Raw genomic sequence first — 144,179 nt, forward strand, 5'->3', positions numbered from 1 at the left:
AGAAGTGACGAAGATTTTTGGAAGAAGTAACCGACTCTCAGAGACCACCACCACAACTCTTTACGCATGGGGGGAACTTTCTGGAAAATAATGTAATCCATACGTAGCCTCATGAATATGTATGTATGCCCAGTGGCTATAAAAGGACAGCTTGTGTGGCAATGGGGGGACACATGTTACGAGGAGCTATCCCCCTTGTCTCCCGGCGCCGCAATAAAGAATACCTGCTTGTCAGCTTGAAAACTTTGTTGGCAAGTTTGTTCCTGGAGTTTTCTCCGAATCAACAGGGACCAGACCTGGGGATGCTGTTCTAGATCCTTCATCCAATTCCATGGCATCTGCAAATGAGATGGAGATTGAACGGTCTGATCCAAACCCTGAACCCTGGTTGAATGGTCTGATCCAAACCCTGAACCAACAGTTTAGAACAAGTTTTCAGTCCTAATCCATTACTAAATGCTGGAAAGTTCAGAGTGCTTTACAAGCCTGCTAATGAAGCAAGTGCAATAGAGAGAGAAATATGAATCCCATTTCTTTGCCAAAAGTGAATCCAATTTTGTAGAGAAACTGCATATTCAATACCAGGTGTCCTGTGATCACTCAGCTCCAGTCTGCTCTTTTCCTTCTCTAACAGGATTTTCCCAGCACTACTTACCTCACCAGCATTTCATTGTTACTAAGCCAGGATTCCCAGACAATCTGTCCCAGTGCCTCAAAACAACTTTCTGTCTGTCACTATCAGGTCTGTAACACCCATATGTCCTGCAGCTGCCTCTGCTAACAGCAGTCTTAATCTTCCTTAACACCTGTTATCAAAGTAACACTGAGGAAGGAATAGATGCTAAATTTCAGATCATTAGCAGAAAACAGAACCAATTATGATAAAAATAGACAAGAGATCTCACACTGGGTTAAAAATAGATTAGTTTTGCTCATTCTCATGACTTCAGTTTGACATGCAAATAGCAGGCTTTGCAAGTTCAGAAGGGAAGTGTGCCTGGCTAGGGGATTGGTAGTGGGAATGTACCCACCTGGCTCTTGCCTGCAGCATGCAGGAAGGTGTGTACAGCACCATGGCTTGTTCCATGGGCCTGGAATGGCTCCCCAGGGGGACCTGGGTGAAGACCAGCTGGGGAATGGGCAGGGTTATCTCCTGTGCTGGGCGGTCGTCACTGCTGGGCTTGTGGGATCAGAGGAGGCAGCAAAAGGGTGACAAAAATTGCTCTTCCCATTCAAACCTGTTCAAACACTTCATACACTGAGAAGCTCATGGGCCTTCTGCAGGGTTTGAAAGCATCCCGAGGAGAAAGACTGCTCATCAGGCACCTGCAGTTCCCCTTTTGGTCTTACTGGAGGAATATCCTTTGACATCATCCTTTCCTCACACCTTGAAAAGCTCAGACTGGAAAAACACCACCAAAAGAGAGACATAATTGCTGCAATTGTTAGCGTGTGCTTTTGATGGTAACAGCATGGCAGACACTGACAAAACAAAAAGTCTGTCTCAAAGCAGGGAGGAGAGAAGGGTGCAAAGCGAGGCAAGCACTCAGGAGCACTGAGTCTCAGGGAGATGTGTCTTCCATCTGCCTGTCAGAGAAAAGTTTGGTAAAGAATAGTTTCCGGCTGTAAGGGACAACCAAAGCCCAGAAGTGCTAGTGGACAGTTTTGGCTTCTGCTGCCTCTCTGCTGGGCTTCATTACCAGTTGCACATCAGTGACTGTCACCATCCCAGCGGGTGCAAGATGGGGAGATTGCTCATACGGACTCAACAGCAAGTCAATAGCTTCCATGTTGAACATTACAATAAGAAGGATTTTTTACATGCCTTAAGAGTTTATTTTGGCTGGGACAGGCCTAGGGGCTCAGGGGAGGGAACAAGAAAACTAAACACAATTTCCATGAGGATTATTTGTTCTTCAACATCTAAAGAGAGTCCCAAAGCATTATAGTCAGTAGGCTTAAGTTCATTATTTGGGTCTCTATAGTGCTGCTGGGAAATGCTTGACGAGGTCTACAAATAAGCACCTCCTCAAATAAAAAAAACTGAAAGCCAATGTGAAATAAAGAGGGAATAAGAACATGGAAAGTCTGTGTGAAGAAGAGTAGCTGCAGCTTGGCTACACAAAAGCTTCATCTATTCCAAGTACAGCAAATGGGAATGACACTGAGTCAGACCTTACTTGTCCTATTAATTTGACTGAGCATAAAGTCATAAACAGTGGGAAGTAAAAGATAAACAAACCAGCCTTAAATAGCTTAGACAAAACCCAATCATTTACCAGCACACAGTCACAATAAAAGCAATTAGTGTGCAAGATATTAAGAAACTATCCTATCCTGAAAATGTCTATGGGTCACAAGAAAAGGTGCACAAAAGATAGATTAGGAAGAAATCTCAACTTCTTATGCCATCAGTTCTTGAGTTAATAATCTGATAATCACCATGGCATTCATTTACAGAATAAATACCCCATATAAATTTAAATCTTCATGTAAATAGGAAAAGAGTAAATTAAGAAAACTGTAAAGCACCCAGCAATGTAAACACTGCTGACTCCACTCCCCATTAACTGGAAGAGTCTGCTGGAACTTGGTTCTGAAATCCCAGATCGAAGCTCTGGGGTCTGTACTTTTAGCAGCAAAACAACGCATGCATAAAAAAAATTCCCTGCAAGTTTGTCAGTGGCAAGGAAGCACAGAAAAGCCCAGATCCCAGTTCAACACAGCTTATCCTTATTTCTACCTCCATCAAATAAAGCTCATAAGCCTCCATGGAAATCACATGCTTCCATGCTGAGCTGAATAGGGATAAGCAAAGAACACGATTAAATATTTTGCAGAATTAGATCCACAATCTTCATTTCGTACTGCAGCAACTCATTTTCAGAAAAATCTGTTTCTATGGAAACTTTGTGTCCAGCAGAGAGATTTTCCCCTTTGATTCTCACTATTACAGTCAGTCTTTCCTCCTGTCTCCTTCTCTAGAGAGATTCTAAAAAAGCAGATTTCTGATTTCTTTGCCTGTTTCATCACAGACCTCTGTGTCTAAGTTCCATTATTTCTTAAGCAGAAAAAAATCTGAACTACACTACTGTGATGGTGTGAAGTCCTTGAATGGAAGATGCTGTAGAAAATGAAAGGATAATCTAAAAACTTCTTCTTGCTTAGTAGCCTATAGATTAACATGATGTACTCTACTGAAAAAAGAGGATTCTAATGCTTTTAGAAGCATTTCAGGTGGAGGTGTGTGTGCAGAAAGCACCCTGTTAGGGGGTATAAAGGAAAAGAAAATGTGAAAATTTGAGTGTGTATGTGGTTTGTTGCTGTTTTGCTTTTTTTTTTTTTATTTACAGAGTAAACATGAATAAAAGAAGTAGTCTACATGGCCAGACTATCTACCTCCTCACCTTGCCTAAGCAATGGCCAAAAGCACAGGCTTAAAGTCAGATGCAGAGCAATCGTATATGATACTTCCCCAAACTCGACCAATTACTAGCTCAAGTACTAGTAAGATGTCTACTTCATGGTAATGCTCAGTAGATTCCCTCCTTTATTGTTTCCCCCGGAAAAAAACAAAATTATAGTATAACATCCCATAAAAAGTTGCTTTCCAACTTAACTTCATGTGGTGTGAGAACCCTGCTCCTTTTCATTCATTTTGTTTTGAGGCTCCTACCAGCGAGTGTCCCACAGCAAAATGATGCAATCTATTTTGATCTGCATTTCCTGATAACCCACAGCTTCTTCTTTGCTATCTTGGCTGCTTTGAACATCATGCAGATGTTACGTACACCTGGCAATTCTCACATCTCACTTCCTTCTGAACAATAATGGTCAGCTCAGAGCCCATCATTTTATATGTGAAGCTGAGACTGATGTTGTAAGGATGTTTCACTTTACAGTCACCTAGAGATGACAATGTTATCTGCTCTTTCTTTACCCAATCAGTCAGTCTCATAACATTCCTGTGTATTTTGTCAGAGCCAGCCCTTGTTCCTAATGCCTCGACTAACTTAATACTATCTTTCTTTGCTGAGTAGTCATCCTCTTTTCCAGACCATTTGTGTGTTCATTGAGCAGCATGCGTCTCCTCACTGGTGACTTCCCTTTTCTGTCAGAACTATTTACCTTCTTCGTAAAGATTTTTAACAAATAGTTTATCTATGAAAATTTTTGCCAGTTTTATCCCATTGTTAGTTGGTTTCCATAAGACCCTTTGATGACGGACATTGTGAAGACTCTTTTGGCTCCACACAGACTACGTTCATCTGGTTTTTCTCACCCAGACACACACTGACTCCTTCAAAGAATCTAATAGGTTTACAAGCCACAACTACCCTTTCCAACAACCAGACCATTTCTGCCGTGCTTGGTGCAGAGGCCAATCTTCCCAGCTGCCTGCAGGTCTCTCAGCCCTCCCACATCCAGCTGGTCTAGCACAGAGCTTGCAGAGCCATCCAAGCCTCTGAATATCCACACAAGATACACAACAAACTCTGGCCTGATGCTAGGCCTTGTGTTAGTGAGAAACGTAATAAATATCCCGTTAGACATTCATTCTTCAAAACAGGTCAGATCTTTACTCTTGAGAAGATGTGGCTGTCCATCATGAGCTATCAGGTTCCCAGATCACTGGTTCAATGGTGCCATTCCCAGGAGCCTCTGGCTCTGCCCCAGAACAGCCTTGTCGGTTGCGTAATAAATTTTGTCTTGCTCAAGACCAATTAAATGCCCAAATGATAGCACAAAATGAGCTACTTATCCTCCTGTACCTTTGCCTCACCTGGGGAATGAACCAAATTGATGTTCACACTCTGACTTCAAAGAGCAGGATGGCCTTGCGTTACCTGCATAGGAAGCATGCCTTAAAATATAGATGTGTAATAGTGGGGCAGGATGTTCATAGCTTTCTCTAGGGGCTTAGCCTAGGCACAGCTTCCCAAAGATAGAAAACAGAGGACTTTGTGCCTCACTGATGGCGGTGAGAGTTACCCTGCAACCTTCCCATCCTTCTTCCCGTCTCTTTAGACCTTCAGTAATTCCTCCCTGAATTGCCTGCCTCTCCTAACATCACCAAGCAAAAGCTTCATCCCACTTCATTAAGCCTGTAAGCCACTGGCTGGATGATATCTGACTTGCATCCGTTTGCAATTCAAAATGGGCATTTGCTTCAGATCAAAGCCGCAGTGGCAGCAGGAACAGAAATTAGCATCTCGCAGCCTCTCTCTCCTCTGTTTCATTGTCACAGTGGGTCTCCCTCATTACCAGGGAAATGAAACATCTTTACAGTTCAGGCGGCCTCTGCCTTTTATCTGTCGACCACGGCTTGAGGCATTACTGCCACGTTTAACAGCAATTGGTTATGGCCCTTCTCTTTCAAATGGGACAATGGAGCTCTCCCCCATATTAGCATCCCATGAGGGGACTGCAAGAAGTCACAGCTCCTTGTGGTTTGCCATACTGCTCCCAGCATCCACCCATTCATTCTCTCATGCTTAAAATAATGATAAACCCAATGTTTTCACCCCTTCTGGGGAATTTTCACACTTAAGTCAACAGTTCCAGAAATGAATGTTCCTCCCATTCCTACAAGGAGAGGTAACAATACACACAAGGCCAGAGACCAGGTCACTTCCTGCTTCCCTTCGAAGCCCCCCATGCTTTGCCTTCATGGTTGTCCCCAAAGACGAGTCTGGAGACAGCACCCATCATGAGGGCAGGGTCCAGGGATGCCAGAGCAGCAGCTCCCTTTCCCCTCACTTTGCCCAGCAGCATAGGCACACTGTCTGCAGGAGGAATGAGCACAGAGTTAATTAAAAGACAAATTAGCCCCTGCTTGGATTACTCTTTAAAATAAAGCTGCTGTTGGAGGCGAGTAGTTTGCAATGGCAGTAGCAAGCTTGCACCCACTTGTCCCTGGAGCTCACTGGCACTGGCTGCAGAGGAGGGCTCAGCTCCCTGTCGGTGTCACTTATAAACATATAAAGCTCCCTAGAAACACACAAGGAAAAAGGATGCAATGAATGGAAGTGAAAGCCCAGATGAGCACATGATCAAAGCTGTTGCTTGTGAAATTCTGTTTCCTGACCACATTGCAGAAGCAAGTAGTGACCAGACTTCTCTTTCTGGTTTGCATTTCTAAATAGGAGATGCAAGGAAAATACTGTTGTTAAAACCTCTAAACCTGCATGACCAGAAATCTGCTGGTTAACTGGATGAAAATGGGACAGAAGAACGTACCTCACAGATGTAGAACCCTCATCTCTCTGCCTGCCTTCTTCCCCCAGTGCACCAGACACAAAAACCTTGTGCTGCAGTAAGAGTCTACAGCTTTTGATGTGATGACCATAAGGCAGCAAAGACACCTCCACAGACCTGCAGCAGAGTGCTGAGGTGGCTAAGGGGCTAGTGTGGGCTTGGGGAACACGCCAAACCCAGCCAGGTCACTCATAAGTCATGTGAGCCCTGTGGAGACTGGTTAGGGTCTGTCCCAGACCACCTCCCCACAACTCTGGTAAGTAGCAACTTAAATAAGTCGGATTTTTAAGCAGAAGGCTAGTCTCAATGAGGTTCATCCTGAGACATATAAAGAATGGGCTGTCAAGCTGTCTGTTAGTGGCTTAATACTTGAGGAGGTGTTAGACATCAAGGACAAGAAAAGGGCAAAATTATTTTTTAAAAGGAGAAACTGAATACTGCTTGTTCAGCCTGGAGAAAGGAAGGCTCCTTAAGGGGAGACCTTAGAGCAACTCCAGTGCCCAAAGAGGCTGCAAGAGACCTGGAGAGGGGCTTTGGACAAGGGCCTGTAGGGAGAGGACAAGGGGAATGGCTTTAACCTAACAGAGGGGAGATTGAGATGAGCTTAGGCAGAAGCTCTTCCCTGTGAGAGTGCTGAAGCACTGGCACAGTGTGCCCAGAGAAGCTGCGGCTGCCCCATCCCTGGCAGTGTTCAAGGCCAGGATGGATGGGGCTTGGAGCAACCTGCTCTAGTGGAAGGTGTCCCTGCCTGTGGCAGGGGGCTGGAACTGGATGAGCTTTAAGGTCCCTTCCAACCCAAATCATTTTGTGATTCTGATTAACCGCAATCTTCATGTAAATACAGGGAGAAAGTACTGAGAAGCATATTAGAAGAATGCAAGGAAAAAAAGAAAATAACCTTTATTTTGTTTGTTTTAAAGAAGAAAAAAGCATGTCAGACCTACCTACTCTCCCCTCCAAGAAATCTGCAAGCCTTGTGGGAAGGGGTAAGCTGTAGGCATCATATGTTCTTGACATTACCAAGGTTTATGAAGTATTTTCCCAAGGTACTCTTATGGGCAAGATAAGAAAACAATTCAAATGAAAACACAAAGGGACAGCACAAAATTGGTAGATTAAATATGTGCACAGATTAATTGTCAATATTTTATGGTCAAAAACAGTTCTTCCTTTTCTTTTGCATGCATTAACTGACTTAACTCACACTGCAACCTTCCCTTCGTGGGACAACTTGCCTGCCTCCTCACCATCCAGCTACCACCTTTCAGGAAACTTGAAAGAGTTTAATGTCCTGGGAGCATCTGTTTCTCTGTCAAAATAGACTGAAACTGGTCCATGAGTTAAAGGCTTATTGTCTTAGTCCTGTACTAAGACAAACAGACAGCAGGAATTTTGCAAACTGGTGTGCAAAGCTGTTCAACAGACCCATGCAAATGATGCTTCCACTGGATGGGAAGAGTCAACAGCCCGAACACACAGCAGAAACAGCTTGCTAGACAGCAAATCTGCAGGAGAGGAGCCTGCTGACTGCGAGGCAAGCACAAACAGTGCCACGCTGTCACACACACAGAGAAAACCAAACATCCCACTGGGATGTGTAAATGGATGTAACCCATTAGGCGGGGGGGAATCTCTGTGAAGAGCCCCATGTACGGCTCTGAGAACTCGCACCGCAGGAGAGACAGCCAGGGTCAAGGCAGCAAAGGGAAAAGCTGCACAAGGTCCAGAAAACACAACCCGCAGGGAAAGGCTGAGCAAGCAGGTGGCTGAACAGGGAAACAAGCGCAGCCATCTTCAAACTTAGGCCAAAAGTGCTTTTTTCAAGAAGAGGGAGACTGAAACACCTCCCAGTTCCCTGTGACAGGGCAGGCAGCTTTTCTAAGTGTAAGGAAAGTGAAGAATATGAGCAAATCATCTAGAAAGGAGTGTGTTCTGGGTTCAGCAGTAGCAGTCATGTTTCTCCTCCTTGGTAGCTGGTGCAGTGCAGTGTTTTGACTTTCGGCTCGGGAACAGAGCTGATAGAGATGTTTTGGTTTGGCCAAGGACTTTGTGAGCCTCATGCTCTGCCAGGGAGGAGGGGAAGCCGGGAGGAAGCAGAGACAGGACACCTGACCCAAACTGACCAAAGAGGTATTCCATACCACAGCACGTCATGCCCAGGATGTAACTGGGAGTTAGCCGGAAGGGCTGGGAGACTGCAGGGTTGGAGGAGGTATCGGTCGGAGCTTGGTCGGGCTTGGGGGCGAGTTATCGGTCAGCGGGTGGTGAGGTGTTGTATTCTGTTCCCTTGTTATTTCCTTTATCATTATTATCATTGGTGGTAGCAGTAGTGATCTGTGTTATACCTTAGTTACTAAACTGTTCTTATCTCAACCCGTGGGAGTTGCATTCTTTTGATTCTCCTCTCCGTCCCTCCGAGAGCAGGGGGAGGGCAAGAAAGGGGGGGAAGTGAGCGAACAAATTACCTGACTGGGTTTAAACCACGACAGAGTGGTATCTCTTAACAACCTTCCCCTGGTCAGAGGAAGCAGGTACATAAAACATCTGCCATGCTTTCTATATGGCGACTTTCGTTTGAGGACAGTGCATTGTCGCCGTGATGCCTGATCTTACAACTTGCTGTGACCACACAGAATTATAGAATTACAGAATCACAGAATGGTTTGGGTTGGAAAGGACCTTAAGATCATCCAGTTCCATGGCAGATCATCTCCATGGGCAGGGACACCTCACACTAAACCATGTCACCCAAGGTTTTGTCCAACATGGTTTTGAACACTGCCAGGGATGGGGCATTCACCACTTCTTCGGCCAACCTGTTCCAGTGCCTCACCACCTTCACAGTAAAGAACTTCTTCCTTGTATCTAACCTGAATTTCCCACTTTGCACAAGTAGGGGCTGACAATCCCTTGATTTACAGGGACTGGATTGAAATCTTCTTTCCCCTAATGCATCAGCCAGCCTTCAGGTAGGAGAATGCCTCAACCTTGAAAAGGTGAGCCTGAGCTGGATGCTGGAGCACAGAGGAGCTGCCCCACAAGCACATGACTTTTTTATTACATGGTACAACAAGGAGGCACCTAATACCAGGTCCCAGCTTCCTGACTCACAGATAGTCCAGGCATGAAAGGCTGGACTTCCCCTACAGCAGACCTACCAAACAAAGGAGCTGGGACGTCTTTTTACACTCACCTCCAAGATGTCTTGGTGTCCACTTCTTCCTTCTGGGATCCAAGATTTCACACGAGTCCTGTATTGGGTCTACAAGATTCATTTTTTGTGGTAGTCCTGCTATGGACTTTCTTCAGGCCCAGCCAGCCTTGCTCAGTCCTCAGGTTCCTGTGACAGGTTTTGTGATGAAGACCATTTCTTTTCAGAGAAGATGCTCTTTGGGCACAGGCACTCTCAGAAAGAGGGGACAGCAGTGTCTGAGCAAAACAATGAGCAAAAAAAAAAAGTGTCCTCAGCAAAAGGTGGGCAAAAGCAAGCGTAATGCCTTAAACTGGGACACCAATACTCTGTTTCTAGTTCTGCCACTAGTTTCTAGCCACAGAGATTTTTGTCAAGTCACCTAAAATGAGTAGCAATTAGATACTTTGGTGTCACAGTGCAAAAAGAGCTGTTTTTCCCTTTATACTTGTCAAGGAATAACACCACTTTCATCCACAGTGGGAGACACATACTGCAAGGACCTCAAATACCCCACAATGAACAGAGTCTGAAAATGGAGGGTACTTAACCTAGGAGAGAGGAACACTTGTTATGAAAACCCTATATGCTCAGTAATCCAAAGCTGCTTCATTCCACTGAGAGAAAACACACAATCTCAAGGATTCATTGCAAAAGCTACTACATAATGATAACAAACCCCTCTGCAAGTACTGTCCCCCTCAGCTGTCCAGCTCCACTCCTTCAATTATATCTCCTTCAATTATATCTGCCACTGCAGGCCCTTGTTTTATCAACCCCTCCAGCCCCTTGCAGCTCCATCAGCTGGTCTCCTGTAATGTTACCCTTCTTGCTTCTTCTGAACTTGAAGTACCAACACAACACAGCAAGGGCCAGGAGAAGGATCAGCACCAGTGGTAAGTACAGAATGAAGTTCAGCACTGATGGGGATAAGCAGGTTCTAGACAAAATGGTTGACTCTGGAGAAAAAAAAAAAAGGAGTGAGGCCCCAAGTAGTTTGAGTTTCTCTCTGTTTTTCTATAGGTTATTCTTTTACCACTTCCCCTCAATCTTCAATACCTATCAATTTTTATGAATTCAAGACCAGGTTGGACGAGGCCTTGGGCAATATGATTTAGCATAAGGTGTCCCTGCCCACGGCAGGGGGATTGGAACTAGATGATCTTAAAGTCCTTTCCAACCCTAACTATTCTATGATTCTATGATATAGGCTGCCTGAGGAGAAGGGGGAGAAAAAACATGCAATTTGCTTCAATTTCTTATTTTGGAAGGTCAGATAAAGCCCTGGTTTGTTCAGCTGAAGTTACTCCTGGTTGTAGGTATACTGGCATATGACTATGTCATTGCCCCTTGGCAATTGCTCAAACATTTGAATTTGTGATCCAGAGGGGCATTTTGAGATACCTGCATCACTGAAGAAACACATATGCACACAAGAGAAAAAGAGAGAGAGCGAACAAACACCCAGCTGATCTTCGCAGACTCACAGACTGGTTCAGGTTAGAAGGGCCTTTAAAGCTCATCCAGTTCCAACCCCCTGCCACGGGCAGGGACACCTTCCACTAGAGCAGGTTGTTCCAAGCCTTGTCCAACCTGGCTTTGATGCCAGGGATGGGGCACCCACAGCTTCTCCTGGATTTTGTGAAAACCATGAAAACCACTTGTCAAAAACCCACCAAAAATGGAGGAGAATTTTTCAGCAGTTACGAAGTAATTTTAGCAATGGTTACTCCACCAGTAATGGATCACAAGAGACAGAGGGAGCTGATGAAGGAGAAAAATCCAAGTGCTAGAAGGAGCCATGATGGACAACAGCAGGAACAAAACAGGAGGGGGATGAAGCACTGTCAGTCCCTCCCTATGCAATTAAATCCAGATTAGCTCTGCTGTAGTTGCAAACACATGTGAATAGGCTCCATGCCTGCCTGTGCCAGTAGCAGGCACAAGGGAAGGGTCCCCTGAGCTCTTCCACAATGGTCAGTACAGGTAACTCGTGCAGAAGTATACACACATGTAGGCACACAGCTCTATTGTTGCACTGGTCATGCACCCAACTCACCCTAAGAGGACAAAGGCTGTTTTTAGAGACCTCACTGGAGACGGACTTGCCAGCAAGAAATAATTTTTTCCCCAAAACAGTTAAGAGCTCTGGTCCCAATGGCACATGGTTTGTGCCCATGGTCTCACAGAGAGCACACAAGCCACAGAGCACTGCAGACATAAGTGCACTGAATGGTACCCTCTGGACCACATACCTCACAGTCAGAGCCCTCGATATCCCATATAACCACAACCTCCAATGTTTACAATGCCAAGCACCTGGGTTTCAGCCCTGGCAGATCATCAACACTGGGACTCACTGCCTCGCCCACCAGGCCCATAGCACATGTCCCTCAAAGGGCTCCTCTTCCTGGCTCCCAACATAACTCTGGTGATATCCCCAGCACTGATCCCCTCTGCAATCCCTTAGCAAGCCTTCCTGTCCCCACGGCACCTTTGCCATCGCAGCCAGCATCACTAATGTGGGATGAGGAGCCCCTTCCACCCAGCAGCATTACCCATCAGGATGGTAATGAGCTGGATGTACTTCAAGCGTGCCAAGATTTGCAGAAACCAGTCCCTCCCCTCACCCTGTTGCTGCCACTCCTGTACCCAGCAGTGGTACAGCCCAGCGTCAGCCCCCTCCATGCTGTGCAGTGTCAAGTTGAAGTCATTGGCAGCAGGGTGGCGGAGGCACAGCCTCCCTGCCAGGCTCTCCCGGGGGTACTGGACAGAGCCATTATGGTGGAGGGTGAGCAGGGTCCTGATGCAGCTGCTCTTATTGCCCCTAAACCATGTGGCCAAGAAGCAGGTGGTGGGCAGGCGGGCACCCTGCAACAGGCAGTGCAGCGTCACCTCCTCTCCCTCCCTCACCAAGATGATGCGGCTGGTTTTCTCCAGCTGCAGCTCCTGCCCTGAAGTAGGATGTGAGCAGAAAGATATGTTGAGTTGCCATATAAATGCGTCTGTCTGTGCCTGCAGGCTGATGGAAATCCTCTAGCATAAAGTGTGTGGAATTGGGATGGCAAGAGCCTCTGCAGGACACCCACAGACCCCTTGCTCCATGAGGTGTTCCCCTCATCATCTCTGCCCCCTATTCATAACCCTCTGCTGTAATAATTCCCACCTACTCCAAATATGTGATAGGGCATCATTTAGACAAAATGCTATTTAGGAAGCTGGAATTCTCTGATCTGCTTTATTTAGAATTGCAACCCAGTGAGGCTGAGAGAGGGAAGTACTGATGCAGGGACACCCAGCATGCACCTGAGCAGTGCAGTGCTGAAGGAGGGAGCAGCTGAGTCTTCAGCCTTGTTCCCCACAGCAATGTGCTGCAGGGTAAGGAAAACTGGATGTCTGGCTTCAAGATGTTCAGGAGTACCAGAAAAGGGTTTCTTCTCTATTCTGAGCACTGACAACCAACAAAGCACACCTCATGCTGGAGGAAAAAGAAGATGCCATGATTCACTGTTATGAAGCATTAGACAGCATCTGTCAGTGGCAAAAATACCAGCTTGTCTGGGTTGGGAGGATGTAGTAAATCCCCCTAATTCCCTATTTCCCTTCAAGAGGCACTGATGCCTCCTGCATCCCCAAGTTTCAGATCCAGCGCAGGAGCCACTGCTTTTCCCTAAGCCCTGCCAGCTTTGGGGAGGCCCCATAATAAACTTTTCCAGCCTCCTCCAGCAGCACTTATACAAGGGATAACCCTCTGCTCACCTGGGAGCTTGAACTCCAGTGTGGTCCTTCCTGATGCTTCCTCTGGGAGTTTGTACTCAATGGCTGTGTGTCCTGGGTTCAGCAGTAGCAGTCAATTTTTCTCCTTCTTGGTAGCTGGTGCAGCGCTGTGTTTTGACTTCAGCCTGGGAACAGTGCTGATAACACCAATGTTTTCAGTTGTTGCTAAGTAATATTTAGCCTGACCAAGGACTTTGTGAGGCTCATGCTGTGCCAGAGAGGAGGGGAAGCCAGGGGGAAGCAGAGACAGGACACCTGACCCAAGCTAGCCAAAGAGGTATTCCATACCACAGCACATCATGCCCGGGGTGGGGGGTAACTGGGAGTTACCCGGAAGGACACGGGCTTCTGGGTCAGACTCGTTTCTCGGCAGGTGGTATTGTATTCTCCTCCCTTGTTATTTTCTCTTATCATTGTTGTCGTTGGTGGTAACGGTGGTGATCTGTGTTGTACATTGGTTGCTGGACTATTCTTGTCTCAACCCATGGGAGTTGCACCCTTTCAATTCTCCTCCCTGTCCCTTAGGGAGCAGGGAAGGGGAGAGCCCACGGGGGAGGGGGGGGGGGTGGGTGGGGGGTGGAGGGGTCTCGATTGCTTCCAGCCAGGCACCACTTACTGGGAGTGAGTGAACAAGCTAACTGGCTAGGGTTTACACCATGACACTGTGTCAGCACCGCCAGCAATTTCCACAGAGTGATCTTCTGTAGCCACCTGTCCTGGGTTCAGCAGTAGCAGTCATTTTTCTCCTTCCTGGTAGCTGGTGCAGTGCAGTGTTTTGACTTCCAGCCTGGGAACAGTGCTGGTGATACCGATGTTTTCGGTTGTTGCTAAGTGATGTTTACCCTGACCAAGGACTTTGTGAGGTTCATGCTGTGCCAGGGAGGAGGGGAAGCCGGGAGGAAGCAGAGATGGGGCACCTGACCCGGGCTAGCCAGGGAGGTATTCCATACCACAGCACATCATGCCCGGGGTGGGGGGTAACTGGGAGTTACCCGGAAGGACACGGGCTTCCGAGTGGGACTCGTTTCTTGGCCGGTGGTATCGTATTCTCTTCCCTTGTTATTCTCTCTCATCATTGTTGTTGTTGGTAGTAGCGGTGGTGATTTGTGTTGTACATTGGTTGCTGGACTGTTCTTGTCTCAACCCGTGGGAGTTGCACTCTTTCGATCCTCCTCCCTGTTCCTCTGGGAGCAGGGAAGGGGAGAGCCCCGGGGGGCAGGGGGGGGGGGGCCTCGATTGCTCTCAGCCCGGCACCACTCACTGGGAGTGAGTGAGCAAGCTGCCTGGTTAGGGTTTAAACCATGACACCACCCAAAGCTTGCTTTCTAAAACGGAGAAACAAAATCATCATGCTGGCTGCAGCTGCCAATAAGAAGATGCTGGAGAGGAAGGCTGGCCTGAGAGGCCCACTGAAAGAGAAGGGAGAAAGAGGGTGCTAAGAGGACAAAGACCCAATAAGGGATGCTGTAACTGGGTGTGTGGGAGGAGGGAAAGAACAAATCCACACACCCTTATTTGAACTGTGGCAATGAATCACCTGGGTGCTGCTGGACAGGGAAGCAGCAGAGGAGCCTGGGGGACCAAGGGGCTTGAACATAAGTGTCACACATAAGTGACAAAAACAGCACATCACTTTGGAGGCTGTGAATAAATGTCTTAGCTCAGAGAGACTGCAGAGCCTGAGTGGGTTTCACAAACAGTTGCCATCTCAGGTCTTTGCTGTGGTTACTAACCCAAACCCACACAACACAGTCCTGAACATCCGTTGTGATTACACCCAGCAATTATTCAATTTAGCAGTGAACACATCAGGAGAGGAGAGCTGTGGTGCTGCCTGCAGCTCTGCCCCCCTAGCAGGGTACATGGCTGCTCCTGGTTTGAGACCCCCTTCCAGCTGCACACCACCTCTTGCTAACACCTTTCCTACTCCTCCAGCAACAGAAAGGCTGTGAACCAGTCTCTTCAAAGGGCCTCTAGCTACCTGTGTTTCTCCTCAGCTGAGATACCACCTCTGCCAGATGAGGCCAGCAGTCAGGGGAAGAGGTACACACAGGTATCTACCTGTGGGTAAATAGAAATGACTTGGCATGAGACACCATCAGGATTTTAAGTGAACGTAGGCTGAGTTTCCATTCTTACATTTTCCTTTCTACCAGCTGAGCAGCAGGATGCCCTGTGCCATGGAGGACAGGGGCAGCCAAGCTCTCTTAAGCTCATTTCCTGGGTGCCAGTTCAAGTACACACACTGAGATGTCCCTGCAGAGCATCTCAGCCCCTGCCCTCAGCCACAGGCTCAGCAGGGTGCTCTTCTCTGCAGCACTTCCCCAAGGGATGTGATGGCAGCAGGTTATGGAGAGGGACTGTGGACCAGGAGGGAGCTGTGGCTTCTCCTACAGGGACTGGTGGGGAAGGGAGACACCACAGAATGAAGTCCACTCATGTCCCCTTTCTTCAAGCATTTCTTCTCAAAACTCGTGCAATCCACTTCAGAGACCATCAGTCTCTTTCTTGAGACTGGTCAATGCAAAATATCCCAACTGATGACTCCTGACACCCTGTCTGCCAACAAAACCTCCCTGCTCACATCCACTTATGTTGCTCATTTCTCTTTGCACCCTATTGCTCTTCCTCCCTCTTCTCTCCACACTGCATACACACTTTTTCACCAAAAGGTTGACAGTTTCCTCCACAATGGGACTTGCACAAGCCCCAGTACCTGCTTACTACCTCACTTCAGCAGAGACGTCCACTGGGAGGTCTAGGAGATTGCCACTCCCAAGGGATCAGCAAAGTGCTGCCCTGTGTTTCACAGCGCACATTTGCTGCTCTGAAGAAATAAGTAAGGGCAAAAAGCAGAAAAGATGGGAAAGCAATCACCATAATTAGAAAGCTATGCAAATTCAATCAGATCAACACACATCGTGATCAAGCAGGCTTGAGTGCACTTACGAACCAGATGCAAGTTGGTATCTTCGGACTTCAGCATTTAAAAGCATACCCAGCCCACAGCCAGCTCTAAGGAAGCACAAAACACCAGAGAGGGACACTGGGCATAGTCCTGGGCAGCCTACTCTAGGTGGCCTTGCTTCAACAGGGGCCTTGGAGCAGATGACCTCCAGATGTCCCTGCCAACCTCAGCTACCGTGTTTCTCTGACAGGTGAGCTGATCACGCTGGGAAAAGCAAGAGATTTGGCTCTTAACTTCAGCTGCTCAGTACAGAGGAATATAACACAGCAGCCTCCTGATGGCCAGGAGCTTTATTCAGGGACACAAAAGGGAGGGCTGACACTGTGGCTTGAGTATGGCCTGTCCTGACACCCGCAGGGACAGAAAATAGTTGAGAAGCAAAAGCTACTAGAGCTCAGAGAGAAGCCACAGGAACTGCTGGGGTAAGCACTTGACTTTGATGAGGAAAATTGCTGTTACATTCTCAGAGATCACCTCAAGAGGAAGCAGAGTACTTGCCATGAATCTAGCTTTGTTTCACCCCCAGCTCTCCTCTTGCTACCACTAAAGATCAATTACCAAAAAGGGCAAAGCAGCTGCCTCCATGTTCCTTTGGGACAGAAAGACATGCTTTCCATTTCTGTTTAATTAACTGAGAGTCTCTCACTGCTGGAGCCAGGGGAAGAGACTGTGAACATGGCTGTGCCTCATCCCATTGCTTCTAGAGCCGGCCTCCTTCCCAGAATTACTTCTCTCCCTTCCTAAGTTTCCTTTGCTGGCTCACGCTGCCTGAGACAGCACTAGAGCCAGCAGCCACCTCCCACTGTGCATTGTGCCCTCCCAGTTATCAACATCTTTAATGGCATTGCAGCTGCAATACCTTTGGAGCCAAATGTAGTATCTCTGCTGCTACTGTCTCCTCTGTGCAGATGCTCTACAATTACACCTGCTTATCTTTAGTGCCATTTAACCACTAACATGCACTCACAGACACTATCTGTTGTCACCCCCAGCCTCAGTACACCCCACAGACCTCCTGGCCCTGGGTGGCTGTAGCTCAGGTGTAACACAGAGCGTCCCAGCATCCAGCTCTGCAGGGGCAAGGAAAGAGCAGCAGTGGAGCAGGAGGGAGAGCACCACGGAAACAAACCTGAAAAGGGAAGGAAATGTTACCAGCTTATGATACCGCAAATCCATGAATTGTAAAAAAACAAAACAAAACAAAAAACCCACAGAAAATACATAATTTCAGTTCACTGGGTTGCAATTCTGAAAATCCAAGGATTAGAGGAAGGAGCACTTAACGCACAAAGTTAAAAGAACTCTCCTTTGCTGGCAGAACAGACAAGAGGGGAATAAAACCCAAACACATGTTCTCACACCCGCCTCCACAGGCTTAGAGGCTTTGGCAGGAATACCTCCAGTTCCTCCAGCAGCCCCATCCGTGAGCACAGCAAGCTGACACCATGCAGCAGGGAGCAAGCACAGGGAGGGTGGGCTGGAGGGCCCTTTATACTTGGCATAATCCGCAAATAAATAGGCATTTTCACTCCCCAACACCAAATTCGCCACAAAGAGTATTGTCAGGAGCTGTGGGTGCTGAGGAAGAAACAGGACAGGCAGCACCGTCTTTTGCAGCCCTGGGAGGTGACTCTGCTAGGGACACCCCAGCCATCACTGGTCCTGGTTGCCCCAATCATGTTTGATGGATTTGAAGTTGCAGAAGAGGAGACCTCTGCTGAAGAAGCACCTGAGGCGCTGCTTACCTGGCAGCACCACCTTTATTCCCACAGGATTGGACTTGGTGGGGGCTGCTGGTGGCCCCAACAGCAGGGTGTTCTTCCTCCAGACCTCCACCTCACACAGGTATGACCTGTTGGCACTGTGGATGGGCAGCCTGAAGGAGATGTCAGCCTTCGTCAACAGAGCTTTCCCCTGGAAGTGTGGCTGCACAGTCCCACAGGCCATGGTGCTGTGGTCCAGCTACTGATAGTGGCCACCGGACAGGCTGGGCTGGAAGAACCACCTCACAGACACTGGCACCTCCCTAAGGGTATAGTTAGTGCTCACTTGGCAGATGAGTTCAAAACTCTGCCCATATCTGACAGTGACAGTTCGGCTTCTCAGCATGGCGTACAGACCAAGACCTACTCGGGAAGAGAGAGCCTTTGGCACCACGACAGAAATCCTGCCCCATGTCACCCCTCTTCCTATGCAGGACATCCCCACTGCCTCAGCCACCTCAGCCCCATGGCAGCCACCACTCCTGCTGCTCCTCTGCCAGTGCCACTGTCCCATGGGTTGTCCTGTGTTCTTCCAGCCCCACACCGACCCTCCCTCTCTCCTGCCTCACCCCCTGCTCTCCCACAACCCGGGTAACCCTGAGTACCCTCTCTTCCAGGCTCCCCAGTCCCATCCTGCAAGAGGGAGCCAGGGATCCTCTGCTGATGCTGCTGCCCTGTTTGGACCAACCAGTGCGCTTGGACGTGCAGCCCAGCAATAAGAAAGGAAAACCACCCTAAATCACAGCCAAAAGCTGCCTCTCCATAAAGGCACACATTCCAGCAATCAAAAGAAACGCTGTGGGCATTGTATGCCAGGGAGGTTAGCATGCAGGGAGGTTAGCAGCTCTGTGCACAGACAGGAGGGCAGGAGAAGAAATGCGATGACTGCACCAGGGGTGTCTCTCTGACAAAGGCCACCATATGACACAGCAAGTGCATTTGTTGAGCTTAACTACTAGAAGTAATTATGCTGCTAGAACAGATATTTTGTATTTTAAGCTAAGGGACGGTCAGAAAGACCTCCTGAGCAAGCCACTGTCTTTGAGGTCTCTGCATTTTAGCTGTTCTGTCCCAGTTATCCCTCTGAAAACATGTCACATGGAGGACTTAAGCACTCTGCTAGAAATGGGGGTAATTGAAGCATGCCATGGCCAAGTGATCAGCCCCAGGTCATCCTGCAACAGCAGCAGTGGAGCTTAGAGCACAGCAGACTTCTGTCCACCCGCTTCTCCAGCCTTGCCTCCAGCACATACAGCTTGAAAGCCCAGAAATAGGACTGGCCTAACCCTCCCATGGAGCTGACACTGCTGTCTCCCGCTCCTTTATCCAGCTCTGGCTTCGGGACTACTCTGTCACTTAACAGCCATACTGCCCGCCGTCATCCTCATCTAACATGCTGGGGATCACCAGGGTGAAGGCACCAGAGTTCGCTTTCTCCAGCCGGAGGCTCCCCGGAATCCTGCTGTCCTGGTAGGTGCTGCCCAGGCTCAGGGTGCCATCTTGCTCCATGGTGGTCACCAGCAACCAAGGACCTGGGTGCTGCAGTGGCAGACACCCCCACTACACCAACATAGGGCTGATGGTTCCTTGCACCTCACAAAGCAGGATCAGGGCACCTCCTGCCATGACCTGCAGCGTGCTAGTAGACATGGACAGGCACAATTGGCTCTCTGCAAACAACAGTTACCAACTTGGAGGGGAAGTTGTTGTGCTCCTCAGAGAAAGCCAGAGATACTGCAGCATTGAATGGAGAGACTAGATAAATCTCGATAATAGAAACAGAAAGGAGTGCCTTTCTTGGGACACGGATACATAAAGAAATGTTTATGAAATAGTCTCAACAGGCATCTCCTGATACATTAGAATTGTCATCATACAGCTATGACAAGAAAACCAAGAGTCTACTGCACATCTCTCAGAGTGGTTTCTTACAAGCAATCCCTCCAAAACCATGAAATCACCCTGATGGAAATAGCAACTATTCCCCTCATCCAGAAGTACCTGCTCTGCTGGGTCCATCCCATGATCCTCAGAACAGCAACAGGCATTGCTCACAATTTTCCAAAGACACAGGGAGACCAAACCTCTTCAAAACTCTGTACCTATTTGCCCCAAAACATTGCAAAGAGCCTAAGCTATAGATTTACACTTTATTGAGAGCTGCAGCATTTGTCATGCTAATGTTTGCCAGAAGCAAGTGCTTTTTACACTATTATCTACCAAAACCTATGGCACATTTGCGATTTTGCTGTAAACAGCATGTGTGTTGCCCCTACCAAGATAAGGCCAGACTTGAAGTGTTCCCTAGTCAGGGATTATTGCAGGCTTTACCCAGAAGAGCAGCCACTAGGATTTACCAACCTCTCTGCTTCACATTCACTTGGATGCCTGATGACAGAACAGTGTGGATGCTGTGAAAGTCTCCAGGAGTCTTCACCTCCGAAACAGAGCAGCAGTATGTCCCATTGTCCTTCAGCCCCACCTCATAGATAGTGAGGACATAAACCATATTGCTTTGCTTGAATGCTTGGAGCTGCCCCAGCTTCTCTCTCTCTCCTCATATTCTGCCTCCAAAGACAATACCCCATGGCGGTCAGCCTTGGCCACTTCCATGCTGTTGAGGAGTCAAAGCACTTGAAAGTGCCTGCTGTTGCTCTTCTCAGATCCCACCAAGCAATTTATCTGCAAGGCATCACCTTCAGAAAGGGAGCTTTCAGCAACAGCAATGTCCATGGAGATGTTTCTACCTGTGGGTAGTCAAAAGCAAAGAGTGTGCTAGGGGGCCCTGCTCATGCTTTTCTCCTGCCTGGCAGCACTGATGGCCGCGCAGAGGGAAATGTGAGGGAATTCTCTGCTGAAACAGTTTTCATAAGAAAAGTCATCAGGATGGAAAACTTTGCCCATGGAGAGACAGCTGCCAGGCACTAACCAGCAATCTCAGGTGGAGGAGGCACCACAGTCCAGTGGAGCTAAGCTCCCCTCTTTACAGCAGAGCACCCCCCAAGATGGCCTTGGGCCACAGCCACCCCTGGCTCAGCTCAGGCATCCTAACCCAGAGGCATCAGTTTTTTGGGGGGAGCTGCTCTGTCTCACTTCCTGGAGCTCTTCTGTTTCATGTGACAAATATCCCTTAAGCCGGAAAGGGGCACAGAGGGGCTTTACCACTCAGTGGTGTTTTTAATTCTGCTGTCTGCAGAAAAGGTGAGTGGAGGTCTGGCACTCAAGTTGCTTGTCTGAATCTGATGCTGGTGGTCCCACACGCTGCAGCCCTCACTGGCTGCTGCAGGATGTGGGCAACAGATGCTCCCCAAGATAGAGAGGTTTTGGGGTAGTTCCACAGGAAGCAGAAATATCAAGATTGTAACAGCACACGGAAGTTGGAGGAAAGCAAGAGGAGGTGGAGATCATCTCCTAGGTTCCTGCCCTGTCCCTCATACTGACAAGCAGCAGACGTTGAGCAAAGAGGGTAGCACCATGGGGAGCACAAAGCCACCTTCTCCTTGGCAGACCCTCTTGGTCAGTCAGCTCCACCTGAAGTAAAGACCCAGTCTCTGGGTCCTATGATACATCTTACCTTTCTCACAGGGCCTCAAAGCCTCTGCCACTAATGCGCTCTGGTTCCCAGCACTGGTCTGGCTGAGGAGTGGATGCAGGCAGAGACCCACAGGGTGCCCCAAAACCTTGTGCCGTGACCCCACACAGCAGTGGCACAGCCAAAAACAGGGGTAGGGCTGAGCTCAGACTCCATGGGCAGGCAGTTTGGTCCACAACACTCCATCTCCTTGGGTCACTGTAGGGTCCCCCATGTCTAACAAGGGCAAGGCTATGTGCTGTAGCTTGGAGGTAAAACAGAGCAGCTCCCAGAGTGCCACTGCAAGGGCTTGAGTAATTTATTGAAAGCAGAGTACCCTGTGAATTTAAACACTGGTTCATAAACAGTTTGCAAACAGGAATCCTAGCCACTGCAGATGTGTTTTGCATTCCCAAATATTTGTTGGAAAGTTTATAGAAACCAGTGGAGTGGTTAGCCATGGTCAGAGTGGTCACTGGCTGCCGCTGTGGTGGGATGCTCAGCCCTGCAGGCTGGCCTCTCCCATGGGACCATGCTGACAGGATGGAAGGCTCATACGTCCGTTGCTATTTACCCCCCAGCAATACCAGCAGCTCTAATACAACCACCATGTTGTCCTCTTCCCACTATCGCCTGCCTTATACCCTTAACAGCTACCACAGGGCAAATAGTAAACTCTGACAAGGTTTCTCTACTTCTAAACAATCCTGTGGCACTGGTACCCAAAGCCACACTGGTCATGATGAACCCTCTTGAATAAGCGGATGGATGCAGGAAAGCACACTGATTGCTATTGCTCTCCAGGCAGCAGCAGACGTGGAAAGCCATTGCTGCAAACAGCGTGCAATAAGGGGAATAAAGCTGTGCCAGGTTTTAGGAACCAGACTGTTGACAGTGTGAGACTGCACTTTGCTTCCCTCCCCCAGTACCTTGCCTTCCTGAGTCACAGACAGGATGCTTGGTCCTTCCCTTTCTTTGGTTTCCTGCTCTGCCTCACCACCCTACCATGAGACACTGGTTTCCCTCCTTGCCCCAGCTCTGCAGCCTCCTTCATCTTCCCTGAGGCATGAGAACAGGGTACACCACATCCCCAGGCAGGTTTTCAGTGAAAGACTTGCTCCTGTTTTACTGCATATGTTAAAGGGTGTCAACTAGATGCAGACTTGTCTTGGCTGCTTTAAGGTAAAACTTACTTGTGAGAAAGGGAGTTTTTCCCTTCAACTGGGCACAGCTACACACCCACAGCTGAGGGAAGAGCAGGGAAACAACTGCAGCCAGCAAAAGGCATGTGTTCAGATGAGTGGCAGCGAACACACTGTAACCATCCCAGGGCAGTGTGGAGAGAGGGATTTTCTTATTGGCCCTGGGAGATGCAGCACAGAGTCTGGAGATGCCAGGAGCCATAGAGTCATAGGATAGTTTGGTTTGGAAGGGACCTTCAAAACTCATCCAGTCCAACCACCCTGCAGTGAGCAGGGACATCTTCAACTAGATGAGGTTGCCCAGAACCACGGAACCAGAGCCATGGGAAGCTGCTGGGCAGAGGGAACACGAGGTGCCTGGCAAAGACTGGTGTTTGGGAGGACAGGCAGCACTTGCAAAAGGCTGGTTTTAAGCTTTCCTATTTTAATCCACCTTACACATGGTAGCAAATCTAAGTCTCCTCCTTCTAAATACTTCATATTACATTTTCCTAAAGCATAAGACAGGAGTTAGGTGCACCTTCTTCAAAGCACAGTCTGACCCACAGTTCCATTACTACCATATGTGAACTACTAGGAAGGGACGCATAGATGGTCTAATAAACAGCAACACCAGTTTCTCTGAAAGCCAGTAGACTGGTGACAGCATGAACAGACAAGGCTACTGCTATAGAGCCTTAAATGCACAAAGGAGTTAGAATGAACATGTGAGCTTACAAGGACCTTACCCTGGCTCATGATCACCAGCAATGTCCTCCCAGATATCCTTCCACATCCCATCAGGATCCTCAATCCACTCAGCTTTCTCGCAATACAGTTGCCCTTGGTCAGACAGCTCCGCTCCTTCAATGGAGAGCTTGTATGTGGTGTTCCCAATCTTATTCAGCTGCACGTTTCCCACCAGAGCCCTCTGCGTGTAAGAGGGCCCTGGCTTCAAGATAAAGTCCTTGGAGAGGGTGAGGACCTCCTCAGAGCAGTGCTCTCCTGCTCCATGAAGATGGTACCAACCAATAGAGAGATGTGTGCTGGGCAGTGAGCTTGGACACCTCTCAGGTGAGCTCCACCTCATCCCCTTCGGTGCAGGTGAGGAACTGCGGTGCCAGGGAAGCACAGAGGGTGTCTGCAATCACTGAGCATGGGGAAGAAACAGAGAGCAGATGGTCAGAGGGAAAATTGTCTCTGGGCCTCAATGGGCAACGTGCCAGACACTACAAAACTGTGGTCAAGCCCTAATGAATCAGTCTGGGCTGCATCAAAAGGAGCGTGACCAGCAGGTCGAAGGAGGTGATCCTGCCCCTTTACTCTGCTCTTGTGAGACCTCACCTGGAGTATTGTGTGCAGTTCTGGTGTCCTCAACATAAAAAGGACATGGAACTGTTGGAACAAGTCCAGAGAAGGGCCACGAGGATGATCAGGGGACTGGAGCACCTCCTGTATGAAGATAGGCTGACAAAGTTGGGGCTGCTCAGCCTGGAGAAGAGAAGGCTGCGTGGAGACCTCATGACAGCCTTCCAGTATCTGAAGGGGGCCTATAGGGGTGCTGGGGAGGGACTCTTCATTAGGGACTGTAGTGACAGGACAAGGGGTAATGGGTTAAAACTTAAACAGGGGAAGTTTAGATTGGATATAAGGAGGAAATTCTTTCCTGTTAGGGTGGTGAGGCACTGGAATGGGTTGCCCAAGGAAGTTGTGAATGCTCTGTCCCTGGCAGTGTTCAAGACCAGGTTGGACGAGGCCTTGGGTGATATGGTTCAGTGTGAGGTGTCCCTGCCCATGGCAGGGGGGGTTGGAACTTCAGGTCCTTTCCAACCCTATTCTATGATTCTATGAATCTGACAGCATAGGAGAAATATCTTTCGTAGTTGATTGACAAGGCTTTCATCAGCTGATGCAAAGGCATGTGAAGTGCTTAAAATCTCAGCAAGCAAGAAAGCACAATGAAGCTCTTTGCAGTACCCTCTTTAGTCAAACTATGACCAGTACTAATTAGGCAACCCCAAAGAGATTAACATCCAGCCCCTCACAATCCCAAGTGCAGACTGGTACACCACTAGCATAAAGAGAATACAGGGATGAATACCAAGGGGAATTACTACTATAGCATCAAAGAATACCGGGTTGGAAGAGACCTGTCATGGTTTAAGCTCAGCCGTAAATCACGCAGTCGCTCTCTCACTCCCCCCACCCCCTTCCTTCCCCTGCTCCCTGAGGGATAAGGAGGAGAATCAAAAGAATGTAACTCCCACGGGTTGAGATAAGAACAGTCCAGTAACTAAGGTATAACACAAACCACTACTGCTACCACCAATAAAATAATGATAAGGGAAATAACAAGGGAAGAGAATACAATCGCTCACCACCCACTGACCGATACCCAGCCCAACCTGAGCAGTGATCTAGCCCTTCTGGGTAACTGCCCCCAGTTTATATAGTGGGCATGACGTGCTGTGGTATGGAATACCTCTTTGGTTAGCCTGGGTCAGGTGTCTGTCTCTGCTTCCTTCCAGCTTCCCCTCCTCCCCAGCAGAGCATGAGACTCACAAAGTCCTTGGCCAGACCAAACATTTGAGCAGTAACTAAAAACATCAGTGTTATCAGCTCTGTTCCCAGGCCGAAAGTCAATACCACAGCACTGCACCAGCTACTAAGATGGAGAAAAAATGACTGCTACTGCTGAACCCAGGACAGTACCTACCCCTTATTCCATACCATTCACGTCATGCTCAGATCCCACATTTTCAAGATACCATCACTCTTATCTCAGTGCACTCTTATCTTAGTGCATGGACCAATCCCTATAAAGCTGCTGAATCCATCTGGTCCATGATGTCAGGCTGCACCTCTTGTAACAATCGTTCAGAGCAGGAGAGGCTGTGTGCAGTGTTCACACTCGTGAATAACCTGGGCAATAGCGTCTGTTACCAAGTCCACCCCTTGATCATGATTCCGTCTTTATGTTGCATGTCTGCTGCGATGGCCTGAAGTGTCATGGGCCCACCAGGTTCAAAATAATTCACCATCCCCTTCAGCAGTTTCTGCAGCTTGTTGATTGGGACTCCATACAGCTGCCTTCCATCTCCAATGCTTCCAAAGCACGGGAGGGGCCCCGTGGACTACATACTCACCCGTACTGTCCCACACACCCTGCCACTCATGACTGTCCAGCCTTGGGGAAAACCTCTTGGTCCTCTGTCCTGGGTTCAGCAGTAGCAGTCAGTTTTTCTCCTTCTTGGTAGCTGGTGCAGCGCTGTGTTTTGACTTCCAGCCTGGGAACAGTGCTGATTAACACCGATGTTTTCAGTTGTTGCTCAGTAATGTTTACCCTGACCAAGGACTTTGTGAGGCTCATGCTCTGCCAGGGAGGAGGGGAAGCCAGGAGGAAGCAGAGACAGGACACCTGACCCAAACTGACCAAAGAGGTATTCCATACCACAGCACATCATGCCCGGGGGGTAACTGGGAGTTACCCGGAAAAACATGGGGTCTTCTGGGTGGGACTTGATTTTCGGCGGGTGGTATCATATTCTCTTCCCTTGTTATTTTCTCTTATCGTTGTTGTTGGTGGTAGCGGTGGTGACTTGTGCTGTACACTGCTTGTTGGACTGTTCTTGTCTCAACCCATGGGAGTTGCATTCTTTTGATTCTCCTCCCCATCCCTCTGGGAGCGGGGAAGGGGAGAGTCCCTGGCGGGGGGGGGGACGCAGGCCTCAATTGCTTCCAGCCTGACACCAATCACTGGGAGTGAGTGAACAAGCTGTCTGGCTAGGTTTAAACCACGACAGTCCTCCTATATCATCGTCTAACCCTAGACAAGACCCAAACCCAACTCTGCTTAACTTTCGAGATCAGACAAAATGGTCATGGATAAAACACACTGTATCAACATGCTGATCCCCATCACAGTCAGCAGGCAGGTCCCAGGGGTAGCCAAAGGCCATTCAAAACCTTCAGAACTCTCTAACGATGCTGCTGTACTTGCCACTGGGGCTGGTGTAGCTGCTGTGCTTGCCGGCTCTCCCACCACCAGCTTCTCTTTTTCCGAGTCCAGATCTTCCTCCTCTGCCTTGCTGGGAAAGGCTGCATGGTCTCCTGCATCCTCCACTTGTCCCGGGTGCCCGAGGCTGGACTCAGCTGAGGCAGGTCCAAAGGTGGTACCTTGCTCTCTGCATCCTCCTGGGGCTCGGACTTGTGGGGCTCAGCAGGTGGTTGCTGGGGGATGCTCTCAGCTGCCACGGGGCTGGGCTCAGCTGCAGGGCTCGGCTCCTCCGCTGCCTCCTCCCGCTGCTAGGCAGCCGCCACCTTCCCCTTCTCAACCGCCCTGACCTCCTCCACTGGCAGCTGCCCCCTCCCAGCCTCCTGGTCCCCGGGGCCGCTCTCCCGGGCCACTTTGGCCACCGCTGGCTCCCGGGGCCGCTCCCCCTCAGCTCCTTGCAGCCTCACAAAGACAGAGGCGAGGATGGGGGCCAGGCCGGTGAAGAGCAGCCGGACGGCCAGGTACAAGTCCACCGCCACGTCCGTCCCGCCCTGCTGCTGGAGCCCACCCGTATTACAAGTCATTGCCATGAAGTACAGTGAAACAAGAACCTTAGCCCAAGGTCCCCAGCCAATAAATACTAACACAGCAAATACCGGCTGTAAGTAAGGTACGACATGCTGAAACTGTGAGATCAAGAGCAACAACTTTGAGAGCCAATAAATCAGCTTTGTGACGAGTGACTATTAATCAGAAACACTTAATGCTTTTCATGAACATGATTAGACACACTCTGGTCAGATCTGTCGTTATCTCAACCCTTTGTGCCCCACATTGGGCCTGTCGTGGTTTAAGCTCAGCTGTAAATCACGCAGTTGCTCTCTCACTCCCCCCACCCCCTTCCTTTCCCTGCTCCCAGAGGGATGGGGAGGAGAATCAAAAGAATGTAACTCCCACAGGTTGAGAAAAGAACAGTCCAGTAACTGAGGTATAACACAAAACCACTGCTGCTGCCACCAATAATAATAATGATGATAAGGGAAAATAACAAGGGAAGAGAATACAATCGCTCACCACCCACTGACTGATAATACTCAGCCCAACCCCGGCAGTGATCTAGCCCTTCTGGGTAACTGCCCCCAGTTTATATAGTGGGTATGACATGCTGTGGTATGGAATACCTCTTTGGCTAGTTTGTGTCAGGTGTCCTGTCTCTGCTTCCTCCCAGCTTCCCCTGCTCCCGGGCAGAGCATGAGACTCAGAATGTCCTTGAACGTTTGAGCAGTAACTAAAAACATCGGTGCTATCAGCACTGTTCCCAGGTCGGAAGTCAAAAACACAGCACCACACCAACTACTAAGAAGGACTAAAAATGACTGCTACTGCTGAACCCAGAACAAGACCTCAAGGATCATCTGGACCAGCCTTTCAGGCAAAGCATGACATAGATGAGATGTCCCAGCACCCTGTCCAGCTCAATATTAGAAACTTTCAACACTGTGGAGTCCATCACTTTCATGGGGAGATTATTCCAATGGCTGATTGTTCTCATTGTGACCATGCCATCATGTAACTCCATGGGCTCACAGTAGAGCCTTTCCCTTTGCCTCTTCCCCCTATTACCTTCCCCCTTCCCTGCTGCTTCCCTCCATATGTGGGTATCATGCTTGGGTCAAGCCCTACACCCTGACCTGAGAGTACATCAACAGCTAACGTACTGAGCCTGAAAACTGCTGTCTTCTTAAGTGCTTAGCTGAGAAATGCTGTGGCTGAGTCAGGAGCTGAAGTTAAATGTCGGGCCACGGGACAGCAGAGGCTTCCTCTCTCTTCCCCTTGCCCTGGCTGGGAGGCAAAGGCCAGAGCAACCTGCAAGGGGACATGACCAGGGGTATGGCCAGCAGTTAGCAGCAATCCCACAGTGGGAAGAGTAATAAAATTTTTGTCCCCTGGTCCCATTAACCACCCCTTTTCCCAGCTGCCCCTCTGTCAGAGACCCAGAGACAAGCACTTCTTGTGCTCTTGGAGGCAGTGGAAACCTGACTGTGCCCCTGCCCAGCAGCAAGCAGGGCTCTCTTTCAGGACCCACCTGGGAGGTTCATCTTGGCGCTGTAACTCCCAAAGTACCTCTCGTCAGTGTTGGGCGTGTGGCACTCGTACTCGCCAGCATCCCGGTCCTGCAGGTCGGTGATGTGCAGCAGGACGGCGTCCCCCTGCACCCGCTCCACGTAGATCCCACGGCTGCGCACGCGTTGGGTGTAGATGGCGTAGGGGAAGGATGGGTCAACGGTGCTGACGATCTGCACCTCCCGCTCAGGGGCCGAGGGCAGGCAGATGGACCACTGGGAGTTCTGCTCCGACGGGCCCTGGTAGCCGCTCACCTTGCACCACAACGTGATGTGGGAACCCTAATGAGGTAGAAGGGCCCCTTCTTAACAGTCAACAGCTGCTGGCCAGTGCTCAAGCCTGCTGGCAAACAGTCAGCACACCGCAAGGGCTGCACACTCAAAACAGTAGTGGGTCTGGATGTGCAAGAGATCACAACTGAAAAGAATTGCTGCGTAATCTCATTCTTTGAAGCATGAAGTCCAAGGGACGTCACACCCCTTGCGACTGCAAGAACAAGTCCTGTTACAACAGATCTCTAAACTTTCCTGTCTCTACCACACTGGAATTCAAATGACAGATCAGATCACTACGGCTGGAAGGTTATCAAGCCTGCTTGTGGCAGGAGAGCATCTCTTAGCCAGCAACCAGGTAGAGAACACCGGAAGAAGCTTGTGGAGTGTTACAATTCAGAAGGCAAAGCACTCAGGTCCTGCACAGCAGGGGGGATAAGGGAGCAGTTGCCAAAGCTGACCACTGCAAGGGAAGGAGATGCAATGCAGAAGCCAAGGGATGTGTGTAGCAGAGGGAACCGGCAGGCTGGGTGCTGCAGAGGTGCTCCATGGACAGAAACCAGGGAGGATGCGGGAGATGGGGCCAGCAAGGCAGAGGGCACCAGGAGAACCCAAGGGCTTCCCTCTGTTTCTGCCTGAAGAGGCTTTGGTGATGGCCACCCATGCACCCTCCCCTCCTGCAGAGCTCCCAGTGGTGACAATTGCTCTGTTTCAATGCCCAACAGGCACACCAAGCAAAACGCCCACTGGATGTGGGCACTGAGTCAAAAACCAGCCACAGAGACCAGCTCAGGGAAGAGAGTTGGTGGCAGCACAGCCTAAGGAACCCTCAGAAACCCCCTCCCAAGGGAAGGGGAGATGAAGTAGCCCCCTCCATGCTCCCCACAGCCACACAACAGGGGTGCTCATGTCCCTTCACCAAACCCCCGGGAGGGTCCAGGCTATTGCTTTGCAGTGAAAGCACACTGCCGAAAGCAGACCATGCCACCGCAGCTCTTCCCATGACCATGGAGTCAGAGCAGTGCTGGCTGAGCCACCCACCTGCAAATGTCTCATCTGTACTGAGGGGGTGCTTTATATCCCCCCCCTACCCCAGGAAAGCTGCCACCACCACTAGGCAGGACACTCACCCAGGAGGAGGAAGGCGGCTGGCAGGCACTGCCCCAGCCCCATGGAAAACAGCTCTGCTTGTGTCTGCTTCCAGAGAGGCGGTGGAAGGCTCTCACACAGTGGTGACAGCAACTCTTCTGTTTTGAAAGTATCTAGGAGAAAGCTGCCTTGTGGTGATGGTTTCCTCTGTTCCTCTGCTCAAAAATGCCGTTGCACCCAGTTGGGAAGATGGGTGCAACGTAACATGCCTGTGGGAGGTGACACTGAGCACCCCAGCCCCATGCTGCAAGGGTGATTGATGCCCGAGGCTGCTGCTGCCTGGTGCCCAGTGGCTTTGCCTTTGGACAGCAGCTCACAGGCTAACCTTCTGCCTCATGACTTCCACTTTGTTCCATGAAACAGCTCACTCCTGGCTAACAGAGAGGGTGAGGGGTCAGGCCCCAGTGAGGAACAGGGGAAGATTTCTAGGGATGAAGCTCCCCACAGCTAGTTATTTTTCCACAGCTGCAGACAGCAGCATGATGCCATAGGTACAAGTTGGGGTGGCACAGTGCTCCCCAAGGATGGCTGACCAAGCTCTGCCTCAGCGTGCAGTGGGCAACCCAAGTGGGGTGCCTCTCCCACAGAACCCTCACCAGCCTGGCTACACAGGCAGGAGACCTTCTGTCATAACAGCCATCCCAGCCCAGAAAGCCTATCAACTCTCAAAGGATCACCACGCACCAGAAGTCAGCTGGGAAAGCTCTCCTGTAAGCATATCCCATGGGTAGGCACCCATATTCAGGGGATCCTGGAGCAGCACTGCTTCCAGGGGTGGCAAGATCACAAGGAGCTGTGCTGGGAAGACGGGCCAGGAAGCTGCTGGCATAGCCCCAAAGGCAAGTGCTGTGGTTGTATCAGATGCTGTATGGCATGGGGCCAAGGACATGGTGGGAGGCTGATGGGGCACATTGTTGGCAGCCTCTAAGGCAAGGGACTCAAACCAGAGACACTCTCTGAACAGATTTGTTTGGAGCTGTTGTTTCGGTTGTGGGGTAGGTTTTTTAGTTTTTCTGTTCTTCCCCAGAAAGGATGACAGCACAAAGCATTTACCCCTGAGCCATGCTGCTCCCGCTGTGCTGCTGGGGTATCCACTGAACGACTAAATTAGCTCAGGGATTCACAAACAATAACCAACCGTAAAACAAGTCCTTTTGCTTGATCCCGTGGGACTCCTAGAGGGAATGAGGTTCATGGAACGAAAACAAACACAAGGTCCCTCCTTTCCCTGTTTAATAAACTGATTCATATGACAGCCTGAGGGGCCAGAATATAGAGGCTCCTCACTGCAAGGCTGGTGCCTCCATTAGCCAGCTCCTCACCAGCACCACGCAGCTCTCCAGAGCCAAATCCAGTCTGGGGGAATGGGCTGCTGCAGGAGGCAGAGAGGTCCCTGCAGGATATCACCTGTTCCCTGCCACCTACCCTCTCTGGAATGAAATGGAGCAGAGGAGCAGCACTTGTTCTGGGAGAAGATGGTGCAACATGGGACAGAAACGCACGTACTGGCTCCTCAGAGGTGGTGAGCAGATACAGCAGAGGCTGGGAAGCAGTGGAGTGCCCCAGCACTTCTGTTGGTGATGGGGGCCCACACCCTATGGAAGTAGGACACAGTTATAACCCTGTGAAAGGCTTCCATTCCCTGTGCAGGATGAAACCCTTCTGTTTCAGAAGAAAAGGGATGAAGGGATTTGCTTTTCAAGAGCAACCCAACTGCCAGCAGTACCCCGGGGGATGATCCCGCTGACAGAAAGCCAACCTGCTTACCACTCTGGAGGAGGGAATAGCATCTCTGCTACAGCAACAGCGTAAATGGAAAGGAAACTTGGAGTTCAACCTCAGTGAGCTTCTGACAGCCAGTGTGCAGATAAACACACACAAGGGGACAGTTTAATTCCAAGTTTGCAACTCTAATGATGCATGAGTTGCTGCTTACATTTGCAATAGAGAAATCAGGAAGAATAGGATTGCCTGGCCCAGCCCTGTCACTGGCAGTGATGATGCTCTGGAGACAAAACCAACAGCTCCTGCTCCCTTGGACTGTGCAGTCTAAAACTTACTCTCTTCCTCCCTGGGAAATCAGTGCAACCAGACATATGGCAGGACTATTAAACACACAAAGCAGGATGAAGGAAGAGGATCAGAGAATCCTTTACAAAAGATAACATTGCCATTAGAAAAATCAGGGAAGCCAAACACATAGAGAGAGAGAGATCCCTTTACCTTATTTTCCTGGGGATGACATCAGATGGGAAGTGAGCGGGAAATACGCATCTTGGACAGTTCAAAGGGTTCCTGTCTGTACCTACAAGGAGCAGAGGACTTGCTTCCTCTGAACCAGGCTTGGTGAGCTGAAGTGCTTCACTAGGGCAATGGTAATTGACTACTATTGATCTGCAGGCCCTAGCACAGCTTGGCTACCACCAGCACCTAAGCAGCAGGGTGCCACCATCTCCCACTCTAGAGCACAAGGCTGGAGGTCAGGCTGCCCATAGCACTGGCTTTGGCTTTCTTGCAGGTGATGATCCTCTTTAATTGCATGCCCCCCTACCCATTCTGTTCCTTCTGGATCCCTTTTGCAGGCATTCTTTTTTTGGATGCTGCTCAGTCACTTTGGGCCAAAGCTTCCCAGAAAAACACCCCCAAAAATGTAGCATGGAAAGTTTCCCCAAACCCAATGCAGCCAGGGTGGAGTTAGACTCTGCCCAGAAGAGCACAGCAGCAATCAGCAACATCCACAGTGACCTGGAAACCTCCTGGACAGACAAGTGCTGATCAGATGCCCCCTGGCACACTGCAAGGAGCCTGAGGAGGGATGGGTATAAGGCAGGATCACTCGATAGCAGGATAGAAATGCTACAGAAAAAGCTATTGAGGATGAAGGAGGCAACCCCATGGTCAGTGCTGGTTTTTAGGGGGAACAGGCTGCTGAGAGCCAAAAGCAATTAGGCAAACACAGGGGAGAGGCTGCAGTCAGATGCCCTGTCTCTCCATATTGCCCCCATGAGCTCCCTCATCCCATTTGGGTGCCTGACACTAGAGCACCTGTGGCTTCCTCTGCCTGCTGCCATCACATTTACTGCTGGCTTCCACGCAACACAGCAGAGACCACAGCCAAACCCACCCGCTGGAAAGTACCAACAAATCCTACCTTTCAAAGGAAAGCAGACCTCAAACCATGTCTTGGGCAAATCTGGTTTTGCACAGGAAGTGTTTTCAGCCGCTGCCAAGGTTGCTTGCTCTGGGAGAAATAAAACCCAGCTTGTTAAAGAAAGGAATCTTCCATGAGGTTTTGACATTGCTATGCAACATCCCAAGTGAAAGCCAATTACTCTGAGAGGAGCACAAGCTCTGTGGCCTTTGCCCAGAGCCATGGCTCTACCATCTCCTCAGCCCCATATCCAAGCCAGTCCTCAGCAATGACTCACCATCTGCATCTCTACTCACACAGACAAGCACCCTGGGGCTCCCCAAATACTGGAGCACAGGTGGCAAAAGAGCAAGAGAGTAATTTGAGGCAGCAAGGTCCCAGCAGAGGCTGAAGGGGCAAGGAGAAAACAGCCCTCTCTTCCTGGTGCCCCCTCACCCTTTGGCTTGCACAACCTGCCCTGGAGGGGAGCCCGGCTGCCCAAAGGCATTTTTGGAGAGGGAAGGCACACAGTGCCTGCTTAGTTGTTAGCAACTGGGTGCCATAGAGAGCTTCCTGAATTTCAGGCTGTTCTTGTGACCAAATGGGGAGGGGGGGGATAGTCCAGAGGTGCAGGCTACAGGTAAGCTCTACAAAAATGCCTCCTCTGCCTTTGCTTCACAGATCTCAGGAGCCATGTCCCAAGCTCAGAAATGCCATTGCCACATATCCACAGTGACTGGGGAGGGGGACAAGGACAGGGAGGGATGGAGGCTGCAGCCTTGAAAGCAAAGGGTCTGGTGCCAGGCAGGGTAAGGGGATGCAGGGAAGAGCACAGCATTAGTAGGGATAATCTGGCAGTCTTGGGGGACGTGCCAGAAGCCTACAGATAATCAGGGGAGCTGGTGCAACAGACTTTGAAGTCAGCTGTCAGGCTTGCTCAGCCCGGCTCAGACTTCAAAGGCAGCTGGGTTGCTTCCCCCAGTTATGAAGCAGGAGCCGGCCGGCTTCCCAGCTTCCCTAAGGCCGCCTGGCTCAGCTGCAGTCCCCTGGGCATGCTCCTGTGGGCAGGAACCTCCTGACAGAGCACAAATGCTCCTGCTGGAGCAAGGCTCGCTTTGCAGGATGCGCATGGTCTTTCACCTTGGCCTATTTGGAGCCAAGCGTGATCTCGGTGGACAAAGATCTCCCTGGTGATGTACTGCCAAATAACCTCCTGCCAGTCACAGGGAGACCAGGCAGCCATGAGAAAGGGGGAAGCCTAGGGAAGATGAAGAAAATAATGACCTTTGCTCATGGGAGCGTGAAGAACCTCTTTTGCTACTCAACTTCTGCATGTCCTGGGCCTTCGTAGGACATGGCTCCGATGCCTGGCAAGGACACGGTCTTCATGAGCAAAACCCACAGCAGCACAGAAAGGCTGCTGTGATTGTTTTGCACTGAAAAACACAGTTTTATTGGTACAGCAACTACAACACATTATTAAAAAAAGGAAACTGAAATCTAAGAGCAGAAAAGGCTGGAAAGCAGGGAAACACCCACCCTGTGCAACTGCAGCTTTCTAGGACTCTGTCCTCTCTCAGTAGCGAGCAGCTAGGGCTGCCTAGGAGGAGAATACCCACAGCTCTTTTTTGAAGAGCTTGTGCTTGCTTGGGTTTGCATCATCATTTCTACTACAAAATTCAAACAAGAACAAAATTGTCTGAGGCGCTGCAGAGACACCAAAGCCCTTCAGGAAAGTGGGATGGGTTATTCCTGCTTCACTGCCATGGCAGCAGGCAGAGCCTGAAGCACATGCTTCATTTATCCTAATGAAAAGTGCTCTTTAGTCCCTTCCTGCCACCCTTATTTTTTTTAATCTTCTACCCCCACAAATGGGCTGAAAAGCCTCATTCCTCTATAGTCACAGCTCCACCAGTGTTTGTAGTTTGGACCAACAGTGCATTTCTGACATAAATCTACTGGACATCTCACCTTTGCTGCGGGCAGAAGAAAGCTCAAGGGGACAACATGCAGCTACAGACCAGGAGGGATGCTGCACCAAGGGAGCAATTAATCTCCCTCCTCACAGCAGCCCAAGAAGGAGCCAGAAGCACAGCACCTTAGCAGAGAGGCATTGCTCAGCAGCTGCCCTTTCCTGTGCTGCATCTGGCCATGCTCCTCTGGCTGCAGGGCTTGGCTCAGGGGCAGCAGAGCCTGTCCGCCGTACATCCCACAGGCACATGCAGGGTCCAGTCACATAACCAGGCAGTCTGCAAGTGCAGCTCCCCTGCCTGCCACCAGAAGCTGCTACATGTTGCCCCCAGACCTTTGTGTGCTGGCATTCAAAGCAACATCAGCATCTAAGCAAGCAGCATCATGAGAGACTTGTCTGAAGCAGAGCAGCAGAGGGTTGCACCTCGGCATTTTTGGTTTCCGATGAATACAGAGAGGGCAGAGGCTGGAGAAGAGATGAGGGAGGTTAAGAGAGGGAAAGAGGGAGTGCAATTGCAGTGGGCTGTTGTTCAGTAGGAACCTCTGGGGGATACAGAACAGTGTATTACATGTTGGGAGAGAAGCCAGGTTTGAATTTTAAGCTGCTTATTTAGGTCTCTAAGTTATGGAGATGCTGCGCTTCAAAACTAATTAGATTGACAGAGCTTGGATTTGATTACAGGATTTCCAGAAGCAAGAGGGTTTAAAAAATAAAAAATAGCTGCCCTGGAAATGTTAGCAAGGGAATTAAAAAGCCATTGCTGCAGCCAATTGTGAAATACATCTAAGCTGGGAAAAATGACAACCCAGCTACCAAAACCAGTGGATGCAGTAGGGAATTGCTCTCGTAAGAGGCCTGTGTGGAAGATGCACAAAAGGTATGTTTCCCAGTCTCAGAGATAGGCAGAGGGTCTCCAAGGCCCTTCAGGAAGCATGTGCCTACACCAAAGGAGTGCATTAATGTGAAAACACATGGATTTTTCCCTGCCCTAAACCCACTGCAGTGAGTGGAGGATCCAGAAACTAAGGCACGGCTGGGGCTGCAGGAGGAGAGGTGGCAGGTCCCACAGAGCAGCACAAGGGCTACCTGAGGAAACCCTGCTACATACATAGACAAAAAGTCTCATCCTTACCAGCCACGACACTAAATTGCTGTTGCATCAGAGGAGTGTGGCCAGTCCAGCACTATGAACATCATGGGGGAGATACACAGCTCTGCTACTGAAGTGGTAAAGCAAGATAGCAACGGGAGAACTATGCTTACAGCTTACCTAGCATCAGGCTTTTGAAACAACTCCCTCTTTCCCCACTCCTTTGAGATCATGGGAAAAGCAGCAGTTTTGCAAAGTCCAATAACAGAGTCAGAACATCCCTTTTTAAAATCTCAGAACTCTTGAAGCTCCTAAAGCATCCTTCATCTATGAATATGAAGCTTCTTTCCAAGTACACATACACAGGTGTTCAAAGAAGCTCAGTTTGGGGCCTGAGAGGTTGTCAGGGGGACCTTGACTCAAAATGTAGTATTAACATGCTGTTTAGAGGTCTGGATGTGTTTAGCTCCCAGGCAGCTGCGCCTGGCCATGCAGTAGATGTGCTGCTCCTGTATGCCACCTTTTCACCCTCCTAGGTGTGAGCAGAGCACTCTGGACAGCACTACACTATGTTGCCCTCATTGCCAACAAGCATCTCAAGACCAGAACACAGTATAGGCTATACTGATGCTATTGCTGCTGGTATCCTCATTTGGGGGGGGGGGGGATGTTTTGGCTATAGTCACAGAAAGACTCAGTTACATTTACGCTAAGCCAAATTTCCTTCAAACAAAAGGCAGGAGGCTGCAGTGAACTCCAGGGAAAGCCTGCAGGGTATACAGCTTTGATTAAACAGAGATGTCAAGAAGTGCAAATGTACACACTAGATCTCACTCCTTTGTGCTCAGATTGTCAGTCTTCAGTATGAAAGCAACTCCTCCTTCAGTGCTGCCACTGAAGAGCCTGTTGAAGTATGCACCCAGAACTGCAACATAGCTGCAGTTTTCTCACTGTAATCTGTCAGTTTCTACCTGAGAGAGCCTGCAGCACCTCCCCTGCTACGCCCAGAGAGTTGGAGAACATCTCCCACAACTGAAACATGGGTCGCAGTCAAGTTGGGAAGAGGTGACATTCAGATGACACACTGCTGCCACCACTGACAAAGTTAAGGGGGGGAGGGGTTTAATCCCAAGATTACTGAGAGCTATCCTGTTAACACTGTATACAGTCAGATTGAGGAAGGGAAATTTAGTGAATAGTGACTTAAAACAGACTTTTCTGGATGAATGCAGGGGACTGTGGGAGATGGAAGGGAGAAACAAAAAGATAACAGCACCAGGCAAAGACACCTCGGCATGTACCTGAAAGACTACAGGAAAAGCCATCAGTTTCAAAAGGACCTTAACATCTTATTTCTAAAGAAATGTATACTTCTGCCAGGCTATGCTCTCAGAGCTGAAACATCAGAGATGGCCATTTCTGAGCTAGAGGAAGAGGCTATGCTTATCAGCCCACTGTGATGTGGGGAAGAAAGTGTGCAGTGACTGAAAACAGCTGGTAAGGTGGAAAAAGGCCAAACACCCAATAAAGTAGAAAGACATTATCCTTTTCATTGCTGGAAGACAATGGCAATGTTTTTTCTCTAAATACTGCAAGAAGCCTGGTCACTCACTAGTGGTACAGCTACTAGAAGAGACACCTTCAAAGGGACTGAACACTGTGGATAACATACAAGGGACCTCAGTATGAGACTTGGTTGACTCCAGAAGTCACAAGGCAGAAAAACTGCATTGCTGAAGACTGGGAGCCTGCACAAAGGAGAAAAAACACAATTAGAATGGACTGGATCCATCCTGATAACTGCCATATGAGGACTATCCTTACGCAAAGGCAGAGACGTTATACAAGTAAGAAAATCGAGATTAAAATCCATCCTGGAACTGTTGTAAAAACATAAATTATTCTTAAAGGTATTTGCCAATTTTTTAATGAATCTATATAAGAATGGTTGTTACAGAGCTCTTAAAGATCCATTTTACATCTTTGGGTTGAATAATAACTACAGCTATCTGCTGTGGCTTCCTCCTTCCTTCCCTAGCCCATCACTAGAGGGAGTTGCCACTACCTCATTTTGTTCAGCCCTTACCTGCCTGGCCAATACTTCCCTACAGGTATCTTGCCTAATTCTCATGTCTTAGGTGAGCCGAGTTTTCCTTGTTGAGGAACAGGTACCTTCAGATTCTTTTCTAAAACAAAAGTCTCAAGTAGGTTAGATAAACTGCATTCTTCAGGTAACTGTTTCTCAAGCCAGGGTGCCTAACCTGGGTGTTCAAGATGAATCCCATCATTATCTTGATAAATTAATTTGCTTCATGCTAAGCACAATATTTAGCACAGTGGCTGCTTGTCTGAAGCTCATAGGCACTGAACAGCATTTGTGTTATGATAGCAAACAGCCACTCTGGAGAAAGAAGGCCAAACCCATGTTATTTAGAAAGAAAATCTGTCCTTCTGCTTTGGCAAAGGGAATTTGAATGTCTCTTTGGAGTCATTTCCCTATTAGAAACACTTAGTTTCCTTGCATATTTTCTGAAGTCCTCATGAGGAAAGAGACTACAAAACATTTGTGTGCATGTTTTGCAGATGATCTGCAGTGGGCTCTGGGCTGGAGCATCTTGACGTCTCAGATGACTGAAGGATACATCACAACAACATACCCCTGCTCAGAGAGATGAGCACAGAAGAGCATGATCCTTTACAGATCAGGGAGACAAAATCTAGAAAAAAAAACTCCTGAAGAGAACTGAAAGAGGCAAAGGGAACAAAACATAGAGGAAATGAGCAACCAAGGCTGGGGACAGAAAAGAGGATGTACCTGAACACCAAGAGGGAGGTTAGTACTACTGTACTTGCATTCAAAGCCTGCATTTGGCTGTAGTGCACACAGCTGAAATATATATACAGACAGACGCTAAGCAGCATGGATATTTTCCCAGTTTACCACAGCTCTAGTATCCCAGCCTATGCCAAGGGCTTTTGTAGGGCTGAAGCCAGCACAGAGGCAAGAAAAACAACAAAGACACCACCAGTTCTTTCCTCTCAGACATCTCTGTGGGGTCTTAGATGACCAGTAACTGGTATGCTCCTATTGCTAGTTCTGCTGGAAGAGCTCTGGAAGCATTCTCACTAGCCTCACCCTTTAAGAAACTTTTGGGAACCTTTGTATCTTTGAGACTGTTTACTGCCTGTTGAATATGACAAATCATTGGCAGGATTGTACAAACTAGGATCCAGAGGGCATAAGCCAGCTGAAGTTGCCAACAAGAAACAGAACTTCATGTCCATCTATCTGCAGCTTCATTATTCATTTCTGAAGCCAGCAAAGGTGTACTCAGACTAAGTCTGTGGTCTGGTCTAAGGCCCAGTATGTGCCAGAGTTCATAAAAATCCCACACGAGCGAAGTATGATATGACACTAACTTGCTTTCACAAAGCCTGCTTTGGAAAGCCCTGCCTTTCTATCCCAGAGGTAGAAGCAGACAAGCACGCTTCTGGCACTTTGTGGAATGTAGTTTGACTGCCAGGGAGAGGAGAACAGCTTGTCTTTATAGCAGCTCTTTTCAATGACCTGGAAAACCGTAGAACCCTGCTTCCTCAATAACCCAGGCATTCCCCTGGAGCTTTCAGCACCAACCATGGGCTGCCTACAGCCTAATGCTGTTCTCCCTCAGTGTTTAGTGTTTTCCCTACTAAACCGTAGCGGTCTTGGCAATCCTGGGGTAATGGTTGGACTTGTTGATCTTAAAGGTCTTTTCCAACCTATGTGATTCTATGATTCCTCAGTAATAGGAGATTCCTGGTAAAGGGCTGTCCGATAGAAGACTACATGCTGCATTCATGGTGTACTTACCTTGCACGAGAATGAGCAGTGACTTTTTATTCAGTTAGTATATCACACATCTTCAGTCAGTTGCTAAAGGCTGTTTCTTGAAACACCAACTTCCTGATACCTGCTGTGCAGATCTTGGTTCCCTACAATCATAGAAATGTAGAAAGTTACACTGAAAAGGTAAAAGCCATATGCTTCCTTGGAAGGTTTGCATGACCAGGCTTCACCTTCAGATGACAGAGGAGGCAGGTCTTCTCATGCATCCTACTCGACACCAGTCAGCTTCAGCCCAGCAGAGGTTTCAGAATTGGCCCTGACCCAAGCAAGGCAGTCAGTCAGAGCCATCACAGCACAAGTAGGCTCTGCTGTAGAACAGGCACAACCAAGCACGTTGCCTGAGCCTGATGCTATAGAAGGAACTAAACTCTCAGTCTCTGGCACAAAAGTACTTTTCAGACTGCCTCTATGGCAGTAGGCAGCTAGATACCTCCTTCATAGGCAGGTAGCTGAGCTGAACCCATAGCAGATACAAGGCAATGCTGGACACTTGGTAGCTGCCATCTTTCACTGCAACACTCGGGCAGCTACTTGCAAGTATCCCACTTCATCTCCAGACTTCAAGTTTTGTCCCTTTTTTTTTTTTTTTGTTCTGATAAAATCCTACCACACTGACAAGAACAGTATTAAGATCTAGGTCATTCCAGAAGGGTCGGGGAGGCAAGAGGATTTCATAAAGCTAATCCAAATTTACCAGTAAGCTGTAACCTGCACAGGTAGAGGCCAATGACTGCTGTCCCACAAGCATGCCACTCATTACTCATGTACATGTATGCATTAAACATCTACAGCTGACAGAGGCTCTGCTGGGAGATCAGACACGATTTATGACACTTTCTCAGCTAATGGTCCCTGTCACCCCATAAGAATTTACAGCTTAGTGCCACCTCCCAGCTTCCCGTAAGTACAGTTTACAGAGGACATCTTTCCATGCCTGCCACACCACCACCATCTGGAAAGAAGCCACAAACTTTGATGTCAACTGGCCTGCACTGCAGCCATCTCAGGCAAAGCATGTTCTAGTTTGAACGCAAACCCAGATTGCCAAAACCTCTCCTGGCATTCCCAAACCACTTCTGCCTCAAGCAACTTCCTGTTGGAATGCAAGTATGCTGGTTTTAGCTGGGATGCAGTTAATTTTCTTCACAGTAGCTGGTATGAGGACTATGCTTTGGATTTGTGCTAGAAACAGTGTTGATAATGCAGAGATGGTTTAGTTACTGCTGAGTAGTGCTTACACAGACTCGAGGCCTCTTCTTATCACACCATCCAACTGCAAATAGGTTGGGGGTGCACAAGAAACTGTGAGGGGACATGGACAGGACAGCTGACCCCAACTGACCAAAGCGATATCCTAGACCATATGGTGTCATGGTGAGTATGTAGAAGTGGGGAAAGTGACTCCTGGCCCTAGGTAATCAAAAGTAAACTCCCCCAACAAAATATATATAGTGGAGTGGAAATAGGAGAGACTCAAAACAATTACATTCCCCAATTCATCACACAAACATAGAGAAATACTTAAAACTTACTGCAAAATAGGACTCATGCTTATTTTACAGGGTAAACAGTGCTGGAAACAGGGCTGTAAGGTTTACATTTGATACCCTTGCCTCAACAATAGTGTCTGCGTACATGCAAGGTCCAAGAAAAGAACTGCCATAGCTCAAACATCTTGGCCCACAGGACAGACGTAATTAAAAAGGCTCGCTCTTTATTTTAAAGATAAAAAGAAACATTGTACACAGCATTGTCAGAACTATTCAGTACCTGCATTCCAGATTTGTGCCGAACACTTTATTTTATAACTTTGAAATTAAAATGAAAGAAAGAAAATATCTTGCCCTTCTGCTAGATGATGTTCAAGCTTGTCCTGGATCAAAATTCCAAGTGCCTGGAGGAATTTACCAGCTTAACCAGAAGATGTGGCAATGTGAACAGAGGAAGACATGAGCCCTTAGGAGACTTTGACAATACCACAGGTTGCAGCAGGAAAATATGGATGCTTGCACTGCATCTCAGGCAGCTTACTCTTATGATACTTTGCAGGTTTAATACATCACCAGATGCACACACACCTCCACTCACACAAACCCTGGTCACACAGGAAATAATAATAACATGAAAAGTGACCTAGATTTTTGTTTTCATTAGAGGTAAGATTTCCACTCTATTTAAAAGAAGTGGGATAATAGAAAATTGGCACAAGTAGAAGGAAACCTGGTGTGGGTAAGTCTAGCCCCTCAGCTTCTAGCCTTCCAACTACAGCAAACACAGGGTAGAAGGGGATGCAACACTGCCTTCCAAGAGGCTGGCAGCAGTATGAGCTAGCAGCAAACTTGCTTCACTTAGAATGACAATGATGGTTTGTTACAGGCCATGAAGGAAGGTCAGCATTAGCTAAGGACATTGGGACCTTTCACTAGAGGAGCAGGGAGCCCTGACCAAAATAACCCTGAGTTTTTCCAGCAGGGAGAAAGTGTGCTACGTTGTGTGCTTGGGAAGAGCTGGCAGTTCCCTGCTCATTCATTCCCTAATTATTGCATTACGGTCATGATCCTCTCTCCCTAAAACTTAACCAAGGGCACATAAACAAGGAGTAAGAAATCAACAGATGGCTGTGCTTCAAACTTCACCACTGCTATGTCCCTCCCAAGATGCCCCAATGCCACAGGCCTCCTGTGAAGAAAGCAATTTTTAATGCAAGAAGGAAAAAGCAAGATTTCACTATAAGAGACAAACAGGAGAGGAAGAAAAAAAAAAATCTTTCTGTCTATGCAATATCCAAGTGAATCCTTTCCTCAACTCCCTTCCTTTGGAAAGCATTGCTACAGATTTCTGGGCCTTCACATCAAAAGCTAGATACTGGTTCTGCTCTGTTGCTCAGCAAAGGCAGCTACATCTGCCTCCAGTATAGGCCTTTTCAGAGCTCCTTCAGAAAGCAAAACATCAGGTCAGAAAGAAAAGTTGCTATGAATGTTCAGGCAAAAGTCTCTCAGAGGATAGACTTTGGGTGTACCAGTTTTGGAATACTACATCAAGTGTCTTTAAAGAGTCAAATGACAAGCTGCAAACCCCAACTCTGCAAATCTAATCTATTTTGAAGATGCCTCATGTTCAGCTTCCAAAAATCACTGGACACCTCTATGCATACATATGTGTACATACGTGACAGCATGCATGTTCACATACAGGAAGCAGAACAGCCTTCTAGACAAAAGCCTCATGTCAATGTCAGAACAAAGGTCACAATGCAAGGGAGGGGGGGGAACCAGAACAACCCAAAATACACACAAAGTTTACTCCAAAACCTCCAGTTTTGTAATAGCTATTGTGTTGAGTGCAAGGTCCCACAAACACTATTGCAAAATGAAGCCTTCATAGCACAAATAATAACCCTCCAGCTCCCCTGGAATATACAGTGAGAAAAGCTATTAGTGAACCAGATTGTCTAATTCATAACTAAAGTCTAGACTGGCAATAGCACACCACAGACACTATTTTCCATGGATGCTCTCCTTCAGCATCTTTTATCTTAAATAAAAACAAAATAATCTTGGAATGATTGAGCTCTGGCCTCAGCTCTACATTTCTGACCCTTCTTGATGCAAGCCAAGCCCTGGCTGGGACATCAGACTGCGGTGCAGTCCTACTTCCTTGCCTGTTTACATAAAATATCTTTATTCTGACTTCTATTGCTTGTAACACCAGCTGTGCTGGGAAGACGGAACTGCCCTGAAAAGGAGCTGCTCCAACTCAGAAGCCAAGCCAGTATGCATGGAAGAACAAAGGACTTCTATACTATAGCACCTAGGAATATGTCTCAAACCCATGCTGAAAGCCCTGCTGCAGGCCTGTGCAGAAAATGAGGACCATTGGAAGCTGAGGGATTCTTGCTGCCCTCCTGGGCTTTCTCCTATTCCAACCCTGAGCTGCACTTCAGCTACTGCAGGTCTCAGATTCTGCCCACAGGTTCAAGTGTTACCACTGAGTGACTGGAAGAAGCAGCACTGGAGTCTGGTCTGTGCATCTGGTAACACATAGATTACAGGTCTTATCTAATCACTATCAGTGGACCAACTGCAGACAAAGATCCACCTCTTTCCTCCTCCCCCATAAGTCACACCATCACTAGGGGCAAGGTCTTCCAAGCTCTCCACCAAGGCCAGCAGAAGGCTGGGCCTTGTTTCTAGATACCACATGCCCCTCTACACAAGCAGAACAGGGTCTCAGGCACAAAATGAGCAGCTGTAATGGGAAAGAAAAAGGTGAAAAGGTGAGAGAAGGTGGCCATAAGGAGACAGCCAACAAATCCTTGTCTCAGGACTGACTTTTCAGGGTTGCCAAGTTAGCCTCTATTCACTGCCAAGAGCTTTAAGCACTGAAAATAAAAGAAAAAAATAAGTTTAAAAAGAAGTGTCCCAGAGATCTCTAGGCATGTTATGTTGCAAACCCTTTAAAGCCAGGGTAGAGAAGGCATGCAGACAACCAGAAAACCAATTTGTTGCTGGAACAGCTTCATGAGAAACTAGAAGAAGAACCTTCTCCAGCCTTCAACCCAGCACAGAGAAGTCTGTGAGATACCAAGGTGGACAGAGGAAGGGAACAGGATGGTGTGATGGGGGTGGAAGGGAAAAGTAGATTGGTTAATACAATGAAAATTTGACATTTTACCAGCTCTTTTCCCACTTGTCACCCTGACCATCACATTTTCATACATCTATTCAAAACCAAGAGGAGGGGAAAAAACCCACCAATCAAACAAACAGAAAAACCTTAGTGAATTTTGTCACAGGGCCCCGGTGAAAGAAGACTCAACAGTTTGCACATTAGAAGGACACGATTCCTGTGCAGAAAGTGCTGCTGGAAAAGGAGAATTCCAAGTTGCTACATATGGCCTGAATGCTCTCAGGGCATGATGTGTAACAAGGAGAAGCTTGAGGTCCAAGCTGCAATCAGAGAGGAAATGCACTGTCTTCTCTGGGCCTGTGGGCAAGTGTCTCAGCACAGTCCAAGAGCCCTTTGAGTCTCTCCCAAAATACAAGTGTGTCTGGCTCCATGTTTAGTCCATCTCCATTGACATTAGCCGGCGACGCTCTCGTCTTGTTTCCTGTACTTCCTTCTTGCAGCACCAACGGGAGCTGCAGTAGCCAATGAGGCAGGATAAGAGTCCAATGACAGTGGCCAGACCAATGCCAATCAACAGGGGATACTTGAAAGCATTCAAAACTGAAAGAGGAAGGCAACATCATTAGATATCACAGAGAAATTCAGAGATTTCTGTTCTCTCCTTAAAAACAAAAACAAATAAATAAATCCCACAGTATTCACTTATGGGCACATTAATTATTTCAGAGAGAAATTACACCGATTTTCTTTTGAGGTTCGAAAATTAGTTTTATTGGACTCCCTTACTTCCTCACCCTTGCTCTTCCTCTACCACTTCTTCCTCTATCCTTTCAAAGCCTCAGGGAGGCTGGAAGCATGAGGAGCCTTGGAGTGAGATAGCAAAGCAGAGCTAGTTCCAAGGGGTGCCCCATCACCTCTTCCTCCAAACAAAAGCCTTGTAAGCTTCCCTCATCAGAGGCAGACTGTGGCTGCACTCTTTGTAGTTTGTTTCCAAATGACAAGGAGGATTCATTTATGCTTTGCTTGATGAGAACTACTTGTACAACGTATTTGCTGCCACTTACAACCCTGTCTAATCAACCTCCAAAGTTGGTACCTAAACACAAAATTTGATTTGCAAGCACCTACTGCTCAGACAAAGGCAGGGTCAAGAACTGTAAGGAGTCTGGAAAGTACAGCTATCATAGTTAGCTACACAATAGGGAGAATAAAACTTTTGATTCCTTTCAAGTTCATGGAACTTCCCAATATGACATTTCACAGAAATATTGAGAAGAAAGCAACTAGTTCAGAACCCCTCCTGCATTAATCTTCCTTAGCTACATGCTGAATGCAGCATCTAGCGTGCAACTTGCTTCTTATGAAGTCCAGCAACTCTTGCAACTCAGACTAGAAAGCGGACAAGGTATTAAGTGCAGGGAGCAGCATGTCATGTGGTTAGGAGAGGGAGGAAGGAGTCAGAGGTCTGACTTTCTGTTCTCAGTTTTGACATTAACCACAACACAACTACTTCAGCACACCCCATCTGCAAACCTAGGCTTCCTCATGCAGGCAACCAAAGGGTTAACACTTGAAGAGGATATTATGCCTTGATTAAAAGATGCCCCAGCTATGCAAAACATCACCAGGAAATGATCAGGAAAGAAAACACTTCAGTCTTGCGACTGTGATCTGTTCAGGCCTACCTAGTCTACGGAATCTGGAATCAGAAGTTGCAAACAAAAGAAAAGAGTAACAAAATCTGAGATTATCATAGGGACCTTTAAAAATAGTCATAGGAAATATTTTTCAGAGAAAGGCATAACAAGGTGTTAAAAAAGAAAGAGACTGTGTAAGACATGTTGGAATCTCTTACCATCCATTTTCACAGATAGAAAAATGGGTTTGGCTTTGATGTCAGGTTCCCGCTGCCATACACCAGTGGCAGATCGCACCCACGGAGTCACTATGCAGTAGTGGTTCCCAAAGTCATGGTCCTCACAGCCATGCACACGGAGACGGAATTCTAATGGGCTGATTCTCTCCAGGCTGAGATCACTGCTCCCATTTCTCCTGCTCTGTGTCACAATCCCTCTTCGGTCCAGTGAGGCCAGCAAGACGGGCTCTCTGTCCAACGCAAAGGAGTGCACGGCAAACCAGGAAACATCAAAGGACGTATCATCTGTGTTTGAGGACAAAAATGAATTTAGACATGGTGGTGAGCTCTGAAAAGTATTCATAGTGTCATTTTCAGGCAACACTGGTCTGACAGTGGAAGAAAGAAAGAAAAAGAAGAAAAAGAGAATGCTCTGAACATGTCCTTTCTAGGAGGATTCAAGTAGTGAATTGCAATGAAATGCACTGGCAGGAAGGATGCAGTTGCACAGAAAGGGTGACTTAATACAGGGACAACAAAGAGGAGATTTCTTCCTTTCCTACTTGCTATCCTAAAACCTATGTTTAATCTCTGATCTAAGTTTTCACCAAGCAGGCATAGTGTCATAAGCAGTTCTAGAACTATGCTGAACCTACAGTGAAATGGGAGTGGAAGTCCTAAGTATTTGCAATCACTATCTTCATGCAGGGCCTATATAACAAAAGTCAGAAGGCTCTTTGCTGAAGGCCCCTTCGTTACATTTGGTCTACCTAAATGAATACAGAGATTCTAGACAGAGCACAAAAAATTACTTACAAAAACACTAAGTATTCAGGAGCAAGGCCTGACCACGATGTTTTTATAAAGTTTTTTTTTCAGAGTTGTGAGTTACTGTCACACATCATCAGGCATTATGCCTTGTACAATTTTTACCACCCAAGGAGAATCTACAAAATGCATTTGCAACACCTTCCATGTTTAACAAAGCTGACAGGTAGTCAGAGTTCATCAGCACATCTAGCTCTTCCAACATCCATACAGATCCTATTGACCCCTTTAGCAGACCTCAGTCTTAACCCTATTAGGCTGATGTAGCAGAGTACTTACTTTAAAAGCCAGTGCTATTCTTTGCTAACATGAGCCTAGCAACATGCGTCAGAGTCTGAATCCTGGCATAACTTAGGGCATAGACAGGAGAGGCTGCTCACTCGTTTCATCAACATGTCTTCTTTCCTGATACATTAGCAAACTGTAGGGCCCAAACTGGAAACAGAGGTTACTATTTCTATCCTGAGGTTTGGGTACTGGTAGAATGCATACACAGGGCTTGACCTTTTCACAACTAAAGGCAGTCCCCAGTGACTCTGGCGATGTATCAAACCTCCATTTGATACTATTGAGACCTCTGAAAAATACAGTTTTAGCAACCTGAAACTTAAAACTTGTATTTTTTCTATATTGAGCTTGCTCTTCTCTGAACTTTCAGATTTGATCTCCAGGCTAATGTTAAAAATAAAGCCCTAAACCTGCTGCAAACCTGCTGCTGTACTCAAATTCTTTACAGGTATAAGAGCAAATGATTTTTCAGCCTCTATCAGGCAAGTTAACACTTCAGGAAAGAAGGGAAATTTAAAATTATATTTTAAAAGTAAAGGGACATCCTCAGCTCTGCTATGTGAAGTATAGCATCAGCTGGCCAGGCAGAACATTCCCCTTTACTGCAGACAGAAAATTACCCACTGTTCGGGGTACACTCAACTCTCTTGTAGGTGCGCTGGTTTTACTCACTTCTTCAAAACAAAACAGAAAGGTGAGACAGCAGCTGTTACTACCAGAGATGTTGGCTGACCAAGCTCATTTCTGGAACAATAGCCAACTTCCTGCCTTAGCCAGGTGCTCCAGGCGACAGCACAGAGCCTCAAAAGGGCACCTGGCCTATTTTGCAGCCCTACAGCAGGAGTAGGTCTCCCAGTCCTACACAGGGGTCAGTGTAAGTCATGTGGACCAGCAGACCTCACAGCAATCACTCTTGCCTGTCATACTACAAATACGACTGTTGGTTACTTGGCATAGGCCTTCTCTTGAAAGTGATGTTAATAAAAATTACCATAAACATATATTCAGTTAACAGGACCAAACTTTGACTTCTGCTTTGTGTACTCATCCAACCATCTGTGGGAAACGGGGCCTTTACTGGAGAGAGCTCCGTTTCTATAAACTATTCTTTCTTATGCTGCCTGTTTATGCCAAATACGGTAATAAAACACCGGTCCACAGGCAGGCACTTTGGGAACAACCAGTACCTTCCAAAGATCATCAAGACTGCCATGAGCTCTTGTATTTCCAGATACCATAGGAGCCTATAGACACCTTTCAGGCCAAGTCCTGAATATACCATTGCACAGGCTAAAAAAGGTTTAAACAATAAGTCTAGATATAAAAAGAAATAATCTAGCCTTCAGATTCCCAGGCAACTTGCTATCTCTAAAGAATTCTTTCTTTTCAGTTCCAATTAATTTGAGGTTCCTTTCCCTCCACATACAGAGACAAGTGCAGGCACTTGCTGTCATTTTGAAATAGCTGAATCTATCTTCTGTAATTACAATATGGGACAACAGTATTATGCCAACATATTTTATTAGTCAGTATACATAGTGTGCAATTAGTGACTCACTACAGACAGTTAGAGGGAGGATTTGGCTCCAAGTTGCTATCCTCCTTGAAATAGCTTAATACAGCAAAGTCATCTGATTTGCTTCAATATATCTCTGGTTTTCATGCAATAAAACCACAGAAAACTTAGCAAACCTATGACATAAATCAGGTGCTCTCTAAAGATCAGTGATGAACATGCCTAGCATCTCTCAAGTGATAATAAATATAGTTTTACTAACATAAAACAGGTCACACACTAGGTTTCCCAAAAGCATCTGCAGCATCCTACACACACCTTGCATCAACATTGACAAGTCACTCTCACAATTTTTGTCCCAGATTTACAAAACCAAACCAAACCACAAGAACCACACTCACACTTAACCCTACAAAGGTTTCTTTCACTGGTTCCTTCCACGCTCTACAATGTTAAAAGTACTATAAGGCATCTGGACAAAATACCCCATATTACAGGAAAGGATAACAACCCAGTGCCAAGCTCAGAAGGCCATCAAGGACTCAGTGTCCTCAGGTCATGCAACTTAGCTCCTTTCATAAAGAAAAAAGCACCAGAATTTGGACCCTTCAGAGCTCTGCAAGCAGAGTAATAGTGACGCTATGCTTCCTCCCCTCCCCAGTTAGTAAGGATCATCAACATGTAAAGCACATCCTTATGCACATTTCAATTTGACACACAGGACTAAGCTGTCTGGGTCTTAGCTGCTTCCCTGGCCAATCACTCCTCAAAATGGGGAATCCTGTTTCTAGACCAGCTTTCAGAAACCATTCACTTCCACTGCTCTCTCAGCATCTTGTTACAGTACTGAATCACAATTTTGAGACCCTTTTTGCTTAATACATTTAAATGAGGTTGAATAGGAGTTCCTAGACAGCTGAGGAAACCACTTCAAGCCATACAACAGGTGAACAAGCTGGGTTTGTTAAATTCTCTAGAGTGCCCACTGCATCTGTCTGGAGCAGATAAAAACAACCATCTCCTTTCAGGCACAATAACTAAAACTTTTAAATCCCTAAGCACATAGCCCAAGAAGGGGTGATCAGGGAAGTCTAGAGAGATCATTTGTGAAAATGTGTATTCAACAGAAATATCAGAAGCAGCTTTTATATCTTCAAGACACAGAACTACTATTCCCCGGACACCCACATATTCCTCTCATATGAATTCAAAACACCAACCACAGCTGCCAAGCCAAAGAAGCGCTTCGTTAGATGGAGAGGTTGCTGTCATGTACTGAGCTTAGTAATGCACACTCCATTTCAGCAGGGTCTCAAAGAAGCAGAGGAAATTAAAGCACACAGCAGTCATGCCAAAACCTTTCCCATCCTTTTGAAAGTTTCCCACAGGGTGGGTACACAGAAACACACACAGAGTATTGTGAATTACCTCTACCAGACAAAAGTCCAACCCATAAGTAACACTTCTAGAAACAAATGGATCAATCTAACTGCAGTAAAGAAGGGCACTGACAATGACAATAGGTGATTTAACTTTTCCTCAGCTCCTTGGAAATTCTTTATTTTTCTGATTGTGTATGCAAGAGAGAAGAGGTAGCACCTGACACTTCAGCTTATTACAGGAAGCATACATACTGATCCACATACATGCTTGCAAAGTTGAGTGCTTATGTATAAAAGAGCAGAGCTGGCTGGAATACCAACTGTGCTCAAAGTGTTCTGGATGTGCATTAAACAAGATATCCTATCAAGTTCCTTGATCCTTCTTTGCTCAAAAGAGGGGCCCAAAACACAGCCCTGCACCAGAAGAGCAGATGGCCTTTGAAAGGCATCTTGCCCACTCATATTCAAATGCAATTGCTCTGCTCTCCTTTCTCACCACATTCCCAAATGGAAAGACCATGTCTGTACTCCTGTCATCTGTTTTCTAGGAGATGCTGGCAACTCTTGCTCTGTTTATGCAAATACCTGGTATAGGCTTTCCCTAACAATGTGCCTCATTTTCCCTCTGGAATGAGACAGCCCCTGTTATTTTCACACTAATTTAAAAAGCCAGCTCTCCATTCTAGTTGTGAATTAAATTGTGATACTGACTCAGCACAGAGACAGATCTAAGATGGGATAAAGGGGAATAAGGAACTACTGAGGAACTACATCTGTTTGTTATCATAGGAGCCCTTAAGGTCCTTCACCTAACCTGCTCCATTATCCCACTGCTCTAGTACCATTTATAGCTCAAGGACAAGAAGTTAGACTGACAAGAGAAATCTGAGCATGCTACAGCTGTTTCACAGATTCCAGCTGTTCCCTGCAGCTCTTCTGCCAGTCTCATCCAGAGGACTAGCAAGAACAGGAGAGAGGTCAGCTTCTCAGGCCCATGGGAAAGGTACAGATAGGGGTTCTCTGCACAGAATGGCTGGTTAGGCCCCAAATCCTGCTCATTCAGCAACTGGAGGCTCGGAGCATGGACTGAAAGGTTCCCTCAAAATCTGCCATAACACTACACTTAATTCCAGGCATATCTGTTGCCTATGCCTCATCTGCTCCATTACAGATGAAAAACCACCCCAAACAGCCCCACAAAAAACACCCCAAACCCAGAAAAAACCCAACACAAAACAAACAGAATCAACTCCCACCACTCGCCAAAACCACAAAGAGGCAAGGCATCTGCCATGTTTGAGATGACATTATCCATTTATGGAACAGATTGCAGGGCTGACATTTAAAACTCTGCACTGGCTGCTTGCAGGTGTTGGAAACAGCATCATTTCCAAGTCTAGGCATCATCCATCAATTCAACAGACAACCACAAACCCTTACAAAGCTGTCCAGTTAAAAGGTAATTGTGCTGTGAGCAACTACTTCCAGAGGACATCTTTTTACTTTGATCCTTTTGATTATTCTTACCTTGTCAGTACTTCTTCCCCACCTCAAGCTACCAAACACACAAAAACCAATTACAAACCCAAATGCAACAGAGCACTGAGAGCCCCACTGTTACTAAGTAGCCTCTTTTCAAGTTTTAAGTGAGTCAGGGATGCTAAGGCCTCTTTCACAAGGCAACCCTAAGCTTACTTTAGCTATCAAGCACCAGCAGAAGCAGCAGCGGCTCCCTGCCAGCAATTAGTGTTTTGCAAAGGAAGCCAGCCATTTTGAGTACTGCCTTACAACAGTACCTGTAAAAGCTTGGGCACACCTCAACTTAGAAGAAGCTTCCTGCTGAGCAGAAGCCACGGGACAGACTGAGGCACAGGTACAGGGATACAACGCTGCTTACTGTGTCCAGTATCCCAGGCTATGAATCTTTTGACAAAGTTTACTCAGCCTTTTTCTCCCTACCAAGCATTTCAATAATACAATCTACGGACTTCTACAATTTTTTTCACAGGCAGCACAGAACTGTAATCTGGCAAATTGCTTCCCCACTAGACTCAGATTTAATGCAAAACAGGCACCTAGGGAATTTGAAAGTGATGGTTCTTTATCAAGCTTGGTACTTCATCTCATCAGCTACTACATTGTAAGTAATATTTTCTGCACATGGTTTATGTGTAGATTTCTAAGTTTTACATGAATCACGACATTTTTATTTGGGTATATATATTTATATTTACATATATATTTATAGATTTTAAATAGGTTTTTATATTCATATATATAGAGAGAAAGGGAATGACTTAAAAAAAAAACCTAATCTCTCTCTGAACTTAGGTATAATAACCGTAGTTATTGTCACAGCATTGTGATGAAAAGCAGCTCAAGGCTATGATTGGCAAGCAGCTAGGTATTGAGAAATTCTCTGAACTTTTCAGCTCTTCAAAAAATTTGCCTTTAAAGTGTCTGCTATATTTTTCATAGCAATTATGCACCTTGTTTCTTCTTCCACAAAAAAAAAAGATGCTCACCTCTGAAGGCATCAGCAATAAACATTCATTTTTAATATTTAGGCTGCAGCAATTATTGTGATTTTTAGTTATACATTAAGCCTTAAATTAACTCTGAATTATGAAGCTGACTGGCCAAATGACTAAGATTTGTTCACAGATGACCATTTTCTTCCAAGAGGATTTGACAATTCCTTTCCCATTAAGGGAAACAGGAATAGTTTTCACAGCCTTAGTGGTTGTAGGCTGAGACTGCCGGCAGTAAGGTCAGTTGGCACAGATAGCACAGAGGGATTTAGCTGCAAGAACACCTTCTGCCCGTCCCCTCAGAAAGTGGAACAAACCCCCTTGTTTTAAATTGGGTTGTGTAAAGCAAACATGCTCTCCTGTATTTATTGAGTTCTACAGGATTTTCAATGCTGATTGTCCATTCTCCAGCCTCACTTAAAGGACACAGGGTTGTTATTGATGGCATTATTCCACTTGGTGAAGGTAAATGAGTTACAAGTAAAATAATTTTGACAAAATACCTTGTTCAAGTGCCATTCCTTCTGTTGTGACAATACACCACAAATCTGCCACTTCACCCTGGTAAACTGTCGGGTTGTCAGAATGCACCGAGACATTAAACACAGGACCTAGAAAAGAGTAACCACAATTGTTAACGACAGGTTTTTATTCAGTGTCCAAAATCTTTCTTGCATGTTTTGAAATATTCTCTGCTCATTTTTAGAGAAAGAACACTGAAACAGGGATAAGCGGTTGTGTCAGCTTTTGCAAAATAGTTATCCATTTTTAGCCATTAGCTCCTACACTAAGACAAAGTACCCAAACTGCCAGACCTGTCACCCAACACAGAAGCTGTTGCCCAAACCTGGCATCTACTGTCTTGCACAAAAAGAGCCAGTCTTCCACTGATGACTCCTGTAAGAGCACAAGAGTCCAGGTCTTCAGGCTAATCCAACATGGATCTTTTTGGTTGAGGCGGTTGATAGGAATTCACATTAGAGCAAAATTCACAGTTCAGTATTTTAACAATACAGAACTGAAACACAGACAATACAAGAAGTGCATCTCATAACACTTCCTTGGGCTTTCCTTCAGGCTCCGCCACAGATAGCTTCTTCTGTAGAAGATGTCTCAAAGCCTAAGCATGTAATAACTCCGTCAGCTGCAATGTGGTGATGATATCGATGAAAACCATTAGGCTGCTATGAAATGCTCAAACACCATTAACAATGTGTGGCATTTACTTCTGAGGTGCTTAACCCAAACTTCCCCAAATTTTGACAACAACTACATCTCTGGTGTAAAATTAACAAAACCACAACTGCTCAGATATGCTAATGTTGATAGTACTGGCTATTTCACTGGGCAGAAACTGAAACACGTGTCAAAATACCCTTAGTGATTTCTCTACAAAACAAAGCAAATGAGGTGAGTAGCAAGGAGGAAAGCTTATGCTAATGGTGGCTTTGGAGGAAGGGGCCATGGACTGAAGAAGGAACTTGGGAGCCAGATTTACCTTTTCTAGAATCCATTAGCTGCTATCATTACCTGGCTCAGCTACCTCTGGAACAAGCAGCATAAAAAGGGAGGACAGAAAAGCTGCTGGAAGATTTGCCCTCCTCCACTCTTGTATGTCACTGTTTTAGTACAGGAACTGTAAATTTCAAATCCACTGAAGATCAGTGGCAAGCAAGGATTTTGATGGAGAACATTTAATGAAATCATCCAACACACCCCACTTGACCCTTGCCCTCCCAACACGTTTCTGTGGAAAGCTATGCTGATAACTCACCACACTGAACGTACTTATCACATCACTTCCAGACTGAGGTTCTGGAAAGAAACTTGGATGTTCTGTGAAGCTAGAGCTGTCATTTTTGGTGAAACTATTCTAGACTACAAGGGCCTGGCTTGTCTTGGTCAGCACAGATTACACAGCACACTAAGAAATGAATTACAATGCAATAATTACTCCTGTGGCTTCCAAAATTCCCCCCACAATTTCCACAGGGAAACTGCGCTGCTTTTTATTGTGCCATAGATTTCTGACAGCCCTCTCCTCTGTCCCAGAAGCAGTTGTACCTTGTGTACAAGGGAAGTATGTAAATATAAAATCCCGGAGGGTTGTACCATTTTGACATTAGAAGTCCTCTCTATCATAAATTAAGATTGCAAATTACCCCACCAAGCAAGGATACAAGGGTGATAGAGATGCAGTAGAGGTTACATGTGGACTACCAGATGAGACTCCTACATGCTTATGCTAGAACATATCTAAGGAAAAAAAGAGACCCAGAATACTTCGAAGTTCAGCTCTTTAGGTAGTGACTTCACAAGCAGGCTGCCGCTCAGCACGATGGGATCCTTTTCTGGGGAAATGAAGAGAGATTAATCTGATTGTTTCCTCAGCCTCTACCCAAACTTCTCCCATGTAAATTCAATTTATTTCCCAACATTCACATACACACACCCAACCATATTCCTGTTGCAGCTCATCTATTATTTGCATATCTATATATTTACATATATATATATTTATTTTCCCATATTTTCCCATCATCTTCTTCAGAGTTGTGCAGAAAGAAATTCAAGGTCCTAGGAGTCTAAAGGCAGCATGGACCAAGGCACTCCAGCCAGCTGTAACCACAAAACCCTCAAGTGGCGTGTGAAGTGTCACAACAACAGAAACAGACTATCAGACTCTGTCAGGAACATCTCTGCATTCACAGTACATGCACTGACCAATGGCAAACTGGCACCACAATAATCCTGGTACTGCCTATAGCTGAGGGTCTATCCTAGGTCCCAGCAGCAAGTGAGGTGACATTATGTCAGGAATATGGGACATGCTCTACTCCAGGAAACAGGCTGTGTTCTGGCTATATGCTGAAATGAACTGCATGATCCCAACTTCATCAAGCTAAGGATGGGATGCCTCACTCCTGCCCTGGAAGGATAAACAAGGACAGACATATAGACAGGATTTCTCAGGCTTTATTTCTAGTTTAAAAATCCAGGCATCTACTGCATCCAACAGACACTGGCTTCAACACCGGCATGCCAACAAACCACTAATGGAGAAGGGAGTCTGAGTATTCCTGGACATTGAATGTCACGAGGGTAAAAGCTAAGCTTGTTTGGTCAGTCAGCCAGGAAAAGCCATGTATCATGATAATGCAGTACTCCCTACATACTCTTCAGTTTTGGGTCACCAAACACATCTCTACTCTGCCTCCCGCATGAAGAGTCAAAGCTTCCTGGACTGTAAGAAGGCTGCTAGGCAGCACCTGCTCTGTCATTTCACGAATGCACTTCCCTTCAGTAAGCCACAGTTATTCCCCTATTAGGGTACATCTCCTGCAAATTACCATCTGTACCTACAGGGAGAAATCACTGCCCTGTGTTAGAAAAACTGGATTTCAACAGTGTTGAGAAATGTGTCAAGTGTTGTGCTTTTCCCCTCTCCAGCTGAAGAGGGAAAACTATTTTTAAACCTAAACTGTAACACAGCTATAATACCTCACTGAAAGTCATCTGCATGCCACCCTTCTCTGTAGAAGGGTTCTGTGTTTGTTTGCTTTTATTTTAAAAACACACAACTGACCAGTGCTTTTAACCTGATTATAACTTGTCTGATTTATGTCCCCAGCTTAAAAAATTTACTCTGGCTTCAGCTGAAGCTGTCTGGCAACAAGATGAGAGAAGAAGGAATCAGCTGTACGCCCATCTCCAGCAAAAGCAGCAGCAAACCAGTATTTGTTAGTGGGTTACTAGCAAAACCATTACTTTATCTAACTGGGCATCTGCTTTACTGCAGGCTCAAGAAAAGCAGCTGCGCAAAAACCAGCATGAGAGCAAACACAGGATGATTCCAGACACATTTTCAAGGCTCCTCAAGACCTTCTGAGAGAGGTCACAATGTGCCACAAAAGCCTTCTGCAAGGTGTGGATCCTGTTCGGGTTTTTTTTCCGCCCCTCATTACACCACAGTATTCAAGATCTGGATCTAGATCTATCAAGCAGTGCTTGGCACACAAAACACAAGTGCTTTTCTTAAGTTTTTACCCTCCAAGACAAAAACAAAACCAGATAAACCTCAACCCTAAGCTTGCAGATGCAGGCATGTGATAACAGGCAGCTCCCAGCAGACACTCGTCTCAGCATCACCACACTCAAGCACTTGCGGCATCCAAAGAAGGTCTGGGGATGTAACATGAACTCTGCCTCAATGAGATCTGAGTTCAGGCTACATTAACACTGAGAAAAATAGAACTTTAGAGCTAATGGATAATGTGCCTTTGCTCACCTCACCACTTGTATTTAACAGTCTGAAATATTGTTATTGGCACCTACTGGTCACTCAGGAGAATAAACAAACCTGAATTTAGTTTCATTTGCCAGGATGACAGCTCAAACATGACTGTAAAGCTCATCAAGAACAAAGCTAAGTTAAGCGTAGGAAAGCTGCTCAGGACTTTGAAAGCTGAGAAATAACTGGGTTTTAGTAACTTCAGGTTTGAAGATAAGCCCTCAGTTAATTCAGAAACTAAAGGGCACAGGCTTACAAAACAAACCAGCACTCTCAATTGTAAGAGCTAAGCATTAATCTTCCTGTCCTGGGTTCACCTGTAGCAGTCATTTTTCTCCTTCTTGGTAGTTGGTGCAGTGTTGTGGTTTCTTTCACAAACTGATGGGGTTTGTATTATAGTTACTGAACTGTTCTTACCTCAACCCATGGGGTTTACATTCTTTTGCTTCTCCTCCCCTGGAGAGGAAGAAAGAGGATAAGTAAGCAAGCAGTTGCATGTTTTTGAGTTACCAGCTGGGCTTAAATCATGACACTTTCCCTAGATTGTAGTCTTCTGCCGAGACCTTTGATTTAAACTAAGCCAATAAGTAAGCTTAGATACAGCTTGTAAAACAAATTTTATTCTTTATTAAAGTATTAACAATTCTATATTAAAAAGCATCAGCAGTCAAGATAGGAGTAAAACGTTTTCAGAGCATTTCTTGACTTCTGAAAACTTGAAAAAACACTGTATTTTAAACAAAGTGAAGAAACTGAAGTTAGAAGTTTACTAATACAAATCTAGGTGTTCTTAAAGAGAAACAATAGTAGAGATCCAATTATTTAGGTCCTAGGTGACATTTTGATCTTTTCTGTATCATTTTAGCAAGCTCTTTTCTGAAAAAAAATAAGCTATTTTCTCTTTACAGACATGAACTGCCTTTATTTTCCAGACAAGTAAAGTAGAACATAGAAAGGTCAAGTAACATGACTGACAGAGATCTAGAACAGGCTGCTCCATTCAAGATGCCTGCACCCAGTTCATTACCTAGCCAGGAGACTGCAGTCCCTGCATGCAGCTTCCCTATCTGGAGTCAGCCAACACTGCTGACCACAACTGGTAAAAAACCTGATGCAATCGACAAGTTCTGTCTTCCAAAATATTACTCGTATCTGCCCTGGCACCAAATCATTCACTCTTGAACTGAGAATCCCATGACCTGCTTTCCTCCAGATAATGAGCTCCTTCACCCCCATTATTCCAGCCCTCTGGCCTCTCCCTGCTTCTTCATGGAGCTGATCCCTAACAAATTTTACCCCAAGCCTCATAATAGCTGTTATTGGAAGAAGCCCCCAGTAGTTTAGTCTGTGGTTTCCATTCCAGCTACAAATTAATGCACATAGGAATACAATGACAAAGCACGTTTCTGCCTATCAACAGTGGCAGGAAAATACCAGCCTTTCTTGTCAGAATTTGTGCTGTATTGCTCTTTATACATTTCCATGATTAAGGTTTCTTTCCTTTAGGAATCTTTCCATTCTCCTCTCCTGAAACTGAGTATGTCATGGGGTCATTGTAGGGCATCATTTCATTTTAATTGCAAGTTTAACATCACAACTCAGCTCACATTTCCAGCAGCTCCCAGTTTATCTCAGCTTCATCCAAAGTGAACTTGCTGTGCAATGAGCTCATGTGCAGATGTAATCCAGAGTTGAAGATTTCCTTGAGACACTTCCCTTAAAGTTTTATTTTTGCCTCTCCAGAGCTTTCTACCCTCTGCTGAATGGCACAGAGCAAGCCAGTTCAGAGCACAGCCAAGTTCCAAATTGTTCTCTCTTACAACAAACTTCTCAATACCAGATTAAAAGCTTCCTTCTCTCTGCTATCTTCAAAGGAAAGTAAGTCACTTCTGTGGAAATCCCTGCGAGCATATAGTGGGTGAAGCCACGCTAAACTCTAATCTGGGTTATTGGGTTCAGGGTAAAGGGGATAGAAAATTAAAAGGAAAAATGCCAAAGAAATATTTTTGATGCCAGGAAAATAAAAAAACCAAACAAACAAGCAAAATCACATAAACCATCCCCAAAACAAACAGAAACTTAACAGCTGCAGTCAGCTGGAGCCATTTGATGCAGGTAGCTGTGCACAGACCTGCATCAGATAAGCACTCTGATCTCAAGCAAGTTCCCAACTACCTGACAAATACCTTTACATTAACATTTCAGATCATTAACCAAACGGAATAAATATTTCCCTCTGCAACAGCAAGTGGAGAAAGAAGAGAGGAGGTCTCTGCTTGCAGCCAGCAAGCTCTGCCTTGAATGGAAAGAATCTGAGCAAGACATTTTCCACAGATGTTCATGGAAAAGTATTCCAGAGCACTGCTACATTTCAAGCCTATTGTGGCAGGAAACACTGAAGTTTCATGTGCGCAGTCCCCAGCTCACATATAAAAAGCTTACAGGCCTCCTGCCATTCAAGTAGATCACATTGCACAATGCGTGTGCACACTGAAAAACTCTCCTTGAAACATCACTCTGAGATCTGGGAGGCAGTCAAACTGGAGGGAAGGATTTCCAGCCCTAACAAGTTTCCCCACCCTGTATCAAAGGGGAATCAATAAAAACAACTGAGAAAGAAGTTCCTCCAACCACTAAAAGCTTTATGTAAAGCCCTTTTAAGAGCTTTCTTCTTTCTTCTGAAAATGTTGCTTCTACACCCATCACCTCCCCACTTCATCTCCCATGGCACAAGCTGAAAATGCTGTCTAAGTCCAGGCCTTCAGAGTATGGAAGAGACTGCAATACCTTCTGGGTTTTGAAATTATACTGCCTTGTTATATCCTCTCCAGCAGCCACAGTTAAAATGTCTTTCTATTACACTTGGAGAACCTCAGAAGTCAGTGCAATTGACTTAATAGTTTCCCTATTAAGGATAAACATACTCTTAAGCTACTCATCACCCTCCCTTAAACTCAGGATTTAGCAGAGCGGTGCTCCCGAGCTTTTACAGTTGCATGGAGAGCTGCACGCCATTGCTTTTTCTGACCTTTTCCTGTAGTATTTTCCCTCCAGTTTTGGGCACCCTCTCATTCTCCCCAGAAACCACTAGCTACCTCAGCAGTTTCACCATTCCCATTCAGAAAAATCTGGCACCAACTTCTTTTTCTGAAGAACAAGTCTGACAGCTGCCTGCACGACAGGATGCAAGACGAAGGCGTGATATCTGAGCTGTGCTTTTATGGCTGCTCCACAACTTTGCCATTTAACTCCAACTCCCTGACTCAGTCTCATTTTGCATCAGAGACAGTGCACCTCAGCAAAACCAAAGTAACACACCCACAAAACGTCTTCTGTCTCGTATACCTGATTCCAAACAATTTTCCAAATAATAATTCCACAGTTATTCCATTCTGTGCTCAGCATGTGACCTCATCATGCCTAGAGATGAATGCCCAGCAGGGATATCTGAGCAACAACTGAAGGACATGAAGTTCATCCATCAACTGAAGAAAGGAAGGTATTCCAAGCCAGATTTTAATACATGCCAAGATTATTTTGGGAAATAGCTCTCCAGTAAATTGTGCTTGGGATCTCATTTCTCCCTTCGTTCTTTTGTAAAGAATGAAAGGCTGCAAGGGTTTCAGGACCATCCCTCCCCCCTTCTCCAGCCCTACTACTGGAATTCACACATTCCCAGGGCAGTTCTATGGACTGCCTCCCTTTCTTCAATCCACACTCCAGAAATCCTATCTGAGTGAAGAGGCTGGGAATGTGATAGCAAAAAGAAGTCAAGACTACAACAGTCACACTTCCCTCCCTTGCATAGCTCCCAGGTTTCTCTCTGAACCATGGATATTAATAGCATCCCACCAAACTTTTTGGATGGGAGTTCAAAGTGACATCACACAAGCAATGCTGGGAGACATACCACTTTTGTGCAGGAAAGCTTCCACATAAGGGTTTTGAGGGGACTGGGACAGATTTCATTCTTGCTGGTTTCTTGCATCATCCCTTTGCAAATGCTGCATTCCCACTGTGCCTGACCCAGGTATCAAGAGTAATAAGGCTAAAACTACACAGTGATGTCCTCACTGCAAGGCTGTGCCCCTACACTCAGCCCTTGTCCTTTTCCCAGTGTGCCTAGTATAAGGAAGTGCAGTTTTCAGAAGTCACCTCATAGAGAATAATTGCCTTAGTTATGGATGCAATTGTAAGTCAGGCTGTTCTTGCCTAGTCATAGATACACCTCCTAAATGCCCTATAGTGCTGTTACAAGAATAGAATATAAGAATGTGGAATAGCTCATATGAAGAACAAGGGATGTGAGAAGAGACCTTCTTCCAAGCTGTGTTTGTGAACAGCAATGGGTGAGTGCAGAAGGTGAGTGCTAGAGAGTTCCAACATAGAATGCACCTTTGAGCTATGCTGAGAGCTCTTCAAAAGTGCTCAAGAGGTCACCAGCTTAGGTGACCCCTCCACTCATCAGTGCACCACCTTTATGAAAACAACTCCCAAGGCATCCCTCCCACGCAATAAGAAGTCGGTGTTAACATGCATCTCCAACGATCTAAACCAATGCTGTTTCTCTCTACCTCCCCGTAAAAATATACCAGGACTGGCAACAGGTAGGCTTCACTACAGCTGAAGGGTTAGGGTTTCAGCTCTGGGTACTGATATTCATCCCAATTTGTGGAGTTCTGTAATCCAGCCACAAGGGGCCTCTAAGGGCTTCCAGTGTCAGGATACACTTGCTGAGATGTTACTGAAGTGTTGCAGTTGTCTTGACCTGCCCATTTTCTGCAATTACATCAACAGGAAGGTGTGCTTAGGTAATCTACTGCTATCCTGATCAAGTCTGTTTTGGAACAGAAATCCAGTTTATATTAGTGTTCTACCAAAGCAGCCACGACCTAACAGCAATCTAGTGATAAAGCTGGTAAATGTGGCAGCAGTTATTCCATACCAAGAACCAGCTCTGAACCTGAAGGACCATAAATACTGCATTAGTAAAGAAAAACCCAGGTGTTATGATTACAGTGAAGTCAATAAACATCTTTCTGTAAACAAGCAATAGCACAAAGGATGCAAGTACCACCAAAAGAGGCAGGCATAGCTCTCAGCCATCATACCATTTGGATACCCCTTCCATGTTCCAAAGAGTAGGTATTTCCCAGAGACAGACTTTCTGGCTCAGACACACCGCTGCCAGATTCTATACCAACCTGACATCTGGAAGTCTATCTGGATAGGGTTGGATAAGCCATTCACTGCTTCACGCCACATGCCACCACCACCTGGAGACCAGGCAGTCACCACACAGCGATAGAGCCCAGCATCAGAAATCTGGGTCTGATACATCCTGTAGCGGAACTCATTCTCCTGGACCTTCTCCAGCACCACACCATCCACACGAGTCTGGTCTGTCCAGTCTTCCAGCCGCACTACTGAATCCTGGTTCAAAGAGATGATGCGAGTAGTTCCATTGGGATTCGACTGATCTGCTAGTGGCTTCTCAGCTGTAATGAGGACGGAATAGCGCGGTGTCTTGATGTTTTTTGAAGACACTTTGCATGTCATCTCAAAGGTGTGGCCTGCTACAAAGAATGGCTTCAATTTCACCGCCTCCACTGTGAGTGTGTAATCTGAAGAGGGAAGGAAATAAGCCGCAAAGGAGGGGTTAATACAATAAATATGTGCAGAAATTTCTGCAGCAACTTTCAATCCAGAAGATTACAAAGAAGCAAAGTACAGACAAGTCCCAGCACATTTATCTTAACACGTATGGACATCCCAGAATGCTACTCAGCCGCATGCGTACACCAGTACACACCAGTTTGGGTCAAGATGCAAGATTTCAAACAAACACACACCAAACACTGAACAATTAATGCAATACACAGGTCACAGCATGACAGGACCTCCAGGGTTTTTTTATTCAAAAGATATTAGTCATATAAGATTTAGAGTCCTATTTTTTCACCGGATGAGGACACTGCTAGAGTATTCGTGACTAGTGACAAAAGCTGCCACTAACTGAATGGCAACACTTAGTGTAGCTTCCTTTATTTCCCTTGAAAACCTAACAGCAACACAGACCCACTCAGCTGAACTTCCAAGATTAGTTGAAACTGCATGATAAAGAAGTTGGGGGTAACAGAAGTCTCCATCCCCAGCACCTCCATATACACACCCCTCTGCATTTAAAGAGAAAGGTTCAGTAAACCTCTGCCTCCATCTCCATGTTCTTTTCTCTTGCTTCTCATATATTCACCCGAGTACAAACCTACCAGAAGCCTTGATACTTCCCAACAGCCCAGTTGGCAGAAAGAATGCCAGTAACTCTGTTTCATTTCCTTCCCTTTCTTCAGCATTCTCCAAAGCCTGCCAGCTCCTCAACCCCAAGAATCCCTTAACTACAGGGTTAGAGAAAATTATACATCTAGGAGCATAGCCTCAAGACACAAAAAATACAAGCTCACAGGGAGAATATGAGGACTGACTGAAATCAGAGCCAGATAAATGAAAGGGAGTTGCTTGTTCCCTGGCACTGTTATGAAGAGGCACCCTGCACACCCAGGTTCTTCCCAAGGGAGGGAGGGCTGAGGCATAATAATGTAGCTTACAGTCTGTCCTGGGTTCAGCAGTAGCAGTCATTTTTCTCCTTCTTGGTAGCTGGTGCAGTGCTGTGTTTTGACTTTCGGCCTGGGAACAGAGCTGATAACAATGATGTTTTGGTTTGCCCAAGGACTTTGTGAGCCTCATGCTCTGCCAGGGAGGAGGGGAAGCCGGGAGGAAACAGAGACAGGACACCTGACCCAAGCTAGCCAAAGAGGTATTCCATACCACAGCATGTCATGCCCAGGATGTAACTGGGAGTTAGCCAGAAGGGCGGGGAGACTGCAGGGTTGGAGGAGGTATGGGTCGGTGCTTGGTTGGGCGGGGGGGGGGCAAGTTATCGGTCAGCTGGTGGTGAGGTGTTGTATTCTCCTCCCTTGTTATTTCCTTTATCATTGTTATTATTGGTGGTAGCAGTAGTGATTTGTGTTATACCTTAGTTACTAAACTGTTCTTATCTCAACCCGTGGGAGTTGCATTCTTTTTTACTCTCCTCTCCATCCCTTTGGGAGTAGGGGAAGGGCAAGAAGGGGGGGAAAGTGAGTGAACAAGCTGTCTGGCTGGGTTTAAACCACGACACAATCACTTCTCAAAGTAGCAGTGTTGCAAAAATAGTCAGTCGGACTTTCTGGGCTTACTTTGGTGCATCATAATTTCCCTTCTCCCCTTTATAAAAAAAAAAAAGTGTAGACATGTTAAACAAAAAACTACACAGATCACTTTCATGCAAGGTGGAACTTCTCAGGAAAAGGGAAATAAGCAATGGTGAGATTGCAACACATCCCCCAAAACCAAAGTAAATTCAGTAATATTTATGCCCTCCCCACAAGAGCAACAAAGATAACTTGTCAAGATTACATTTCGCAGTGATTTTGCCTTCAAGCAGCAGTTTTCACAATGAGTAAACGCAGCCCACAACCGGGCTATGACAACTTTAAATCAGTACTGCATAAAGCATATCACAGTACAAAGCTATATTAAGAAACACCAGGAGTGATGAAGGCTGAGCTGCTTCTAGTGGTCTAGCTGAGCACAGAATTATTTGATACTGCACACCAAAGCGCCATCACACTTCTACCCACTAAGTAGGAATATAAGAATGGCACATTTAAGCACTCAGGGTACAATCACAATTGAAGTTGCACACACAGAGTCATTCTCCACTCCCTTGTGAGAGAGCTCATCATGCCTATGATTCTAGACTTCAAATCCATTTTTATCTCATTATGTGTCCATGAGATTCTGCTATCACCTTCTTCATAAGGTTGCAGCATTTAGAAGCCAGCACAGATCAGCCTGCCACATATTTTAGGAATATAGTAGACAATTATACTTTGCTCCACAAACAGAATAGCAAACAGCTAAGCTGTACTTTCCTGCTGCATATTGCTGCTTTTTAGGCCTTATGAGAAGGCTCTGGGCAAAAATTCTTCCTGATGCAAGCATTCTTTGTGCTGTCAATTTTCATGTCAGAGCACTGTGTCCTAGACACCAAAAAGAAATCTTGCATTTGGTCTGTCATACATGTGCTTAAGAAAAACACTTCCACATGATCATAGCAGTACAGATGTAGCTCAGAAGAAACAACTTGCCAAAACTGTTCTCCTCCAGTAGCAGCAGATGAAATTAGCATTCCAACACCCTTACCTAAAAAAGCAAGTAGTTGTCTCTGCATGTTACGAGAAAGAGAAGATTTGGCACTTAGTTTAGAAATAACAGTAATCTGCAAGGAAAGTTAAGTGGGAAAGAAAAGTTTCTTCATATTTCCTGTATTAACAGAAACTATCCATCAGATCTTATAATGTAAGAGGGGCCAAAGACACCAAAGAACATTTTCCTCCAAGAACTACAGCTTAAGATCTCATTTCTACTCTAAGAATTTTTTTGCTCAGGAAGAGCTTCCTGTCTGTTACTATGCAGTGTGTTATACACCAGCAAGGGTTAAGTCAAATGGGTGTAGGCATATCACCTGTTTTCTATTCACAGGGCTTTCTGAATGATTAAGATGCCCTTACTCCCAATTAAATGTGATGGGAAGGCCTAGGCAAGCATTTAGCACAAGTAGCATTATGTTAAATACAATTACTTTGTAAATTAAAGACAGAAGTATTAACTAAACCCCAAATAATCCTTTGGGATTTAGAATTTCAGTTAAAAGATAATGTTCTCTTTTGCAAAGAGTTCCATGCAGAACTAAAGTTGAAAACACTGGTTTAGGAAAAAAAGCACCAGGTCTTTTAAAAAAAAACAGTAACTGTTTTTTAAATGCTGGCAGTCCTCACATTCAGTAAATAAAATTATCTTTTAAACTACTGAACTCTTTCCTGGGTTGAAATTCATCTACAAAGCCAGTCAAAAAAGTCTTCCTCCCTTCCTTTGCCCCTTTTTACTGATTGGAATTTGTACTCTAAGAAAAAAACAACATAATTGATGCTTTTCATTTTTGCGGTGATATAAAGATGCTTTCTTTGTCACCTTGGCAGGGAAGAGGGTAAAACACAGAAGTGAAACGGAAGAAACAAATCAGGCAGACCATGTCAAAATCAATGGTGATCTATGATAGCAACTGGCTGCATTTGTAAAGTTGAGTAAGCAGAGAGACGTGAGCATTATTGGTCCCAGTGGAACAAAATAGAAAAAGATGACAAAAAAACTATAAAGTTCTTCTTATATGACACACAAAAAGGACTGACATCTTCACATGGTGTTTACATTTCAAGCAAAGGCATCCTTATCCCAAATGTCCTCTGTGCTGACTGACCCACCAACACAACATGGAACCATTACTTTTTTATCAAAACCAGCCTTTTTCAAAGTGAGATTTCTCTGAAGTCCTTGGAGCACTGCTCTGAAGTTAACACAGAGAATGAAAGTAATGAAATTGTTGGGAAGAAAAGCCTCTATGTAGGCACAAGCTGTCTAAGGAAGAGGCAAGTTTCTGTTGTCTCCCTAGGCAAACTCATGGGAATCTGCTGGGAGCAGTTTGGGACTCAAATCACCAGAGATGCTTGTCAAAATAACAGTCAGAGAGCACAGGCAGCAGCAGATTAACTCCTTCATAGGTGCTGGCTACAGCACTGGGCTCACAGCCAAGTCCGGAGCTCCATGAATAGGATATGGAGAGGGACAGGGCATGCAGAGAAAGGCAACTGCTGAAAGCTAGGGGGGAGAGGGAGGATGTGCATGAGGAGTGGAAAAGCAGCAGGGGAAATCAAACCCTCATATTGTTTTCCTCCCCCCCCTTATACATATATAACATGCTTTTTCAGGAGGAGAAAGTGCTTGTAGGAGAGCTCACTTTCAGATCATAAATATCCCAACTCTGAGTTTTGCCAACAAAACATATTTTTCAGCATGGAGACTGTAACATTTACATTTGTGTTGCAGAATCAGCAGCTTTTTTGGAATAAAACCAGAAACAAGGGAATGTTCACACCTGTCATGGTTTGTTTTCCCTCAGAAATGTCAACACAGGCTGAGACTTTTCAACTCCAGCTGGTCTTCCTAGCTGTTCCAAAGGCAATGATCCATTACACATGCACGCACATACATGCTCTGTGTTATGCCACAACAACTGAATGGTGACCAGCATTCAGCATCAATGAGAGATCTCATTGCCGCTGGAGAAGTCAGCTTCAGAGGGGAAAAAAAAACAAACAAACAAAACCAACATAGAATCACAGAATCAACTAAGGTGAAAAGACCTTTGTGGACCATTCTGTGGATGAAGTGGATACTGAGCAAGCAGCTCACCATTTCTCTTTCCACTAAAGCAGAATCACAGCAGAAGCTCTCCAGTTTGCTGATTAGGGATTATCACTAAACTGATTTCAAAATACTTGTCTCTGAAATAAAGTTCTCTGCCTGTGGATGCCTGAGCTAGCCCACTTCAGCCTGAAAAAAGGCCCCAATCCATGCAAATCACTGAATTACTTAGACCATCAAAAAATAAGTGGGGAACAGAGCAATCTGGTACTACTGTGCTCATGAACTTCCTCGGAAGTGTGTTCTAAACATGGGCTTATAGGAAAGAGAAAAAAAATGCCTCAAATGGTCAAACAGAAGACTGAAAGTGAGTGACATTCCTCTCTTCACCTCAAGACAACCATGTTGCTAGCAGAAAGATGCAACCCATAGAGATCATAACACTCCACGTAATGAAAGGGTACAATGACCCCAGCATAGTGATGCCATACCTGCCACAATGACAGCCTGGCTCCTGGAAGTCTCAGCACAGGTTCACTGACATACCTCTGCTTTGCACTTCCACTCCAAACTGTTGCATAAAACTGGTGAGTGCTTTTAAGTAGCTACTTCCCTCCACAAATAAGAGGCCTTTACACTATGCAGTACTTTTTATCTTCTTTATAACACAGAACCCATTTCCAAAGCCCATTAGCAAGCTTTCAGCAAACAGGTGCAAGATTCCTACCTTGTGTTGCCCAGAAAATACTGACAGATGCAGAAGTCACATCTTTACTCTTTACCCAGCTGTTGTTTCGGTGCCTGCTCCACGCAGAGATGACACAGAAATAATCCCCTCTGTCGCTTTCTGAAGTCCACTGGATTCGGAAACTGAAGGTGTCAACAGCCTTTTTAGAGAATATAATTTCCCCATTCTGAGTTTGCTCTCTGCTCCTGTCCCCAAGCTGCAGAGTCCAGTCTGTGTCCATGGTGGCCAGGAGTTCCGCTGTGACCACATCATCACTGCGCAGGCGTTGTCTGTAGTACCAGGAAACCGTGAAGCGGATGTTTGCTTCAGTGTCCTGTGCATTTGTGATCCTGCAGTTGAGCTCTGTGGGGTCATCTGAAAACTTGGGTATTTTAGAGGCATTCAGAAACACCTCATAGTCTGGCTCTGCAGGAGAAGAAACCCAGAAAAGAAGATGAGGAAAGTGCCAGAGCTTATTAAGAGATATTTCTAACTTCTAACATCATTTCTGCAAAAGTACCTGAGCTAGAAGCCGAATGTCAGAATATGAATTTTTCTCACAAGACCTGGGAACTGTGAACTTTGACTCCAGCTCTCAGACTTGCACCAGTCTGACACAAGTACCCTGAGGCCCACATTTCTGAATAAGAGTTTCTATTCTGTATGTCTAGTCACACCATTTCAGAAAAATCAGGACTAAGATCTTGTTGAGCAAAATCATCCCCTTCTTTAGGCCTAGCCCCGAGAACCCACCATGTGGGTTCAGTTTCAGCTCAGGCAGTCACCTTCTGCACCTAATCAAATGCCTGAGCAGCCTGCAGCAACAGGGGAGTTATTTTCTAATTTTGGATTAACCAAAGACATCCCATTTCCCCAATTCTTCTCTAGGATAAGAGGCCATTTCCCATCCTGAAGTGCCTCTTTTCCACACTTAACCATCCCATTATGTCTCTACAATACAGTTTAAGAATGTTAAAAAACAACCAGTAAAAACTACCTTGCCCACCCAGACACCAAAACCAGGGGGCTTGGGTACCACCACTGGCACTCGCCACAGGCAGCTCCAAGAGTGGGGCACAGTACATTTCAACAGGCAGCATAATAAATACTAAATAGGTGAAGAGGCAAAAATCAGAAGAGCTTCACAGTCTGAAGAGAAGTACATCCTATGCAGCTGTGAGACTGGAATACCTCAAGCTTGAAAAGGAGTGCCTGAAATTCATGGGTTAAGAACAGGGCTGTTGTATTTAAATCTGAAATAGCTGGCTGTCCAAAGCCTAAAAGCGATAAGGCAGCCACGTGACTATTTTCTCTCAGACTACAGAGATAGTAAAGAAAACAGGTTACAGCAACAACCTCACACCACAAAGGAAATACATATTTATTTACTAGTGTTAAAATATTTTTCTGCCCTCTGTCTACTATAATTCAGAAAAAAAAAGACTAGTGTCCTGGGTTCAGCAGTAGCAGTCATGTTTGTTTTTTTTTCCCTTTGTGCTAGCTGGTGCAGTGCTGTGTTTTGACTTCCAACCTGAGAACAGTGTTGGTGAAGTCAATGTTTTCAGTTGTTGCTAAGTGATGTTTACCCTGACCAAGGACTTTGTGAGGCTCATGCTCTGCCAGGGAGGAGGGGAAGCCGGGAGGAAGCAGAGATGGGGCACCTGACTCGGGCTAGCCAGGGAGGTATTCCATACCACAGCACGTCATGGCTGGGGTGGGGGGTGACTGGGAGTTACCCGGAAGGACACGGGGCTTCCAGGTGGAACTCGTCTTCTTGGCCGGTGGTATCGTATTCTCTTCCCTTGTTATTTTCCCTTATCATTGTTGTAGTTGATAGTTGTGGTGGTGATTTGTGTACATTGGTTGCTGGACTGTTCTTGTCTCAACCCGTGGGAGTTGCACTCTTTCGATCCTCCTCCCCGTTCCTCCGGGAGTGGGGGAGAACCCCGGTGGGGGGGGGGGGGGGGACACGGACCTCGATTGTTGTCAGCTCGGCACCACTCACTGGGAGTGAGTGAACAAGTTACCTGACTGGGTTTAAACCACGACAACTAGGTATCCAACTGTTTGGCCAGCACTCATCACAGGGCTTTTACATTGTGTTCAGTGTTCTATATTTATTTTTTGCTTTATGTTTTACTTGGCATTTTGCCCTCCTAGAAACAATTAACTGAAGCTATAATTGGGACAGAGACTGCAATCCAAGGCTAAAACTTAAGCTTAGCTCACCAATGAGCCAGGATAATAATAAGCATCTTCATAGAACTGCTGTGCAAATTGTGTGTGCGCACACACTTTCGGACTTCAGATGCAAAAGAAAAAAACAAGTGTATCAAGCAAGCTGGCTGCTTGTAGAAAAGATTTCTCACCATTAAGTGTTCTGCATGCAGTGTCTTTGCATCCAGCAAGAACAAGGGCATTAATACACACCAGACACAAGAGATGCTGAGTATCTGCAGTGTTAAAAACATAAAATTACTGTTTACAGAAGTCTGTAGTATGTACTACCATTGAAAATAGTGCTAATTTCTGCACATTTTCAGTGTAAGGAAGGCAAAATAAAAATCTATGCAATCAAGGCATAGATTATTAATGGTGATCAAACATCACTTTTAAGCCCCCATAGATCCTACAGCTACACTACTCTTCCTGTCTCTTTCAAAAAACACTGTTCTTCTCCAGGGCCTCATGATATATTGCTCATGCTCTGCAATTTTCTTAGCACTCCCCCTCACCTTCCCTCCCCCCCCCCCCCCAAAAAGAAGGCTTTCAATACCAATTAATATTTTCAGAGCAGCAAACACTATGAAAGCAGAGACTCTTCTCTAGACAGGAACACAAGGAAAAATCTTCAAGAAACTCGCTTTCTCAGAAAATCACTTCAGGTTTGTTTTATTTGCAGGCAGGAGAAGGACCATTAAGAGAGTTTTGGCTCTGACAGCACCACTCCAGCTAGGCACTTCACCCTGACAGACACTCAACCAGAGGATTTAGAAAGAATAAAAGGCTGGCTAGATAAATCTCATCCCTCTGCTCTGTCAGCTGTCAAAGAACAGCCTCACTGGTAGTTCAATGACTTAATACTCTAGCAGCTCTTAACATCCATTAAGGAGGAGTTGGTGAATTCTGTATGCAGTTAAAAACCTCAAATGCTGAAAATTTATTCTACTTTCCCTTGCCCTAACAACCAAGCAACTGCTGAAGAGCAGATTTTATTCTCTCTTGCTCTAAATAATGCCAAATTGGAATGGAGAGTGTAAGGAATAGTTCTACAGGTACAGGCACTACAAGAGAGTACATGAGTGGGCAGTGCACCTGTGTGTACATGAACACATGAGCATGCATGAGCGTGTATGCAAGTGGGGGAAGAAGGGAACACTTAAAAATTTAATATGCAATTTGAATGGCTGAATGAGGACAGGAAAAGAAGACATTTATCACTTGAGCACTTCTAGCACACATTACAAGTATACGTGGAAACAGCCATGGCTCAACTGCTCTGTACAATGGTAAAATGCAAAATTTAAAGTAATTGTTACGGGGTTTTAACCTTTTTATGCAGCTATTTACTTCTGAAAACCAGACTTCAGAGCAGACTCTCTATATATTGGGCTCATTCAGTACATTTCTGTTGGAGGAACTCTGCCTTTGTAACCAGACAGCACCACCAGTTTCTGGTGACAAGAGGCTCTGAACAGGTACGTTGCGAGGGTTTAGGTATGGATACTTGCCTCCAATCAAAGCTGGGAACAAGCACCAAGCACTACAGCTCTGCCAGTTCTCCCCCAGCTCCCATCTAGGCTCATTCATGTTTCCAACACAACCAAGAGTTTGTCAATTTTAGCAGGCACAGAAACCTTACCTACAGCATCCTGCAACATAATCTTGAGTTTCACTGCTTCTAAATTGAAGCTATTCTCTCCCCAGGATTAAGCTAGGAGACAGGACAGGCAGGCTGACACACCCAGACATCCCTAAAATAACAGGGTTTTTAGAAATTTTGCTGGAGTTTAATTTTCAGTATTTCTCCCAGGCAACTTCTAAGGATATTTGGACAAACAGAGTTCAGCTGGGATAATACAAAGCTTTTGCTTTACAATCTGCAGTGTGCATATGAACCAGTGGATCTCCAAAACAGATTTGTCTTGGGAAAGGGGTATAGGAAAAGATAGTGTCAGGCTGCTCTTGTAGGCCAGGTAGATCAGAGTTGAATCTCTTTTACAGCTTCTGTTGCTCACCTAGTCAACAAGCCTTACATAGACAACTGTTAAACAAGGCTGCTTCTAACCAGCGCCTTGCAAAACAATGTGGACATTGACAGTATTAGAGCTGTAAGAAAGGAAAACTGCAAAGAACAATTGGGAGGTAAAGGAAGGATAAAATAAAGAGATCATCAAGTTTATGTTTAAGTAGCTTCCCCACCCCACTGGTGAATTATAGGAACCTGCTGCAGAAATGCTGAACTAATGTATGGAACCCATAACCTCAAGTGCACAGATAATCCTTTTCTTGTCCAAAAGGCTAAAAATCCACTCACCTCTAGGACTACAAGATGAAAAATGCACCACACTGAGTAGGACATTAAATACCACAGGAAAATCTGTTTTAGTGGCCAGTGCTAATCAATAGCACTAGCATTAAGTTAGGCACCAGCCAGGTCTCTCTCACTCAGTCACACTACTCAACAGCTTTGTGACATGGTCTCAAAAAATTTACTTGTTTATAGAGGGAGGAGAATAAAACAGTATAAAGTCATGCTCCATTCTAAATCCACCAATAGGATGTGTGCCTCTCTAGCAATTAAAACAACAAAACAAAACCCAGCAACTTTGAAAGCTCTCAAGTTTCTATAGTTTTTATAATATGACTTGCAAAAATCAGAGAAAGCATCTGATACCACTGCATTCAGAGCTCAGAAAGAAATGTCTGTTGCTGGATCAGAGCCCTGCTAATGGTATGAGGGAAGTGGAAGGGGACAACATGACAACAAGGGCAGCTTCAGGCCCTAGAAAACAAGGCAGGCTTTTAAGTTCTATTTCCCAGGTGCAGACTGTTGACACCAGAAAGTGGAATGCATAAGTGGGACATGCAGTAAGACCTATAATGTACAAATCCAAAACTCTGTAGCATCAGTATTTTTATATGTGAGAGATAACAGGTGCAAGCAAAAGAGAAACTTGTGCAGAAGAGTTTCCGCAAGATCCTCTCTTGCAGGATCAAGATGGGACCAAGGAATGAGCGACATATTACCCATGAACTCTGAAAGCAGAATCACTTACCTAATGCTGTCACCATCACACTGACAGGTGCAGATCTTCTCTCCACCACCTTATGCCAACTCCCGTTATGCAGTGGCACCCAGACAGCCGCTTGGCAGAAGTAGTAGCCAGAGTCTCCCACATCCACATCACGTACCAACAGGCGATAGGAGTTCCTATCAACATGGCTCAGGCTGATGAGAGTTGAATCACTGACAACAGAATCATGGTTCATGCTCAGCAAAACCTGAGCATCTGACAAGGTAGCATCAGGTGATGCAGAAAAATACCACATCACCTCTGCTTGGAAAATACCACTCCGGTCTGTTGTGATGTTGCATGTAAGATCCAGGGAATCTCTTTCAGTCACAGACACATTGCTTGTTGAGATGACCACATCTAGAGCTTAGAAATGAAGAGATAAAAATTAAAAAAAAAATTACTTTGTTTTTAAAGCCCACTGTAACTTATTCAAGACTTTATATTCTATTACAGAAGCTTTTGAAACTGCTCAGTAGCCTTACCTTCAAATGTCTGCAGTATATTGAGCTACATGATCTCAGGTGTGTTGCAGAGACATGAAACAAAAGCAAACAGAAGGCAGCAATAACTCTTTATACTGCCAACTCCTCCACTTACTGCTCTGACCAACACTCACTGTAGACTTTAAAGCAATGCCAATAGCCACTTAAAATACACCTGTTCTCCTCCACTGGCCACTATTTTTATGGCCAGCACATATGGTCATTAGCCAGCATTCAAATGGAACCTTCTGCATTCTGCAGGTTATCAGGCTAGCCACAGCTTGTTAAAAGAAACCCACGGAATGAAAGTTTCAAGACCAGGAGTAGAAAAGCTGGCCTTAGTTACTGGTTAGAGGTGAAACAGGGATGCTGTATGTGTTGTTTGCAAACCTCAATGCAAATCATTCACCAGGTCACCACGTCTTCACTTGCTCATTCCCTCATTCTACATTGCCTAAAGATTAGATATGGATCTCAGCACAGCACCACTCCCACAGTTTGTAATGCAGCTGCTCTTAAAGTCTCAACTGAGACCAGTAGACAGGGCTGCTAGAGCAGTGGCTCTTCCCAGCAGATCTATGACAAAGACCAAAAGCAATAATACAGATTGCTGCCTTAAACAGGCAGCCATGACTCTGGTGCAAATTGGTGACTTCTATGTAAAACTATGTTCTATTATATAATAGGTACCCATCTGTAAAAGCTTTCTAGGATTATCATCAGGAATGAGAGACAACTTCTGTCTTCATGAAATAGTGACAGGCATTCAGAATCTGGCAGTGAATGCATACAGAAGAACTCTAAAAAAAGAGTTTACCCATACATATATTCTCAAATGCTTTTTTTGTTGTTGTTACAGACATGTCTAAAGGCCTCAGTTATGTACCTATTGTGCAAAGCACTATTAAAAAAAGACATACAAGAACAAAGTTGGGCCCATAGACATCATGATTTTAGGAGACAGAAGTGATGAGCAAGTGGATAGAAGAGCAACAGAAAAAAAACCCTACTACACAGTTACACAAGTAACCTGTGCATGACTTTGTTAGAGATGTTAATTCATCTTTTAGTTTGGGATTTTTAATTTTGTTTCTACAGATTTAACTCTACAGGTTACAGCAGGTGAGAATGAGGGAAGTGAAACTACCAGGCATAACTGATTGTTTCATTTAAAACTTCAAGTTGCATTTACAACTTCAAGTCCTACTACAGGATGCATGGGTAAAAATTCCCACGTTTTGCTGGAGTGTAACCTATCCCATCTAGCATAACTTTAAAAAAAGCCTCCATGCCCCAACAGAGTGCCAGTGCCTGAACTAAAAAGGAAGGCAAATACTTCACTAACAAACAAAAAACAAACACAAAGAAAACCACACATCCAAACCACATTAAAAAACTGCACTGGTGCTGGCTATCTTCCTGGTTTTAGCCATTGATTAAACCCTACCTACTTAAACCAAGCTCTTCAAAAGTGTGACAAAATGGAGAATTACAACTCTTAATTAAGCAAGTCCTGCCTCAGCAGAAAGCACCTGCAAGCTTTACTGCGTAACAGGCACCCTGAAAAAGAGGACACAGATTGATCCTGTCAGATTTCACAGTCTAAGTACCATCAAGGTACTAAAACTACATCCAGATGAGATACCAAGAAAAACCCAGCAGTTCTGGTTTCTTCCTATAGCGATTAAAGGATTACAAAACTGAAAAGATAGCCTTTGAAGTGTCTGAACACTTTTAAAATTGCGTCATAATCTCACATTTCTGACGTACCATCACTGCCTGTTTTTCCACCTTTTGAGTATCAAGATGCATCACCCCTCACTTTCCCTCCTCCAGCTAGCACTGGTAATGCTAATACAATTAAGTGCTCAGGTGTATCTATTGCTGACACCAGTATGGGCAGGGATATCTGGATATCTTCTGCACAGCACAATATATATTTTTGTCTCCTTAGTCAAGAATGCAATGTTGTGTTTAACAGAATCATTATTGTCCTAGATCCCTGCCAACACAATGGAGCAATCAGACCAGTGATCCAGTGCTCATGATAAAAATCACTGGATAATTTGTCATGTTAAATTATCACTGCTTATCTTGTTTTTTTTATGATTTTTTAATAAACAACATACAGGAAAGCTTCATATCTGTCACTGAATCACAAGCGACTTTTACAGGGGAAGTGCAGTTGTTTAGTGCCATGGGACAGCCCTGTGGAGTGAGAGAGCAGAGGGAAGGTTTGGAGTGCTCAGGGGTTAAATACAATAAGAAATATTAAAAAAAAAACAGAAAAAAATCTGACGTGAACTAAGCATGAGATAAAATCTTGATCTAGGCATCTAAGAAGTCCAAGTCAATGCTTCCATGCATCATCCCCCTTCTCCCCAAAATAGAAGCTAGAAAAAAATATGTCAAGCATTTTCTATCAGCTCAGATATAAACAGACCAGATCTCCAAACAGTACTCTAGGTTGTCCTGGAACACAACCTCATTTAGTTCAGCTCAGCCAGTTTCTGCTCTCAAAGTATCACAATATAGACAGCACTGCTGTAGCTACAAGGTGTGACCCCCAGCCCATAAGTAACACTCACCAGTGGGCTGGATTGCCACGCTTGCTATCTCCACTCTCTTCTCCTGAATCTTCTGCCATGAGCTATCTGCCCCTCTTACCCACTCACTCACAAGACATCTGTAGACACCCTCATCCACTGACAAGGCCTGGGACACAGATAACCAGTATGTGTCATTTGCCCCCGTGTCCAAGCGAATATCTCCATTATGGTAGCGCTCTTCGTAGCCAGGGCCTGGCTGGAATTTGCCCTCATGAGTCAAAGACAGGATATCGCACCAAGTTGATCCATTTTTGCTCTGCCAAGTCATATGCAGATGAGTGTGCTCTTGTGAGGTGGTAATTGCTGAGCAGTGCAGCTTGAAGGAGTCACCCTCAGACAGCCTGAGAGACACTGAGGAACGTGCTTTTGAACCACTCACGGATAAGCCATCGGAAATCACTATTAAAAAAAGATCAAAGACACAAGCATCATAAAACAGAATCAAAAAAAGAACACTCAAACTGACCTTTCCAGATATAAGGCAATAAAACTACCGCAGAGCAACACTTGGCCAATCATTCCTTCTTCCACACATAAATATATTCAAGGAACAAGGAAATTCAGCTGAAAATCCATTAAAAGGAAGTGCTTCATTTGAAACAAGCCCAGACAAGCATTCAAATTCATTTATCTTTCCCCTCACTTTAGTTTCTCATCCAAACATCATCATTTTGACTATTCCCAGCCAGAAAACCATCTTGATTTTCATGGGAGTAAAAGATAAAGAGACTTGAAAAAAATAGCCTCCTAAGTTATTACTGAAGAGCCCTAAATGAGAGAGCAAAGTTAGGGTATGACTGCAGTATCATCATGCTAAAGAGGAAAATAAAGATTACTTCTTTCATTCAGAAGGATCCCTAAATGACGCTATAAATGAGAGAGAAGACAGGCTGGTTTTTACCTGAAGTTAGCCTCTCTACCCAGAGGCTTAGGGATATTAAATATTTGCAGACATCTTCAGAAATCTTTCTGCTTAGTTTTCCCATTTTTATTTATGTCTTTACTAGACAGAAACAAGTAAAGTGGTGTTTATAGTAAACAGCCTCTCTTTGTTTCTTCACCTCACTTGCCTTTGCTATCACACTTCCCAACTTTTGATGCTGGCTTTAGAAGAATTAAACAGAAACAAGAAGAGGAGGAAAAAAATAATCACAATGCTCATAAGCAACAGAAGTTCAACATTCTTTAGAGCACATCTATAATCAATATCAAAAACAAATTTAGAGCACACCTCACTCTTCAGAAATACCTTTCACTTGGACCTCCGCATCATAATTTCCCTGAACGGTGGCATCAGTGCTGGGTGTGGAGCATTTATATCTCCCTTGATCAGTTGGCTGGATGTTTCTAATCACAAGTTCCACAGCATCATTGCTGATCCGTCTCAGTTTGATATCCCCGTAGCCTACGCGGTTTTGGTACTCCTCAGAGGTGAATGTAGAATCCCAGGTACTCACTATCCGTAGGAAGTCAGTCTCCTGGGAGAATTCCCAGTCAAAGTTCTGTTCACTGGGTCCATCGTAGTCACTAACACTGCAAGGGATCTCAACCTCCGTTCCCACGACTCGAATAAGAGGACCTTTGGGAACCCTCACAACACGCCCTCTGCAGACGGCTAGGCAGGAGAATAGAGAAAAAAAACCACACAGTTAACAAAGGAATTACCAGGACAGCATAGAATAAGATTGGGAATCTCACTGCAGAAAGCTAGAAGTAGTAAAACCACTATTTCCAAGTAATTTGTAATCTCATTGGAGCAGGAGCCCTTAAACGCTCTATTTTTAGAGAGTACAATCTTTGTTTCATTACTTAACACATAAATAACAAAATACTGCAAGAGAGAAAACTATGAGGAGGAAGAAAAATAAAAAATAAAAAAAAGTGAGAGAAGTAGCCATAGATCCAACGTGTACCAGTTTCTCTACTACAAGCTAAGTGCTATTCAAGATGCTTAAACACCACTAATAAGTGGTTTTCATTACTAAATTGAGGGCATAACTTAGCCAGACATTTTTATAAGACTTCTCCTGAAGTCTTATAAAAATGAACCCTCAGTAGAGGGTTCAAAGTAGGAAACTAATTCTTCCCTCGCTTGAGGGCCATAAGCACAGTAAGTTGACTTCCTCCAAAAATGTGCAGTCATTTCTGCCCTGAAGAGCCGTGGCTTTTCTCTAACGCAGGTGAGCTTCCTCACCTTCCTAATTGATTTGTAAGAGCAGATTTCAACACAGTTTGCTTGAACAGATTTGTGCAACCACATCTGTTTCTAGCACACATTTCCTCTTTGGTGGAAGTCCCAGAACAGGGCAGCATGAGCAGAGGAGGCTCCCTACAGATCAGAGGAACACACAGTGTTCAAGACCATGTCTGAACCTGTCAGGATGGACCTTGTCTTGCTACAATGCTAGAGGGACAAGAGCAGTTTTCTGCAGAAGGCTGGCAGAACAGCATGTTACTTGAAGTGTGATCCACTTCAAGTAGCTAGAGGACCTGGCAAAGATGCAGCAGGAGACTTTTCTGGTTGATTTGGCTCTGTATCCCAAAGTATAACTGCAGCAGTGTGCATGGATTTTAGCAGGTTCTTACTTCCTAAAAGAGCAAACCAATTTGATTCATAGTTTCAACCAGAGAAATCTTTTCAGAATGAGAGGGTTACCACTTAAACTCAGTCTCCACACATGAACAGCCTATTGCATCCCACCACCTCTGTATCCTTAGCAAAGTATTTTAGCAGCCAGGTAGAAGAGGAGAAGTCAGAACGCTGAAGGACAAATCTTGCTAAAACCAAGACAGTGGCCATAACAACACCAAAAGCAGTCAGACCAAAAGGCTGAGCTGATACCACAGAGGCAAAGCCAAATTTAAACAAACAAAACACCCAACACACTAAGTCCAACAACCCACAACTGCTCTAATTCACCAGCTACATTGGGACATGAACACCAATATACTTGCTGAGCCTTTCCCTTCCTATCACTCTGTATGTCTTCTTGCTGCAGATTAAGACCCCACTCACAGGCTTAGGACCATCATGCCAAAAGGTATCCAGGCGTCTGAAAGAAGTTAGTCTCATGGACAGAAACCACTAAACCACTAAAAAGTGTATTTTTATCCCCAGTTGCTGCTCAGCAAACAGGTGAACCAAGGGCTGACACTGGCTTTACCTCCCCGGTTCCTAACTCTTTGATTTGCAGGCTGTTCACATGTACAGGCTCAGTCATAGAATCATAGAATCACAGAATCATAGAATACTTAGGGTTGGAAAAGATCTTAAGATCATCAAGTTCCAACCCCCCTGCCATGGGCAGGGACACCCTAACATAACAGTCATAATATTCCAATTTTGTCATTGCCATGACCTTCTGTATTCAACCTGAATACTTCATGAAACTTACTTGTAATGCAGACTGGGGTTAATCTCTCACCCCTTATATCCCTCTCAGAAGATGGTTATTATGTACTTGACCAAATGATTGACTAGCCCTAATAAGGAAGCTGGACTTCTCTGCACCATTCATATGGAGATCAGAGCAGAAGACCTCCACTATGTAATGTTCCACAATCAGATGTCTTTAAGGCTATCTCTCTAAACACAAGCACCATATAGTAAAATCATTGGTACATAAAAATAACTAACGAAAAATAAAGCTGCAGGACTCTTGATGTATTTCCTTACTAGGTCTTAAGTTGGAGCCCTATTCAATCTTTCAACTTACCCTCTTAGAGCAGCAGGTAAGCTTTAAAGTGCTGCCTGACAGCCAAACCACCTTCCAGCAGACCACTGTGAGAAGTCAGCACAGGATCTTGACTGAGGGCACCCCTCAAACACTGACATCTCTCTAGAAAATACTCTCCTGTGACACTAAAACAAGTAGACAACACTATTCTGCATGTGTCTTTACCTGTAGACCCACATATCACCTACCACCTACCTACCACCACTGCACTAATCCAACCTAGAGGTCACGAAGGCATGACTAATGTGGCAAGAGCTGCACATTTGTGTTTGAGATTAGCACCGACAGCTCAGTTTCTCTTCTTCCAATGTCACTAAAGACCATTTGACAGTAAATGAAGGTAGGGGGTGATTAGCACCTTCATAAGAGAAGGCAGGCCAAAGGGAAAGGTGTGGGCGCAGGGACTCCTCAATGGATCTGTTCAGAGACCGTAGCCTATTGATGTGAAGCGATGACTATCCCCCTTCTCACAGCACAGTTGCACAAGCAATTCCAGTTTAACACAAAGTTGGAAGGAGGGTAGAAGAAGAGGCTGCAGAAGAGAAGAGATCTGTAGCATTTATACTTTTATTCTTTGCAAGCAATAACATTTGTTACTGAGAAGATTAATCAGGATTCTTCTAAGGCAGGAGCAGAGTCAGTATCACAACGTAAGAGAATGAGAACTTAACTGCAGAGCACCTCCTGTGCCATGACTACAGGTAAGGAGGAGCATGTGCAGGGCAGACACTCCAAAGGGTGAGCTGCATTTCTAGGCAACCCAGGACACTCAGTATCTAGCAAGCTTGAATTCAGGGTTCTGTCTTTTGTGCTGCAACAGTGAACAGCAAGAGCATCCCTAGGTACTGAACAGAGTGTTATGTTCTTTGTTGTGCATCAGGGATTAACATTTCATGTAACTGCAGTGGAAGACACAGAGCTACATATACTGATCTTGGCAAGAGGTGAGTTCCATATTACTCTGGCAAAAAAAATAGAAGCTTTTACAAATGTTTTATTCTTGCAGTGCTCCATATTATTCACATACACTCTCAATCCTCCCAAAGCAACCCAGGTTCAGCATTCATGATGCAAGAGCTACAAACACTGTAAATTTGTTGGAAACATTTATTTTCCATGACACCTAATATATTTCACTGTTAATATAAGGTGACATGTTCATAGTGATTTCATTTGAATCTCATTTAATGGTAGTAACAGATGGAGCAGGACAGAGCAGTGTACACACTAGTGACAGAAAACAACATAACTTTGACAATTCAGTATTTTTCAGTATCACTGAGACCATCAAAGATTTGTATTTAGCAGGAACTCTGTAACTGGCTCGGCATCATAAACTGCAATGCTGGACATCAAACCTGCCTGAACACGCTATTAAAAGCCCAAATACAAAACTTTACCAGAACACCAGATGAAATTGCAATTTTGTTTTCCAAAACAAAAGATAATGGAGCTCCTGTAACTATGCCAGCACACAAACACAAGGGATAGGATTTGTTTCTTGGGCTCATTAGGTGACAGGACTACCAGGCAACACTGATCCTTTTGCAGGCTTAGGCCAAGAAACATCCAAAAAGTAGAGCAACCACAGAGCTGTCATGGCTGTTTGTCAAGCAGCTCAATTAGAGGATTCTCCCAAGGAAATGCATGAAATAATCTATCAGGAACACAGGCAAAGTATGGCTCAACTTAATAAACTGGGGCCTGCCATCTCAATAATACAGTGACAAGAGAGCCAAGACATAACTTAGGCATTTTGGAGCTAGTATTTGTTCCCTAGCAATGGTCCGTGAAATACTCACATTAATTTACCTCATCACCTAGATGCACCATCTCATTGCTGTCATTAAATGAAATCCTTTCAAAAACGGTATCAAGGAAAGCAGATGACTGAATAGATAGGTTGTGAAGTCAATCTGAGCACATTAAATAGCAACCTGTCATTTTTAGGAAAATCAAGAAAACAAGCCAGCAAAATTGTGCAGGATCTACAAAACAAGTGATATGTTTAAACTCTTCAACAAATGATACAGTTCCTCAAGAAAAGGGCTGGTGAGGATTTCCTCTTGCATTAGGGGCATTGCTCTAGATGAGAAAAGTCTTTCAGGAGCTTCATCTTCACACAGGTTCTGCACCTATGTATCATTAATGAAAGAAAAAGATGAGAAGTATCTGTGGAGTTGCTTGCAAGGCTGAGAAGGTATTATCATTGCAAAGGACATGCTTCTGCTTCAACACTCTCTTGCACAAGGTGCTTCCTCCACCCTGCACTAGACAGCTCTAATAAGCAAACAAGTTCTCTTAGCAGCCCAGAGGGGCAGGTTTGCTCTCTACATCCACCAGCCAAAGGAGAATGCAATGTGACATGCAGTAGGAAGCCAGTTAAAGGCAAAATGTAAGAGCTGAAGAATGAGTAAATTGGCTCAGACTAAGCACTCCAGGCTTTGCATCAGGAAGACTTAGAACACACAGTCCAGCTCCTCAACAAAGGCAGTCACGGGAGACACAGCAACAACTTTGCTGATGCCTTTCATCTCAAAAGAGTGTTCTGAACAAAAGGTCATTTCATTTGCTGACTAAACTTTACCACATCTGGGAAGGAAACACAGCAGTCCTCTCAAATTCACAACAGTTTATGACAGGAAAAAGATACCACAGCCAACTTAGCAAGTGGTGGTAATGACTTTTCCCTCCCTGAACCCCTCCATTTATTTTCAATCTAGGCACCACTTTGCTTCAGCAGTGTGTAAATGAGGGGGTTGAGCAGGGACAACCCTTCTAGTGCCACATAGGAGAATAAGCAATGGATTCCCCACTATTAAAGCTGTGCACTCTGCCTCCTATTTCTAGCAAAATCCCAAATGTCCCACTCCTGTCCTGCACTACTTAACTACATGGTTTGAGACATACTAAGCCATTTTACAAGTGGAGGAGGGGGAAAAAGAAATATTTTGATTTTGCATCTTGTTTTGTCCCACCAGACATACAGCCACACCTAAAAAAAGACTGACAGATTTTTAAGGCCTGAAAGACCTGTGGCATATCATCTGAAGATATCAGAGAAGAGCAAATGAAACAGTCCATGAGAGAGATATTTACATTGTTCTCTCCCAGGCGGTTAGGATTCTTTTTTAGATAATGTAGAGCTCTTATCAAAAGGAATTAGCCTGGGTGTAATTGCTTAAAACCCATTATCTCTATCAGGATGAAGAAACACATCCTGCATCTTAAGTGAAGCCTCAGAAATGCTATCAAACTGCAAGGCTGCTGGATTGCTCTAATCTCCAAAACCATCTGAGATATCTCAGAAAAGCTGTATCTCCAGCACCTTTCCTGCTGGACTCCATCTATACCATGTGGATTAAGATTCACATGAAAAGGTTAAAGCAACATATTTTGCAGCACAGTAATGACCTGTTGTCTTCCCCATTCACCCCTCACCCACTACCCCCAAGAAAGGGATTTCAAATACACCTAAGCAAACCACAAGGCTTTCACAAGGACACAGTTCTTAATTATCAGAGAACCACAGAATGGTTTGGGTTTGAAGGGACCTTAAAGATCACCTAGTGCCAACCGCTTTGCCACAGGCAGGGACACCTCCCACTAGACCAGGTTGCTCAAAGCCCATCCAACCTGGCCTTGAACAGTGCCAGGAATGGGGCAGCCACAGCTCCTCTGGGCACCCTGTGCCAGTGCCTCACCACCCACACAGTAAAGAGTTTCTTCCTTATGCTCAAATTAAACCTACCCTCTTCCAGTTTAAAACTGTTGTCCCTTGTCCTGTCATTATCAGCCTTGGTAAAAGTTTCCATCTTTCTTGTAAGATCCATTTAAGCCTCGAAAGGCTGTAATATGGTCTCCTCAGCTCTCTCCAGCTTAAACACTACCAACTCTCTCAGCTCTTCCTCATTGAAGAGGTGTTCCAGCCCCCGTCTGGACCCTCTCTAGCAGATCCATGCCTTTCTTGTGCTGGGAGCCCCAGAGCTGGATACAGTACTGCAGGTGGGGTCTCACCAGAGCAGAGGGGCAGAATCACATCCCTTGATCTGGTCACACGTCTTTTGATGCGACCCAGCATACGGTTGGCTTTCTGGTTTGTGAGCATACACTGCTTGCTCAAGTCCATTTTTATAGTCCCCAGTATCCTCAGTCCTTCTCCACAGGGCTCCTCTCAATCCCTTCATCCCCCAGACTGCACTGATAAAGGGGATTCCCCTGATCCAGGTGAAGGACTTGGCCTTGTTGAACCTCATGAGGTTCATATGGGCCCACTCCTCAACAGGTCTCTCTGGATGGCATACCTTCACTTCAGCAAATCAACTGCACCATTCAGGATGCTGTTGCCCACAAACTTACTGACAGTGCATTCATCCCCACTGTCTGTGTCATTAATGATGACGCTGGACAGTATCAGTCTTAACACAGACACATGAAGGACATAGCTTTTTCTCATCACCTTTTGGACAGTGAGCCATTGAGGGCAACTCTTTAGATGCAGCCAGCTCCTTATCCTTCAAGTAGTCCATCCATCAAACCCTTCTCTCTCCAGTTTAGTGACAAGGACTGTGCTAAAAGCCTTACCAGAGTCAAGGTAGATGACATCACTTGCTCTTATTCACCAAAGCAGTCACTCCATCGTAGAAGGCCACTAGATTAGCCAAACAGTTCAGTTATGATTATAGTTGAAACCTAGTGAGACAATCACCTGAGCTCAGCATTAAAACTAAACAGATTTTCCATCCTTCTCCCCTACTCTTTAAAAAAAAAGAACCACAAACACAACCCACCAAAAAAAGCCACCATCACTCCTACCCTAAATACACAAAACACACCAGCCACATCTGGCCCAGTTGGGCCAGATTAACATCTATCAAGTCTGATCTGATCTGTTCTGCCCAACAGAACTGTTTGGACCATATTGCTTTGGATAACTACATAGTAATTGGCTAGTTCAGATCTGAAAACAGCAGACAGAAGGCCTTATCTAAAAAGACAAGGATAGTAAGAGAACAGTACTTCACCATATAAAACACTGTATCACTGCAGATATTCAGCAGATCATCTGATCACTGCCCAAATATAATTGTTTTGGAAAAACTTCACTGAACTGCCTCATAAGAAGGAAGGCCTTCCTTTGCCATGTCTCACTGCTAAGGCAAATGCAACAGGTAGAATTGCTTCTCTTGCCATCTCTTGGGCTATTGGGAATAAAGAATTGTACAGCTCCACCCTTTTGAAGACCTCTTCCACCAAAGCATGCAAGCCATTTCAATTCTCTGCCAAAATGAGCTATGGGAATTTACTGTAAGTGTTTCTGTGGATTATACCTGCTACAATAAAAGGAGACCATAAACTACAGTGGGAGCTTGTAAGGCAGTAACCATGTTCCCTATGCAGTACTAATTAGAATTTAAAACACCACTGCCAGCTGTTGACAGCACAGATCCCACTGTGCACCACTTTTTCCCAGTCACTGGGACAGGTATGCTACTGGAAGGTAAAGCAAGGCATACAGCAGGCAGAGGGGAAAGGATAAGCCATCTAAAACTTTCCCAGCTGTGCAAAGCAGAAGGCTAGTTTGTCAAACAGAGCAGCCCCTGGCAGGCAGAGAACTGTGGCACCACTGGTCCAAACAGAACAAACATCTAGCAGACACAGAGATAACAGTAAAGATTGTGTTTTAGATTCCTCTGAGAGTCAAACAACTCCATCTCTATTTCCCTTCCCTACCACTGACTGACAGTTGAAGATAAAAGGCTGTATCAAAAGAACTACTTTTGATAAGCCCCCAGAATAGCCGAGAATAAAAAGGGAAGAAGAAAAAAAAGCAATGAAATACAAGAGTCAATATGCTGCTTCTTCCTGGGCCTCATCTGGAATACCTGTCTCTGCTAACGACTTTCATTTACTTACCTCCAAATAGTCTCACAAAACTCCATTTTTACCCTACTCTGGCAGAGAAACCCATTTAGGTTACCTGGTGACATCTGACCAAAAAGTCCAGGGCCTCTAGAGATGGCATTTAGACCTCCATGCAAGACAGGTGATTTTTTGGGTTTTTTTTTTTTGCCTCGGAAGTAATTTGTGCTGCCAGAGGAGACGTTCAATATGTTACATTCTAAGGAAAACAGTTGACAAAGCAGTAAGGACCACAACTCAAAGCTGAAGAGCTAGCACAGTTGGAAGCTGTAAATACTTGCAGAAATGCTGTATCTAAAGTATCTTCACGCTTTCTTTAGTGGGGAGGAAGACACAGTTTAAAAGCTGTAACACTAATTCCAACTCAAGAGGAGTGAAAACATTTACCAATTTTAAAAAAGTCCTCAAACTGGAATATATGGAATTAAAATAAGTGCTGTTCTGAAACATCATTAACTTGCATTTATCTGTTCTCTTAAATCTTTACCAAAGCAGTTGGAACTGTGCAGAGCTGTCCAAATCCATTCACTTTATACTGCCATTTCTTCTGGGCAGAGACTAACCATTTTCATTGCTCAAAATGCTTTCAAATATAGGAAGTGCTGAATCCAATAAGAAGTCTTTTACTTTTTATTGACAATTATACTGAAACAAAAAAGCAAAGAAAACAAAAACAAGTGGGGGTTTTGTGTGATGTTTTTGCAGGGTCATTGTTTTGCTTTGAGTTTTGGTGGGGGTTTTTTTTGGTTGGTTGGTTTTTTGAGGGGTGCAGGGGGTTTTGAGGGGTTGTGGTTTGGGATTTTATTTTTGTTTGGGGGGAGGGGCGTTTGTTCGGTTTCCTGCTGGTAGTGTTTTTTTGAGTTTTTTTTTACCTGCTTAAATTCGGTAGCACTCATCCACTGCAATTTAACTTAACACACCATCCATACCAAACATAGTCCTGTTTAAAGCCAAGTTAAATCTCAAAGGGATCAGAAGATGAGATTTAAAAAAAAAAAAAGCCATATGCTTTCATAATCCAGATATTATTAAAATCTTAACCTCCACCTCCTCAAAAATTGGTTTTGGGGATCATTTCAAATCTCAGTACGCAGATACAAGTTTTCCAGCAAGCATTCCAGTGGATGAACAAAGGCATCAAGCAGGGTTCAGCAAAAACAGCAACAGAGGGAAGCCTGATTACAAACGTCAGCAGCCACAATGCTGAACAACCTGACACACATATTGGGCTCTCACACTTTCTGATGTAAATCCTGAAAGGCAGCTTCAGCCTGTCTGTGGTAGGAGATTATGGACGGAGGTGGCTGGGCAGCAAGGCTGCTGGAACTGCTGAACAAGGCAGCATATGGCACTGGCCCACCTTAGCTCCATGCTTGACAATTGATTTGTAGCCATAGGAGCCAGTGGAGGGATGGATCTCAGTGTTTATAGAGTAATCCTTTTCATCTGTAATTTAATTATCTAACAGTCCTACCTTCACTGTATAATATTTCACCAAATAATCTCCAAGCAAACAGCCACATTAAAAATGCCAACAACAGATGCACACAGAATGGGTGTTACAGCATGAAAATGAGTGCCTGTGCACACAGAGATTAAGTGCAGTAGCACACCTACTGCCAGCTTGGACAAATTAACCAACTAGACCAAACTCATACAGTAGGAGCAAGAGCAATTAGGAACACACCACAGGCATTCCTGTTGTCAGGCTTAGTGCTCATTTCACTTTGTCACACTGTTTCTTTATATTAAGATGAAAACAGAAAGATACGTACAGCCAGAAAAAAGGCATAAGCAAATGCAAAGCAGACAGTTTAGCTTGGGCCCTATCAGCTGGTACCCCTGTAGCTCAGGAGCCCCCATGAGGTCTTTACCAAGGCACCTACACCACCACTATATTCATACTGCTACCTGCAACCTAGAAAACCAGAAGCCAGAGTTGCCTGACCCCTCCTCTCAAAGCCCATAGATCCAATTAGCACTCAAAAGCCAATTTCAGGTCATACAGAGCAATACTGTTTAGTATGCTAATCTCTACGTAGCCTGCGTGTTAGGAGCAGAGATATTTTCCTCCTAGACAAGAAGGAATTGTACACATGCGTGCACACACAGAATATGACCTAGGAGACATCAGGGCTCTTCCTCATTTAATACAAGATTTACATAACTAATTCTGTAACTGAGAACAGGACTGCAAGGTATTTACAAGTATTTGTTGCTGCTGAGCTTTTATTATTTGCTATGGTGCTGAACAATGAGAAGCTCTCTTAACCTTGAAAAGGCAGCAAGCCTGGTCTCTGGCATAAAAAAAAAAAAAAAGAAAAAGCAGGCACGTGAAATTACTTCTGTTTCAGGAAAGAACATTTTTCATTACATATTTGTTTCCCTCTTGCAAAGGGGAGGATCAGCAGTTCGGAGGGGCAAAAGGAGGAAAGAGGTCCAGGTAAGAAAAAGATGAGAGGCCATGGACATTAAATGCCATCTAGAAGGTACAAAGAGTGTAACCTATACAGGCAATTAAATAAAATTACACCCACATGGGTCTGCAAAACAGCTGGCTTTAAAATAGGCATGCTGCAGCCCTCTTCATTATTTAAAGAAATCAAATACCAACATGGACAGTTCTGGAAACACAGCTTCACAAACAACATTCAAATCTATCTGGTTGATTGCATTAAGAATTCTGAAAAATGAGAATAAGGTATTAGATCAGTAGATGGAACTGAAGAGGGCTTACCTATTTACTTCACTGATGTTTAAAAAGCAAAAAACCTTAACCCCCATCACATAAAAATTTAAGACTAGCACAACTGTCTACTTTAGCACCTGGCACAGTCCAAAAGGAGAAAAGGCTATAGGGGGCAGCTGGTTCTAAGGCCTCTAGAATCTCCCTATGCATGTCTGGGAGTTTGTATTGGACGAGGTCTGGTTCCACAGGCTAAAGACCCAAGGGCACCTAAAGCACAGAAGATACACTTCCACAGTGACACGTCTGGTTCATTTACATCCAGAGAAATCCTAATTACACACTCAGATTGCTTCCCAGTAAACAGCAATGTGCAGAAAGTGGGACAGTCAGGAGATTCATCTCAGAAATTCAATCCTCACCCCAAGTAATATGGTAATGAAAATGCAACCTGCATGCTCTTCAAGGATACTTAAAGGGCTGCTCACACTTCACTTTAACTTCAGTGTGGAAATGGGAATTCTTCCCTAAATCACAAATGTAAACTGAGCCATGAACAAGTGTATGTCCAGTATATGAAATCCACTCACACTTTGCAGTGTTGCTTATCCCTGATCAACAAATTTAACAGCCAAAATGTAAAAAAAGCGTGCAAGAGTCAAAAATTTGCTGGCAATCCTGGCCGCCAGAAGCTTAAAGGCAAATTAGCTGTGTAATTACCTGTCCATGCCCCTAAATTCTACCTCCAGAAAGCAATTCTCACACATGAAAATAAGTGGTATTGCATGCAGCTGCTGTTCAGTTTACCAGAAGATTAATTTTACTGCACAAAAGGAAGAGTTCTTCTGGAATAGGAGGGCAGGTAAGTGCATGTGAGCAACATACAGGACATTCGTAAACCAGCAGAGCACTCAACTACCTCATGCAATACATACGCCTGGTACAACTCTACTCCCAGTTACTGCAGTCCTGGAAGAGAAACAAACTCCTCTGTACTTACACCTTCAAGATCAAGCAGAAGTAAGAAACCCTCCCCTCTTGTAACCAAAGTTAGACAGTTCAAGAAACTAAGAGGTTCCATTTTCAAAAAACCCTGTGCATTAACCTTCTGGGGAAGCAAGTCTCTGTAACATTTCAGGCTCACAGCCCTCAGGCCTTTCTATCACCTCTGAAAACCTTGCCTGTATTCAATACAGGGATTTTATCTCCAGTAGCAGAATAGCAAGCTATTCTGGCTGTAGAAGTCCATTAGTTTTCTCATGTTCCCATCACAAACTGAAACTCTTTTCTCCCTTTAGATTACATGCCAGCAAGTTTTCACTGTTACCTGTTTTGATTAAGTCACACCACTTGCAGCAGCATCTACTCTTACCCCTACAGCCAACACTGAATAGCCTCCCCTGGTATACAGAGTAACACACAGCGCTACAGAATGTGACACACATTTAAACTTTGGAGGGTATGCATGCCATTAGACATGACAAAACCCACTTGTAGCCATGTAATAAGAGACTGTATCACATCATATCACTGCTTGGAGTCAAGTAGAGCTTGGCATTCAGCCATTAGCTGCTGATTTTCAGATAAGCATACCTAAATACACATCTTAAAATGTTTCTTGTTATTCCCACTCTTAAGAAATGTACCTCAGATGTATTGTACTTAGCTGCTGTCACTGGCATTCTGTGTATAGGAAGGTCAACACCACAGGTGATAAAAGAGGAAGGGAAAATTAACATGTGGAGATCAGCCAATATGAATCATCACCCTGCACATTTCAGAAGATGAAGCTTCAGAGGTAGCCAAATACAACACCCATGAGCCAGCTAATTCTTGGAGGAAGTATCCAAAGTTAAACATGAGGGCACTACCACCAACTTAACTCCAAGCTATGGATGTGAGATGTCAACCTCATGAAGTTTAACCATGCCAAGTGCAAAGTCCTACAGCTGGGTCAGAGCAATCCCAGGCACAGCTACAGGTTGGGCAGAGAAGAGATTCAGAGCAGCCCTGCAGAGAAAGATTTGGGGGTGTTGGTTGATGAGAAAATGAACATGAGCAGGCAGTGTGCGCTTGCAGCCCAGAAAGCCAACCGTATCCTGGGTTGCATCAAAAGGAGCGTGACCAGCAGGTCGAAGGAGGTGATCCTGCCCCTCTACTCTGCTCTTGCGAGACCTCACCTGGAGTATTGTGTGCAGTTCTGGTGTCCTCAGCATAAAAAGGACATGGAACTGTTGGAACAAGCCCAGAGAAGGGCCACGAGGATGATCAGGGGACTGGAGCACCTCCCACATGAAGATAGGCTGAGAAAGTTGGGGCTGTTCAGCCTGGAGAAGAGAAGGCTGCATGGAGACCTCATAGCAGCCTTCCAGTATCTGAAGGGGGCCTATAGGGATGCTGGGGAGGGACTCTTCATTAGGGACTGTACTGATAGGACAAGGGGTAACCGGTTAAAACTTAAACAGGGGAAGTTTAGACTGGATATAAGGAGGGAATTCTTTCCTGTTAGGGTGGTGAGGCATTGGAATGGGTTGCCCAGGGAGGTTGTGAATGCTCCATCCCTGGCAGTGTTCAAGACCAGGTTGGACGAGGCCTTGGGCGATACGGTTTAGTGTGTGGTGTCCCTGCCCATGGCAGGGGTGTTGGAACTTGATAATCTTAAGGTCCTTTCCAACCCTAACTATTCTACGATTCTATGATCATGAGACAAAACACTAGGATAGTAACGGGGTGTGCTCACTCTTCCCTAGGCATCTGCTCTTGGCCACTGTCAAGAGGCAAAACATGAGGCTGAATGGATCTTTGGTGTCGGCCTTCCCTCTCTTTCTATGTCTTTAGGAAGAAGGAGCTTGGAAGAAACACCTTTTACTACTGCTGCTGCACCTCAGTGACACCAAAGCTGGTGACCACTTGGTGCCCAGCAGTGAGAAGAGAGACAAAAAAAAAAAATAAAAGAACACAGAATTTTCAAGTAACTCTTAAAAATCAGAAGAGAGGGAATCCTTTTGAGCATGAAACAAGAGAAAGGTGGGTAGAGAACCAACAGGACATTAAAACACCAGGAGGAGGAGAATACTGGTTTTGAAAGATACCCAGAGGGAAAATGCTTAATTGCTTCTTTTCTGCTCGTCTCCTTGCAGAGCTGCCCTAGGTTACACTATTTAATAAGGCAACCTACGTACAAAATAAGTTGCTGTAATATTTGTGTGAACTTTGAAATATCCTGAAATTATTCACTATCACTTATAATCAACTTACACTGTTACAGAAAGCAGATTGCATTCACCCTAGGCATCCTCACATTTGGTATGCTAAGAACAGTTATGCCCTATAGTACATTGCTCAACAGCCAAACTTCATCCCAACAGAGAGCATGCCAGCCATTTTCTGGATCCTGAATGGATACACGCATCCAGCATAAGAACTAAAGACAACATTGCAAGTTGCAAATACCCATTTCAGTGGCAACAGTGCTCTGCAAACCAAGTCTCAAAAGTCTCTACCAGTCACTGCATTAACACAGCAACACAATTTTCACATCAACTTCAAATAAATTATGCCTGGCTGCAAAGACAGCAGCTAACAACATAACAATATAAAGCAGCATAAGAATAGAAGTGGAAAGTACACCACCAATTTAGAAAGTCGAAGGTGTTAAAATTCCCCTGGAAAGCTGTAGATGGACTTGGCCACAGACACTAGGATTAGCAGTTCACACCTTTAAACTGTGAGAGGATATTCTCAGTAGTACATTTTAAGTACCTTTAAGATTTCCAGCTAACAGGTGTCTCCCTGAACTGCCCTCTTCACTTGAGGGCAAACAGCCCTTGGGTTACAAAGGTGACATACTCAGTGCACAGGGAGAGCCAATATTTCCCAAAGGTACTTCTGATTCATGGTCCAGTTTTCTGGGCCTAAACATTGCTGTCAAATGTCCAGAGCAAGCCCCAATTTCTTTACCAGAAAATATCCTGGAAGCCATGTCCTGTTCATCCAGCCTTAGCACCAGAGATGATATGAACTGACATATCCTTCAGAATGCAGACACAAAACACACACCCATATGTAAGAAAACAGAAAAAAAACAATAGAAATGTGAAATACACTCATACCATATCAACCTATACCCAAGAGATGCTCTTGGCACTTACGCCTTGAACTTGGGCTACAGAAAATCTGAATTCAAACATTAACGAAAAAAGCGATAAGCAAGAAAGGCCCTGAATGCTGTGCAATATCAGGAAATTCCCTTTACTCTTATGCTTCATAACATCTGAAGATAAAATTGCTTGAAAAAGTCAGTGTTATATCTAAGCCCCAGTGGGCAAATGAAAAAGAGTCATGCCCTTATTAATACTCAGAAAGAGATGTTGTATGCATGTTGTCAGAACTGTCAATGGATGGTTTAAATATAAAGGATCCTCCCAGCTCTGCATGTAGCCATGACCTGACAGCAATACACTAAAGAACCATAACAAAAAGACAGACAAGCCTTTCATACATAAATACATCAAAACTCTGAATTCTTCTTTAAATTTCTTCATTGTTTGTAAATTCACACTTTGAAGCTCCAAAGCACTATTTAAACTCCCTATTCACTTTTTATTTTAGTACATCACTAAATCCCCTGAGCTTAGTTCACTTGTTGGTATGGCCGTCAAATCATGTTAACACCACTATTCTGTAAGTTTTGCAGAGAGTAATCAGTATTACAAGTGTCGTAAGAAAGTGTCGTGGTTTAAGCCCAGCAGGTAGCTCAGAACCACACAGTCGCTCGCTCACTCCTCCCCCCCTCCCTCCCCCCCCTTCTTCCTCCCAGAGCTCCCTGAGGGATAAGGAGGAGAATGGAAAGAATGTAACTCCCACAGGATGAGATAAGAACAGTCTAGTAACTAAGGTATAACACAAACCACTGCTGCTAACACCGGTAATAATAATGATAAGGGAAATAACAAGGGAAGAGAATACAACTGTTCACCACCTGCTGACCAATACCCAGCCTGACCCAAGAAGTGACCTAGCCCTTCTGGGTAACTGCCCCCAGTTTATATAGTGGGCATGACGTGCTGTGGTATGGAATACCTCTTTGGTTAGTTTGGCTCAGGTGTCCTGTCTCTGTTTCCTCCCAGCTTCCCCTCCTCCCTGGAAGAGCATGAGACTCAGAAAGTCCTTGGTCGGAGTAAACATTACTGAGCAACAACTGAAAACATCAGTGTTATCAGCTTTGTTTCCAGGCTGAAAGTTAAAAACACAGCACTGCACCAGCTACTAAGAAGGAGAAAAATGACTGCTACTGATGAACCCAGGACGGTATCCATCCCTTATTCCATACGTCCATACCATTCACATCATGCTCAGATCCCACATTTTTCAATATACTATCACTCTTATCTCATATATATATATATATATATATATACACACACACACACACACACAGAGATATCACTCCTTAGTGCATAGAACAATCCCTGTAAAGCTGCTGAGTTCATTCAGTCCATGATGTCAGGCTCCATCTCTTGTAACAGTCTCTCAGAGCAGGAAAAGACTGTATGCAATGTTAGACTGCTGCCTGCTGATGACACTGCGGAACTCGTCTGGTCACTGCTGAGCTCGTCTGGATTTGTCATTCTTTCTTGAGATGACGGTCAGAGGGAAGTCAGGCCCAGTCACTGGTGACCTGAAGACATCCGGTTGGTAGGCTATTAAAGTGCTACATAGCAGGCAATAGCATATAATTGAGTTCATTGGCTCTTTTCCCCTAAAATCAAATCCCCTTAAGGTACACATCAGACTTCCCCATCTTCCCGCATTACCCACCAAGTACATCCAGGTCCCTGAGCAAAAGCAATCCCACAGGTGCTTCCTTTACCTGAAGCAGGAATAACCCAGACTGTCTTCCCCAGCATATTCTTTGTGTGCACCACAGGAACTTTATCCCCTTCTACAGTATGTAAAAGTTCTGACTGGGCTGGGCCAGCCCTGTTGGCAGATCCTCTGGTGTTGACCAACCAGGTGGCTTTTGGTAAACGTGTATCCCAGTGTTTGAAAGTCCCACTATCCATTACTCTCAGTGTAGTCTTTAACAGCCCATTGTACTGCTCGATTTTCCCAGAGGCTGGTGCATGGTAGGGGTGTGATATACCCACTCAATGCCATGCTCTTTGGCCCAAGTGTCTATAAGGTTGTTCCAGAAATGAGTCCCCTTGTCTGAGTCAATTCTCTCTGGGGTGCCGTGTCACCACAAAATCTGTTTCTCAAGGCCTAGGACAGTGTTCCGAGCAGTGGCATGGGGCACAGCGTATGTTTCCAGCCATTCGGTGGTTGCTTCCACCATGGTAAGCACATGGCGCTTCCCTTGGAGGGTTGCTGGGAGTGTGATATAGTCAATCTGCCAGGCTTCCCTGTATTTGTACTTCAACCATCATCTTCCATACCAAAGAGGCTTTAACCGTTTAGCTTGCTTAACTGCAGCATGTTTCACAGTCGTGAATAACCTAGCCAGTAGTGTTCAGTGTTAAATTCATACCTTCATCACCAGGTTCTGCACCCAGGCAGCGATATCTTGCCACAGTGCAGCAGCCCAGATGGGTTTACATCTGTGTTGCCAGTTGCTCTGCTTCCATTACTGTAACCACCCCCACAGGGCATTTGCCGCCATCCATGAGTCAGTATAAAGTACTGGCCACTTTTCTCATTCAGCAATGTCCAGGGCCAGCTGGATGGCTTTCACCTTGGCAAACTGACTCCATGCACCCCGTCCTTCAGCAGTTTCTGCAACTTGTTGTCGGGGACTCCACACAGCTGCCATCCATTTCCGATGCTTTCCCACAACACAGCAAGAACCATCAGTAAACAAGGCATACTGCTTTTCACTTTCTGACAGTTTATTATATGGTGGGGCCTCTTCAGCAAGCGTCACCTCCTCCTCTGGTGACATTCCAAAATCTTTGCCCTCTGGCCAGTCCATGATGACCTCTAGAATTCCTGGACGACTGGGATTTCCTATTGGAGCTCATTGTGGAATTAGTGCAGCTCACTTACTCCATGTAGCATTGATTGCATGATGTGTAGAAGAGACCCTGCTTTTGAACATCCAGCCCAGCACGGGCAGCCGGGGTGCCAGGAGGAGCTGTGCTTCAGTGCCAATCACTTCTGAAGCACCACGAACCCCTTCATAGGTTGCCAGTATCTCTTTTTCAGCTGGGGTATAGCTGGCCTCAGATCCTTTGTATCCCCAACTCCAAAAGCCGAGGGGTCGACCTCCAGTCTCCCCTGGAGTTTTCTGCCAGAGGCTCCAGGTAGGACCATTCTCCCCGGCTGAGGTGTACAGTTCATTTTTTACATCTGGCCCGGTCCGGACTGGTCCAAGGGCCACTGCATGAACTGCCTCTTGTTTAATTTGCTCAAAGGCTTGTTGTTGCTCAGGGCCCCATTTAAAATCATTTTTCTTCTGGGTCACATGACAGAGAGGGTTTACAATCAGACTGTAATTTAGGATGTGCATTCTCCAGAACCCCACAGCACCCAAGAAAGCTTGTGTTTCTTTCTTATTAGTTGGTGGAGACATTGCTGTTATCTTGTTGATCACATCTGTGGGGATCTGGTGACGTCTTTCTTGCCCTTTTATTCCCAAAAATTGAATCTCCTGTGCAGGTCCCTTGACCTTACTCTGTTTAATGGCAAAACCAGCTTTCAGCAGGATTTAGATTATTTTTCTCCCTGGAAATAGACAGGAGCTGTCTGTTGCTGTTGGGGTTTGAGTATCTACTGTATTTGTCACTGGGGTTGGTGTAGTTGCTGTACTTGGAGTAGCTGCGTTACCTGTTGTAGTCAGAGTTGGAGTACCTGCTGTACTTGTCACTGGGGTTGGTGTAGCTGCTGTATTTGGAGCTACGTTGTCTCTGGATCTGATGGCAAAGCAACAGACATCTTTTTCCCTTTGAAGGTGCTGGACAGTGTTGAACAGGGCTCTGTAAGCATATGCTAAGCCCCAGCACATTGCCATGATTTGTTCCTCTCTGGTATGACCAGAATGACAACACACCTCATTTAAGTATTTTACTAGTTTTTTCCCGAATTTTGCACTTGTTCAGTGGTGAAGTTCCAAAGCACTGGAGGGGTCCACTGGCCTAGATACTTGCCCATACTACCCCGCACACCCTGTCACTCATGACTGTACAGCCTTTGGGAAAATTTCTTGGTCCTCCTATATCGTTGTCTAACCCTAGACAAGGCCAAAACCCAACTCTGCTTAACTTTCAAGATCAGACAAATTGGTCGTGGGTTAAACACACTCTGTGTGTGTGCCAACATGGTGATCCCCATCACAATCGGCAAGCAGGTCTCAACAGTACTCAAAGACCACTTAAAACCTTCAGAGCTCTCAAATGATGCTGTAAATAGCCTGGTGGGGGAGGTGGGAGCATAAGAGAATGTCTCCTTCATAGACTGACCACCCAAGGAGGGAAAAAAAGATGTGTAATTGCTAAACACTTCCATTATATACCTCCCAAAGTATAGAGGTGATGACCACCCTGGGAACACAAGCCAGATCATTTTCATGATCAATGAGTCTATTGTATTACAAGTCATTACCATAAAGTACAGTGAAACAAGAACGTTAGCCCAAGCCCCCCAGATGATAAACATTAAAACAGCAAATACGGGCTGTGAGGTACAACATGCTGAAACTCTGTGATCAAGAGCAACAACTCTGAGAGCAAATATATCTGCATGGTGATGAGGGACTACTAATCTGAAACAGTAAATGCTTATCACAAATACAATTAGACACATTCTGGTCAGATCTGTCGTTATCTCAACCCTTCATGCCCCACACTGGACACCACAAAGAACTGTTGTGGTCTAAGCCCAGCCGGTAACTCAGAACCATGCAGCCACTCACTCACTCCTCTTCTTCCTTCCCCTACTCCCGGAGGGATGGGGAGGAGAATTGAAAGAATGTAACAATATAACTCCCACGGGTTGAGATAAGAACAGTTCAGTAACTAAGGTATAACACAAATCACTACTGCTACCACCAATGATAATAATGATGAGGGAAATAACAAGGGAAGAGAATACAACTGCTCACCACCTGCCAACTGATACCCAGCCCAACCTGAGCAGAGATCTAGCCCTTCCAGGTAACTGCCGCTGTTCTACATCGTGGACATGATGTTCTGTGGTATGGAATACCCCTTTGGTTAGTTTGGGTCAGGTGTCCCGTCCCTACTTCTTCCTGCCTTCCCCTCCTCCCTGGCAGAGCATGAGACTCAGAAAGTCCTTGGTCAGAGTAAACATTAATTAGCAAAAACTAAAAACATCGGTGTTATCAGCACTGTTCCCAGGCTGAAAGTCAAAAACACAGCACTGCACCAGCTACTAAGAAGGAGAAAGTAGCAAAGTACCTAGAAGGCACTCCTGGTGCTATGAAAGACCTAAAGAGAAGGTTTAGAAGCATTTACAGAGCTCTAGTTAACCACACACCTGTCCTGTCACTTCACCCCTGCTTCCCAACTTAATTTTTCAGAAAAAAAGAACACTTTTTTAGAGATGAATGCTGTGAGGAGCATTTCCCAGGAGCTTAAATCAGTTAAAAACCAAACATCAAATTAAGACATTTCAAAGAATTCAAGCAGAAGAGCACCCATCGTAATGCAATGCAAGAGCAGCCTACAAGTGCCTCCACTGTTTGCAATTTTATAGCCTAAACCTACCAGGACTCCAAATGGAGGGTACAAAGCACACAGCTAGATCAGATTTTACCTTTCCCCAGAAAAACAGATTATTTCAAGACCTTTGTCCCCTTCACAAGAAATAAGCAAGCACTGGACAAGGGATTGCTATGAAGTCTTAAAGCACAGCATGTCCCTAAATTTGAAAGAAGCACTCTTTGCATTTATTGTGAAAGGAGATCCTCTGCCAGAGAAAACTGGTTTTAAAAAAACAACCAGTTTAACACTTGAGTAATTATCTTCCCTGGGCACTAAGTTTTAAAGTATTTGTAATTTTGCCTGCCCCATTCACACTATTGCACTTCCATCTACTAGCAGTTCAATGTCAGAAAGTCACTACCTGTCCATCACCTACAGTTGCTCAGTACAATCAGTAAGATCTCCCAGAATTCTGAGATCATATGGAAAAACATCTCTCTACTGATGAAAAGAACCATCTTCATTAATCCTTCTGGTGGGTGTATTCTTCCTTTCTAATCATTATGGGAGTTTACAATTCTAATACATCTGTACTCACATCACATTAATCAAATTACAAAATCTGTGGAAAAAGAAAGCTCTCGGGCATGGTGCTGTAATCAAAAGCACTTCTTATTCTTGGCTGATAAACACTTGAAGACAGGGTATGTCATATAGCTGACTGCTACGGAAAAGTTACAGGCATGGTCAGTCAACCAGTTATCTGTAATGATCATCAGATCATTAAGCAGAAATCATCTGAGACCATAATCAGAGAGAACCCTATTTTCCACAGGAAGGATACATATTTATATACACTGTTTAGCCCAGACTTTGAGTGGAACCAACCCAAACAGATATACTGCAAGCCAAGCTATAAATTATCTGTGGAGAGCCTGAAACAACGGAAGTAAAAGCAGTGTCCTTGAACATCAACATATCTAACATCACTATTGTGGACTGTTTCAGCATTTATATATTTTTGTGGAAATGCACAACAGTTGAATATTGAATTGCAGACCTCAAAGCCAGCCTAACACCATGAGCACTGGAAGAACATGCTGCAGGAAAATTTCAAAATGAAGCTCCTTAACTTCTGTCGGTAAAAGGGAATGAAAAAGGAGAGACTTCCTCAGCTTCATTTCATAAGCTCCTGCTAGGCCTGGATGTCACTCCATTAAATGTTTGTCCCTATTTCCTCCTTAAGTGCCAGAAATGTCAAAGGGCAGAGAAAGAAAACACTAATTCATTCCAATTAGTTTCTATCTCAACATAAAAAAAAAGATAAAACCTTGCATAACAATCTGAGTCATACGATGGTGAGAGGGGATCCAGAAACGGACAGTGGAACTTCTATATGACTGTCACCATAAATTCAAAGAATGTTCTGCAACCTTTCATTTTTTGACTCAGTTGGTTTTAAATTCCAGTTTTATTATTACTTGGGACTTGTGACAGGAGCTTCCATGCAATACATAATTCAGCATGCATGTGCCAGAAATCATTAAAAGAATTACAACTTCAAGTCACAGAATAGCTGTATAATCAAATAGCTGTATTTATGTAACCACAGTGATCTAAGGCAATATTCTTAAGAGATCTCTCATTAGACCAGCTGATAGTCAGAAGAAATGACATAAGGGTCCTTCTTCCAAGACAGATGCAGTGAGAAACCTCTGTAAAGTTTCACATGCACAGTTACACCTTTGCTATTATTCTTCATCAATTAACTCACAATCAGCTGAGTTCAAGTCCCATGACCTCTCACAATTCTGCCCTATCAGAAGTATACACTCCCATGCTTCTACCTATAGTGATTTCCCTGCAGAACAAAACACCCAAGATGACCTGACAAACCCCTCGCTAGCATTCATACTTCTGATACTACAGAGAAGGCTGTTTAAGTAGAAGTGGATTCAAATGGATGAAAAGACATGCAAAAGATTACTACATACATCCTGGCTCACTTATGAAAATTAGCTAGTGAGTAAAATTCCTATTTCAGTATATGAAATCATCAGGTATCTTCAGCAGACCAGAGACTGACAAACTCACTACTTCCTTCCACAGCAGCCAGGTCTATCCCTTTCACGTGCACTTTTTCTAGGGAGCAATTAAGGGGGCAAGGATCAAACAGTTTGCTTCACAAAGTACCAAAGAGGAACGACTGGAGCATGAGTGATGGTGGCAGGAAGTTCAGATGTTCTGAAAGAGGGCAAGAAAGATTCCATTATCCTAGAAACACCAACAATGTATACCACCAGACAGGCAGAACTCTGTCCAAATGAGTGCTTTTCAAATTTCCCAGCAGGTATTCACTGCCCTTTCAGAAAGTCACCTCAGTAGAGGCAGATTAGCTAGGAGACAGTCTCAGGCTCCTGTAGCAGAGACTACTGAAGCAGAGCCACAGGTCCCTGCACGCTCCCAGAAACTGCCCAAGCTACACTCAGTGTATGAACCTGCCATCCCCAAAGAATGACACAACAAAACAAGAACACAGGTAGCCACACTTGCTCCGTTTCACACATCTTTAGAAATAAGTGCTCAAACCCAGCATGACTTAGCCATACACATTACTGTCTCTGAGGGAGTACTAGAGAGCTGTTTTAAACAAGATAAATGTAACAATCGGGAGCAAATTTTAGACCAAATTACAAGAAAGTGGGTACATGCAATTGCCTGTGAGGAATTTAGGAGTCTTACTAAACAGAGAGGAACAATCAACAGGATATTTCCTATCATAATCTGGTGGCATAAGACCTCCTTGTAGTCCTAGGTTTAAAGGCAGAGCATTAATTCCAAGTTAAACATCCCCTTGGCTGTATGTACTTAAAGCAATCATCAGTTCATGAGCCTTTCAGATTTATAATGCATGTAAAACCAGCAATTGATGGGGAGCTGGTGATGCTAAATAGTACTGAGAAGTACTCAAATAACTTTGAAGGCCAAAGTTCTTGACTGTCTTACTTGTGTGGGTGAGCAAACAGGGCTGTCCCTTCAACAGCCTCCACATGCATGTGTCAGCCACAACCAACACACATCTGGCTGTTTTGTATGGGAAACTGGGTACCAAAGTCACCATGACTAGGATGCCAGCCAGTACCTGCTGCTGCTTTGCTCACTTCAGCCCTTGCTTTAAACTCTTGCAGGAATCCTCGATTAGATATTCTACTTATCTGTCAGTGGTAAGCAAAAAACTGCTTGGAAAACTAGGGTATTTCAAGATTTGTTTGCAGAGCTTTGAGTAACTTGTCGTTTTTACCAAGGCTGATTTGTGGTGATAACTGCCCCAGCATCACCATCTCATGCAGATGTTCATTTTTCCATTTTAAACAAGCTATTCACCCACTTCCCTTTCTCTCTGGAAAGTGTGTCTTGCTCCAGTGCTCTCTCTTCACCCTCCTTCCCCCATCTCTAGCAACAGCCACACTTCTGTGCTCACTGACCCCAGGCTATACATGTTATTTTCTCAATTTATTTATTTAATAATAAACAAACCCACAAACCTATGGATGCCAGCAGCTTTACAGCTATTGACAGCTGCCTATCAATACAGTTGCTAGCAACCAGGGCTTAGTCAATAGCTTTAGTGTCCATTCAACCCCGCTTTGTGATAGACATGAAAGACCCAGCCTTACCTTGCTACCTTCCACCCCCAGACAAGCATAGAGTGATGCTGTCATGCTCTTTTATTTTCTTGCTAATGAAACCTGCTTCAAGCACTTAAAAGGTACAGCATGCCTTGTCTAGAACCAAACCCAGAGATCAAAGGGAACAAGGTTGATGCAATAGACTTACTACTCTGCATTAATTTAAAACTCCATACGAACCGAATATGAACAAGCCCATTCTACATACAACATAAAAGCTCTTTGCATAGACATAAATTCTACCCACTGACACCACCTCCCAGTACACAGTATGTCACTGGGCTTCTAAAGGACACAACGCTTCTTTTGGGAGATGGTGGAGGTCGTAACATCTGGGTAAATGTTATAGGTGGTGCTCTGAAAGCACAAAATAGTCTGCGGCAGTATCAAAAAGCAAAGGAAGACGCACCACCTCTCCCACCTTCTAGCACTCAGAAGAGGATTAGAGCACAGATGGAAAGGCTAACACCTTGCCCCTTATTCTAATAGTATCCAATAACAAATAATTGCCTGTCTTCACCTCAGTGTTACTTGCTGTATTCAAGCACAAATAGATACATGTACTGATTAGACAGTATCTAATCAGTTTCTGGGGAAAAGGGCATTAAAACTTGAATGATTATCCACAAATGAAGTGAATTCCGATTTTTTTCCTCAAAATTATTATGTTTGGTACCCTGAAAATTTAGGAAGTGTCCTCTATTAGCTCAGCATCTGTTTCACATTTAGAAGCTATTCTTTGCAAACACAGTGGGCACACTGCTTTTAAAGTAGCTTCTGCCAATTCCCTTTTGCCCAGCAGATTTAATAGCAAATTCCACTGCCACAGGATTCACTGTGTAATAATGAAGGGTAGTGTGTCAATAGATGAAACTGAACACATCAATAAGAAGCTGGCATTGGTCCCCGTGGATGCCTCCTGCAACAAGCATTTTAATGCCTGTAGGAAAACAACGCAGTTACAGCCTGCTCAAAGACTCCCCACAGCCACATTGCATCGAAGACCGGCTGAAACATGAAGCTAAATCTCTGCAGTTGGAGCTAACAGCGGAACCTGCATGGAAACAAAGTCCTTTACATTGGTAATTATTCTTTTTAAGACTGGCAAACCTAAGCAGAGCTAGCTTTTGTCAGAACTGGACCCTGGCTAACCAACATGACCCCCAGTAATGGTTCCACCAAACTCTTTAGAATGGCTACTGATATGGCAAGAAAAGAGTGACTCTAAAAAGTATGAAAGCATGCAAATTGCAGTCATTAAGCCATCACTAAGCAGCATAGCTAAAGCACATCTTTAGGAAAGCCGGCAGAAAGGCAAGTCCAGACTAACCAAGCCTGTTAAACAGAAAGAGTGGCATAAGTTCTTTTTTTTTTTTGAGAGTGAGCAACAACTATAGCAGCAGTTGTTTTACAACCAGCATGAAGTAAAGGACAATGGGGGGCACCTGGGAAAAAGCTTCAGAGAAGAGCTGAAGCCAGAGAACAAGTTAGAAACCACACATAAAGCTTACACCGATTTTTTTTTTTCTCTTAAATCCACACATAAGAAAGGTGATATATATACTTTGTGTGCTACAAGCAGCAGCCTCCCACAGCAGATATGATCAGTGACCTACACAAGACAAGCACGCTACTCCACTATTGGCCAATTTGGCAGAAGGACAAGAGAGGATTAAAAAAAAAAACCCACCAAAAAAAAATAAGGGGGGGGGGGGGGGGGGGGGGGGGAGGTGCTGGAGCACGATTTCACATTTACAGAAATCTGAAACTGGACTAAAAAGAAGGCTTCCACTTCTCCGCCCCCAATTCCAGCTGTAATCCTTTGACACCTTAAAGGCAATGACACAGTGCTTCTTCTAGGCACCCAAGACTGATTCCCTACCCAGCACTTAAAAACCAATGCTTTTCCAAGTTTTACAGTGTGGCCAAATTTGGACATTTTCCATAAGAACAGCAAAAGCCACATTTTTGATGCACAGTTAAGTCCAGCCAAATTTCCAGCTCTTGCTCTAGAGGTGATAGACCTTTGCAGCTTGGCAGCTGAGATGATTATTTGTTCAAGAGTGAGGATGGAAAATTGGCCAGAACACGTGCTAATTAAAAAGAAGAAGAAACAAAAATCTTCCTACTTCTCCCCAAGTGTAACAGTTGGAAATACTGGAGCTTTTCAGGGCAGAGGATATTTCCTAGAAAAAAAAATAAGTCAATGTGTGGTAGACACACAGCCCAGAAAATTTCAGCATGAATGCCTAAAATTTTGCTGAATAACAAACAATTCAAGAGACGTCCCTCCTAACAGAGAGTATCAAGCAGATAGACTCCAGGCATTGCTGGCAGTCCTGCCATCAGCAGCTGTGACAGCTTGCCTGGCAGCTCCACTCTTTAATTAGCTCTCATTCCTGAAGTTCATAAGTCAATTAACGCCAAAAACCATCCTTAGATTCTTTTTTAAAATCCTACCCAGGACTCAGTGTCTTACTCACTTACCTATTCTTCCTGTAGCTCAGCTAACAGTTCCGATCCTGTAGAGCATCCCTACAAATTCCAGCTGCCCACAGAGATTGACACTAGTCAAATTCTCTACCTCGCTTCAACTATTCTCCATATTTCTGCAGCAGTATTTTGCCATTGCTACATCTTCAGGCTGTTTCTTCAGACCCTGTCACATAAGACTTTCCATGCAACTTGCCTCATATAGTGTAATGAAAAAGAGCACTAACTGCAACACCCTACCACGAGTTTCAAGCAGTCCCCATGTCAATTATATCTACTCAAATCTACTGGCATTACCATACTCCTTTACAGCTTCACAAGACTCAGCAAAGGTATTTAGCAATGCTGGTTCTACCTTCCATCTAGCTCACTTTTAACTGAACATTCTGACTAAGTTTAAGTGATAACGATTTCCACTGGAAACCCAGCTTTGAAACGTCTTCCAACTCCAGAGTTAAAAAAAAAGACCATCCATTTTTTCTGTCTCAGTTATAAGAATTTAGTTATGCTTTAGAATTATGTAATGTAATGTAAATGAATAAGCCAGTTTCTGTTACAAAGCTCAAAATATGAAGAAACTTCTTAAAAGTTCCATACTTTCCATCTTGCTTCTTATTCCAGAAATGCCAATGATCTGGAAAGACATTATTCAAGTCTGCTGGCATTCGAGCAGCTATTTTTCATATCATCCTATCCCAAAAGCAGTTTGGTCTGAAACTTACTGCTTACTACTGCAGTACTTCTAAGAAAGCAGGGTGTTGAGCAGGGGCCTGGGACTTAACTTGAACATCTCCAATAAATGTCAAAAGCAAAGTATTAAAAATATTTTTCTTTGCATTATGATATAGGTACTTACTTTACACACCACCTAATATTTTTCTTTTGAAACTACTAGAAACTTTGATAGAAACTGGCATAACCCCTGCTTTGACCCAACTCATATCAGTAATGTCTCCCTGAAGTTCTTTCCAACTTAACTTTCAAGTGACTGATATATACATATATATACATAACCAAAAAGAATTTCCATTTGCAGATAATGTGTCTGTTTTCCTTACTTTTAAAACACAGATCTACAAACACACACAAAAATATGTATCAGTGAAAGGCATCTAAAACCAGGCAATTTAAATATTCACATTCTAAAATTATCTTATTGAGATATGTAACCTTTTCCCTATTGAATATACAGGTCTGTTTTGCAGGGAATTGTTTGACAAGGATTATGGAGACTGGAAAAAACAACCCAACAACAAATAAAACAATTGCACAAAAGTAAATCAACTCATGAACTTATTAGATGTGAAAGCTGAAATCTCAAATGTCCCTGAATGTTTGTTTATATAGCTAGGTGGATGGACATATATTATTTCTTAAGTACATTTCCCTCTAATCAAGCATATGGCTGCATTTTTAAATGACCCCTACCGCTTACTTCAGATCTTGTTCAGGCAGGTTTGTACCACAGTTCAGGGATTACAGCCAAATACAACAGAGGCTACCTAAAGAGAGCAAGCTGTTGCTATGCTGAAACATAAGAACTGAGAAACCTGGAGAAAAGGTAGAAGGATTTCAGGAAAAGCACTCAGACTCCCTAAAAAGGAACCCTGAAAAAGAACCTACAAATAAGCAAGAGAGCCTGAAAAGGTGACTAAGCTATCATTTGCCAACCCAAAAGAACACAGGATACAAGGAAAAACAGTTGCGACATTACTCTCCCTTTGGTTCCCACATCTTCCCACAGACAACATACTAAGAAATACATCAGTATAGCAAAACGACATGGAAAGCGCTTGCTCCTCAGCAACACCACCTGCCCTTCAGTGCCTCACCAACCTAGTTCCAACACTCAATATATGCTTATAGTGCCTTAGCAGTCCACAGCTGTTAAGAACAGGACAGGCTTGCTGGTATTTCGCCTTTGGGAGCCTTTTTAACCACTTTTAAAGCTACAACAGAGATAGGCAGGCCTAGCTGACAGCTTTTCCTCTGAGTGTCAGTGAGGATCTGAGCCTGCCTTCTTCCAACAGAAGGCATAGGCCACCAGCATCAGTCCTGGATTCATGGGCAAGGGAGCAAGCACCAGCAAGGGAACAGGAAAAAAATTCCCCTCTAACACACCTTGGGCTACCAGCCCATTGCCCTAAACCTTGAGGATCTCCCATTTTCTAATGCTTTCACTCCAGCTGCAAATGCACGCTTTTCCTTGAAGTTCCTGATCACAATAACTTATACTAATTACCAAAAGCTTTCTATTTTAGAGCTTGAATTAAACCTTGATTCAAAGGCCTAAATGTTGCAGCTTCTGGGGACAAGAAAAAAAGAGAAAACACAAAAACAACAAAGAATTTCAGATGAGTTGTAGGAAAGAACTCTATTCATGTAAACACAAGACTCCTGGGGATCATCACAGTGGACAGCAAGTGTCACACAGGTCTAAACAGTAGTAAGGAAAAGGCCACCTCTGGGAAACTCATATTCAATGGTTTTCCACCAGGATCTACTGAGTGCCTGCTCTCCTCAAGCCCCACAGCACTTTAAAAACAAAGCTTTTTTCAGATACACTGAAATTCTTACTTCAAATCTCAAGCAAGAACCTGGAGGGGGAGGGGGGGGGGGGGGGAGGTAGGGGATAATCCAGTAGCTGTAGGGCTTCCTCTTTACTTTAGAGTCTGAGACTTGGTAACCACCAGATACCTGCTTTGGTTTTTGGATGCTTTGTCCTGGAAGGGTTGTTTTGGTTTCCAGAGCATTTCACAGGATAACACACACTGACTGCAGAATGAAATTACATAAAAAACAAGCAATGGCAGTACAAAAATGATCTCAGGCTGCCCTTTCTTCTCAGGATCTAACCACACCAGAGGAGGGGAAAAAAAAGAGTCTAGATCAAGACTTAATCTCAGGATACGTAATCTCTTTACCAAGCAGATTATAACTGTACTGGATCCAGGAAAAAGGATGAGAAAGTATTCTTATTTGTCACAGACAGATACTTCAGCCATTTGCATCCTTTTGCTGGGTTATTTCATAAAGATCTGAACAAAACAATCAAGTCTAAGTATACACAAGGGACTAAGTCTTCTATGCTTCAACTCCTTCCCTCCACCACCCTTTATACAAGAATTCAACACTTGCAGCACATTAGTTAAGAAAAAGCTCCAACATGTCTCTCTATTAAAAAGCTCCTAGAAAACACATGTTCACAGAAGCATACTTTTCACATCCAGAGTGAGAAGAACACTATTTTCCCAACCTCTTAACCCTTTGAATACCTCACAGAAGCTACCAAGTAATGGTATCATAAAGATAGCCTCACCACAAGTAAGACTGAAAAGTTTAGGTTGTTTTTCTTTTCTCCTGCACACAAAAGCACTTTCAATTTTAACAGCACAGGTTTCATATATCCCCAAAAGGCAACTCAGAACACCCAGACAAACCATATCATGAACAGTGTTCAGATATCTGTGCATGCACAGTTTAAGTTCTTCTAATTATTTTACCTGGAATTAATAAGGTAACAACTTTCCTGCTGCACATCATCCTTTAATGGTTTTTAGTTTTTGCTGCATGACCTTAAGTACCTGAGAGCTCTGATTTTCCGCTTGTCCTACTAAACTATTCTCTTGAAAAAAAAAAAAAAAAGTATTCCTTTTCTGTTTCTAAACAGAAACACTAAAGGTGCTCTCTATAGTTCTTCACTGTTTCCCCAGCTGGCAAAAAGCCTGTATTGTACAGATAAATGAGATGACTGATAGCTGCAAGTAAAAGAAAGCACAGTGGACACCTTCATGTGGTAGGACCTTGACTTGTAGATAGACACCCATCTGCCCCAATTGCCTCACTGCCTGCGAGCAGCCTCAGCGAAGAGACTAGGATGAGCTAGCTTTAGGAAACTGACTTTTCAACTGTAACTATCTGCTTTGCAGACCTGGCTATGAAAGACTCAACAGCCAAACCATGAGGAAAGTGCTCTGGCAGACTTTAAAACAAGAATTAGTTATATAGTTATACAAGCAGAAACTAAGTCAGTAAATACAGTTTTGTTTGAAAAGCATTGCAGCATGGGGCTAGGGCACTGTTACCCATTCCGCCCTAAATCTGGAAAAGGCTCCCACTTACTACCTGCAAGTGCTGAATCAAGAACTGCGTGTACTAATTTGTGGGGCATGCTTGCTCACCAGCACCTGAAGTACTCCTGACCACACAGAACTGCTGAAGTACTACACATAACTACGCTACCTGAACAACCTTCTGGTTCTCTAGTTAAACATACTGCTACTTCAGTAACACTGTTAACAACAATGCTACAAGTCAGTGTTGGAAAAAGGGGGTAGTATGTGTGTGAGGAAAGTGAAGAGCTAGAAAACAAAACCCACCATTTACCCTTTTGTGTCGTTCTTGCTACAGTGTCTTTATTTCCGCACACCACCTGCCTGGCATTAACACCAGTAAGGAATAATGCCACATTAAACTAACGACAGCTACACAATTATGTGAACACGCCATAAAACATCATCTACACAATTACTCATTATCTCTCCGCAGAACTTCACAGCAGAGGCAGCAAACCCCAAGAGCCAGGAAGGGAGGGTGCACAAGTATTTCTTTCCCCCTCAACACCGGAGTGCCCCAAGAACCCGGGCTCCCGTTGCCAGCTGTGGGGGCCCATCCTGCAGCTTCCCTCGAGGCCGGGAGGAAGACAGGAAAATGATCTCCCCCTCGGCCCTGAAACGAGACACTTCACGAACTGCGAGGTGAAATTTCACTGCCCTTACCTTGCAGCGACCACAGCCCATGCACCGGGTCGCGTAAGAGCAGCTACGGCCACACCGTCACGTCACTCCGGCCGCCTGTGGAAACCCCTCTCACCGGGGAAAAGCGGCAAGCAGCATGCCCCGCGCCCCATCCCCCTTGAAGTTCCGGGGAGATACGCGGCAGCAGTCCGCGCTCCGGCCTTGGAAGGAGCACCGGGAGCCGAGGGAACGCGGAGCCGTTAGGGCTGCGCCGGCCGTTAACGCCACCGGGCGCGTCAAGAGAGCGTGAAGGCGGCGGCCCGGCCAGCGAGGCTGGGCACGGCTGAGCCCGGCTTCGCCGCCCCTCGGAGGGCAGCGCCCGGCTGCGCTCCGCCGCGCCTCAGGCGGGCACAGCACGGCGGGCGGTCCCCCGCCCAGCGCCAAGGGGCCCGTGCCCGCGGGCCTGGGTCTCCCCCACTACCTGGGGGGAAGGTGTCCGAGCACAACCTGCCCCTCCCCCCGCCGCCCTCCCTGCTGCCCCGGTCGCGCAGCCTGCGGGCTCACCGAGCAGCAGCAGGAGAACGAAGAGAGGCAGGCAGGACGCCTTGAGCCCGCGGTGCCCCATGCTGGCAGGGTTACGCGGATGCCTCTTCCTGCGCGAGCAAGACCGCCGGCAGCTTGCTCCTCGGCCAACAGCTCGCCTCCCGCTGCCCTGCGAGCACACGGAGCCGCCCGCCCGCCCCGACCGGCCGTGCCGCGCGGCGCAGCCAACCACAGAGACAAACTTTCTCCAGCGCCCGCCCCCTCCTGCAGGTACTGGGGGAGGCGCGGGGGTCCGGCCCGGTCTAGCCTACACACCCTGAGAGGGGAGGAGACCAGGCTCTGCTGTGCGGAGGGCTCCTCACACAGCGGGGCCGCGTCTCCCGGCCTCCAGGAGCTACCACGCACACGTGGCCCGGGACAGGCCCCGTGCCCGGGCGCGGGGAAGGGGAGAGGTCTTGGAGCTAGACTCCCTGCTGCTGCCGCCCGGGAACAGCCGTTGGGCCCTGCGAGCGCGCGGGGCCTCCATGGCGCCGCTCCTGCCCTGCTGCACTCTTCCCCGCCCGCGCCGCGCCGGGGTGAGGTCTCCTCGTGTCCGCTGTGCCCCCCACCCCAAGCGGGTATCCCCAGCGCAGGGATCGGCTGAGGGCCCCTTTCCTCACGGACGCATCCGCAGCCCAGTGTTCCCCCACACTGAACCACAACACAGGCATGGGGGGTCACCCCCATCTCTATCTCCACGCAAACCGAGGCCGAGAGCTGCCCGCTGATCCGAGCACAGCCCAAACACGGAGGTTCCCTACATGTTGTCTCACAGCCCTAACTGGAGGGTCCTCTCGTGTCCCCCCCACTCACGCAGGCATAGACTCAAAACCCACCTGTGGGATGGGGTCCACTTTCGTCCCTGCCCTGCACAGCCTGGGTTAGGACAGGGAGCGTAGGGGGCAGCATGGATGCCCTCTGCTCCAAGCAGGGGATAGGGTCACTCTTGCACACAAGCTGCGCTGCCCTGTTTAGGACAAAGTTTCTTTTCCCCTTCTTGCCTTCCCAACGTTAACTCAACAAAGGGCGGCTGCCACACGGGATTCTTGCCACCACTCCACCACCTTTTTTCCCGGCCTGCTGACAAAGGATTTTTGTTTGCTCAGGGATTTAATTTCCTGTTTGTAAAAACAAAGAACTGAGGCACTGGCCTTCTCTCTAGTAACTCAGCCAGTTATCTGCTGCTTCATTCCCCTTAACTGTAAATCAGCGCTCTTCTCATGTGCGTTGTGCACTTTGCTGCCTAGGCTCCCTTCAGGCTATCAGTTCTTTTGTTGGTGATGGAGCTGAGTCTGTGTTACACTGTTTCTGTGAGTGGGGAATCTCCAGAGCCTATGCAGTTTTGAGCCGCTGCTCCCACACAAAATGGCTGGTTTAGGATTTATTCTAGTGTCTTTGTCGCACTTTGGTCTTGAGCATGCCTTGACTTGGGTGAGGTTGTTTACTTCCACTAGCAGGAAGTGTGTGCTGTGTTCATAACTGAGCATGGTTATCAGATTGGATTTTAGTTTGGCCTTTGTTACTCATTCTGTAATGCTTTACAGTAGAGAGGGTTGCCTTGTAGGAATGAAAAAAGACCCTCCTAAAACTGATGATGAGAACTTTTACCCTCCAACCACAATTACCCGAATTCCTGTACACAGTAGATCTCTTTGCAGAACTGCAGCCATGAGGTACCTGGGGGCCACTTAGTCCTGTCCACACTGAAGTTCTCCTAGCTCCCAAACTGCAAATGAGGCTGAATCCATAAGCGTGACTGAGAAAGGGCTGCCCAAACAAAACAAGACTCTTTTCACCTATGTTTACAATACCCTCCTGTGCCTGTTTGTTCTTGCTGCCTCTTTCCAATCTTTCTGCTCTACCTCCTTCTTTGGCCAGAATTCAAATACATCTTTCCTTCACTGAAAAACATCACTTCTGTAAACTAAGCCGTGTCCCTTACACAAAATTTAGAAAACAGGTTAGAGCATCTCTCACTGATCACCTTCCATTATGCTGGTTAAACTGCTGCAACTTCATCAAACTCTCATGCTGAAAATACATCCCCTTGTGCCTCTTAAGCCTGGCAGCAGTGATCCTGATACATATACATGGATGCAGTCATGAATGCAAAGTTTACTGTGTGCACAAGGCCACTTATTTTGCAGACCCCTAGTCCACATTTGCTTTGTACTTCTTATTTCCTGTGCTCTGTTGCTAGTTGAGGAACACTGATCCAGGACATGAATTACCCTGCTGAAAAGTACAGCAGTGACCTGATGATTTTCATTATGTCCTTGGAAAAAATTTTCTCATGATTGTCCCATTTTGAATACCCTATTGCTCTTACTGTAACTGCTAGATACCAGCATCTACTTCACCACTGCTCCGCAGTTAGTTACACTGGTGAAAAGAACAGGTAAATCCGTGCTATTCTGAGCTATGGTGTGTGGTGTTCTCAACAAGTGCCAGAAGGGACCACTGTACCTGTTAATCTGACCCATACACGCAAGCCATAGATTTTTTCTTTCCCAGCAGCTGTATCAAAGTGAGTTTGAAAGACAGCACATCTTTGTCTTAGACCCCAAGTAACGGCAAGTGCCTCACTCTACTTACTAATTTATTCCAATGTAATTATTCTTGCTGCCAGGAAAATGCTTCCTTTAAGGCTGAATTTATCCAACTTCGAGACATCAGGACTTGTTATGCCTTTGTCTAAAAACTGTAACCCACCCATTTTCATGGGTAAGTAACCATACATGGTGATCGTACCACTTCTGCTTGTTAAACTGAATAGAGTGTTTCCTTTGAAGCCTCACACTGTAAGATTCAGTTTCAGCCACTGAAGCATTTTTCACTCTCCAATGTTTCTAAGTGCTTTTTAACTCACAGGCACCCACCCTAGATACAGTGTCATTGTGTTCTATACACACATGCTGTGCACAAAGTAAAAATCATCTCTCAGTCGTCGTTTGGTTTCCCTCTCTCACATCTCTAAAAATGGAATTAGACCATTAACAGCCTACACTGCACAAAAACCTTGTGGAGTTCATTACCCATGTTGAATCTCCAACTCTCTCTCTGCATCTGTGTTTTCTAAGAGAGCATCTTTATCCTGCCATCACCAACGTTCTTCCTTCCTCGCTACATGGCCTTGAAGCAGGGTGTGCTAAAATACGTTTCGTAGTATTGTGACAATTTAAGCAGGTGCTTGAGATCCCTCATTCAGTTTGAGAACTGTTTCTCTGAGGCTGATAAATCTCCAGCATAGATGACAGAAAGAGCAGGCATGAAGCTGGCCACTGTGTTAGTCTACCTTCTCCTTTAAAACCTGTTTTCTTCTTTTTTGTGTGTCCTACTTTCAATGGATTGTTACATGTATGTGATTATGTCATTTTTTCCCCTTGCCAATTCCATTTTGCATAGCTCAGCTACAAGAGCCAGACTGAGTCAAAAGCTTTCTCCAAGTATAAAGTCAGGATAAATATTTTCCTCTGGTTTTCTGCTTTCACCTTGTTTATTCGTGAGATGCAGAGTAAATATGTGGTCAGTTGTTGGTTTCTCAGAAAGGCATCCCATTTGACTTTCAGTGTTTAGCATGTTGTTTTTTCGAGTAGATACCACATATAATTCATTTATTGATGATGCTGCAGAAATATTTGCCTGCATTTCATCATGCCTAGATTTCTGCATAATGCAAAGGGTGAAGGCATCTCTCATTTGGGAGTAACTAGATTAACCAACTGAAACTCAAGGAAGGATCAAGATTGAAGTGTTGTATTAGACATATTATTATACATGCACATATGTGCATGAATGCACACTGATCCTACAGAAACCCATATACAACCACTCCCTTTTTGTGCCACTCCTCCAATATATATTTGCTTGCTGTTGCAAAGTTTCACTCTTTACAAACATGGATAAATGACTCTTGTTCTCCCCACTTCTTTGTTTCCTGAGCAGCAGAAGACAAAGGTTAGACGACTGCATAGCAGGCCTGCATGCAGCATGGAGTGCAAAGGTAAACTGCATTCAGAAGCCCTTTACATCTCCAACCAATAGCAGAAGGACCCACCCTGATGAGGATCCAGCACCGTGTTCAGGGGCAGAGGCTGCAAAAGCACTGCTAACATGCAGTGCAGATTGCTGGCTGCAAGCCTTAAGCAGGGGAGAAATCTTTTGGCCCCATTGCCCTATTTACTTGAGTCTCCTTGCTGCTGGTGTGTAGCAGCCTTAATCTCTCCCCAACAAAAGAGAGGGGTAGGCATAGAGGCGGATAAGGCTATGCTCATCAGCTCTGTCAGCAATATGACAGCCACTAAGGGCGGTAAGGGACTGTCAGTGGCTTCCAAACTGCTTGCATGAGAACCCTGGGGAAAAGGAACCACAGTGTAAATGTTGTCCTGGAGAAATCTACATGGGGATGTGCCGTCTTGTGTCTTGGCTACTCATTAAAGACTCTTTTCTCAAGAGCTAGAGCCATTATCCTCAGCGTACTGGTCAAATTCCACATTGTTTGATTTTATTCTGCCTCTAAGTTTTGTTTGTGTTTTGGAGTGGGCACAATACTCATCTTCATTTCCTCTCCTCGACTCCTGCTCTGTTAAGCAGTTTGCGTTTTCCAGCCAAGGAGCTGCCCCATCATGGTTGTGGCTGAGGTGAGCCCTGCACCCTCAGAGCTGTAGAGCTGGCTTTGTGAAATGTGTCTGAGCATTCCTGGATGGAAAATAAATGTCCCCCTGTCATTCCTCTCTCAGTTGAACTACTGAGAAATATGGGCAATAGCAGAGAGCTCACAAAGTACTGTGAAAACCTCAGCTTACCCATTATGTATTATGCATTAAAACCCGCCTCTATTGAGCTGTCCAAGATAAAGTCTTACTGGCATTTGATCAAAAGAGTAGGAAATTACCTTGATTTGTCCTGGCTAGAGCTGGCTGCCTCATGTAAAAAGTATTTGTGAATAAATTATTTGCAGATTGATGGGGGAAAAGTAAGTAATTTGTTTGATGAATATTGTTCAGCTGGCTATTGAGCTAACCAAATAATGAAGAAAAAAGCATCAATCAATGATTTATTGGAAAACCTACTTGAAATTTGACAGGAGAAAATAGTCAAACAATTTGCCACTATTATTTAAGTGCCAGTAGATTTGTATAGTGTTCATGCAGTAGTAAAGCACACCAGTTCAAGCCATGGCCCTATGAAAGGTATTGAAATATTAATTCAAATCTTCAAATCTATATTCATCTTCTACTTAAAGGAGATTCTCCTCAACCACAGGCCCAAAGATACCCATTAATGAACAAAGAACAGATTCTACATTTGCAGTTATTTATTCTTACATATTATGAAGACACTCTGGAAACTATCTTTCCTGATAAAATAGCAATGAAAATTGAGTACCTTTTACTCCTCTACTGCCTCCTTTCAGTGAGTCTCTAAGCACTTTACAAATTTCAGTAGGTTTAATGTTACAGCTGTTCTGTCAGGCAGGAAGGCATAATGAAATCCAGGAAAAGTAGGAAGCACACACTGCAAGCTACAGGTTTCTTTACATCATAAACTCTTAGACTTCATGGGCAGTTTTAGACTAGTCTCCTTTCAATACAGCACATCTTTCAAAGACTGCCTACATTTTTCAAATCTGGCTACCTGAAGTTTGGTTCCTAACTATTTAAGCATTCATAAGCAGTTGCTTTATGTTACATGCTGAGCTCTTGTTGAATTTGATGGCATTTTTCAGGACTAAACACGCAAGTAGAAAAACCCATGTGTCATGATATTTCCTTGCATACATACAGATGTAGCAGCGTATCTCTAGATGCTTGCCTGCAGCAAGGTGGTCTAGATGGTCTACAGGTTGGAGACATAACTAGGAAAGAGGCAGGTTGCAGAGACCTGTTTGTGGCTGTGGGTTGCACAATCCATGTTAATGATGCCACATGAGCAAGCCACACACAAAAAAGTTATCCAAACTGTTACGCCATAAATTAGACGTCCTCCTACTTCATGCCTCTCTTTCGCACTTCCAGCAGCAGGGGTGCAGTCCCTCCATGGTTTTTTGGTTGAAACTGTGAATGCTTACTATCCAGTGTGAGGAGCTGCACTTCAAAGCACTAGATAGATATTAAAAATTTTGTTTTAGATGTCAATGACAGCTCCCACTGTGGTATGAATGTTAAGGATAAAATCAGCACCCTGTTGAAACTATTGGACATTTTCTTGTCAGCTTCAGCGCAAACAGTATTTGACTGCAAGTACTGAATTGAATATCAGCAACCAAAGAATTAGTGAACAGAAAGTGCATGCTATGCATGTGTATGTGATAAAATCATTCCCCAACAAGTTGCTGTCTGAACGCCTACGAAAGCGTGTAATTAAAGAACCGATCTAAAAGATATATATATTTATGTAAAGGAAATGGAGTATCAAATTAAAGATCAGCTGTCAGCTTAAACACAAATAAACTGTTAAAACCAGAAATAAATATTTGTATGATTGCTGTTGATCATTAGAGGCAGTTTAAAATCCAGATTTACTGAACATGATTTTTGTTCTCTTTCCCACTGGCATGTTTCCTGTCTTGAGCAAGGAAAAATCAAAATGCGTCAATTTTCCTTTCAGGTTTTCTCTCTTTCTGCATTGTGACTGCAAAAATCATAGGGGAGCAGATTGCTCTGCTTTAAAAGAACAGTTTTCATTAGAAACAGAGGAGGAAAACAATAGAAGCATTTCTGTTGGCATTTTGTTTGTTTTTATACAGATTCTCCTAGGCAAAATTGAAGTCACAAGGGAGAGAAGAGGCTGCTTTTAACATGAGCAGGTACAATTTCTTACACTGCTTCAAATTCACTCTCTCGAAATAGTCCAGTTACACTCCATTTTGAGAGTTCGCTTTATTCACTAAGGTCAGTCTGAGCTTAGCTCTTCTTTGTGTTTTTTACCTGTGAGACTGCTGTCTTCCCACATCAGAAACAGGCTCAAATCCTTTTCTGACCTTGATTGTAATGAGTAGGACATATATGCGATGAGGATAAATCAGATTAAAACAGAAACAGTAACAGTGCATATCTCTGACAAGTCCCAGAATCTCACATAGTGTTACCTTCTACTACACAAGGCAAATAACCCAATATTCAGGCCATTTGAAACATGGAAATTATGGAAACAAAAAGCCAGGAGGTGTCTTGCCTACACAAAACTGAAATGCTACATGTAACATACACTGAGCTGTCACCTATTATCCTGAGTTGATTTAAAATAATCTATAATCCAGGGATGAAAAGTGAGCACCATAGGATGTGTCAGGTCCTTCTCATACAGCAAGACAGTGTTGTTGCTATACCTAACCATGAAAGAAGAAACATGCTGTCTTGTCAAAAGAGGACTTGAGGCTAAAAGAATCAACACTGAGGCTAAAAGAATCTTTTTGAGTTCATTTACATTAACAGGGGCTAATTAAGAGATTAGGCTGGGGCTGCTGATACTGACCCCATCTGACAATCTGGGCACACACTTTATTAACGAGAGTCTAGAAACAGGAGAGGCATGATATAAACTAGCACAGTCACTGCATCCCAAGGAGCAGAGATCTCAGTCCAAAGGACTATCCAAAAGTCAGTCTTCTGGGGAGGTCTTCCCTTCCTCTGGTGGGACTGGAGGAGATGATATGAAAAGAGCTTTGTGTTCTCAGATAAAAACCAGTGAAAGTCAGTGAAGTTTCAGTGTGTGTTTTTCACGTTCATTTCTAATTTGCCGTGTCAAGCAAAGAGATTAGAGGTGTAAAATATATGCAAAATAAAACCAACATAAAAGTTCAATGACAACTGGCAAACTGAAACTTCTTCTTTTAACAGAGTTCCAGAAACAAAACATCTGAGATCTTGATACACAAATAATAAAGAAGAGCAAAGCAACCTGTGCATTTCATTTCCAGTCCTGTTGGCATCCTAGTAGTCCACCATCTTCTGCCTATTGCAATTTGCTGTCTTATCCCATCTGTTTTGTTTTCACATTGGATGACCAGCTAACTAGCTATTGAGCCAGCAGAGAAAAAAAACAGGTCAAAACCTGCAGATGTCTCAGTGTTCATGCCCAGGGGCAACAGATAACAAGCTGTTACAGTTTGTCTGTAAATCCATTGGTTGGCTTGTTACTCCTGAGTGTCTACTAAAGCCTTGTTGATTCTGATTTGGCACTTTGCTGTTGACCCTGTAGCATTTTGAGGGTATCTGCAGTACAAAAGGCTCATAAACTCATTGAGCACTTCTGTGACTCTTGGATAATGGTCAGGGAGGAAACTCAGATTCAGACTTCTCAGAGAAGCTATACCTCACCCCAGACCTTCAGATGGGGGCTCCTGTTACCTTCTAGGACAATGCTCCATACATCTGTGCCTTTGCAAACCTTGCAAACTTGAAGATGTTCACTTTTAGAAGGTGCTTCTCTATTGGCAACACAGGGACTGTGGCTCACCAGGATAGCAAAAAACAAAAAACAAAACCCCCCACAAAGTAAACTACAGCACAAAGTATCCTTGCCTACTCTCTGACCACAGGGACTGCGAGCAAGGAAACACATTCAGACTCAAATCACAATATATAAAGGTCTTGCTAATGTAGACCACTGAGACTTCAGAAGAGGACAAATTTTGGTTCTCTCTGAGAAAGCAGTGTCTGAATATAAAGTCACTGGAAAATGTCCAGTAATCTTTGGCCATACAAATGACTTCTGGACTTACTTATCTGAATGTTGCCAATGCTTCTGCTGCTGCCTTTTTAGATGGTGCCCTATGTGAGTAAAACAAGTTCAGCTGAGCTACCTGACCACTGCAGAACAAGAATTCCAATGGTACTTAGCTGGTCCAACTGAAGATCCACTAGTTACCAACACTGAAAATACACAGGAACTGAATTAGAATGACCAAGCAGTCAACTTTAAAACATCCCTGCAATCTGCTTCTGAGCCCACAGGCTCGCTGAAATAACGAGCATTAAAAAGAAAACATTCTTCGGAAAGGAAGGTCTCACATAGTAGGTAATGCCTTTTGCATTTCTTGTTGAGCTTCTGTAGCCAGTCTTCTCCAACTGGTTGAAGAAGATAGCACATATTGGAGCACATCTCATGCTTATTCAGACAAACAAAAGGGGCTATCTAGTCTTTCTCCTTCCTCCATACTGCAGGGAATTACTGCTCTTCTCCATTCTGCTCTCATATGGAGAGAGTAATTTTTAATTTTTTATTGCAATAAAAATAATACAAAGCCTCATGAATGAAACTGGCAAAATACAGAATGGTGCTTTATTCTTCATGCACAAAGATAAAATGGTAACATAATATTTAATCAGGGAGTGAAAGAAAGAGAAGTGAGTTCATTAACTTTTCCCTTGAGTGAAAACTCCTGTTTTCATTCTTCTTTTATTTTTATTCAAATAATTTTCTAGAGAACACCATCCGTATGCAAATGAGTATGTGTTCTCAGAATACAGCTTTCTTTTGTACAGATGATCATGAACTCACTCCAATAAAGGGAAAGAGACAGAATTTTTCCAGAGGAATAATTGGCCAAGCAGCCAGCAGTAAAAGCTCTATTAAGCCCCAGTTATGTGTTCCACATTCCTGAGAGTTTGTATAGTTCAGTGGACAGTGTTTTGCAGCACTGGACATCACAGATCCAAACTGCTTTTACCCAGGATTTTGGTTTTTTTTTTGTTTGCTTGCATTTTTTTCCTCTAGTGACAGCAGAAGAGGAAGAAGCAACTTTTACATTTAATTCTTCATGCAGCAAGATTCATGGTCTTGAGAGCTTTGGAGGCTCCATATTGGCTCTGTGAAGACTTCATGTCTCCACTTGTGGATGCCAGTGGGAGCTTTAGATTTTGCCTGGAGTGCACTCAGGGGCAGGGCTGCCTGTAACACAGAAGGACAGGGGAAGGGCAAACAGGCTTTGATTTTGAATGATGGGCAAACATCTCTGGTGCACCAGAGACCTGGAAATAGGAATGTGATTCATTTTATAATCAGGGGCCAACGGCAGGGGAAAGGCTCAGGGTGGCAGCTTCCAGCCACAGTTTGGAGGAACTCTGAGCCTTGACACTATTGCTCACCTCTACCCCCTGACCTTTTTAACAATCACTAATTTCCATCTCCCTGACTGGGGTTGGGCATCAGCTCTAACTCTTGTGAGGCATCCTCATTATGGGGAGAAATGCTCTTGTCAAGCAGGTGTCCCAGCTAAAAGAAGGCGCACAAGAAAGAACAGCAAAGCTCATTAATAGGAGTGCCTGTTCAGAGGCACTGATTTGGAGCGCTTAGCTCCACCTCAACAGCTTCTCTGGACAGGCTCTGAATACTCCGGCCCTAAAGCACAGAGCACAATAACAGCACCAAAATAACTCCAGAGTTAGTATGTCCTGAAGGCATGATACTTTTAGAGGAGCCTGTGCTGCATCTTTTCCAAATGATCCTTCTTATGGGTGTTGCCTCCAGATACACCCACTTGGAAAGCAGTTTGGTTGAGCAAAAGTGTTTGAAAAGATGCAAACTTGATCGTTATAATAATCTAAGCAATTCTCACTCCCCCTCTGTGACATAAAAAATGTACTTGTCTCCCATCACCTGGACCTGCACTCTCCCTGCTGTTGCTTCCTTTTAGATAACCATGTTGTCAGAAGCCACTAATTTATGAGGACCAGACAAAAACCAGGAGAACCAGTGCCTTCCTTGAAGACGTTACTTCTGTCAGATTAGTATGTGAAAAACAACCAGGAACTTCTCAATGAATCTTTCTGGAATATTTCCTAAGCAGCTGCTGATTCTTTCTGAGTAATAGCAGAAAAGAAATCTGAGAAGAGAAACTGGAGCTGCTGCCACAGCAGAGAGAGCTTAATATGAGACATTGCAGTCTTTTGTTTTTTCACTTTATTTGTTTGGGTTTTTATTTTTACCAAAGTTATAAATTACTATGAAAAATTCACACCAGGAAATTGAGATATATCCCTATCGACAGGCAGGTTCCCATGCAAGGACAGATGATGTCAGCTATTTTGGTTAGTAACAATTTTGTCCCCTATGGTGTTTCCATTCCCTTGCTCCAGGACTCCAGTGAACTGGAATTTGAGCAATTTGCCAGCAGCACCTGCCTCTTTCCAGCACACACTGGCTTCAGTTACCTCCATTTACAGTGCCACAGTGCACCATAATCGCAGGTATCCTTTTATCTGCCTCCATGGTTAATGTTTTTCAATACTAAACCTTTCCAAGAAAGAATCATATGTGCACTGGATTTTTAGGCCTTGTTATAATCCAATAACTGATAAGAGGGAACACTGTCTGCAGTAAAATACAATTCCCAAGGCTGCACTTAAGGCAACCTTTCAGTCCTTAATTACCTCACATAGAATCAGAATAGAAAGAGAAAACCCAGGGAAAACCAAGCTCCAAGGCATCTGCTCCCACAGTCCTTGAGGAGGAGACCCAAGTTGACAGCCTGGAGTCCACCACCATGCAACACATGGCTCCTCCTGCTCATAAAGCATGGGGATCTTATGCTTGTCTGAGGACCAGTAGGAACCAAGAGGTTATGAAGCGGAGTATTCTCAGGGCCTATGAGAAAGGAAATTAAGAAAAGCTCAGCTTTCTGAAAAGAATTACCAAAGCTTTTTGAGTACCACAAAATGCTGTTTTAGATCCTTATTACAAAGCCATTTGACGCTGAGGCCAAGAACCAAAATGAAGGGGAATACCTCATATTGTGTGGATGGACTTCAGGTGGCTAAGAGCAGGCTATGTGAAAGCGATGAACATTCTTGACACTGGCAAGCTTTGCTGAAGCACTTCTGGCATCCTCCAACCTCCTCCTTCACTTCAAGCACCTAAATAAAACAAAATAAATGCTACCATTGAGCAAGTAGCACCCTCAGCCATTCCAGAGGCTGCACACTCTGTTCTCCACCACAGTTCACTTGCTGGGCAAGTTCAGTTAGGCATTTGTCAAGTCTTTTCCAAATCTGGAAACACTGATGTGTCACAAAAATATTTATTTGTTCAGTAGTTACTGGGTGGATTAATTGCTGTAGCTCCTCAAAGGACAGCTTAATCTGCATTAGCAACTCACCTGCTTCTTAGTGCAGCTACCATGTATGTGTTGGGAAGGATGGACGGGATATTAGAAGGTTGAAATCATTTTTACTCTTCATGTATCTTGGCATGTCGTAAGCAACTAGCCTAAATGGCTGGCAAGCATTTGCCACAGTGTAGTTAAATGTCTTATGAAAATGAGTCAACAGAGAACCTCAGGCTGGTTTGGGGACTTTTTAAAGCTTTGTCAGGCAGTCAGCTAGACCATATCCTCCCAAGCAGCGGAGTCCCTAAATTATTTGTCAAATTGAAACAAACAAACAAACAAACAAAAAGTAGTTTTAACCAGCAATGTGACTTTGCAGTCAATTGTATGTCTTGGAATCAAAACTGCTCTGTGACGCAGACATGTTTCATTATTGATTCAACAAGTTTCAAGTCCATATGGCTTTAGTTACAGAAAAAAACTAGCTGGAGCCTTTCCTTTCTCACACAAAGCTTTGTTAGCTAAACTCCAATAACAGAAGCTTTATTTCAAGCATGTGCAAGGGGTGGAAAGAACCTAATCGAATCTGATTTGGTAGCTCTGCCAGTTTTAAAAATTAGTGTGGATTGCCAATTCTCTTGGATGAAGAGAAACAAAAAAGAGGTCAGATTCTGAGCTGGTGCCTGAGCTGATGACCTAGTCTCATTTTTCAACTAGGAAAATAGTAGTCCTAGAAGGGTGACTCCCTAGGACTGGATGGTGTGTGGGTAAGTGGTGAGAGTTATGGACCAGCATGCAACTCCTCTACAGCTCATAAGTCAGTGAGAACAGCACAGCAAGCGGGCTTTAATAAATCCACTCTCCTGATTTTGCCAGTCATGGGGTCTCAGTTCTGCTGGCTCTGACATCAGTGGCTTTTCACGGAGGCAAAGCCATCCCTTAGTAGAGTCCTGTATGGGGCCACAGCAATTCAGACTTATTTCTGCAGCGTGTGGTCCTCAGCAAATACCCACTCAAGTCAACAAGAATCTTTTTGTTGACTTCAAAGGACACTGACTAAGCCCTAATTTGTTATATTAGAGCCTTTGAGTGTAATTAAAGCCATATTGTGCAGAAATGGAGGGTGTACACTGTTCGTTGGATGATAGTTTTTCTATCATCACTTGGTTAGTAGTACTGCTGATGGTAATACCAGTAACAGAAACATCCCATCTGCCTGTGCTGTGAGCCTGCCAGTGGCTTCCAGGTGCTGGGTTTAAGGACTCATGGCCTTGCCTCAGTCCCAGCTTTACAAAGATTGATAAGGAGCAAATCTAAAACTTTCTTGACTTTGGCTCCCCTTCACTTAATTGCACTGTCCCTTTCTTTTCACTAGATTGACTCTCCATTGCTATACCTCTGGGTGTAAAGTAGGACATTTCACAAAGCTTAGTGCTAGAAGCCACTAGTGGTGGTATCATTTGTCAGGGAGGCAGTGGGGTCCTGAGGAAGTGAACTGGGACCCAGATCACTCTGAGAGTCAAACAAAACCTTTCTGTGGGGGAAAACAAGGTCTGAGGATCTCCCTGCCTACAAGCTCAGTGTCTGCAAGGTTTCACCCCAGCTCTTTTCTTGATGACTTACTGCTTTTGACAAGTCACCAGGCAATCACAGATCAAAATCAGAAGTATAGCCTCAACTCCAGCTGGGAGTGCTTTAACTGAAACTGGCAGCAGCTAATTTTCAAACCAGCAAAGAGGTATAAGAACCTCACCAACATATTGCTCAAAGCAGTGGAGCTGTGCCTGCAGCTCTGGCCAGCCATGAAGCATCACAGCTGTACTGTGTGTGGAGCCAAACACGGAAAGACTCATGGCTAGCTGCTGCTTTCAGGTCCTTCTCTAGTACAGAGGAGACTAGTCCTCTCTAACCAAGAGAAAGTGCCATTTTCCTTCTTTTCTCCGTTAGCCTGCAAGATGGGGTGTGAGCAAATCTATGCATTTTGCTTCTTGCTGTCTCATGGCAGAGGCTGCAAGATTCTATTCCCATCCCTGGGAACTGAGCAGGGTGCCCATTCCCATGGAAGGACTGCTAATGGACCCTGTGTTGCACTACATCGCAGGGATTAAATGGTGAGTTATCTCACAGTGTGTATACATTCAGAGATGAGCTAAAAATGGTCTGGATGTGTTTGCTACATCTCTTTTAGCTGGAACTGCCAGGGTGCATTAAAACATGATAGGCTGTTCCAGTTACTCAGACTTTTATCTGTGTTTTAATCAGCCCAAGTTCTCAGCTGTCTGCTACAGGAAATCCTTCTGGAAACACCAAGATGGGCTTTTCTTTATGAAATTTCATTCCTGTGATAGCTGGTAGCAGTGTCTATTATGCAGCTTGGCATTATATTCAGTGTCTTCTAATGCTTCCTGATTTTAACTGGCTGGGCTGACATTTCTGTGAGGGGTCTTGCCTAGGGCTCACGAATTCCTCAGCCTTTTGTACTACATGCTATTCAAGTCCCATTACTCTGGCCCTATTAATTTCCTCTCAAGTTGTTCTATAACACCATTACAATGCTGAAGTGCTTACAGCAACTCCTGTGTTTATTATCACCAGCTCACCACCTGATGGGAAGAGTCAGTAATTTCTGATACCCTCTTTGAGCTGCCTAGGGTCTGCCTACCCAGGGACCACCATGTTCCCATAGCATGCACAGGTTGAGAGCAGGACTCTTGCTGATCTCTGTCACTGCAGAGAGCAGCACCCTAGGATTTCAAGATGGGCACTGGTCATTGAAAACGCTCAGTCAGTGAATACCTTACCTGGTTGAAGTGATGTCTGTGATATCCCACAGGTACATAGCAGCACAGGCAAGGAGAAAGTCCAGCTCTTTAGGACAGCAGTCCAGGGTCTTGCTGGTGAGACGGTGTCTTCCTTCAGCCTCCACCTCAACTACTACATCCTTCCAGTTTCTCCAACAAAAAGGTTAACTAGCAGTAGCCTCCTCCATCCAAAGCTGAACATGCTTTGCTGTTCAGCTCCTCTGCAGCTGCAGTCTGTGCACTAAGAAAGGCAAGGCTCCAGTCACTAAAACAGCAGGTGAGTTAGACACTCATGGAGCCCAAAATAAGCTTGCTCAAGGCAGCCATTATTTTGGCTCTCTTCCATTGTCTCCCTGCTTGAGGAGGGCCTGTTTTCGAAATCCTCAGCATCGTTCTTTTAACATCATTGGGTAGGGGAGTGTATGCAAAGGATGGCCAACTTTTGTGAGGACTTCTCAGCTCTGGGCTGGGTGGCAAGGTAAAGCCTAGGACACAGGTACCAGTGTCCCTGGGAGGGCTGTCCCTCCTCAGGAAACCAGGGTGGTGGAAACCTCAGTTCTCCTTCCTTTGAAACTCCATCTGAGATGAGGCTGCCCAGACCCCAGCCACTTGGGAGAGGTGCTCTCATTTTAGAATTGCCTTGGATATGTGCTATGGCTCTTCTCAGGGTCCTGGCCACGCGAATGAGCACCCACTCAGAGCAACTGCAGCTCTCATCTGGAGTCAGCATGTCCTCCTGCATGGAAATCAGGTGTAGGGGGATGGGGACCTTTAATCTTTTCTTACTGAAAAGCTGAGGATGGGCTCTAAATTCGAGTGCCAAAAAGACCTTAGGCTGAGATAAAACAGATGTAGCTTGTATACAAGAGATCACATGCCCAAGAGCACTACTATTTATCCATCCTGATATCAGGTCACGCTGGTTTTAGTATTTAAAACAATGTTAGAAGCAATCTTCCTGCACCCATGAAATAACATAAGCAGAGGTTCCCTGCTGACATGCAATCTCTTCTTCCTCCTTCCACTTGTGCCGTGACTGGTCCTACTTTACCAAGCCTATCACCTTCACCTTCCACTCAAAAAATGACAGGATTTTACACTTCTTAGAAAAAAGCATCAATGCAGATCTCTCAGTCTACTAGAGCATGCAGTGCTCTTTATCCTATGAGCCCAACTTCACTGTTGCATTGAGAAAAATGGGCAATTCTCCTTCTGCAAGCCAGGTATTCAAATCTCAAACAGGTTGGTTGGTGGTTTTTTTCCTGAACTGCAATTATTACAAGCTCTGTCTTTTACAGGTGTGTTGTTATGCTGGATCAGAAATAGCAATGCATGGCCACTGAAGGTTGAGCCCTGTGTTTTGCTAGCACTTTGGAAGATGATGCCATCTGCAACATGATTCACATCAGTGGTTTAGTGAAATTTTGTTGGCAGGGAGTTATTCACCAGATTAATGTTTCAGAAGTTCTCATGCTTTCAAAATGATATTTCACCTTCCCTGCCCTGCTGTTTTCTTTCACATCTCTGTAGGTATGCTCTGTCAGATGTCATGGTACCTTGTTAGCATGTCTGGACAAAGCAGGAAGTATGGGCTTTGCTGGCAAAAACCCATGACTCACAGCTTGGAAGGTGCACAGATATCCTGCCCTTCTGATGCTTTGAGCAGGGTGTTGAGGTGCTAGCAGAGCCTGTCACATGGGCACACAGCAAGCATCTTCCCCTCAGACACCCATCCCCACATCATCCCAACATGAGGGATCCTCAGAGCATATGAAGAACACAGTGTGGAAAGAAAATTTGATTCTTTCATGAGAACTGAATTTTTCCTAGGGACCACCATGGCATATTGCCATGTGCCTGTGGGATATGCCACATTTGCATAAGTGAGAACAAATTGAAACCACCTTTGATTTTAATACCATGTCAATACTACAGCTGCCTACACGCATGAGCCTTTTCTGGTTCGCAAGCAGTCAAAGTAACCTCGATACTCATTTGCAGAGATGGATTTTGCAGAGGTGGCCTCAGGGCGGGGTGTCCCATTGCTTTAGGTGCTGCTCAAACACCTACAAAGCCAGTAAAGAGCTCAGAGCCCTATAAACACCTCACAAACATATAGTAGACAATTCAGATATGGGACATAAAATTCCGCAGCAGTGTTGTGTGCACCTCTCCCCAGCTGTTTTCTGAAAACATTTTTTTCCATTAAATACCTCTTGCAGTGGCAATTTTCTTCAGCACGCAAAGGTGTCACCTTGCAATGTACCAGCAGCACCAGACATTCTTCAGAGCTGCTGCAGCATCTTGAGGACAGGGAGGTTGTTTTGAATTACATCAGACTTTCTCTGAGTAAAATGATCTCTACATAGCATTATTTGTAATTGAGAGGCGTTACAATAAATGAATTCTCATCACCACTGCAGATCTTCATAAGCTGCCCACTGCCACGGTAACTGAACGCAACAATTAAGCAATAAAGCAAGTTGTTTCTGAAGTATTCTTAGTATCAAAAAAACAGTCTTAATGGTTAAAACCCAGAGTGCTGGGAGTCATCACTGTGACAGCTCTGTAGATGAGAGCTACATCCCAGAAGCAAGATGAAGTAAGTTCACTCGCTGCAGCAGTGGATCACTTTGGAAAACAATTAGTTAGGTAAAACAGAATATTTTCATACCTGTACATGTCTGGTTTGCTGTTGATTGGACAGTGAATCTGATCATTTCATGCAGCAGAGTGACAAATAACTTAATTACTTCCTTGAAACTGTTTGGAAATCTACCTGTTCTTGCAATATGTTTCATCTGCAAGGCAATTTCCCCCTGCCCTTCTCCACATCAGCCCGGAGTTTCTGTTAGAAAGATGCGGTAATACAGAGAGACTTCAGCATCATTCACTGAATGAAAATATGGAAACAGCAAACAGTTTCTAAAAATAAAAATATAGTGAGTATGTCTCTAGGTTCCTAATGCATTATACGGTGACTAATCAGAGCAGCTTTCCTATGAAAAAGGGACAGAAGCAATAGAGATGGAATCAAATTTAATAGTACAAAATGCAAGGCTGTGCCCTGAGGGAGTAATAATGAGAATTTCCGCTACCAGCTGGGAGTTCATCAGTTTGGAATTGACAGAGGAGGAGAAAGATCCAAGCACACTAGCCATTCAAATGTCTGTAAACTGTCAATAGCATGCAGATGTGAGAAGGACAAATGCAAACCTAAGACATGTCAGATGAGGGATTTCTAACAGAAGCAGCAAGATTTTAATGCCATTGCAAAAGTACAGAATATTGTATGTCCATGTAAAATGTGAATTAATATAAAACTGCATTTTCTGTGTCTTTCTCTCTTAGAATGACCAGGGCAGGAGAGAGCTTTCTTCTACAAGAAGAGACTAAATGAGCTTGGTTTCTTGAGTCTAGCAAAATTCAGGCTGGAAAAAGATATATTTGTTGCTTACAAATACCCTGGTGGGAAACACCAAGAAGAGAGAAGAGCTGTTTGAGTGGAAGGGCAGCACTGGCACAAGGACAAGTGCCTATAAACTTGCCACACTACATTTGAGCTGGAAATTAGAAGAATGTCCGGACTGCCCATGAAATGCATTTCTGGGATTGATCTCCAGAAGATTTTATTGTGACAACAATCCTGACTCTTTTTAACACAGAGATGAGGCAGCTCTTTACAGATACCACAGCTACCCTAAACAACAGGCAATTGGTCAGTATGGTACAGAAGGTCCCCTTCAGTCCTATTGTCCACTATCCTCATGTGGCTATCTCATTTAACAACCTAAGGTTTTCCACCTGTGGTATTCAATTACCTTTGGGCTGTCAAAGCTATCTGGTTTTCCTTGTTTTCCTGACTAGAAGAACTCACAGCTGAGGCCTGGTACTGTCCCCTGGCTACTTTACAGCCCATTTTTTGTGGAAATTGGTAAGGATAATCCCAAGCCTGTTTCTGATGGGGGAATAGGCCAAAGACTCCAAGCTGCCTGGTGCACTAAGACAAGCTCTGCTCCTGCCTAGGATGGAGTGACTTCACTTATTATCCAACCATTACCACCAACGTACATAGAGACCTCACTCCTGCAGTGCTAGCACATCATAAATGACTCTCTGTGTTGAAGAGCTAGACTTGGGACAAAGGCATGGAGAAGGGTACTAAAATATAATTTGCAAGTGCCAGGTAGATGATGAGCAGCAGCTCAGGGCAGTTTGCTTGCCAACTGGCCGGCACTTATGCAGCCCACACTCTTGTAAAGTCATCTGAAATCCTAAATAAACTCAGTCCAGAAGAAAAAATTAAGAACAGGTATGGCAGAGGATCAGGCGGTACGGGCTGAGTGGGGCTCATGGCATTGGAGTCATCACTTGAGACAATTCAAATGGTACCATTGGAAAATTGAAATCTGGGAACCCCAGCGTGGTGGAGGTTTACCAGATGGCTCTTCAGATGAGTGCGCTCTGACCACCCCTGAGGTGCAAGGAAGTTTGTACTTTCTCTGCCTGTAACAGGAGACTCTGCTAATTGACAGATGATCTCAGAAAGTGTCTAGATGCAAAACATTAGGTAAGCAAACCTTTTAAGTATGTTTCTTTGCTTTCAGACCTAATATATTGGCACCAACCTTTGTTTTCTTTAACCTTCTCCCTGGCATATCATGGCCATCAGGTTGCAATACCATTAGGATGGTTGTTCTTTCCATGTAGCACTGTAACTTTAAGCAGCAATTTGTCACTGCAGATAAAACATCTTTGCTGTCCCAGGTGGCATGCAAGCTGAAACAGGCATGGCATGCAAATTCAACTGAAAGTTAGAGTTCAAATACAGAGGAGTCTGTAAGAGGAGATAGAACGGGGGAGTGCTTCAGGAGTACAGTATGCAGAGGACTGCTAAGGAAGAGGAATAGTGTGTGCACAGGCGAAAGCAGGATGGGCTGTCCAGGCACAAAAACCGCAGCACAGAATGGCAAGAGTGGGAGCAAAGGATGCAAGGATAGATATGGAGAAAGCCCAGAGACGTGCAGGGAAAGGAGGCTGGAGGAGGAAGTTGGAGAGAGCTAACACTGCCTGTGCACTGCAGGGCTCTGGAACTAGGAGGAGCCCAAGGGCACTGTACATAACACAGAATGGCTGCTACATCACACCCCAAAGCCTCCCATTCATTGCTCAGCAGACAATCATATATGCACACAGATCTACAAAGCATTTGGAGATGCTTCAAGGTGAAAGGCACCTATAAAAGAACTTTCTGTTGACATTAAGAAGCTGTGGAAGTCTTCACTCGGAAATACACCTGGGTTTTGTCTCTTCATAGCACAGATGTTATTCAACTGCAAATCTGCACAGGATTTTTTTAAGTGCATACCTCTGTATTTAATTTGGCCAGTGGGTTTGCGCTTCCAGCAGCAGATCCCTTCCTGCGTGTTTGGACAGTACACAGAGAAAGCCCTTAGTCCTAGCACAGCAACTGAATGTGTATGTTCAGTTCAGTTTTATGTTCCAAGCACTGAGCAAACCCTCAACAAATACCATCTTCAAAAATTGGCCGCACACCCATGCCAGTCACATTTTCCATAGTCAGAAGCTCAGCAATCCCTAACCAAGAAGGAAACACTGGCCTGGTCTGCATTCATTTAAGGAGAGGAGGGAAGAAAGAAAACACATTCATTAAGTTTTCTCTAGACTGATACTGGCCCGAAACTCAACTTTCTATTTTTGTTAGATTTTATACCCTTTCTGATCAGCTACATCTTACTCCAAAGCTCTACGTGGAAGCAAATATGGAAGTAAGACCAAAAGAAATTATACTGCTACTCCACCTTTTTGGGTACAAATGCGTCCTTCTGCAGTGAGCTCCCTGTGCTCAGTGCTCCTGCAGAACTGAGGTCTCTGAGGTTCTAATTTGTGAAACGAACAGGGACGGGGGAGCCCTTCTTCTCAGCAGGGCCTCGGGTAGCACAAAGTAGCTCTCTCCGTTCCTCTCTTCTCATGAGGTGGAATTCAACAGAGAGATTGTGCAGCCCTTCAGCAGGGCAGGCAATAAGAGGCAGGCAAAGCAGAGCATGCTGAGCAGGGCATGTTCAGGACATTGGTCCAGGAGCAGGGAGGGAGCCATGGGGCAGCAGTACAAGCAGGCTGTGAGTGGCTCCTTGCAACCAATAAGCCTCGAAAATCCCCTTAACTGAGTACCCAGGTAGAGCCTGATCGCACTGCTCTTGTGACTCCAAGCCGACTGGGAGATAAAGTTATGTTTAGGCTGGGGATAGGAGGAGAGGACTGTACTAATGCCTTCTTGTTGATGCTATCCACTGGGAGCCCACTGTGACCTTGGAGAAGCCTCAGCTCCCCAGGGAAGGCAAGTTTTTGCTGTAATGGGGCTGTGTCAGGGCACAGAGCAGGGCCTGGTTTCCATGCGTGCTATCTTTGAATGATGCAGCACAGAGCAGATGTCTAAGAGACAGCCAAGAGGTGGGATCAAGGCGAGGCACAGTGAGTGAGTCACCCACACCCGAAGCCAAGCAAGGGCTGAATGCTGAAACAAATTGTGTGAGGTGAGAACAGAGCCACAGCAGAGTCGGAAAAAGAAGTCATCCTAGCAGAGAAACAGCCAGAGAGACAGAAGAAGGAGGGTGAACAAAGTCAGAAAACTGCAGGAGAGCAGGACACAAGAATGACCATACTTCACCAGCCTGATGGGAATCCAGGCTGATATTTTTAAGGGAAGAGAGGAGAAAGGACAGGCATAGAGTGTGACTCCCCAGAGGACTCCCAGCCTCTGGCAGTCCACACCATAGCATCTGTTTTAGCCAGGGGCTGTGCCTGCAATTTTAGTAGCCTTCAGGGACCTTTTCTCCTCTGAACCTAATTGCTTTGCAAACCCCTGTGTGCTTTTGGCCTCTATTCCTAACTGGCAGCAGTGAGCTCCATAACCTGAGGATGCACAGGGGAAAGCATGGGAGAGGAAGGGAGGGATGAAGGAAAGCTGCTGAGAAGTGGGGAAGGATGGAGGGGATCCTTCTGGGAAAGGACCCATTGCATCAGCCAGCCCAGCTGTTTGCTCAGCACTCCTAAGTGGCAAATGGAGGTTACATCTCCATGGTGCACACCCAAGCTCTCATACTCACCCTCACTCTTGGAGGGTCCAAGACATCAGTGGTGCATTTAAGTGGACCGCCTCAAGCACAACACTGTCAAAAGGAAAACTATTTCTGAGGAAGAAAATGCCAAAACCAGTGATTTTCAGGACCAAGAAGTTTCTTTCTCATCCAGAGAAGCCTGCAGTCCCTACAAGGCGAGTCTCTCCAAGAAAGGAGCTCCATGCACTTGAGCAACCTGTGCTGGAGCTCCTTTCTGGTCACCACTGTGCTAATCAGTGTTGGAGAGGCTTACACTTCCCTGGGAACAGTGAGGGGAGTGAAGAAAGGCTTTTTCCCTCAAATGGTAGAGCATTTCTCTTTTCCTACAGGAAAGAGGCAGCAAACAAAGGTATTCCACCCATTGAAAGAGGGAGAGAGAAAGGGGCAGGATTTGAGTTACAAAAGAAACCAGCACATTGCAGCAAGGGAGGCTGCAAAGTACAAGGCCACAGTGTAAAAGGAAGGAAAGAAAAAAAGCACTCAAAGCCCTTACAGCATCCATCAAAGTGATAATATTATTGCATGCTGTGTTTATCATTTTCTTGCAGCTGCGGCAGCAGCTTTTCAGTGGGGCTGGGCTTAAAACAAGACCAGAGCCAGTTCCCTGCTGCTTCAACACCAGCAGACTGGCCTTTCCCCCTCCCTTGCACATGGACATTTCCCAGCCCCTAGCAGTGACTCTGAAATTCATTTCAGTCTTTAATTGCATTTCATGGAGGAGAGCGAGGCACAGAGTGGGGAGGGCCAGGGCTGCAGGGGTCCTCGGTGCCTGCCAGGGCAGCCGCAGTGCTGCGGATTAGCAGGATTGGGATGGGGTTGCTGCAGCAGGGTGCTCCCTGTGCACCCACCTGCACACACCATGGGCTGGGGCTTGCTGGCTCTGCTGGCCAGGAGAGCAACGAATGCCCTATTTGTAGTGTCCAGCTTCAGCAAGCACTACTTGCTTCCATTTCATTGTACTCAAAAACGGCTGGGCTTAACTAGGTCATATTTCCTAACCGTATTGGAGGCAAAGGCTTGTCCTGCATAAGTGATTTAGCCACCCTAGAAGAACATTATAAAATGGTGATGAGTGATTACTCCCCTTGCCTTGCTCTGGAAGAGTAAAAAAGACCTGTGCAAGGGACCAAATGCTGTTTACCATCCCACTGCTTCAAAATCCTAGGTGAGAAACAGCTCCTCTTCAGTGTTATGAATATATGTATCTCAGAGACAAGCTATTTCCAGCTCACATTTTCTTCATTAGCTACCAATATCCAGCCTTTGTATGATGTGTTTTTCTCACAGCTATCTGCACCAGGCAGTGAAAGCCCCACGCCAAGAGATGCTGCCATCTTGGTGCAGGGAGAAAACTGAACCTCTGTCCTGGGTGCTGATGTGTAGGCAAAGAGGCAAGGATGAGCAGGAGTTCTTCCACTTCTCCTCAGCTATGTTGGTGGCACAGCCCACTGTCTATGTCCTCTTTCATGAAGAGGTGGTGATGGTTCCCGTACGCTGGCCAATGGCCTTGCACTGCTGGGGGCCACTCAGCAGCCTGCCCAGCTCAGCACCACCTGTGCACTTTGGCCTCAAGGGCAGCTATCAGGAGCTGCACCTTAGTACCTGCCACACCAACTCCTAGCCCCATCACAAAACATGAATGGCTTTGTGATTCACTTACACCTACAGTCCTACCCTGAATCATGTTGGACTTCTGGTGTGCATGATGTATCTTGCACCATTGCTTCCCCTGGGGTAATGATACATGGCTTGAAAGAGTCCATCCTTCTGCCCATATTAGACATTTTGTCCATCAGTGTCAACGGATGTCTGATTGTGGCTAATTTAAGAGGATAAACTTATTTGTCTTTATATGCCCTCCTCATACAGGTGGGAAAAAGACAGTTACTATTTTCAGTTTCTCTGCATCCGCATTTTCTTTGCCCATTTTTCTTCCTCATTCATTACTCATGCAACAAGAGGATTACTCCAACCCGTAATTCACCTGCCGTTCTTAGACAGCAGAAAGGCAGTATTTTCAGTGTGGGGTTTTTTTAATCCTGTTCTTTATATAGCCAGCCATTTTGTTCTCTTTTGAGATTGCTGCTGCAGACTGAGCAGATGTTCCTACTGAACTGTGCGAGGTGACACCCAGACTCCCCCAGTCGTCAGCCAGGCGGCTGCAGTCTATTGAGAACCCAGCAAGGTGGCAGCAGCGCCACAGAGCCCGCCTTCACCACCGTGTTTGTAAACAGCGAAGTTTGCCTGCCCCTTTGCCTACTTGAGTAAGTCTTGCTGGGTGCCTACACCATCTGCTCTAACCTAAATAATCTCATGCCATCTGCAAATCTTGCTGCTTCCCCCACTTTTCCAAGTTATTAATAGATATGAAGCACTGGCAGCTCACTGCTCAGCCTGCTTTCCCCAGCCCCAGAGGTGCTCCCAATGCCTGGCTTGCCATCAGCAAGACCCTCAGCATTGCCTCCACATCCCCACCTCACTGCAAGGGGCTCCAGCCTGCCCACCACAGTTTTGCTGGACTGCAGGTGTGAGTTTGCCCCCCTGCTCAGGCAGTGTTTCTGAAAGCTGACTCACTCAGCTCCTCCGCGTTGCTAAATACTCAATAATTCACAATGCTAAATGGCCCCTTTGGTTCAGGCTGAGCTTCTCATCCCAAGGGATGCCAGACACAGCACTGCCAGGTCCCGTTAACTGTCCTGTCTTCCAGGCACACTAGGACTGCAGCGCATAACAGAAGCCCCCAGACTGAGCTCCCGAGGATCTCAAGGTGCTACCCAGCCCTCTGAGGATACTGCGCAGCTTCCCATGGGGGAAAGAGGATGCAGCAGTCTGTGGAGGGAAGCAGCAGTGAAGTGGTCCAAAAGGACTGGCCCTAGTAGAGATTTCTGAGCAAACTTGTTGGGCAGGAAAAATGTGGAGCAGCTTTTGGGGGACACTGGAGGGCATCCACTTTCCCTCCTCACACACCCAAGAGTGGGACAGATTCATTTCTTCCCCTTGCCGCTCACCTCTGGCCTCAGCCCCATTTCTGCTTGTCCCCAGTGCTGCACCCAGAAACCCCCATGCTGGGCTTGAGCCCCTTCTCTTTACCTGGGGGACTGGTGATGGCTGCGTGCACAAAGCTGCTGTCTGCAGGGGATCAGCATCCAGCAGCCCAGGGGGTGCTCAGGGGCTAATGGATTTAACACCTGCGGCAGATGCTGACACATGGGGTGAGAGGAGGCAGTGTGGGGAGATGGACAGCATGAGAGCAAGGAGCCAGCAGCATGCTGTAGCTCAAGCAAGTTGCTTGTACCTTATGGCTTCTCCCCACTCACCCCAGCTAGAAAACCTGCCTCCCATCCCAGAGAAGGTAGCCATTCCCCTCAATGTCCCTTTCTACAGTTTTTCTTAGCTCTTGAGGAAGGAAAGGCTTGTGTTATTTTTGCCTTTAAAGGCAAACAGAAAGAAAATAGGAGTTTCATTCTGCAGGTCCCTGAAGCACTGCTGTCTACCAGAAATAGCTGCTTACCCAAAAAGCAGAATAGCCCACATGCATTTCCATCTCCCAGAGCTCTGGCTTTTATCTCTCTTGTCCACCTCATTTTCCCTGAAAGGTCTAGAAGTTCTCCAGGACCATTAGCAGCTGCAGGGCTCTTCAAGCCCTAGGGAAGGACATCTTCCCCTATTCTCTTGCCAGTCATTTCAGCTGCACTTTGCCTCTGACAAACACCAAGAAGCTGCAGCACAGGGTCTTCTGCTCTTTCCAAGCTTTGCAGAGGGTCAGACAGGGGCTCATTTAACCAAACCAGGGAAATAAGCCACTCATGCAGTCTGCAAAGCCTTGTTCAGCTGCTCACTTTGAGAGCTTAGCTTAGCCACACAAAAAGTGCCATATATGCACAGTACATGACTTTAAAGCAATCAAAATGTGCTCAAAGGAAAGCCAACTTTGCAGACCTAAGCTGAGAGAGCTCTTTCTAGCAGAGGTTACTTTCCTGCCTAATTTCAGCTTTTTATTCTCCTGGGTTTCGGCAAAAAGACCATGAAGAACATTCTTATTTTCTTCCTAAGAATCAGTCAAACCACATTTCTTCCCATTTTCTGCACAGACCCAGGCTGCAACAGTGACTGCTGCTTGAAAGATGAACATTTTGAGCAATGAGGGACCAGGGGTTTAGAGAGAAAACAAGTGCCGTGGCTGCCCCTCAACCTCCCTGTGTTGCCATGCCATGTCCTGCAGCAGGGCAGGAAGTGAGCTGCTTACAGGGGACATCTCCACCTCCTTGGAAGAAGAACTGAGGATGCAAGCAAGGGTAAAGCCTGCTTTCCTGAAGACAGAAGGTAAACAAAGGAGAGATTTCCCATTCACTATTTCAGGCTCATTTCCCTGCTTTGGTGTTTGCTTACACCCTCCTTTATCTGCTTCTGTGACATTTTGGTGGCTATTCTGCACAAAATTATACAGCTAGCCTCCTGCACTTACACTCAATTACTCTCTTCTCTAGTCACAATCTCCCCCTATAGCTCAAATAGCTGACCAGCCTTTTGTACTGCTTGTGATTTGGGTAGCAGCTCCTGTCATTTTAGCTATATATTTCATAAAGGGAATGTGTTTGGGTTTTTTTTATATGTATCTTGAAAGAGAATGGCTATTAACAACAACTTGTGCTGACCTCCCTGCTGCATCCAATTCATTCTCAAATAGGAAAGCTAGCAGCACTGAAATCTATACAAAATATATTGCATGCTCCCCATTCCTGAACATTTTTATCTAAGGTTTTCTGTTGCTTTGTTTTTTTTTCTTAAGGTAGGGTCAGGAATGGAAGAAGAGCTTCTGAGACAAGGTTCATGGATATTGTGTTATTTGCATTATAACTATGAATCAAATGGGGAAGAGAGAATAAGTGAAAACTTCTTTCTTCCCAATCAATTTGTAGTGCAAAGTCATTTTCATTATTTCAGGCTAATCTCCTATTAGACATTGCTATCAAACTTTTCCTAGACACATCCTCCCCCATTGGTTAATGTTCATCAGATTGCTACTAATCTTATCACAGACTTCATGGCACTCCTTGAGGAAATTCATGCCCCATCACATGGCTCTCCCTTTTTCAGGTGACAGACTGATGATACTGCACCTGAATAAAACTGGTAATGCTTTTTCCAACACAGATTCAGATTTCCTCTTTAGAATATTTTTCTGAAGGATAACAGGAGCAATATCTAGTATGGGTATATATATAATTCCCATATATGCTCCCTCCCTGGCAGTGTTCAAGGCCAGGTTGGATGGGGCTTTGAGCAGCCTGGTCGAGTGGAAGGTGCCCATGGCATGGGTTGGAATTAAACGATCTTTAAGGTCTCTGCCAACCCAAACCATTCTATGACTCTATGAATCTGATGGCACAAAAAAAAAAACCAAACCAAAACCCCAAAAAAGGAAAAAAAAAAAGGAAAAAAAAAGGGAGTCACCAACCAAAAGTTTTCATTTCAGTATTGTCAAAATGAAGCACTCAGAACAATTTTTCATTTCTTTCTACGCCAAAAAAGTCTCAAATCCTCATAGACAGAATAAAGACTATTAAATGCACAACTCTTCCTCTTTGTTTTGCCATGTTTTAAGTTCGTTCATGTTTTCTCCATTTGTGGTTCTTTCTTGAGGTTGCTGGGAGCTGCCTGCTGCAGCAGACTCTGCTGAGTTTCTAGAGTGAAGGAACAAGGTGCTCACAACTTCCCTACTGTCATGGTTTAAGCCCAGCCAGTAACTCAGAACCATGCAGCTGCTCATTCACTTCCCAACTTCTTCCCCCACTACTCCTGGAGGGATGAGGACAATGGAAAGAAAATAACTCCTACAGGTTGGGGTAAGAACAGTCTAGTAACTAAGGTATAACACAAACCACTACTGCTACCACCAGTAATGATAATGAAAAAGAAGGGTAGAGAATACAACCTCTCACCACCTGCAACTGATACCCAGCCTGACCCAAGCAGTGATCTGGGCCTCCCGGGTGACTCCCCTCAGTTTCTATACTGGGCATGATGTGTTGTGGTATGAATACCCCTTTGACTAGTTTGGGTCAGGTGTCCTGTCTCTGCTTCCTCCTGGCTTCCCGTGACCCTCCCCAGTGGCAGATCATGAGACTGAAAAGTCCTTGATCAGAGTAAACATTATTGAGCCACAACTAAAAACATCAGTGTTATCAGCACTGTTTCCATAGCACTGCACCAGCTACTAAGAAGGAGAAAAATGACTGCTACAGCTAAACCCAGGACACCTACCCTTGGGCTCTGCTGCAGTCCACACTGCCCCATTCATGCAGTCACCCAGTTTTCTACAAGTACTTCTGCTCAAAAAGTGGTGCTCTTAATTTTCCATGGGTGCTCTCTGCAGTACCAAGACCTGGCCCCTGCATGGGGAAGCTCTTTACCTTTGCTGTGCTGCACAGAAAACTGTTTCGTGGGTAGAGGTTTGAGCAATGCAGACTTTTCTCCTGCACTTTACTAACCTGTTATCTCCACCAGAATGCTATTCTAGCCTAGCAGCTTTGCTGGCTCTTTCTTCTAGAAACACCCAGCAATATGGAGCTGGCCCTGGGGTGCCTGAAGTGCTTAGCATTGTAGCTGCTGCCCGTAAATGTACCATCCAGTGCCCACTGCAGCAGAGTCGTCCTCCACCCTCTCTATAGCCCATAATCACTGAGCACCACTGCCAGCATTTGAATTGCAAGTTTACAGCCTGGCTAAATTGCTGTCCGCTCCCGGCAGATCTCATTTAGCATTTCCTCTATCACCCTCTCACTGGATATCTGTTTCAGATTAATTGGCCCAAAGATGGGGCAGCCTGCATTTGTCTGGATTATTTCCTGCCCAAGCTGCTAACGTTGATAGATATAATTTTTTTAAAGGGAGCATGTTGGCAGGCCATCAGAAGGGAAAACTCCCTGACAGTGTAATTACAGTTTAATGTGTAATAGCCAGCCGGGAGATGCCAGGAAGCCCAGACGTTTTGGACATATGAAATGCAACTTGCTGCTACACACAGGAAAAAATGAAAAACCCACTGGAGAGGACTTTGCAACAGCCAGAGGTGAATGAACCAATAGCTCGTTTCCATCCCTGCCTTTGATACCACAGGCAGGGAAAGCTCACAAAGGGGAATGTAGGCCAGTGCAGGAAATGTGGGGATACCTGCAGGTGGGGAGAACCATTTCTCTTGGTGATGTGCTGAGCCAGAAAATGACACCAACTTGCCCTGATCTTCAGTTCAGTGACATTGATGGAGGGATTAATTTAAACTGATTGACCACAACTTTACACTACACATTGCTGTCACATATGATTAAAGCTGATTAAATTGCTCACTACAGATAAAGCCTCTGACAAACGCAGCCCTGTTATCTTGTCCCTGAATTATCAGCCAGTAGCCTGTCTACTTCCATATGGGTCTGCTTTTCAGGTGGCTGTGACAAGCGGTTTGCGTGAAGGCATTCTAACATATGGTTTAGTTGGGACCCCTTTTGCTGTAAATATCCTACTCCTCACTCACTGTTTTACATTCTGCCATTGGTCATATAAGTCATCCTGTATCACTTCTAGCTAGGCACCATGCTTCATACACAGCAAAAGCATCCTCTCATTGAGAGTTATTTGCAATCATGCTGAATTGTGCCATGAGCCTATTATGCAACTGATAGGGCTCTTCAAAATGGTTTTGAGAATAATGCCAGCCTGAGCATTCAATTATATTTATTCACATTACTCTAAAAGATAGCTTGCTTTCATGAACATCTTTGTGGGTAGGAATCTTTTTTTTTCAGCAGTGTTTGGGAACAAAATGGGTCACAATCGCTAAGGAAGACAGGCTGAATGTTCTATTCACAAGCACATTTTGTGAACGTTTATTGCTACATGCACCCAGCTCTAGTGAAGATGGACATCCCTAGTTTTCCTTCTCATTTGCCCTCCCCTGGTTCTTTTTTTTTTGTCTCCGTGTATTAGCTGCAACCTATCAACATTTTCAGCTATCCTGTGGAGAGAAAAAGTAAAAAGAGTTTCTGGGAAACTATTCAAAAGAAAAAGTTTATTCCCTCCTAAACCTTTTCCTTAAATTCGATAATGTTGCTCTCATCTGGAACAGGCTAATGGCCATTTACAGAGTCCATATCAGATGCAGCTGCGTAGTTTCTGCTGAGCAAAAATTTCTCTGGCAGAAATGCCACTTCATTTACTGGCGAGTTGGTGTGCTCAGTGCATCTCAGCTTGGACAGATTTTCACCACCTCCTACATCGGATTGCCAGGATGAGTCCTTGGCCCAGTAACAATGCCAGCTCTTTCCCTGCCTTTTGGGCAGATACCTCTTTGGCGACATCGACCCCTGGAGCTCTGCCAGCTGTTGGATTTCTGTCCTGGCCAGGTAGTGGCAACTGGAGTTTCAGGGGCAATTTCTTCATGCTGTGTGCTCAATCTTACAGGTTTTCAGGCCACTAAATGCTGGGAGACACAGTCTTGCCCTGACCAAACACAAACACCGCTGGTTACAGTGCAGCTCAGTCACCCTGCTTCTCAGGTGACTTTGGGGACCAGGAGGACTTCTTACAACCCCTGCCACAGAAAACTGGAGAGGACATCCTGTTAGGGGAGCCCAGACTTTCACTCTTGAAAGCTCTTGAGCCTCAGGCTCATCACTTCAGTGTGTTGGGCTCGGGAGGAGCAAACAGACCAAGAAAATATCAACCAACATACCTGTGTGTGTGTGTGTGTGTGTATATGTCAGAGCCTGTCAGTCAGGAAACAGAATGGAGCCAATGTCCTCCCCACCTAGAAACCAATGCCAAGAGCATTGGATGGAAGAAGCGAGGATACAGTGCCTTGAATGAGGAGGAGGAAGAGGAAGGGTTTCTGCCTTACTCAGCTCTCTTCTTTAAAGGTTGTTCCTTTCATTTGCCTGAGAAAGGTCAGTATGGAATAGGAAAATGATTTTTTAAAACCAGCTCTAAGATAAATTACTGCTTTCCTTAAAGTCAAAATAAAAAGCCTCACCTTAAAGCAGAAGGAGGTGGAGGAAGGGGAAAATATACTGCCTTAACTTGTACTTTATTTACTATCTGGTGATATATTCTTATTGTTTGGGACTTTTTCAGTGCTACTGCTGTTGGAGTCAGCATTTGATATAGAGCACACTTGTGCAAGGACAGCTCCATGGGAGGGTACCAGTTTCCTCCATAAGCAGTGAGAAACAGACCCAGATGGCTACAAGGATGTCAGGGCCAGAGAAACCATCCAACACCTCCCAAAGTGGGACTGATCTCAACTCAAGTTACTGTTGCCACAAGGTATGTGGGGTGGCCATCATGCTATGTCCCCATCCAGTACAACAGGACCCCAGAAGTTCCCTTGTGGTAAGGCCTTGCACCATAGCCTGCTATTCAAATAGGCCACCAGCATCTCCATCAGATGCAAGGGAAGCAGACTGGCAATGCTCCTGCACTTAAAACACAACAGCCTCCTGCCACCCCTTCTGGGTGAAGGTCTGCAAGCATTTCACAAATCTTAATTTGCTAAGTAAGCCCCACAGCTCTTCTTTGAGGCACTGAATTACTAGTCCCATTTCACAGGCAGGGAAGCAAGGGCAGAGCAAGTGAGGGTGTTTGCATGAGATCCCACATGTTCTCCATTATGAACTATTGAGCTTCCTGGCTGCAGCACAACCTGACTGAAGTGCTAAATAATCCATCATTTGTTCCCTTTTTATGTCCACACCAACCAGTAGCAGGAAGCAGAGCTGCAAACTCATGCAAACCTGGGGAATGGTTTGGGCACCCAAGAGCATGTGCTCAGAGACTCAGGGAGCAGAAACACCAGATGCATTAACCTTCTGTGAAACAAGATACAACTCCTACCAAGGATAAGGCAGGGCATGACTGCTGCTAGCTAGCAGGAATATTTGCTTTCTAACGAGGCAGGTTTCTAAGCACCTTCCTTGCTTCCCCGGGCTGCGATAGGGTGGAAGGGAAGGAGCATAGAACACCAACAGGAAGAAGGAGCAGCAGCAGCAGCAAGGCAAAAACAGCACCTGCATGAAGCTGTAGGACATCTAAGGTGGTTTCCTCCCAGCTGCTCTGCTTCTGGGTCCATGCATACCTGCTACATCCACAAGCTATGCTCCTACCATCCTTTCACTGGGGAGTCAAAGCAATGTGTCATGTAGCCCTTGTGCTTCCACCACTGCACTGACATATAGTCAGTGCAGAGGGGAAAAGAAGCCATTATTTACCCAGCCAAAGCAAGGAGAGCACAACCATGATGATGGGTGCAGAAGCACACTATCACAGCCAGCTAACACAGGAAATGGGGAAGGCATCCTATAATGAAGCGAAGGATCGTGCTTGGACCAGCACCCTTACCCTTCTGGAGGGTGATATGAGCATCCAAGTGTCTGGATGTGATCCACAGATCTGACCCCTCTTACATCACCACAAAAGACCCCCTGAATCCCACTAAGCCAAGACTTATCTCCAGTTTCTCTACTCAGCAATGCTACAATGCCTCACAATCTACCTGCTTCATTACAGGATTCATTTGGCCTTGCACTATATAGTCTCCAGGAGGGTCCCTTCCAGCCTAAATTAAGCCTTGACCCTACAGTTCTCCAATTTTGAGAGGTCTGAGCCAAACCACCACTCAAGTGACAGTACTGCTCCTTACAGAATAATCACTTTCATCTTCAGTGCATCTTTGAGGGAATTGTTGTCGGTTTCAGCTTGAAAAAACAACATTCCTGTGGAGACACAGCTGCAGCTGTGTTAACATGTCTGATCACCCAGAAACTTCTGAAGGAAAACTGGATCATTTCAACTCACTGCACAAAGAGGATGCTGCCTCACACTCTGCTTTGAGTCTTGAAACCATGGCAGCGGTATGAAGGAGGTCTTTCAGTCTGTGAGCCCGGATTACCCTCAACACACATGCAGAGCCCAACTGTATTTCAAAAGGTGGTTAAAAAGCTGTGGCTTCTCCACAGCACCAAGAAATCACCCTGATTAACACACACATTTCACAGTATCATAGTCACATCCAGCCCAGTACCCAGAACACAGATTGTGTTTGAAATGACCTTTTCAACCTGAATCACCTCCTCAAGGATGCAAGGAGTCATAGGGAAGAGACTTTGTCTCCTTTGGCAGTCTGGATGATTATCAGTGATATAATCTCAGTCCAGAAGAAAAGGGAGGAGCTGTGCATCAGATAGGCCGCCCAGCTACCCACTTACTGGGTTTGCGCCTCTCACTGTGAAAACTGCAGGCTACAGTAAGCTTGTGCAAAGACTGAGCTAATGGTTACAAACAGAAATACACTGCCCTATCAGCCTGCCAGGGCTGTGGGGTTTCCAACATCCTTTTCACAACAGCTGACGTCTATGGCTCTTCCAGCTTGCCTTGGGAGTCACTCCTCAAAATGTGGCCAAGCACCATTCACCCACATCCAGCCCAATGCACTCATCTTCTCAGCCACAAGACAAATAATGTGCTCCAGCTCTGGCTCGCCTTTCTCCTCTGCGTCATCTGGGCTAACCTCTTGCCTTCCCACACAGAACAGCTGGCTCAATCTGGGCTCACATGTTTCCTAGGGACCATCT

General features: G+C 45.1%; 2 protein-coding genes across 3 annotated transcripts; both read right to left on the reverse strand.

The window, feature by feature from the left end:
• Positions 1-10,186: 10,186 nt before the first annotated feature.
• Positions 10,187-30,271, reverse strand: CD101 (CD101 molecule). The gene is given in 15 exon segments (XM_057410556.1): positions 10,187-10,413; positions 12,013-12,402; positions 13,208-13,262; positions 13,889-13,936; positions 14,537-14,550; positions 17,939-18,319; positions 19,243-19,626; positions 20,318-20,510; positions 20,513-20,703; positions 23,458-23,489; positions 23,491-23,751; positions 23,753-23,858; positions 28,789-29,109; positions 29,112-29,168; positions 30,229-30,271. Coding segments are annotated over 15 exon segments (2,703 nt in total).
• Positions 30,272-45,029: 14,758 nt separating this feature from the next.
• On the reverse strand, positions 45,030-110,672 carry PTGFRN (prostaglandin F2 receptor inhibitor). Of its 2 annotated transcripts, XM_057410506.1 has the most exons (9): positions 110,552-110,672; positions 78,315-78,680; positions 77,045-77,464; positions 73,954-74,331; positions 68,675-69,100; positions 62,850-63,269; positions 53,858-53,965; positions 46,810-47,115; positions 45,030-45,554 (listed from the first exon to the last, which is right to left on the reverse strand). In XM_057410506.1, exons 1-9 carry the CDS (start codon positions 110,610-110,612, stop codon positions 45,388-45,390), a joined length of 2,652 nt encoding a protein of 883 aa, XP_057266489.1. In that variant the 5' UTR covers positions 110,613-110,672; the 3' UTR covers positions 45,030-45,387. The 2 variants fall into 2 exon arrangements, with proteins under 2 accessions (XP_057266489.1, XP_057266491.1); XM_057410508.1 differs by lacking the exon at positions 62,850-63,269 and having other exon boundaries at positions 73,954-74,337.
• Between the last annotated feature and the right edge of the window lie 33,507 nt (positions 110,673-144,179).

Source organism: Pezoporus wallicus, unplaced genomic scaffold (assembly GCF_028554395.1).
Source record: "Pezoporus wallicus isolate ANWC-B61680 ecotype Strahan unplaced genomic scaffold, APGP_CSIRO_Pwel_v1 contig_229, whole genome shotgun sequence".
Classification (NCBI taxonomy): domain Eukaryota; kingdom Metazoa; phylum Chordata; class Aves; order Psittaciformes; family Psittacidae; genus Pezoporus; species Pezoporus wallicus.

What these genes read in the sequence shown, in the direction of transcription:
- PTGFRN (XM_057410506.1), bottom strand. Translation starts at nt 110,612, where the DNA reads ATGGGGCACCGCGGGCTCAAGGCGTCCTGCCTGCCTCTCTTCGTTCTC. An exon ending in CGTTCTCCTGCTGCTGCTCG is followed by an intron (nt 78,681 to 110,551) that starts GTGAGCCCGCAG and finishes TCTCCTGCCTAG; the next exon opens with CCGTCTGCAGAGGGCGTGTT. An exon ending in CGTGGCAATCCAGCCCACTG is followed by an intron (nt 74,332 to 77,044) that starts GTGAGTGTTACT and finishes TCTAAGCTCTAG; the next exon opens with ATGTGGTCATCTCAACAAGC.